The sequence below is a fragment of the Pempheris klunzingeri genome, chromosome 21, assembly GCF_042242105.1.
Source record: "Pempheris klunzingeri isolate RE-2024b chromosome 21, fPemKlu1.hap1, whole genome shotgun sequence".
Taxonomy (NCBI): domain Eukaryota; kingdom Metazoa; phylum Chordata; class Actinopteri; order Acropomatiformes; family Pempheridae; genus Pempheris; species Pempheris klunzingeri.
Window position 1 is genome coordinate 4228499 of NC_092032.1, and position 104639 is coordinate 4333137.

At 44.4% G+C, this 104639-nt stretch overlaps 2 protein-coding genes across 4 annotated transcripts in view; one reads left to right on the forward strand and one right to left on the reverse strand.

Annotated features, from left to right (window-relative positions):
* Positions 1-13002, reverse strand: part of zeb1b (zinc finger E-box binding homeobox 1b) — a 44568-nt gene extending 31566 nt beyond the window's left edge. The window contains exon 1 of the mRNA XM_070853066.1: positions 12941-13002. Within this exon, the coding sequence (XP_070709167.1) occupies positions 12941-12998 (58 nt within the window). The 5' untranslated portion in view covers positions 12999-13002. The remainder of the gene's footprint in view (positions 1-12940) is intronic.
* A 12341-nt stretch (positions 13003-25343) lies between these two features.
* znf438 (zinc finger protein 438) lies at positions 25344-65621 on the forward strand. Of its 3 annotated transcripts, XM_070853145.1 has the most exons (5): positions 25344-25432; positions 31552-31712; positions 50239-50333; positions 60165-61949; positions 62164-65621. In XM_070853145.1, exons 4-5 carry the CDS (start codon positions 60193-60195, stop codon positions 62753-62755), a joined length of 2349 nt encoding a protein of 782 aa, XP_070709246.1. In that variant the 5' UTR covers positions 25344-25432; positions 31552-31712; positions 50239-50333; positions 60165-60192; the 3' UTR covers positions 62756-65621. The 3 variants fall into 3 exon arrangements, with proteins under 3 accessions (XP_070709246.1, XP_070709245.1, XP_070709247.1); XM_070853144.1 differs by lacking the exon at positions 31552-31712; XM_070853146.1 differs by lacking the exon at positions 31552-31712 and having other exon boundaries at positions 60168-61949.
* Positions 65622-104639: the final 39018 nt, after the last annotated feature.

Sequence of the window (104639 nt, forward strand, 5' to 3'; positions counted from 1 at the left end):
TCACAGTGTATGTACAGTGCCATCACTCATCACATCTAACAAGAAAACAGCAAGTAAACCAATACAATCATTTCCCAAGATATCAAACTGTTCCTGAGCAAAAAATAGTCACCGACCTCTCTAAATGAAACACCATGTGATATAGGGCCCAGCTCAGCAGACAGCTATGGGTTAACCAGACTGGGAAACCCACATGATGGAAGGACAGAGGACTGTTCTGTGTGTGTGTGTGTGTGTGTGTGTGTGTGTGTGTGTGAGAGAGAGAGAGAGAGAGAGAGAGAGAGAGAGAGAGAGAGAGAGAGAGAGAGAGAGAGAGAGAGAGAGAGAGAGAGAGAGAGAGAGAGAGAGAGAGAAATACCAACCGAAAATACTCCTCCTAACAAGTCAATACCAAGTATTGATTACTTCTCTGCAGGGCTTATGCAACATCACCACCTCAGTGTACAATTCTGGTGAAATCACTGTGTGCACTCAGGGGTTTGCATAGAAACTTGCTTTCCCTGTAGAATCAGAAAAAGGCAACTCTTAACGTGTGCCACAGGGTCCTTAAATCAAACGGCGCAAAGTGAACTAATGACCTGACAAAACTGAGAAAAGTGTGCTTGCATAGACAAATGCATTGAGACATCCTAGGGAGAGAGTGCACTGGAGGCGGGAGGACAGAGGGAGGGAAACAGGTATGTTGTGAGAAGGCCTCAACCATGGAAATGAATCAGTGCTATATTCTGAATTCATAACTCTACTAATGACTGAGAGCATGAAGCTAAGGTGGATGTCCAGTTAAAGAGGACAGAGTGACAAATTGTCGGTGGGACACTTATAAGCGAGATGCAATCACCTGTAGTCATTGTTGTCCATCCTCTCCTCACCTGCAACCCCTTTTCTTTCTGCTCTCCTCCCCCCCCTCCTCCTCATCCTCCTCCTGCCCCCTCTCCTCCTCTGCTGAAACCCAATGCAGCACCATTTCCATCGGGACTCTGATGTGAGCTCGGAGACGGCTACGCTTAATCGATAGTGCCAGGTTGCCAAGACAACCTTGATTTCCTGTCGCCGCTTTTGCAGAGCGCCGGTGATTGTGCCGGGTGTCCGTTGCACCTGCCACCCTCTCCTCCTCCTCCACTGTCTCATCAAGCACTCTTTACCCCCCCCCCCGCCCACCCCTTGCTTTTCTCTCCTCCCTGACGCCCTCCTGACGCCACATAGCCACCATAGACAAAAGAGGAAGACAGATATACAAAAGCAAAACGGATTGCACCCAAGAGGTTGTGTTTGATCAATCAAAACATGGTTCTGAGTGTGCGGCCACACACACACACACACACACACACACACACACACACACACACACACACACACACACACACATAAGCATGCAAAACACACTTACACAAACACAAACGCCCTGTCATCCCTAACAAAAGCGAGCTGTGACAGCTATCATATCTACCTTGGTGGGTGATGTCATCCCACGTGGGGACCACACACACATACACACACCCTCCCCCTTGACTGTGTCTTTCTTTTTATTCATTAATGGAGAGCTCATTAATCGTGGTTGATAACGAGGACGTGGAACAGGGACATGATTAAGGGGCTCTCTCTCCTTTAGCTGGGCGCCCTTGGGGATAAACAGCCTAGGGTGTGTGTGTGTGTGTGTGTGTGTGTGTGGGGGCTACATGTTAAAACAGGTAAAGGACACACACCCAGTGCTATCTCTAGGACATCTGTGGGAGAGGATGCTAGACGTGTTTTCACTTTCTGATCGTAGTCACAGTCGGCCTGCCCACTTGTGTATGAGGAGTTCAACTTCTACTGTTTGTGTGTGAATCCATCTTCCCTTAAATATCTACATTCATCCCTGAAGGCTACACTTTAATTCTGAGGGAGATGGACTGGGGACTCAGGGAGAAGAAGCTTGTGAGGATGGTGACTCCTAAGCTTCCCAGCACATAGTCCCTCTCATAACTGGAAGCAGGGAGAAGAAGAGCAGAGCCCACTTCTGCGAGACACATATTCTGATGCTCTGATACTGGTACAGGCAAATTGCGAAAGACTAGTCTGACGCTTTTTTTTTATAAAGTCTGCGCCTCATTTTGGTACCTTGTTGTGCTGCTGAGTGCTACACGTGGAGATCTATAAAAGTGACACACGGCATATGTCAGTATATATATCAGTTGTTACCCACACACCGGAAATGCTTTTTCATAACAAACTGTGTCAGGTGGCTGTGCTTGCATGTTAGTGTGCCTGCAGCCTGATGACACATGTTATCATACAACATATACTAATTTGGTTTGGAAGATGTAGTTGTATATTTTGTTGAATCAACATAATGAAAATAATTGTAGTATCGGCTGGACGCGCAAACACTCGGCGTGGCAAGTGAAAACAGGGGTTTGTTAGTTCCGTTGTTAGGTCAGAATTGCCTCAGTATGTGAGTAAACTGTAATGGATCAGTCTGTACATAAGATACCATAAGTTAAGATAAGTTAAGATAAGATAAGATAAGAGAGACTTCACTTATCCCACACCGAGGAAATTCACTTGGTACAGCAGAAGAAAGTCCAGAGACATAAAAAGGCGCAGAAACAAAGTGTCGGTAACAGAAGTCGTGCAAAAACAAGGGACATAAAGAATATTTAAATGTTAAAAAATCTAAAACATATACATGCATGTGTTGCACAGGAGAAAAACAAATGAGTAATGACAAATTGCAGGTGATGGCTGTGATATTGTCATAGTTGGAGATTTATGTAATGCTATTGTTAAACAGTCTGACGGCAATGGGAAGGAACGTCCTGCGGTCGGACGCAGTCTGAAGTCTCTCACCCGCCTCCTAACCCGACAGTCCAGGACTCTCCTAATCAGTCTATTGAGCCTCTACCTGTTTCCCTGTCTGTGTCCCCAGACCCTTGACTATTAATACACACGGCTATATATCACAATGTATGTTCTATTAGTCGGTTAATCTGCTTGTCGATCAGAGGACCTAGTCCATTTAAACCACGGTTTTATTAAAAACACAGCCCTACCAGAGGGATAAGCTGCCCAAGGACAAGGGAAAAAGCATGCATGGATTCAATGGACTTACAATCAACAATAAACAGCTTTACATCAGTGTTATCCTTCTTGGGACAATACAATTACTAGGTGGCATTCAGCCCAAGGCATCTGGCTCTTCATAGGAAGGGCTACATAAAGCTCCATCCAAATATAAGCCTGCTATCTTGTTCCCATAATGTGGACTTCAATCAGCTCTAATGTTATTTTTTCACTCATTGTGTGCGTCCATAATAATCCACTTTGCCATGAGAGGTCCTCCCTCTCCTTCTGAGGAGTTGACCCTTTGACTCTCAGGTGGAACACATTTGGCCAAAATGCCTCTCCGAATTAGCAGACGCGTCCAGCAGAGTACAGGAGAGCACAGGGGCGAGATTCCATTGGATCTGAATCATGTTTTAGCTGTCTGCTCACCTCTAAGCCCGTCTGGATGCTGTGTCACTGCCACACCCTGCTGGACATCTGTCATAGATTTATCAGACAGCCATTCGATTAGAAGGGCAGTGCTTTAAATTAGCTGGAAGGTCAGGGAATGATGGAGGTGAGCTGGACAAGAGGGCCATTACAGCCTGAGAGACAATGTCCCGCTTGCTTACAAATGTTCAACAGTCTCCAACCATCACAGTGACACCTCTAATCATTTCCGCTACAAGGGCTGTGGACAGCTGCTGATGCACTTCATTTGGCCTGAGTCCTGTGATTCTCTCTGTAAAATATCTGACTCTGATGCATAGGTATGTGGCATTATGGTAAGCATCAGTCAAAGTGACTTCAACTGGGTGAACAAACAAACATCTGGTAAGGTGAGATAGAGGGAGAAGGAAAGAGGCCTCCCTCTGAGATCTGTCGATTAAAGAGGAAATATTGAGGGGTGGCCAGAAAATGAAACAAAGTAGGAGAGGAAGAGCCTCGGAGACAGTTCACACTTAGGTTAGAATTCAGGTGGAGGTCAGGAATGCACTCACAAACCACACTTAAGACACACATACGCACAGAAGGACACAAAAAACATGGCCTTTAAATGCATTGCAGCCAGACCATGTGACTCTCACGGGGTAGTCTCATGGGAGCATCCCCCACCCCTGATCTCCCTGATGGACTATAACAACAGGAAGTAAGCTTGGCCTGGAACACCACACCTACAGATAACTGCTCCTCTTTCACACACATACACACACACACACACACACACACACACACATACACACTCATTGCATACTAACACTGAAACATTCACACACAGAGGCACATAGGCACCTCTCCCCCCTCACCATTCCAGCCCTTCTCATCATTCATATGTTACATTAGCAGCAACAATTTATCAGTCATCACAGTTATGTCGAAGTTTAATCCCTCTAAAAGTGTGTTGTGTGGTGCAGAAGAATCGATGGCACGGTGCCCACCGCTGCTGGCATTGGTGGCAAGTGAGACACGCTGCAGCCTGGCACTGAAGCAAGGAGAGACCGAGGCTGGTGGGGGGTGGGCTTTTCACTGACTGAATAGCCCTTGTTTATCTATGCCCCTCTGGGAAGTCAGGACACTGCAGTGAATAAGAGCCAGTTAGCAGCAATGGAATAATAAGACTAGAGGGAGGGTGGGGGGTCATTGAAATTCAGCGCAGGCAACCGTCAAGACAATCCACCCTTGCCAGCTGTGGCAGCAACTCAAAGTAGCAAGGGAGTGTTTTCTATGGCTGACGTTTTGGGTAAGCAACATGACATTAAGTGACCAACGAGATTTGATGTGCTATTGCTTACTCATCATAAATAGTGGATGAGAGGTGGAATCTTATACCGAGCAGCTCATTTAAGCCCAGAAAGTCCTCAAAACAATGACAATAACATGAGCAGCAAACAGGACGGGACTATTTTCTCTGTAGGCCTGTGTGTCACACTGCGTCCACTGTGTCCAAGTGACTGGGAGTCACTGGGTCAACACAGCTGCAGTGTTATTCAGCCCTACTTCCAAGTCTCTACAGGACAGCAAGGTGCTCCACAGAAAGAATCCCGGCCTTTCATTTCCAGGCTCACCCTTCAATTTACAAAGCTAAATCTTTTTAAAGTGCCTCAAAAGAGATGCTGTTTTTCTTTGTCTTCTGTGTAGCGTGAAAACACACTGTTCTGCAGCTTATCAGAGTGCTGACTCTTTTTCCAGGCTTTCATGTTTTCTCTGTCCCGGTCTGTGGTCTCTGCAGCCCCTGACGAGGAGCCTTAAATAGGCTGCCACAGGTGCTGGGGGCCGCGGAGGTGGAGGTGGCCTGGATGGGAGCAGGGCCGCAGGAAGCGCCTTGTTTTCACAGAGATAAAGGGCCTTCAGGTTGCATCCTGGGCCGTAATCTCTCACACACTTCCTGGTTTTGTTCGCAATAAATGACAAACTAACCTTTGCCCTAAGAAGCTGATCGATAGCTTCTGATGAGACAGGATGTGTGTGTGTGTCTGCTGTTGGTGGATTTCAGGAGCATAAAATGACAAAGAGACAGCCCAGAGTTGAGTTTGAGCTGTACTCATTAATAATCCTTGATCAGGGCTGATTTATGGGGTCATTTATTTCAAGTGCTGGTTCATTACTGATGATGATTATAAAAGTGTGCATATAATTTCTTTCCTGACCTCTTCATTTGCTTTTAGAGCACAATTAACACTGTTCAAAGCTCTTACATCCTAATTACTGAAAAGATAACACTCTTCCTTCAAATTCAAGTTCCTCTTTAACCAGTCACTAAGTGCCGGCCTTGTATTTAAAAAGATCCATTTACTGGAAATTTGCATGAAAGGGGTTTATTGAAAAGTTTGCATTAAGGAAGGGTGCAAACTTCAGAGGAGCAGGCAACATATTCATGATAAAAAAGCCATCATCCCTCCTCTTTTTTTTATGCTGCACTCACATTTTCTCTCTCTGTTCTGAACACGTCCTCCTTGAGAAGGCCAGCATTTGACCATGAGCCACACCCTGTTCTCCTGCCAAAGAAGACTTTCGATCTCTGCCTCTCTACCTCACTCTGACTGCAGCTCTGGCTCTCTCAAACTTTTGTCAGGCGTTATTTATGAGTGCTGTAAAGCTGAGTTGCTGCATGCCACCAGCACCTGCCGGCGTTAGAAAATCGGAGCCAAGGCATCTGCCAGAGGGACGAACGGTAGGGACAGCGGAAAGGATAGAATGCATAGGGCAGTAGAAGGAGCCAAAGAGTGAGATACCTATAAGAAAAAGGGGGTCACGGAGGCTGGTGGGGAAACAATATGCATGCAGGCATGCAGCTAACAGATCGTACAAGTAATGATGGGTGTATTACAGCAGGACGAAACAAACAAACAAGTGATTAGCGAGCTCTAATTAATAGTGTTGTACGAGTCCAAACGTGATCAATTAAAGGCCACGCCTCGCTGACTTGCAGGCCAAGAGAGGAGAGGGCGATCTCTACTCCCTTCCCTTCACTACCTACTGCACACACATTACACCCACATGTGTGTATTCATGGGGTGTGCTCGAGGAGGGCCCAGTATGTTTGGACTGTAAACACCTGAATACTGGTAGGAGTGAGCTGAGCCACGACAGGTGGGCCGAGACAGGTCAGAGGTCGCTGGCTTAATTCCAGTTCCCAGACTCGGTGAGACCCAGTGTAAAAACCTGCACTTTGTACTTTGCTCCATCGGTTGTGTGTCGCAGGCGCTTGTGAGGTACGCAGCTCAAATGTACAGTTTGAGTCAACTAGAAAAGGAACACAGTCCAACCTTAACCCTGCTGCTTCAAGTCCGACAGTTCATGTAACAGTGACTGTGTGCTTAAACTACGCCTGTAACAGCGGAAAGAATAGAGGCATTCCTGGTGACAAGAAACATGGAGTGATGTAACAAGGGCGCAAAAAGTTTAAGAGGGACTGATGTTGATGAATGAATCATTTAGCAGGTATTTGTCTGAAACAGGCCAGCTCTGCATAGTGTCTTAAAAGAGGAACTTGCAGACAAACAACTAAAGACAAAACACCTCTATTGTTAGGAAAGCCAGTTCATGTCTATAGTTACCAGAAGTAAAGGATGCAACCCTTTCATCTGTCATTGTTTTGATCCGTTTCCTGCTCTTGAGAAACAATCACTTTAGCTCTCGCTGTAAGTAAAGTTAATCCTCTGGTCCTCTCTTCGTGTCTTCTTATGCATTTTTCATTCAGACAGACTTACTGTAGCTCCTTCCTTTTAGCAGTGGAGTTTGTCTATGCTTGGCTACCACCTTCACTCGGGTCACACCAGTGGGGTCATGGGGAGCTCAACAAAACGCTTGTGAGTTAAATGGGACGATGCGGGTGCTCCATGCCCACCCTCTATTCTGCCCTCCCCTTTGTTTTCAGGCTGGCCATTCTTCTCGCATTAATCCTATGTTGATGTTTATCCACGCTGACATTTAACATAGCAGCCGGCCTTCTCTCTGACTAACAAACTGAGTAGGGTGACTAAGGTTCTTTTTGCCAGACTTGTCACAGGGCTAGTCTAGCCTTGCTAGCTCAGTGCACAGGCTTGGGGGGCAGAGGGCCACTCGATCTGTTATTCACATCACAGCCGGGCTGTGCAACTGGCATCATTATGTGAATATGAATGTGTACCCCTCAGGAGGGTCATTATCAGTTCTGTGTGCTACAGAGAGGAAAATCAATATGGTCATCATAACGGCTGGCAAAAAGCCAGCCACTAGGCTATGTTCAAAGCACAATGCATCGCAGCAGATTACTCCTCATCTTGGTCTAGTTTCACCCCCGTAGACTGAGACACTGTGGGACTATAATAAGGTCAAGTAGAAAGACAAAGACATCCAACATCTACGTCGAAAAAGACAACAGAGAGGACGATTAAAAAGACAGTCAGGTGATCTGAAGTGGAGCTACAGCAGAGCTTCTCCCCAATGAGTTTTTGCCACAAACGCAAGCTGGCATGAGAGCCCCTTGCCGAGCCCGCCTTCTGCCTATTGTGTAAGTCCAGTCTTTTTCATTAACTGCTCCACTGAGGACCACTAGGAGGGGAGGGGATAGATGGGTGGGAAGGGAAAGGCGGAGGTAGTGGTGATGATGGGGGGGGGGGACAAGGAGGGGTCTGCAGACAGAGCTAAAGGGACTCACTGTGGACCAGAAGAGCAGCCACCAAATGCATGACTAAAACCACACATCAACAGGCAGGGCTGCACAATATTTACCAATCTAGTGCCTCACATATATACAATACTGGAGGAAACGATCTGCCAGCCCCACACGGGGAAGCACTATGAATAAAAGAGAGGCAACGAGGGGCAATTCAGGTGAAAGAAAAGAAAAGAAAAGACGAGAAAAGAAAATAGTCATTTTGCAAACACACCTGTCTGCCCATGACTCACTGCTTTAACTTCAGGAGGGACGGAGGAGACGCTGCACCACTTCCTGTGTCAGTGTTTAGGGTACACTCGTGTTGCATCAAGGCAGCACATCTGCTTACTACAATACCTACATGATCTTTCACCCTGGACAGAAGCTGCCCACCATGGTGCTCTTGGAGGCCACATTTTGCTCCAGAGCGACACTTGTGTTCAGTTCACTGAGCTGGAGTGTCAATACAAACCCCCCACTGTCCCTGCTCCCCTTGTCCCCCCCCCCCCTCCCATCCCCAATATTTATTTCCTTTCAGGCAGAGTGCTGTCAATCTACGGACAGCTGCATCATCATGAGTTAGGGAACCTCCGAGCCCCATCACATTGTCCTTTCCAGATAAACTCATCATGGCCCAAGTTGAGGATTGGGGGGGGGGGGGAAACTCCCGCCTGCTGTGCCAAACTAAGGCTTCACCCTGACATTAACAACAGCACACTTTTCCCCTTTCAAATACGCGGGACAGAAATGCCACAATATGTATCCGTGATCACATTAAGGTGAGCAAATATGACGCAGACTTATGCTACATTTCCAAGACAGAAATGTCAAACAGAGTGTGGCGAAGCAGGCCCTTGAGGGACAGAGGGCTGCGTGAGAGAGGGATTCGATGAATTCTGTGAACGTTCCACGGATTCCTCCCTCGCAGGGACCTTTGGGAAAAGAATGGGTCGTATGCAAATGGCATGCACAGTATGGAGGAGAAGTTTCCCACAAGCCAAGTGTGAATAGGGCTCTCCCTCCCCATGCCGGGTCCACTGAATGGGCCTTTTCTTCTTCCACTGAAAGTGTATGAGGTAGAGCAGGCAAACTGCAAAGGTAACCAGGCTCTTTCTCCTCAGGCTTTCTCACTAAAGCCTGAACACACAATGGTTCATTTAAGCATTCAGACACACAAACCCTAATAAAGCACATCCAAGCGCAGTTAAGGGGGTTACTGAAACTGACTCTGGGTTCAAAACTCCCCCTTTATGAAGAGAGAGAGCACCTTTTTTATAAGCTAATGCTCTCAGCCTCCAGGAGCAGCTAATCATTAAGCTGCCTTAACAGAGGTGGGAGTGTGGTCGTACATCACATCATTTTAATTCTGCCGAGTGGTCACATGAGGACAGGCCTGTTCCCACCCTGATGGACATGCTGAAGGATGAACCTCAGCCAGAAACTGAACTTTTTTCCACACGGCTCGACCAAAAAGCAAAAAGTTAAAAGGTTGTGATCTTTACTTGTGTTGTGACTGAGATTCTTTTATTTTTTGCTCATGTATTCTGTCCACCTTGTTCTGTGAGATAACTGTGTCGTGCTTTTCATCTGCCGGCTCCAGTCCCTCAGTTATCACCTGTTGTAAAATTCATCTCAGTCGCTTCTCACCAACTCTCTCCATCCCCCCCTTTTTGACGCCATGGGGAGCGTGAAGCCCACAGTTTAAGGGGTCAGAGGGGAGTGCCCAGAGGGAAGGAGGGAGCTGAGCGCCCCCCCCCCCTCCCCTTCACCTCTTCCCTCTTTATTGAACAGATTTAAACACAAACACAATTGGACATGCTGGAAGCCTCACAATGCCACAGGGGGAGAAAGTGAAGTCATACTCCATCTACGCATGGGTGCCTAGGTCAGGGGGCAATTCACAGCACCCCTGGCTACTGTGTCTGAACCCCCCGAAATAATGAACCAGCTCTGAAGGAGGACTGAGAGGGACGAAACAGGCAGGCAGACGGCCGAGGTGGGGGGGTGGGTGTGTGTGTGTGTGTGTGTGTGTGTGGGTTTCTTCTTACTTGGCACTTTCAAATGAGGCTGTTGAGGAAGTTGGTGAAAAGCAGTGAGATAAATGAAAAATTTCCTCCTCTGCTTAAGTCTTCACACAACAGGGGTGGACCTTTTAAATGTAAACAGATGTCTTTTAAACAGTGGAGTGGAATGTGGAGTCACCCCCCCACACACACACACACGCACACACCCCCCCCCGCAAAAAAAAGAACCCAAAAAATAAACATTGCTGTCCACCAAACAAAGAGCGGCTATAGCCGTGCCATTGTTTGCTCTCCCACAAACCTACAACACGGTGCTGTATTCAATAGTTTGCAGACTAGGTGAGTGAGTTCTGGGCACTGAGTGAGTATAGTTTTACCATACCAATAAACGTGCTCCTCAACATTACACGAGTTGTTGCTAAGTGCCAGGCCCACAGCATTATTGTCCTCATTTGACGGATGATTCATCGAGGTGCGAGTGTGTGTTTGAGTGTGCCTCAGAAGGGAGCGTGGGGCAGATTAAGGGATCAAATAAATGACCCTCATGATATGTTGAAATAAACAGAAATCCCCCCCAGCAACCTGCATGTGCACTCGATTTAAGGTGTTTCTGAAACAGCCCGCGTCGCCGAGCGCGGCCCTGCGTGTTTTTGCATAGACTGTTTTCACCGGGGAGCATTCTTCCATTCCCAGACTGCTGTGTTAAATTACTGTTACGTGGAATGGGTGCTATTTCTGAGGAGAGCTGGCTGTGACGAAGCAACAAAGGAAACTGTAGTATCCTGCTGATTGGACACCTGTCGTCCTGCAGGCTGTTAACACCTCTCTGTTTACCGCGGGGAATGGAGCTCCCCTCCATCTGGGCTCCCCCCTGCAAAGCCTATGGCCACGACAAGAGAGCCTGCTCCTACTGAACTTTCACCATGACGGAGCAGCCACTTGGCTGGAGTTGGTTTAGCAGCCCGTATTAAAACACCAACTCGTATCTAAAAAAGTAGGCAACTAAGGCTAAGACAGCGTGCAACAACAACAACAACAACAGCAGCAGCATTTCATCTTCCCCCCAAAAAAGCAGAGATGCTGATTTACATGGCAGATCAGAAAAAGTGGTGGACTTAACAGAGACCTGGATGGCTCTTTGCAGGAAATGCAAATGAGGCAAAGTAACAGAGAAGATCTGTTTGGTTAAGGGTGTGATTTTAAATATCAATAGGGCTGAGAAACATTCAGTAAAAGCCATGTGAAGTTACGGGAGGGGGGGCAGATGACAGGTAGGGATCCTAAAGCTCCTTCTCTCACAGAGAAATGCCCACACCTTGACAGCAGGACCGTTATCTGAGGTGTGTCCACATGGGAAAGATCACATACAGAATACACCCCGCATCAGGAATAGACTGTGAATGCAGGTGACAGCCAAGAGAAAGCAAAAAGTCCAGTGCCCCCCACCACCACCGATCGGACCGATGCTTTCCTGGTTTTTCCCGGACGGGACAAGCGGGTGTATCCGGCCTGAACGGCGCTGCGCACCGCTCCACTGGGTGGCACAACACGGGAGCATGGTAGACAGACAACAAACGTCAGAAAGGCTTCATTTCACCACACACACGCTTTAAACACTAATGTTAACAACTCGCAAGAGGAATGAATTATGTCAAAGTGTGCGCGGATCCAGTGACTTGGTGAGCGCACACATCGCGATGAGAGCCCGTGGCGGGACGCGGCGGCGCTCCCGGTACCGGTACACAGACGGTGTTAGCAGGGCACGCTGAGAGCACCGAGTGCGTGCAGTCTCGCCCTGATCCGCGGCCGGACCGGGATCAGGATTCCCAGGGCGCGACAGCGAGAGGATCCGCTGTCCTTATATGGGCCGCCGCGCTGCGCTCACGCTGCTCACCGACAGCGCGGAAGATCCCCCCCCCAGCTCCCCGGAACCTCCGCGCCCCGCTAGCGGCGTCTCTGCCGAGCCTCTCTCGGCTGTCAGAGAGCCGCGGTCTACACCCTCCGTGAGCGGACACGGATAAGTTGAAGGATTAAAGAGAAGCGGCTGGAACACAACGCGACATTGAAGCTTTGACTCCCACATCATGCAGACGGTGGATCTGAGGCTCCCATCACACATGATTAGATCACACTAAGTTGAGGAGCAGCAACAGTGTCCTGCCTGCTGCCTGCTCTGAGACCGGACAAACTGTTGCCCCCCCCTCCCTCCCTCCCTCCCTCCCCTTGTCTCACACCATGTCCGCGACGCTCCGGATAAAAGCATGGCTGTTCCTAAAGTACTTTCGGCTCTAACTGTTGAGGGCAGCCCGCCCGCGGATGTCCGCCCGAACTACCAGGTAGAAAACAGGTCCGAGTCCGCTGCCGGGCTCCAAACTGGAAACTCGACAGAATAAAACTGAGTCAATGGACGCAGAGTCCACAAAGAGGGCGGACGGGTATGAAATGAATTAAGAGGTGGTGCGAGGGGGAGACGGGCTGCGGTCCGGTCCTGACGGGTGAGGAGCGTGTAACGGTCCCCGTGTAACGGTGCAGCCGGCGGACCGCTAGGCGGAGGGAGGGAGAGACGCGACCCAGGTATAACGGTCCAGCCGGGGCTGCGAGACAGCGCGCTCAGCGACTTCACACCACTTTCACTCACTAAAAACACGACTTCTGGCCTGTCAAAGTTTACGCTGAAATTGCGGGGAGACCGAGCGGACCCCGGACGGTGTTCCCGAAAGAAAAGCTCAGCGTCGGAAGCACTCTTACTCACCATTATTCCTCCTCGGGTTCGCCTGCTTTCTGCGCTTACACCTGGGGCCATCCGCCATGATCCTTTCGTGGTGTCTAAATGCTGTCGGAGAGTCACCTCCTCTCTCACCCCTCTCCCCCCCCCCCTCCTCCTCCTCCCCTCCCCTCCCCTCTCCTCCTCCTCCTCCTCCTCCCCTTAACCTCCCCTTCTCCGCACCTGGTTTACGACACTCAGCTTTACGACATCACCTTCCCGCATCTCCCCGACCCACGCTGCCTATGCTGCTATTCTCATGGGGGAGCAGGAAGGGGGAGAGAGGGACGAGTGCGTGCATCCGCTCAGTGGGCTACCTGCCGGCCACATGAGCTCAGAACTCAGCTGCCTTGTCTGTCTGCCTGCCTGTCTGTCTGCCTGCCTGTCTGTCTGTAGCAGTTAGTCACAAATATGTCTTACTGTCAGCATCGTTAATAACTTCACAAACTTCCTGCTGTCACTCATGTTCACCTGGGAATCTCTTTTATTTATTTTTTAAAATTTGTTTCTTTGATGTTGAATTAATTTTTTTGTCCTTTTTGAGAAAATAGTATTGTTCTGTATGCCCCCCTCTACACACACACACACACACACACACACACACATATATACTGTATATATATACTGTATATATATATATATGTGTGTGTGTGTGTGTGTGTGTATTGGTGAACATAATTCGTGCATATTAATTTATGCCGATCACTTTCATTCTACTGCCAGCTTTTACCTGCCTGAGCGTGTGTCTGTGTGCGTGTTTAGAGATGCACGTTAGGTAGTGTTCATGTATATGTTGCACAGTAGGACGGCAGTGCACCAGACAGAGAGACAGTGTGTGTGTGTTAGAGGAAGAGGTCATGAGACTGTCATCACTGATTCAATTCTCCACCTAATGAAAGATCCTGCTGTTCTCCTCAGCCCAGCTCACTGCAGTGATGGGGAGGACACGGACAGGCCCCCGCACACACACACACACACACACACACGCACACAAACACACACACCTATTCACACTTACACTCAGTGCGTATCACACCAGGTTACATGTAAATATGTAAATCTGTGCAACGCACGGTCACATCATTAAGGAAGGCTCTTCAGGAAATGTGCAGTGACACAGTGATGAAGTTAGTTAGCTGGATAAAGTGATGCCTGAGCTTGGTGTCAGTGTTAGGGGCACACACCTTCACACACACACACACACACACACACACACACACACATTGCTCAGTGCAGTTGCTGCAAGGCTGTGGCTATTCTTGAAGCAGATGACTATAAGGTTTCGGTGGGGTGGGTGGGTGGGTGAGAGGGCTGGACCTCTGCTATGCGAGATGCTATCATCATTCAGTCCGGTGTGGCAGCTGAACGGTGTAAGTCAGTCTCGCCTCAAGTTGGACGTCCTGTATCGTCTATTTAGTGGAGCCACGACATTCTGCAATCAATTGCGGGGATTTAACAGGATGAGTGATTTTACAAGATGTATTTGGATCGCAGTTCTAAGGTTTCATCACATAATCATTACGCTAAGCACGTCACCTTGATATAAAACTACCTACCAAGTATTGAGACTCTGGCTAACAAATTCCTCATTGCAGAACAATCAGCTTATCATTCAGGTTCATGTGACGGCTTGTATACATGTCATGGCAGATCTCTGGGCTCAATAATTCAGTAGTAGCAGAGCACTGCAGCTCTCAGGGCAGGCTGCCCAGAAACAGAGTAATAGCTTTAGCATAAACAACACCTCCAAACTTGCTCCAGGTGGCCTCTTCCACCAAAAGACAACCGGCCCGAGAGGAACGCAGTGAAGGGGAGGGTGTCCAGACTCTCTATCTCTGCCTTCTCTGATGGAAAAGGCCCCAGAAACAGTATACATCAGCAAAGATCAATGATGAGACACGGGGCTAACCATGTAGTCAGAGCAGTGTTCCCTGCACACTGAGCCTGGAAAAACAGCCCAATCTTTCCAATTTTCCTTGGATCACACAGCATGAAGTCATTTTTCAGCGTCTGTGGAAAACAAAGAATAACAATTATACGACCACTACTAATACGAATTAGCCTGGAGACATCTCTGATGTGCTCCAGAGGAACTGGAGTAAAACGGGCTGATTTATCTTCTCTGGCAAATCATTTGTTCCTAGAGTAAATTCATACAGCAGCAAATGAGAAATACATGGAGGTGCTTATGCTGTTACATACACCGAGGCTTCCCTTGTCATTTGGGTTAGGGTTGGACATTGATCTAATATTGCCTCCCATTAAAACTAATACCTGAGCAGATAAAGACAGAGGCATTTTTCATCATGGAGTCCTAGAGGCTGACTCTTCCTCTTCCTGTGTGGAGTTAAAACTGGGGAAGGGGGGGGGGGGAGTAAGCTGCCATCCTCCACTACATTAAGGGATCATGCTGCTTCCTCAAAATGAGTATTGATCCTCTTTGGTCCAGGATCGTTCAGGAGATTAATGTGAATAGTGGTTGAGCTCCGTGGTGCTCCACACAGGACCAGGGAATCAGCTCAGTGGGGTGGTCGAGCTAAAACAACCTATCGGTGAGTGAGGACACAGGGGCTGGAGTGCAGTTGGGAGGGGTGGGGGTGGGGGGGCAGCTTAGTCCTGTACATCCAGCCTCAACCACAGCAGCTCTGTGTCATCTTAGCGGTCAGCCCAGAGAATTAGCTGGATACGAATGGTGAGTAAGATGAGGGGGATGACGTGAGCGCGTCAAATAGAAACGGTCCAGGGAAGGATGGATGGAAAGTAGGCAAGCAGGCGAAGAATAGAAGCGAGGAACAACAAGTGCAAAAAGGAGGGGGACGGAAAAGCCGGTGCTGCTCAAAAATCGTGAGAAGCAGCAGCAGCAGCAGCAGCAGCAGGCCGTGGCAGTGACAGAGAGAGAGACACAGTGAAGACTAAACTGCTTAATCTGTCCCAAGAGATGCAGCTTAATGTGAGGTATCCTCCTCCTCCCCTTTCCACAGACCAGCAATCCCCACACAACACTATCACCGCCATGGCACACACACACGCACACAGCGCTCAAATGGAGCAGACACTGCAACCGATACTGTGGAGAAGAGAACAGATCAATTCCAACACAGAAGTGAAGCTCCTCGCTGCAGAGAGGGAGCAGAGTTCGAGGGAAACGCTGCGCTTGATTTATAAATTCTGCTGCTCGTAACAATCCGGCTTGCAGCAAATGAACACGTCTTATTGTGAGCCTGAGAATTTCCTCACGTCTCTCAGTTGAGGCACAGCACTCCTGATTTGAGTATTCAATAGTGGTTGAGTTTGAGGGACAAGATGTCAAACCCCCGGCGTTTCCTTCACCAAGTCATTCTCAGATCACTTCCGTCTTCCTCTATGGGTTTTTCTCTGAAGAGGAAGTGGCCGACGCACTTGTTGGACTGACCCACACCCCAAGCAGTGAAGGGGAAGGTGAAGAGAACAGAGGAACAATATAATGGACTATTCTTATACTGTGCTACTTTTACTGGAGTTCTAATGATCTGACTACTGCTTTTACTAGACAGCAGGGGGGGGGGAGTCTAATTAAAGACTATCACGAGTCTCTTGAGTTTATGGAAGTGCAAGAGTGAATCGCTGCAGTGCCCTTTGAAGGAGACATTGAGGAGATGATCAGTGGGGTGTGAGCTCAGAACCACGGCAAACTGATTTTCATTCATTTGTTGAACTTTAATGCAAAATTTTAAGATAACTTTCTAGGAGGGTTGGCACATAGAGGAGGAGATGAAGCCTCTGCCACTCCCATGATTCCACAGGGATGGGTGGCCACGGGGCTGAGAGCTCCTTACCTGTGGGCGATCGTAATGCTGCCTGTCTCCACGGCCGGCCAACATACAGTACATACTTGGTTTGGCTCTTGGTCAGACATGCATTCATACACGCATGAACACACACTCAGACCTGAGGGCTGCAAACAGGCTCCCCCCCCCCCTCCTCCTCTGACTGTCAGAGGGAGACAGACATCCTCTGGAAAGGCCGGCGTCAACTCATACTGTATTTATTGGAGTGCCTGTTGCATTTTACTTGCGGCTGGAACAGCATTTGTGCGCTCGGCAGAGAAGTCAAACTCAGTCTGTCAGGGTGTCGTTTTTTTTTGGAGGTGTCTTCTCTCACTCGTGAAACCTGTGTGTGGTGAAATAGTATGTGTGAACTGAGGTGTACTGCAGATGACAGGATGATGATGTAGTCTGTTGATGCAGCAAAGACACGGTTCTCAGACTTTTTCCTGTTGCTGCCTTGAAAAAGTTTGCCCAGGTCCTACCTCCGTGGAATTTAAATTGGATGCAGAAGTTGCTTTGTGTATTTCTGTTTTATATGCCCAGGTTTTGACATGAAGTGTCACGCAAAAGTTTGGACACGCCCTCTCATCCAATGGTCCGATGGTCTTTTATCATTTTGCACATTGTAGATTAATACTGAAGACACTTATTGAATTATGAACTAAACAAAGAAGTGTTAAACAAACTAGAATATGTTTTATATTTTAGATTCTTCAGAGTAGCCTCCTTTTGCTTCGATGACAGCTTTGCACACTCTTAGTATTCTCTCAATCAGCTTCATGAGGCCGTCACCTGGATGGTTTTCCAGCAGGCTGGAAGGAGTTCTCAGAGGTGCTGAGCACTTGTTAGCTGCTTTTCCTTCACTCCACCTCATTCCAAACCATCTTAGTGGGGTTTCAGTCAGGGGATTGTGGCTGATCTATGATAATATTGATGGATACTCATAGCGCCTCCTAGTGGCAATAAGAAATGTCATGTTTTACTTTGCGACGTCCACGCACAAGAATTAAAAGTGCTGCCAACTGTTGTAACTCGACTCCACAAGGTCCTATCTTTACCAAATTTCATGTGCTTGATGACAGTCTGGGTCTGAACACATGTACAGGCCATTTTTGATCATAGTCATAGCGCCACCTAGTGGCGATAAGTGTCGTACTGTGTCATAGTGTATATATACATACATACATGTACTGTACAACCTCCTCAGTCATCAAAATTAGCTTCAGATCCATTCATTTCTATTGTTTAGATTTATCCATTGCCAGTGTAGAAGGGGACGTAACCACCGTGACGTTACCCATTGGTTTGTGGACCATCGTTTTGAAGCCACTGGTTTCGCTTTACGGGCATCGCCATCTTGGTTTTTTGGAACCAGAAGTGACATTCATGCCAAAAAGACCACCTCTAATTGGTTAGCCACAACGTAGTCCCGCCCTAAAGCATACGCTGATACATCGTCTTCCCCTAAATGGGACAATAATTTACTAAATAAACATCATGCTGTACTGAAGAAGCGCCTGAGACCATAAACTCACTTTTCTGTTTACTACATAATTCCATTCCATTGAACGAGGTGTGTCCAAACTTTTGGACTGGTGCTGTATCCGTCGCCAAGGTGGAAGGGAAACTGTTCGCTGCATGCACAGTGGATTAGAATGGGGATGCTGCTTCTGTAGAGAGGGGGGAAAACACCACCCTGACATATTATCCCCTTTAACGTTGTTAAATACTAAATGTGCTGTTAAGCTGGTATTTATTTATACATTCGTCAGATACAGATCAATATCAGCATCTGCTCGGAGTTGTGTTTATTGCCACCTGGTGAATGAAAGTCTAGTATATCCTATAACTCTACTTTTAGGTCTGTTTTCTGTCACTGCCAGATCCTGAGGGAAATATCTGTCTTTTTAGCTGCATGTTCCACACGTTCATCCGCTGTCAGCTGTCCGCCTGCTGTTTGGCGCTGGGGAGGCCATGTGCAGAGGGTCTCTCGGAGCTGAAAACAGCTGCCTGCAGGGACTTGGAAATAAGGATAATGAGAGCGGCGACACTGAACCAAATGCCGCCAAACCAAAACATGAGCTGAAAGAAGCAAGACAGGGGGCTGCTGAGTTGGCTAATATTCATGTCAAGACGCCCTTTTCAGATTATATATATTTATTTCAGCCACTGTTAATACAAAACAAACTCCTCTCAGCATTTTTCCACTCATCAATCAGCCAACTCCCACCACCTGTTCCACTCACCTTGTCCTGATCACTCATTAAGCCGATATTTTAGCCTTCACCACTCACTCACTCACTGCCAGATTGTTCTTTGATCCTCGATGCAAGACTCTCCAGCACTCATTCCTGGACTGATCGCCTGTTGCTGACCCGGCCTGTCTCTCACCAATCCGCCTCGTCTCTGTCCCGGTAATCACCTCAGCCTTCTGTCTCTGACCACGAAGTTTGTCCCTGTCCGTCCTGGATCCTGACTGATTGTGGCTCCCTGGTTTTCAGCTGCGTTGATTCCCCGTGTTGGTTTCCTGATCCTCAGCCTGACTCTCCCTCTGCCTGCTCCCTCTTGGTTCATCTGTCTCGCCCAGTGCTCACCTGGTTCCCGGGCCCGCTGCTTACCCAAGTTGTGCTCCTGCTACAGTCCTCACGGTACCGCCAACTCCCACTGAACTGTCCTCTGTGAGTGTGTGTTCTCCCTCCTCGCTGCATTCATGAGCTCGCCAATCCAGCTTGACCAGCTGGAGTGTGAGCTGTGAATACATTCGCCTACTTGCCAAGCGTAATAAGTGACTTCTCACTGACGTACTGTGTGCTGCATAGGGGTCTGACACACTCCCATTACACAAATGTTAGTGCAGCTTTGAGCACCACAGAAACCAAAGCTGATTGCATGGCTAGATACCCCTCAAGGTCATTTATGATTTTATAATTTGTATTCTAATAGCAGAGATGATTATATTTGGACTTCCCTCTTCGCTAAAATTGCAGGTGGCAGCTCACAAAACATGATGACATCACTTTTCTCTGGTAATTAGAGTGACCTCCTGATAAATATTAATAGGTTGCATTTTCTTGTATTTTGTGAGTGCATTTGTGTTTGCATCACATTTCCATTCTGAGAATTCTGAAGTGGAGCACTATATAAATGAACATCCAAAATGCCAGCCAATTGCTATGGTGTGCCTTTACTCAACCTCTCCACATTAAGCCCTGGTTGTCAAACAGATTGTCTGCAGTGCTCGGTGCAGGATTGCCATCGGCCTTACAGCTACTTCAGGGTCCAACTATGGCCACCCACACCTTTTTTATTTTTTTTTACAAGAGACACTGAAAGGGTGACAAGCTGCTAGTACGTTTTTTAGGACAGAAACGGGACTCCTGAAATGATCATTCCAGCACAGGAAATGATGGCAGTAATAGCTCAACAGCCAGCACGTGTTCAGGAAGAGGAAACCCACTCAGCAGTGGCTACATTCAGTCATCTTGTGTGGGAAAAAAACAAGGTTTAAAGACATCAAGTGGCATCCTTGCAGTCATATTGTGGAAATTATCAGTATCACAAGATTTGGTTTAAAAACTGAATTGTTCTGAAACTTTCCCTGGCTGTATTTAAACGGTTATTATGTATAGAGTAGGTCAAAGTGTTCACTGTAGACGTAAAAAAAAAAAAACTCCAGGTGAGTGCAACTTTACTGAAGAAAATTCTGTACAAATTTAAAAAATGTTATGAGTAAATATGATGACCAGCTGTGGGTTGTCAATCAAACGGAAGATTAGTGGTTTGATCCCCGACTCTTCCAGGCCACATGCTGAAGCGTGCGCTCCCACAGTGTGTGAAAGAACAGTCTCTTCCAATTTGTTATATAGTATCAATGTATAAGCTGAGTGTGCACCACAAGTCTCTCTTAAAAACATGTGGATAGCATCATACATCAGTGTGACATCTGGACTCAGAGTGTGAGACAAGTTTCATTTTCATGTTCTGAGCTACAAAGCCGGGCTGCTGGAAGAGGATGCACGCACTCAACACAGTCAGATAATCCTGATTATCCATCTGTAGATATTTCATCTGTCTCTCTTTTTCCATACTCTTTTTTTTTTTTTTTCCCTCACGTGGCCTGGATTGGTTTAATGCAGTGTTTTTACATTTCTGAGTGCAATGAGAAGATTTATAAAAAAATCTCATGGTTGAAAATGTTAATGAAAAAGTTTGACATGTTGGGAAATATGTTTATTCTCTGCTCAGATGAGAAAATTGCCATTCTCATGTCTCTACTGTAAATATGCTAGGGTGCTATAGCCTGGAGATAAAATAACCCAGCGTCTGATCCCTGGTAAAACCACTTATTTTCACTCTTCTGTTTGAACAAATGAGATTATCTGTTGTGAGCTTTGAGGTGCTGGTAGACAGATTTGCTTTTTCCGGTAGACGGAGTTAGGCTACGTGTTTCCCTGTGTTTCTAGTCTTTATGCTAAGCAAAGCCAACTGGCCTCATCGACTGCTGGACTCTTTATTAGATTGTTTGTTCGCTTACACTTGTTTATTTCAGTGAACTTTGTAAAGCACTGTGAGACACTCTGTTGTGATATTGGGCTATACAAATAAATTGAATTGAACTGGCTTGGGGGGGGGCATCTTCAGACACAAATGGTCTGAAAATGTACCATTGAATCTCCTTGGTCTCTGTGACGTTTCTCAAACCCTAAGATGAGTCCCCCATGCATAGGGTTGCCATATTGCCTTGCTTTGCCCCTGCTGTAGCCCTGAGTCCAAGGCAGGGCCTGCACACTCCAGTGCACGGTTAGCAGGCCAATGGGACATTTTTCGTGTCCCTGAGCAGGAATTTCAAACCAATGTATGTCTATGGGATTATCTTTGCGTGTCAATATCACGTCTGTTTTTCCTGTCAGTAGGACTTGGAGCACAGAAGCTGTGCTGTTATTTCAGGAAGAGGTGAGAGTGAGGAAAAGCGAGTGTCCTCGCCTCCATAGAAACAGTCGAGCAGCTTTCACTATTAAAAACTGTCAAAACATGATTATTCAGGATGAAAGGGAACATAAATTAAAATGGAAGGTCGAAGCATAAACTGCTTGTATTGCTGACTTATCAAACACACGTTTTTGACCGGCAGCGCACCGCCATGGACTGATAAAATGAAGAGGAAAAACGAGGAGAAGACGTTGCGGTTAAATGTTGAGTAATGTAGCAGTCATAGTTTAAAAATTAGTATAAAATGAGAAATAACAGCACCGCCTCTGTGCTCCCAAGTCCTCCTGACAGGAAAAAAAGACGCGATCTAGACCAGAAAAGATAATCCCATGGAAATACGTCAGTTTGAAATTTGTGTCCCCGGACATGAATCCATAGAAGCTAGTTGGCTTAAAAGTAGTTGATTTCAGCTGTTTTCCCCTGTTTCAGTCATAATGCTAAGCTAACTGTATACTGTATACATATGAATGTAGCATTTATCTTCTCCTCTCACTCAGTATCTCCTTAAATGTTGATCTGTTTTGACATGGCTGCTTTTGACGCCCCCGCCCCTACCGTAAATGTTCATCCTCACACGCTCATAAAGCCACACACAGGAATGTGATCAGACAAATTATACCTCATCCACCTTCACCATCTGCTCATAATCTGGAGCGTTATTTCATCATGACTTATTTTAAACAAAAGAATAAAGCGCTCGAGTATATTTATCTATAAGGCAAGAGCAAAGTCTTAACTAAAACGGCAGATCACACAATAAATGAGTCAAGAGCGACGATCGGCCCAACCTTCACATTATGAGTCAGGAGCAAGAGATGTTCATGCTTATTCAGTGTGTCCACTGAGGTGTGTAGCCTCTTCATTTAATATTTCCATGAGGTTGCATATGAGTGTACCCTAGGCAACCCCTGTAATAAGGAGGTAATGTATTCTGCGCCAATGGCAAAAAGGTTCGCTTGAAACATCCCTCACAGGAGGAGCGGTTTTCAACTTGACAGTGGACACATACATATTTAAGCCAACTAAAAAAATGAATATTTCATCTCCAAGCATTTTCATCTCCAAACATCGAAACACCTCAATGTCTCAAATAATGAGCAAGGTAAATTACTTTTATTCACAGGGGGAATGCACAACAAGAAATGCTGAAAGGGAGGGAGAACCCATAGCACTTATTTTTGTCTTTTGGCAGCATTCTTTGCGTCTTTGGAGAAACTGGATGTTTTAACGGACATAAAGAACAAATTCTTTCCTATGATTGTTTTCCTAACCCTTTTTCAAAGCTGTAATTGAGTTATTATGTTATATTACAATGTCAGCCTTAATCCTTTGTAGCCTGACACTGAGCCGGGCTATAACTCATACTGACCTGTAATTCATGTCATCCGAGAGCCGCCTGAGGACTTTTGGGTTTACAGATATGTAGGCACATGCCAATGGAGAGGATAAATGATTCCATAACTGTGCAGTAGTTGATTTTTACTAGTGTGGTCTGTGTACGTGTAATATCAGACAAATTTTCTCTATTTCTGTGATGGCACAGAGGCTCTCAAATGTCTGAGTTTCCAAAGAATCAGTTGTAAAATTGTATTGCAGTGGCTTAAAATGGCTGTGTGGTATGAGGGAGAAAGTAGGTGCTGTGCCTAGTGCCATAACAGCAGCACCACGCTGGAGAGAATTACTTTAAGTCAGACTGGCTCCCTGTGCACCTTTCATAGATGGGGAATTAACCTGCCACAGCTTGAAACGCTTTACTGGGCACTGGTCGATACTGTCATTATCCTAAAGCAATTCTTAATTCTATTTGGCCCCGAGCTTAAGATCCCTGTATTGATCACAAAGTCAGGATGCCACAACTACTTTTTTTTTCTATGGTTAAGACCTCTGTGTAAAGGGGGGGAAAAAATGCTCTGAGCTCATAGTGCAGAGCTCTATATACAGCTACACATGCACCTAAAGATATCAGTTTGAAAGTTTAAATATATGTTTCTTGGTGTTTAATCAAGTATTACAGCCACGACGCCCAAATGCAACTGAGAGGTCCCTCAGTATTTCATCAAGGGTTACAGAAAAAGGCAGCTCTCTTTCATATCCTGTTTTGCGAGATGAGAGATATTGATATTATTTGCCTGAGCACTATCAGCATGAAGCAGAGCCTTTAAAGGAAAAGCCGCTGCTAAAACACCTGTACTGAAGTTCCTGCTTACAATCCGTTGTTCTCAGGGCTTCTGCCAATGCTGCTGCTTCCCAGTCTGTGAGAGATGGACAAAGTCACAGTCACGTACCTCTTTTTCTGTTTCAGTCCGTCTGTCATCCACACACACACACACACACACACACAAATGAACACTCAGGCAGAACGTATCGCCACCTGCCACAGACGATCCACGGAGGCCTGAGACACTGGTTAACACAACAGGACATGTGTAGCCTCAGGTGACTCAAATTGCAAAACTAACACCATGCTTCATTGCACCAAGAACTGGGTGTGAAATACCAGTAGAAAGGGTGTGTATGTGTGTGTGTGTTTGTGTGTGTCAATTCAAATATTCGTCTAAATGTATGCATTTGTGTCATTACAGATTCAACCTGTACTGTGTTGCAATGTCTAATATGGGATTCATTAGGGATGTAAAAGCTGAGTGAGGAAGAAATTAGTTATTGCGTCTCTAAATTAATTTTTTTTTTTTTTTTGGAGTAAAATATTAGTGGGAAGTTTGAAATTTGCAGTTCATTAAATTATTATAACCAATTGACATGGGCTTCTGGATTTCTATGATTTTTTAAAATTTATTTATTTATTTTAAAGCAGTGGTATCATAGCATCAGTGTCAGGATCGATGTGTTGGTGCATCCGAAAGTGAAATAACTTCACCGGAGCTAGATACAATAATTAAATGTTCCTTTTATGATGACGCATCACAAATAAAAGGAGAAAATATAGACTACGATTACACTGACAGGCGACATTTTGTATGTATACTTTTAACACTTGTGTTCTGTATTTCCTTAAAGGGCTATTCCAGGGATTTAGAAGTCCACTTCCAGTTGGCAGACTTAAGAGAGACATAAAAAGTGTCAAATCAGTGGAGTGTCCCTTTAAACCTTTAAACAATTTAAATGCAGGACTTCTACCTTGAATGAAGCATCTTTACATTGCAGCATTGCTACTTTTACTTAAAGAAAAGAAGTGAATATTGTGTTTGAACTTAGATCCAGCAATGTTGAAATAACCACTGTGGTGTGACATGCCCTCACTGACAGGCCAACAGGTTACTTCCTCACTTCTGAGGTCACACGGCGCTCATTGGCTCTGCTGACCGAGCACAGACCGTCGGTCCCGGAAACATACGGGCCGTACCATTTGTCATTACAAGGGGGGGAGGTTCACTGATGGTTAATAACTGCAGGATGTCGCTGACTCACCTGTCTGAAACACACACTGCTCACCCAAACACACACGATTACATCACTCTTGATCCTACTAATTCCTTTTGTTATGCAAACCCGAGAAATGAGATCGATAACTCGCTCATATTTGTTCCACCCGCCGCATCAAGTTGACGGTTTGGCTCAAAATGGCTGTAGAGGACCAGTTGTGACTTCGACGGGTTTACCATGTATCTACGGGAAATGAGCCTGTATATAGTTTGAAGGCGCGTCCTCCACATAACTGGGGATCCAGGTGAGACCTACTAACAGTTCATCCCACACATTTTCAACCCGCCCGCTGCTTTTTAGGCGGAAACGGAGACAAACAGGCTGCACTCGGCTGCAGTGATATCACGATAGCAGCATTTCAGTGCAGCAGAGAAGAGCCCTGGCTTGGGTCTGTATTTCCAGTAACTGTTCAGTAAAACAATTCAAAGGACAGTCTTCACACAGTGAAGTTGTTCCGTCAGAGTGCGCACGCAGCAAAGACGAGACGGAAAGGCGTGCGGAAGGTGTCTCACGGTGTGTGTGCAGCTAGCAGAGCAGGCCTGAGACTAACGTTAACCCTGCCGCTAAAACAGTACTAATGACCCTGCAGCTGTGCGTCACACACACGGTGCATCGTCACGCCAGGGGTTCCCCTCAGTGCTGTGCACTTCTGTAGGGGTGAACACTTCACACAGCCCGCTGTGGGAATAATGCTGTGGAGATCACCTGACTTATCATGCTGTAAACATAACGTGACTGTTGTACCGTGAGCACCTGAGAAAGGTGACTCTCATTGGCCTGAAGAAGCTCATGACTGCCCTAAGCCCCCCCCCCCCCCTTGAAAGCCAGCAATGCTGGATGTGCAGGTATTGTTGACAGTGTTGGGGGAGAGAGATGTGAAATGAGGGTTCCATTGAGGAAGGGGTAGAGTTACTGGTTTGTGATTTAACTTTTTTTTTTTTTTTTTATTTCCTAATATTTTTCTTGTATGTCTCCATTGCCTGCTGTCTGACGGTGTTTTACCTAAGATTTAGAGTTTAACACCTTCAATGAAAGAAAGAAAGAAATGAAGATTGGTTCTGGTGAAGGAGAGAAAAACAGATTGTTTCCTGTTCCAAACAATCACACTTTGGTATCCACTAATCTTCTAGAGAGTGGTCTTTGGTTTCCTTTCCAGATACAGTTGTTGTCACAGAAGGTGCCGTAAAAGTCTTTATGCAGTACAAACTTGTCAATCTGAAGAAATGTGGTCGTGTGCGTGTGTCTGATCATTAAAACAAAGGTCTGACTCATAGTAAGGCAACAGAATTCAGACCTGTAGAGAGAGAAGTGCCTTTGCTTTTTTTTTTTTTTTTTCTTTTTCTACTTTGTGCTGATGGTGGGAAGCAGGTCACACCATATATACACATGCAAAAACAGATTTGCAGATACAAATCACTCCTGTGCGTGTTTCACGAGTTATGTAACTTGACATTTTTTTCGTGGATACCTCTGACTGTTTTACCTCTGACCATACTGTTTTTCACAGTTGGTCTAACTTTCACACACATAACGGACTTCATATCGCAGGAGTGGGCAATTAATTTTCCCAAGGGGCCCACACGAGAAACTGGGACTGTTGTGTAGGGCCGAACCTATAGACTGAACTTAATTCTGCTCAATATTAAATGTATCGCTTCATAAAAAGCAGTAAATGATATGGTTTTGAGCTGCTAGCTGTATGAATATATGTCACGGCTATTAAAATGTGGAGTGGGTCAAATATAGCAGTAAAAACTCCAATTATTAAATCGCTTTAATTTTATTTTTAACATTCAAACCTTCACAAAAAAAGCAATAGGTGCTTTTGATGTATTTCAGTTCTTTTGTCTTATTCAGTGAGAAAACTCCAGTCTCTCTTGGGCTCGAACAGGTGCACTGAAGTCTGTGATCATCAGTGAGAGAGGATGTGTATCTGGATTTGTTGAACGTCATCACTTGAGAATGTTTGTTCACATATGTAGGTGGATCCGAAGAGAACTAGAGAGCCTCCTCATGTGAGGAAAGTTCTCCTCTTTGAGAGACTGCTCTGTCCCTGGATGTGTGAAGCTTGGTTTTGCAGCTCAGCTAGCAAAGCATCAGTTCCCGCTCTGCATCCGTCAAGTTCTTGTATTTCTCTGTGTGTTTAATCACGTAGTGGCGATTTCAAATAGTAATCCTTAAACACTGAGGTCGCAGTGTTCAGACTAAACGCACGGCTTCACCTTTGACTTCAGTAAAATACTTATTAGTCCATGTCTTGTTGAAAATTCTACATTCTGTATCAACCTCTCTCTTTTTTTACCTTGAGGCCGTCGAACACATTACTGTGAAGGTGCGTAGATACAAATGTAAATCTCCTTCAAAATAAAAGTAATGCAGTTGCGTGCATGGTGACCATTCATTTAGCCTACGTTTTTCGACTACGATTTCTACGTTCCGATTGACCTCACACGGGCCCATGTATGTTCAAATAACACATCCATGCACGGGCCGGACAGGGATAGCCAAGGGGCCGGATGTGGCCTGGGGGCCATAAAATGCCCAGGTGTGCCATATCGGTTCCTGATAATCATCATCATCAGAGTCTTGGGGTCACTTACTGAGACTTCTGCCTCCAGTCCAAGAAAACGGAATGAAATGTTAATTTGCTTGAAGCCCGGTCAACATTAAGGCAGGTTCATTTTGTATTTGGGGTCCGACTAGAATACGTTTATTTTTCTCCTCCTGTCATACTGCTCTTTTCAGCATCTTTCTGAGTGCCCCATTTTAGCTCCTGTCTCTTTTACACCCCCCTCCGCTTACTTCTGCCTTGGCGGAGGATACAGCCTTACAATTACGTTTTCTGTGCGTCACATATTTATAATAGTTTGTTCATTATCAAACAAACTAACAAACAAAAAACCTCTAAAGACATATTGAGTTCACACACAGCTCCTCGTTCTTGTGTGTGGTTATTTTGGCTATTTTTAGATCGGCAAACTGGATATCATTTTAGTGGACAATAGCAGGACAGTAAAATTAGGTGAGGCCGGCAGAGAATACCAGTAACGGTAGACAGCACTGCCACCCACCATCCTCAATTGCCTTTTGCCCTCCACTGCAAAAGAATTTACATCTGGATGCTATGTAGTTCTCTAGCATTAGGAGAAAGCACGCAATAATGCACCTACTGGCAATTATTTTGATATCCCCTGACAAGCCGGTTGATGATGCTTCATTCAGAAGGTTGTGCGTCTTCATTGAACAGTGCTGCCGTGGCGGTGTGGTGAATTTCAATATTTTGCCATGAACAAACAGTTGTAACCTGACTCTACATGGTCAGAACTGTTCCAAATGCCACGTGTTTGACAGTCCGGGTCTGAAGACATTTGAATCCTAGTGATAGTGCCACGTTTAATAACATTTTTATTGGATTAACAAAAGAAGTAAGTCGTAGTGGCTGCAGAAACCTCAGAGGAGGATATGTTATAATACGGGCAAATAAAACCAATCCAGCGGCCGTCATTCTGACTCCGAAAGCTCTACATTCATCTTTCATTTCTCTACTACACATTTGTTTGTGAAGATTTTTGGCCAAGTCAGAGCTACCCCGTAGATTCAGTGTCAGTGTGAGGAACACCTGCTTCCCACACACACACACACACACACAGTGGAGAGTGTGACTGCCATGGCCTCCTATATCTCACACTTTAAAGTTCTTCATGTGCAACGATAGCGAAAGACAGGTTCCACTGTGTGATAGCACTTATCAGCGGGGATCTGAGGAGGAGGCTGGCATGTAAGCACACACCAAGCGAGCGACGGGGGTGTTTACTTTGGCCGGCAAGCACTTCCAGTGTGGTTTCACATTTGGCTGGATGAGGAGGAGGGTGAAGCAGATAGAGGAAACTTAGATGGCTGTCTAACATTTCCGCACAATCATAATCGAGATCATGCTGCCTAACACACGCAAGATCTTCTTATTCACGCACCACGCATTGCCAAGCTTAGAAGTAACAGTAGGTAGAAGACGTTAAGTCAAAGAGTATTGGCGTTGTACATGGGGGGGGGTAATGCAGCCAAACACTGAGTTGACCATTGTGCATGTAGCAGGTTGGACTCTGTATAATTTTGCTTCAAGGCTTGGCCTACTTTTAAATGAAGACATCTCTGCATTTAGGGGCGTAATAGAAGCTCTAGAGTGAACTAAAGTGCAGCTCTACCCTAAAAACATGGTCGTTCAGTCTAATTTAGTGATGCATTCAAAGGCGGAACTTCTTCTAAAACTGACAGAAAAGGATTCTGGCATAGAATTAGAAAGTCCATCAGCCTATTTAGCCTAATTGAATAAAACTGTTGAAGTTGTCTTTTTAAGTTCTACCTGAATTATAAGCAGCTGTATTCCATCTGCTGTATTCCAAGTGCTGCCCAAAGATGTCATGAGGGGAGAGTTAAGAACAAGGAAAGTGCATCTGTAGTCTGAATAATGAATGGAGACCATATTGTGGATGGAAAAGGGAGGATGTGGTTCAGTAATAGGCTTATGAACATTTCTCTCTGTCAAATTGTTGGTCTTGCTAGATTCTTGTTTCCAAGAAAATGAAAATTACATGTGAAGTCTAATGACTGACTTTTACATGATTTGTAGGCTGCAAGCAGCTAAGACTTATCATTATTATTATTATTATTACATTAGACTGCTCCTTTGAGCTTTAGCACAGTTCCTGGCTGTGTTTCACTTCTAGCAAACCATTTGTTTCCGTGTGCATGCACGGTAAAAGTGTGTCACAGTGTGGTAACAACATAAGAGGCTGAAGAGAGCAGACTGCAGCATTGGACCTGCATGGCCATTGTGACTGGTTTTAGCTTTCAGATCTGTCACTTGGCTTATTTTAATGCTGCTTTTATGATGCACCACAAGGCTCTTCTAAGAAAATGAAATCCAACAGTTTTTAAACTGGGGTTCAGTAAAGGCTGGCCTTTATAAATTTGGGTAGGGTAAATGGTTGGTAAAAATAAAACAAAAAATAGTTGACAGCAACACGTTTTGCCTATAATAAACAGTTTTACTTGAACTGAAAAAACTGAATTATTTAATAATTAGTTAATTGACAGAAAATCAGTTTTGACGATTGATTAATTGTGAGGCATTTGAAAGCAAAAATACCAAGTACTTGCATGTCAAATGGAAAGATTTGACTGACCATTATAAACTGAACTTATTTGAGTTTTTGACTAGTTGTCGGAAAAAATAAGCAAAATTCAAAGATGTTAATTTTGACACTGATGGGTACTAATCATTTTGATTTAACATATTCACCTCTGCATATGCAATAAGTAAGCACAAATTAAAATAACTAAAAGAAGGGTAGTGCGTTTAATAGTAATATGTGCCTACATAAACATTAAAATCATTGTCTCCTGCTGTAATCACTTCTCCTAAATACCTACTTGATTTACTGCTGAAGCCTCAAACTGGCTTCAGCAGCAACCCCATCACTTGACCAGGATACACAGGAAAAGCGATTACCGCAAGGAAAAGTGTTTCTCAGTTTATATGGCCATCTGACTATTGTTTTAAGACACACTTGGAAAATACTGAACCCACATTAATGTCTTAAGATGAGATGTTGGCAAGTCCTCAAATCTTGAAGATCAGGTAGTAAAGCTGTACCCTTCTAGACCTCTGATTAAGTGGTGCATTTTGATTAAAATTGCACACACATGTTGGCACACAGTTGGGGCCTGTGGAGTTCTGGGAGCCTTGCCCACTTCCAAGTGCCTTCATCATTTCAAGTGTTAATCATTTCAAAAAAGTAATTTCTAAGTTCTCAATTAGTTCTTTGTATTAAAACTGATGCTGTGTAAAACTAAGCTGTGGTGCGATAGATGGAACTCAAAATAGCAAAAAGTGGAAGTTAGTATAAAAATGAAATAAGTTGTAGATGCAGTACGGTGATTGTCTGTCTGTCTGTCTGTAGGACGGCTTAAGGCCTTGTCAAATGTTTTGGCCCATATGAAGACGCTTACATGTAGTTATGTCTACAAGCCTAAATTTCTCGATTAGCTTCAGACACCAGGGAAACTAGAAGTCGTTTTGGGCCTGCATGTGTTTTTTCGGTCTGGGCCAGACTTGTGAATTTGAAACCCAAGCCCACGCCTTGTCATTCCTCTATGGTCCCTCACACCCCAGCAGTGGCTGCTGCACATGCACGAAAGGCAGCAGAGAGGCGTTCACTTTCATCCTGTTATTTAGCTGCTCTCCAAATATCCTGTCTAACCACTGCTCATTTCTCTCCTTGTCCCACCCACTGCCTCCTCAGCCTTTCATCCTTCTGCGTATTTTTCTTGCAAACACATTTGTGTGTCTCTCTCATCCCACAGCTATGATTTAGGCGTCAGGGTTGCTACCTCTCCCTCCCAGCCACTGATCAAGTTACCCTGCCTTTACTCAGTTGTTCCCCCTGCAAGAGTGCTCGGTGCCTGCTTGCCGCCTGCCTCCCCGGACCTGTGGACCCAGCACAGTTCAACCACAGGCACCCCTGGTGAGTGGAGTGACTCCAGCTATGGCACAGACTCCCTGGAAAATGAAAATGATGCAGAGGAGCAAGCTGCAGAAGCGGGGCTAGCTGTAGTTTCAGAGCTGAATTTTCATTTCATGTGGGGTGAACTCCAGCATGTAGGCTGCTGTCCGCTGGCTGTGGGACAAACCGATCATATTAGAAATCTTCTTTGGTGTTTGTGGGTGAGAAGAACGGCGAGCAAGAGTGTGTCCTGACAGTGTTGTGAACTGCACAACAAGCCCAGCCCTACCGTGCGTCACAAGTTGAGTGATGATTTGTGGGCCGTATCGTTTTATGGTAATGTAATGTTGGTTCCCTTGACGAGTAAAAACCTCTTGTTAAACCCCACGCCACCCCATTCCCATAAAAGTGAGTGATGCAGGCAATGTTATGAGGGCCTCGACATCCTCTTAAAGTTGGTCTCTCTTCCCACAGTATGTGTCATGTGAGTGGATGGGATCTGCCCAGTTGGCTTAGCCAAAGCATGACACTGCAGAAATTTCACAGGATTGGCTTTATCACTTGATTAATGCACGCTGAGTAAAACTACTAAATCTCCCGAGGAACCGAGGGATACTATAGGTCTAACTTACAAGAGTCGGTGAGTAAAGGTGCACACCTGTGTCTCTGCCCATGCACTTTCATAGAGCGTAACATTTTATCGGGGCTACAGCATCTTCCTTCTGTTAAGCCTGTCGGGCACTCTCGTGGAGCCATAACTTCCTCTCTGCTGTCGCCAAGCTTTCAGCTCCTCTAGTAACTTATTTAGGTCTGACATATGGCCGTCCTGTGTGATGCAGGGTAACAAATGGCACAGGAAGGCCAGCCCAGGTTAGGCTAATCCATTCTAATTGAAAGGGAAGCAGCGCCATGGGCCAGTGGCATGTATGTCGCTCATCTCTGTGCTTGTTTTACAGTAATGAGACATCTGGGGCCGGAGAACAGAGCTGTTTGTAGAGGGAGAAACGGCTGTCAAGCCCAAGGGCATGGGGGTGCTTTCACAGACGGAACAACAGAGCTGACTGCACATGTATCCCTGTCTGGATGTGGGTGTTTATTTTGCTGCCTTTGCACAGTCCCATTTGCCATGCTAATGTAACTTTAAATTTATTTAATTGGAAAGAATAATACCCTGAAATAGCCTTACTCTTGTCCTTAAGATCCCAAATGTAAGGGCGGACGTCTCTGTGCCCAGAAGAGTCTACTGACATTAGGCCCACAGTTGCTGCATCCCATCATCGTCCATCTTTTGTGGATAGACAGAGAGAGAGAGAGAGAGGTTTGACTGTTATTCAGTCTTAATTGCTATGTCTATCTGGAGTGTGTTGGTTTTAGTCTGTGCTTATAAAAACAAAATAGACTTCAAATATTAATTTATTTTGGCACATTCTTTAGGCTAGATGCTTAGGAGACCACTGAGTCAGTCGTTTTTATGTAGTTTTTCCCCACACTGCTTATGTTTACAAGGCATCTGTATTGGGCTCAAAGTGACACATTTCTGGATCCTCTTTGTCCCCGCTCATGGTAGCAAGACAGAGCTAACGCTGAAAGGTGTTCCCACTGTTAGCCTCTATGTTTTTCCAGGCACTTGCGTGTTCACTGGGATTTCACTGGTATAAAAGCGGTAAACAAAAATCACAATTACATCAAATTGCAGTACTTAAAAATGACATTACGTATTGCAGCCAATTATTGTGATGGTATGGAATGAAGAGACAAGTGTATTGTCTCAGCCCTATGCAACCTGTTATATCCAGCTTACAGTAGTTGTCTTTGAGCGAGAAGAACAATATTATTAACAGTTATTATATTTTGCTGACAAAGTGCTACCACATCTCTGCCAGTAGGTTTAGGTGTGATTTGCCACAGCTCGGGTGTCTCATTTCTCTGAGGCACATGGTTTGTGGTGCTGAAAACAACCGTGATAATCTCAAGTTAATTGACTGATTAAACACTTTGTTGCATACATTTCCAAATTACTGAAGAAAATGTATGGATGTGGGCACAGCAGTCTCTGATTTCCTGTTACTTGTCCAGCCTGAGTTCCGTTTCGTCCACTCCACCTTCCTGCAACTTGGGCATAGGCCAGGCTGCCTTAGGTACAAGATGGGTTTACTTGGGTCTTATCCTGACTCTCTGCCCCTTCATCTCTCAAACGGAGAATGCAATTAAGTAATGCTCCAAAAATAAATACCATCAGCTACTGAATTCCTATCTAATAACGGTGTATTATTCATCTGATTATGTAGTAACCAGGTATGGATGAGTATCTTGCATTTGGTTGTCCTGGCTGAACACGGTGCTTGAGTGGTCAGAACACTAAGGGCAGTGGCACTAAATATGTACTTGACTTTCTCAGGTTTTTGCTCACTCTGCCTGCTTATTTGTGTGCCCCGAGCTACAAGCAGCCATAAAGGACCTGGTTTTGCCTTGTTCACATATTAAGGGTGACCTGGCAGTGGGTTAAGGCACTTCATATCTACTTGGACACGCTGAGCCCTCTACAGCTCACCAGAGACCTCTAAATTACTGCTTTTCACAAGCAGAAAAGCACCTCACGTGTTTTAGGGGAGATTTTTCTTTGTTTGCTGTCATGTTTTTGTTTTTTTTTTTCTGTCTCAGCGGCAGCTACACACACACACACACACACACAGAAATGATATCTTTGCTTGTGCAGGCTGTTGAAAGCAGAAGTAAAATCTTCTCTTAGATATTCTCACATGTAAGTGCCACTGCAGTATACTGGCACTGAAAGGTAGGAAGCTGACTAACCTCGGCAAAGATAGTTGAGAGGCTTATGGTTAATACTAAACTGTTGTAATCCATTATTTGGTTGATTTGAAAGCTCAGGTAGTAATGGTTCAACATGTACCTTTTCACTTGCCGATGGGGTTAATGGCAAGCAGCTACCTCAGCTGGACCGTACCTTTTTTTTCTTTCCGTCGGCGTGATGCTCTGTCATGCCAAAACTCACATTCTGCTCTGCCTGTTGAGGGTACCGGCTCGTTCAGCGTCCCCGCCTGTTCAGGGCTGCCGTGGAATGACAATGAAATACAAGAAAATGCGTCATCCACCTTCATGAGTGATGCCTCCCCTTTTAGGCATCATTACAAACAAATGAAAAGGGTCATTGTCCAGTGGTTTCCCCTCCCTAAGCCTCCAGCTTATGGGGATCATTTTTGTTCTTCTTATCGCTTTCTTTTGTGATTAGCTAAACGCTACATTGATCCGCCAAGTAGCTGAGGCAGGTTATCACATGGTGAGAGGAGCATGCAGCCAGGATGTTGCTCCAGCCGTCCCTCTTTCATTGGAAAGCAAGAAACATAAATGTGTGGAACGCATCCATGTCATATAAATCTATGACATCTGATATGCCCCCAGGTCTGCCAAATGACATCTGATATGCTCCGCTTCCTCAGGCAGTAGAATATGGGATTTGCTAACATTAGAGGGGGAAAAAAAACCCAGCTTCAGCTAAGGTGGACTTGCAAATCAGTGTCACAAGTGCGGGATTGGTTATTTAAAATGGAAGCGAGGATGTCGGGGCTTCTGAGGTGCCCCTTCAGCAATACAGAGGCACTTCGGAAAGGACGAGGCTTCTCCCTGCGAATCACAGATAATAAACGAAATAATTAAGATCCGAATCTCTGCTCAGGGAAGGACTCTAAATTGTCTATACATTCAAATAGGCCATCAAAAGGAAACCCCTTCCATTCATGAAAGGGGAAAATGAAAGCCTTCAGATCCGCTCCTGTCTGTTTTCCCCACTGTGCTTCACACAAGAGATATCCATGGAGAAGAGCAAACTGATGTTGCGCTGAGTGAAAGCCCTCTCTGCGCTATCAGAAGCACTCTGTATATTGCGCTTGCTATACTGTACATATTCCAGCGTGAATTAATTTATTTGAAAAAAATAATGTCACTCCAAGGACACGCTTCGATCTTTCCACAATGGCCACTCTCGCTGTAAGCTATTCCCACCCTATTATTTATTTCATTGCTCTTGTGGCAAATGATGGATTAACAGACAGTTCTAAACAGGGCACTGAGCATGTCCAAGTTAATCGTCATTGCACACTGCCAGAATAACCTCTCTTCATGATGGATGTTTTTTTTCCAGTTTTATTCTGATGCTACAGGCTGCAAGGATGCCTGTGGGTATAGCCATAATGTTAGGGCTTACAGGGAATTTCATATAGTGGGCGCACAGGGATTGCGATTTATGTGTGGGATTAAGTCCAGTGAGCTTTTTCTGGTAAGCAGCATTTAGTTGGTGCTGCCAGACACTGACTTTTTAAATGTGGCATCTATTCCCTGAACTGCTTTCTGAGCAGAACGCTTCACAGGAGTTGGGAGGTGCTGCAGTGCTCTCTCATTTCATGTAGACAGTCGGTGTCTCAGTCGGCGGCTGATTTCCACAAAGTAGACACAACAGTTTGTGTTCAGCCACTGTTGAAGGCACTTATCAAAGAAGCGTGTTTCACTTCTGGACAACTAATCTTTTTTTTTTTTTTTTGTGCCAGTGGTGTGGCTGGATGGATCACCATGATGTTTTTGGCAGATATTCACAGTTCCCAGAGGATGAATCCTAATTATCCCTGACCTTTGTACTAATGCCATCAGCAGGTCAAATGTTTTGCATGTTGAGCATCTACTGTTCTAGGGACTGCTTTAACATTTAGTTTGGCTGCTGATGTGATATTTAGTGTGAATTTCAAGTATTGCGATTCTACAGGTATTGCAATTCGATTTTACATTTTATTGTGACTTTTGTTTACCTTTTTATCAGTGGACCGTGGGAGAAAGTTGACTCATACACTCGTAGAGACTGTATATCATGCAGTATATTTCTGAAAACAATGCACATTACATGTTAGTCTGTCTGACTTTAATGACTTCAGTGTCACTGCTGTAGTTTAACTGCTACATTTAGCTGTCCCAGAGAGAGAGAGAGAGAGAGAGAGAGAGACACCAACTCTCACCCTTACGTTTCTTCCTCTCTGGGAGAATCGTGGTATAAACTGTAGAGTGAGAGCTACACTTTGCCATTAAGTCTGTCCTGCCACCATGAGCTGGGAGTTATCCACGACTGTTCCCTGTTGTTGCTTAGTACCCGGCTCGGAGCAGCGTGGAGTTTAAACATAAATAGGCACTGCCCTCCCTTGTTGTGCTCGCAGACTTCAGATCTCGGACAATCCATCACTGCCCGCTTTCTCTCTTCAGCTTTGTTGATCTTGAAGCAGATATGATATTATGTAACTCGTAAACCACCACTTTTCTTGTTGTAACTTCTTTCCACCTCTGCGTAGGCTAAAATATCAATTCAGGCATACAAATTAAGAGATGGTTAAAAAAAAACAAACATACTAAACATACTTAAGTGAATCTTTTCCCCACCTTTAACATAGCCTATAAGATTGCTCTTCTGTGGGAGAATTCTAACCGGAAATTCAGGTTTCCTGTCCAGATCACTGAGGCATGGTTTCTCCTTTGACCAACATGTAAGAAATCATCTTCCAGGAGAAGGCGCACTGTTACTCAGTAGCCAGAGTTCAACTCAAACTTGGACCTCAGCGTTTGTCCATCTTACAGTGTGGTTTCCTTTTCCAATGAGCTTAGCATTACAGTTTGACTGTTTAGGGCTATTCCTGTGTACCACTCACAGGACAGTGCAGCAACAGAAGTCTTAAAGTGGAACTTACTGGTTGATGCTGAAGTGTTCTCCGCTCAGGATACAAGGCAAAACCCTGTTTCCTGAGCTGTCTTGTGCAATTTGTGCTGAGCTCAGTGTAGTGCCAGAACATTTCCACTTGTGTTTAACCTCAGTCTATATATTCTGCTGAAAGACATACCAGGTCAAATCAGTGAGGGCGAGGTCATACCCTTTTCAGTGCTTTTCTTGTTTCGTATTGAGCCCTGGGTCTTCACACGTCACCGTTCTGAATGCTGATGTATGTGGAGATCAGTCAAATGTCACTTGCAAGAGGAGTGAACTTTTCAGGTTCTTTAAAAGTCTTGATTTGAATCACCTAAATCACTTCTCCTTGTCTTTCCTCTCAGGCAGAAAGGGGTTACTCTCTGTGTTTCCTGTCCAATTCCCAGAGCTCCAGCTATGTTCTAATTGCTTTCTTGATGTTAAACATTCCCAGGCTCCTATAACCTTCTAGCTTGCCTTTGCTGTCCAAGAGTTGTCCCAGGTGAATGAGTGGGCGAACCTCCTGTTTTTAAGGATAAAATCTCTCAAAAATTTTCTCACAGGGGGTGGGAGGTACAGGGGACCGGAGGGGCAGGGAGCTGTGCGATGGGGAAGCATTCTTTCTTTGCATTCCGTTTAGTTGGTGTAAGGCTGTGGGAAACCATGTTTTCCCAACCACGGATAGTTTGAGACAGTCTTTCTATTGACAGAAGGCAGGGAAGGAAGTTTGACTGTGAAAAAGCAGGGCACATTAAGTACACACTTTAAGTGTGATAAAATGAATCAGTCAACTTTAGTAACGTGCCTTGCCAACTCATTTTCTGGCTATTAAGGTTACCATGTGCTTCCCTTTCAAACATCATCCCATTTTTTCTTTATACCACGATTCTGAGACACTTGATCGACAGCTGAGTTATGTTATCTCCTCTGAGTCAGAGGAGCCCTCACATCATTAATAAAACAAGCGGAATCCAGGTTACTAACATGCCTGTGTAGATGTGACCCAGGAGCAGAGCCTGGGCAAGCCAGACTATATTTAGCCCAGCGATGCTCAGGCTAATTGCCCTCCCAGGCATAATCATTTCCAGGCTCTGCAGCTCACAAGCAACTGGAGGGGAGGCCAAACACCCACTAGCCTCATGTTAAAGAGATGTCAGCATCAATGGGGCTGTCAGGGCGCTTCACAGATGAGACAAATTAGCACACTATCTTTCCTCCTCGCATGTTATTATATACTCCATAAGCGGATTGCATTGGATAAATGGTAAATAGTCTGTATTTGTATAGCACCTTTTAAGTCATTTTTACTCCTCATTCACCCATTCACACATCATTCTTACAGGAGGAATGATTGAATTCATAGGAGCCGGGGATCGAGCCACTGACCTTCCGATTGAATGATGATCCACTCTACCCCTGAGCCACAGCCGGCCGTAGAGTCCAGTATTGCTGATGCAGCGTATTGAATGAATATGTTTTCCTGCTATTGTATCCTGTACAGGCGTCGTTAGGGAAGTTGCCTTCAGTTCATCCCTGCTTTTGAGGCATGCTTGAGCAATCCCTTGTGAATGATAAATTCCTCCACTGCTGCCTCCTACAGCCAGCTTAGCCTCTGTATGTTGGCCTAACCTAGAGATAAATGCACCAGTGCAATTTGAGTTATGCCACTTCCTGTATGGTTCCTTAGTCTCTTCCAGGTTAAACAGTGGGCATTTGAGTGCACGGATCAGGGGGCGAGGCGTTTGTGCTAAGGGGATGGTGGAATGAACAGGTTGGGTCGTTCTCTGTCTGATAATCAGCCCCAAGCTTTGGGCATGCAGGAAAACCAGATTTTCTCCATTATGCACACCTGGAGTGACACCGGGTGTACTGCCAATGATACGGATGATGATGATAGAGGCTGTTACTGATAAGGAACACATTTTCAGCATAAAGACGGGTGACAAATCAAAGGGAAAACCTGATCAGAGCAGAAGACAGTGCCCCCATTCACAGCCCACACATGGGCTCACCAAATGTTATGATGAGCATAAAAATAGTGTGACTCCTATGCTACAGCCTTCATAGCACCACAATAAGTGACATCATATTAGATTGTTCTCTCCACCAACATCATTAATCCACCAAATGAGGGGAAAACAACTGTTCATGTCTCCAGAGGAGTTCAGAGACTTGACTAAACTCGTACAGTGCCAACCTCCAACACTTGTGTTTGGCTAGACCTTTAATTTGTTAACCATCTGGAGGTACCCCATGCAAGTCAGAAATCTGGACTATAGCGTTGTTCTCAGTGTTCACAACATCAGCAGCAAGTCAGCAAAACTTGACAGTGTCAAATTCTCTTCTAGAAAAATGTTGTCACCCATCTTTGTAACCATGGGTGCCTAGTTATAGTTACAAATGGGGTGCATGATTTAGTAACAAGCAAGGGGAGGTATGATGTGAACATTTTCATTTAATTAACACTTGAAAATGCCATTTCCCACAATATCAATAATGACCAATGAGGCTGCTCTTTCAGTATAGTTTATATTAATATAAATATAAGTTTATATTGCATCATTGTGTTTTTCATTGTGTGCTGTTCTAGTTTCAGCAGTGAGCAACCGATGAAGAGTGTACTTAACTCATATATTTCACAGTTGGCCAAGACTCCAACTCATCAACTTATCTGGAAATATTTCGACTCAAAACCAAGCTGGTTTGTGACCTGATTCTAATCCACAATAAACTTGGAACGTAACCTTAAGCCCTAAAAAGTAAACCCTAAAGAATACTAGCCAAATCCTAACCCCTCACACACATTTTGTGTGTGTGTGTAAAAATGTCAACATTCCCTCTTTACATCAACACGGTACTCGATTCCCAGTCTCCCGGATAAAAGTTCTACTTTAGACCCATTCACCCATCAGGACCTCATCTCATTTGTCTACCACAAAGCCCTGAAGGCGAGCTTCTTCATGCCCAGTGATTGAAAACCAACCGCACGGATATCCAGAGTGCAGTAATATAGTTAATTATCGTATTTTATGTGGTTGTCAGGCGTTCTGTTTGGACCACAGTAGTGTGACTGTTAATTCTGACTGGGCCTGAATGCTCTGCTGTGAAGCTAATGCCAATAGGAGAGAGGACATCCTGTGATTTCTCATTTAATTAAAGCTGTTTTGTGTCTCGTAAACGCTGAAAAACTCTGAATTATAATTGTAGCATACGTGTCCTGCCTCCTGCAGCCCTCACCTAAACCAAACGGAGATTTTCAGTAGAGTTTGACACAGAGAGTCTCCTTTTCTGACTGTGTGGTTGTATAGTACATGTATGAAAGGGCGATTCCGAATGTCCGGCCCTTATACTCAGCACTATATATGAGGGTAAAGACGTAATTTTTAATTCACATACTACATATGACATGGCCAGATATAACCAATTTTGATCCAAACTTGCTAAAATGTTTTGGAGGTGCAAAAACTTGCTCCCCCAAGTCTCAGGTGTTTGTAATGGCCACAAGCTGTTAGTTATTTAGGAACATTATCGAGGAAATTTGCCTTTGGCTTGATCTTTCACAACGAGACCTGATCAATGTGATTTTAACTGACATAGATGCACTTAATGCTTAACGAGATTATCACATTCAATACAAGAGGGTGACATCAGTCCCATTCACTTGCAGGCATGTCATTAAATGTCATCCCCTCTAAAGAATTTGGCTGTAGGGACAGCAGCAACTACCCTGTAGCAGTCAGTGTTGCCATCGTTGGCATTTTACAGTTTGCCATTGCTGTTAGATTAAGGACCCCATCTTCATGGATACTGTCTCTGACAATAACTGTGCTGAGTGCAGCAGTGAGTCCCTCACGTTTGGAAACAATGTGGATCATGTCACAGATCTAGTGTTGATGCTGATGGGCTTGGTGGGATTATCAAGATGTAAGATTGTTTGGTTTTTCTTGCTACTTTGACTGCAAAATACACGTGTTGACTAATGTAGATATATATATATATACAGTTTGCACAGCTTGTTCCAAAGAATAACTGAGCATCAGTGCTATTTGTTCAGTGCACAGTCAAATCCACAGGGAGTGCAGTGATTAAGGAATCTTTCTCAATCAGAATTAAGCAATGTATTTTTGAAATTAGCTCACCTCAGCCTAGAGCTCCAACTATCACCATCGTGAAATTAGGACAGCTCACTTTAATTTTCAAACTATAGGTTTTTATGGAATAGACCCTATAGACATGGAAAAGAACTTGAGAAGCTTGAAATCTGAGGTTGCCTCTCCATATGTTGTAGGTCGCAGGGTGTTAAGTCAGAAGATGAACTTCGAGCCAGAGAGGAGGGGGGGAGATTTGTATTTGTTAGCTTTTTTTTTTAACCCTGAAATTGATTCTTCTTCTGCACTCTTTATGCTAATGACAAGCTCATCCCCCTCTCCTGTTTCCCTCCCTTATAAATAGAACCTCTTATTTCCCTGCTCCACAGCGTGCTGCTCCTGTAAATTGCCACTCATGACGAGTCTGTGCTCTTAGCAATCAATTTACCACACTAAGTCCCTCCTAAAAGGTTACCTGTGGCAACTGAGCCCCGTCACGTAAATCTGCCTCTCCTGCCAATTTTTACTCGGCTAGTTAAATAAATGGCTCCATCTGAGAGTCAGCTGAATGAAATGTCCAAACATTGATGTTGAATAGCTGCATGATTCCAGGGGGTTTGTCATAAGGGAAGGGGTGCAGCTGGGGGTGAGGGTGGATGGGCCATGATTTACGAACATTCGTTAAACAGCAAAAAAATCAAATATCTTATATGACTATCGTCTTATGTACATTTTCCTTCATTTTTATTTTTTGGTTCGTTCATCCACTACATTAATATCTTGTTGTTGGGAGCATAATGCAAAATTAAAAGATTAGCCTGCCAGTCCTCTTTGCACTGTGAGTGCTGTGATGCATAAAGAATGTTTTTGTCGTCTTTCTTTACTCTGCTTGCCTCTTACTTATCCTCAGAATGCTCTCTGATGTGTAGAGGAATGCTGCCTGCTGCTGTTGGTATGGCCCTTCCTCCCTCAAACGGGTTTGGTATGCTTGAAACGATCACGTTTGTAAAGTGTGTCTGACCATGTCTAAAGGCAAAAGTGTATTAAGCTGTTCTAAAGAAGTTGAATGGGGGCAGAAAGTCTGCAGTCACAGCCTCCTCCAGGCTGCGTCACACTACAACCTCTCTCCAACAGCTCTGTGTCCTCTGTAGGCCTTCGTAGTCTTGACGCATCACATTGTACAAACACCTTTCTGTGCTGTTTTGGCCATATGGTTTGACCACATTCCTGGTAGATTATTTTGTAAAATTTATAAAAGTCACTGCCACAATAAACTTTCAAAGTTAAAGATCCTGTCTCACAGGTCTCCTAGACTATTTCATGTGCAGTTGCAGTGTTCTGGCAGCAGGCAAACCACCAAACCCATGGCTCAGTCAGTCGAACCCTTTTTTTTTTTAATGCTGCGTTCTGCCGAGTAAGGAAATCCATCTTAATGAGACATACTGCCCTGACCTGCGAACAGACCTCACACATGTTTTGCCCAGCAAGGCCTTGTAGTGACATACCTGCCAAGGACTGCCATGACAGGCTTAGGACAAAAAGAGGCAGTGTACCTTTTAACCCTCTGAAGTATGAATGAAAAGTGTAAATGCTGAATGTTTCTCAGGCAGCCAAACCTATAACCTATACCTCAACTATGATTTTGTTATTGACTTTGTGAAATATGTCAGATTAAAATGCCATACATCTTTACCATAGACAAATGCAGAAATACAAGAACATGGTTTGATTGTGTATTGTGTATTTCAGCTGCTTTGCCTACATTGTAGTCACAGCTCAGCTTTCAAAGAAATCTGACTGTTTTGGCTTTTAATGTTGTTTGTCTACTCAGAACGTGCTAGAGGGTGTCCCAGCTTTAGCTCGTGGAGGTGGCTAAACCCACTGCTATGAACGAAAGCTGGAATATCCCAAGTCATGACAACACCATTGAGATCCCCGGTAAAAGTGATAGAAAACAAACAAATGCATTTTAGATGCCACTCTGATTTGCAGATAAGTGATTTCTTGTCAATGACCGAATGATACCGTGGCGATAATGGCTTCATATCGTACTGGAAAATGCATCCATGGAATTGGAGGACCAACCATCTGTGTGTGTGTGTGTGTGTGCGCGGCAGCGACTGGCAGGTCTGCGGTGAGTCTGGCAGCAATGGAGTCTCTGGGTCGCTCTGATAGCGCTTCTTCCTTTGAGGCACTAACATGTGGATAACAACACCAGCCTCATCCAGAGTCTGATCTCAGACTAGTGCAAAATGATCCACTCTTTCAGCTGCCAGGACCTGGCCAGAATAAAGATATATGGGCGTGTGGTTGATTTTTGTTAATATATCATCAGATGTGTAACACAGGTTTGATAGTTGATAGCACCCGTCCCCCTGCTCTGGCTCTTTGCTGGCACACACCGATGCCTGGATCATCCTCTGAGGATGAGCCCACCCTTCTTGTCTCCCCATGTCTGCTTGAACCGGCTCCTCTCCCCCCTCATTTTCCTTCTGTTCTCTCTGCCTCCCCCCGAAACTCTCTTTCTTCTTTGCCTTCTCCCCATCCCAGTTCCTTGTTGGATCCACAGGGCCGGATTTTTATCGTTTTTCTGCGAGTCCTGTGAGGGGAACCTTGAGGGTCTCAGTGGGATCAATTTAAAAGGGAAGCGCTTGTCTCTCCTCCTCTCCTTGGCCCTCTCGGCTGATTGGGTCCGCTCGCCAGGAACTTGCAGGCTTTTGATCTTAATCATCCCCCTCACCCACCCCTGCTCAAATTGTTCCACTTTTTGAGAAATGTGGGCCCCATCCCCTTTCTCTGCACCTGTGAGAGAGAGTTAAAGTTTGGTAAAGCTACAGGGTGGTATGAACGATCCATGGCGTGATTGACTTCTCTTTGAAGATGTGAGGGTGATTCGTCTCTTCAGGTGTAGGTGCATTGAAGAGGACTTGCGGTCCTCAGGCAGCTTGCTTGAACAACTGGTGAGAAGCTGCTGGAAGGTGAGATGTATAATAAAACAGCGTGGGGAACCCTTCTCTCTCTTCCAACGAGGAGGAGGATACGAAGTGGTGCCTGGAAGCGTTCCCTTGCTGAGCTGTGTGGAGGAGCTCCCTCCTTTTGTACAGCATGAAGGAGCAGTGGCCCCGCTGCAAGAGGGACTATATTTGACTACAACAGCTTGTCAGGGATTACTGTGACCACCAAGGTTTTATGTTTTTATTGGAAACCTAGAGCACTGTTAAAGGATAATTCTGAAAGGAATTTTTGCTGATAGTGATAGAATGAGCTGTTTATCTGATAGATGTAGTTGGGAAATGATACCAATACAGCAGATTGTCTGTTTCTGAGGTTATCTCTGACATTAGTAAATTCAGTTACATTTATTCAGTAAAGCTCTTCTCCATATGATAATGTAAAACATGCCAGCTGTAGATTAACATGGTCTACAGGGCTCTACAGCGTGAGCACTTCATTTATCTAGAAATGGATATGTGCCAACCGAAAAAGTAAAATAATTTACGAACACATTGCAAACTCCAGTGATCGGCCAAGTATATTTGCAGCAGATGAGAGACGTATTACTCTTACTTAGGATTTCGAAGGGAAATTGGAAGATATCCAGCTGTGCCATCAGCTCAGAAATGGGAGAAACCAGTAGGTACACACATCTACTGTCCGGAGAAGTCTGGCCAGAAGTGGTCTTCAAAAAGCCAAATCTCCGACATGGAAACATGGCCAAGCGACTCAACTATGCACGAAAAAACATAGGAACTGGGGTGCAGAAAAATGGATTCAAAATTTGAAATATTTGACTGTAGCGGAAGGCAGTTTGTTCGCCGAACGGCTGGAGAGCAGAACAATAATGAGTGCGCAGGCAACAGTGAAGCATGATGGAGGTTCCTTGCAAGTTTGGGAATTGGTCCGGATTAATGGTGTCCTCAATGCTTAGAAATACAGGAAGATGCTTCTCAATGATGCAATACCATCAGGAAGGCCTTCAAAACAGCATTCATTCTTCTAGGTACACCTGTACAAATTGATTTGATTTACTCACTGCATTTTGTAAACGATTTAATTTGACATGTTTGAAAGCATTCTTGCTTCACAGCATTTCTTCACACCTGCCTAAAACATCTGCACAGTAGTGTACATGGCAGCGTAGCGGTAAAATATTGAGATATTAATAAACATTTTACTACATTTATTGCTTATGGTTAACACCTGTGTTACTTGAACATTTTTCTCTCTGCTCCTGAATGAAATTAGAAGCACATGGAACATTAAACTAGACGCCCAGACGTGGACTTGGCTGTGAGCAAAGCAGTAACCCACCAAAATGATGTATCGAGCTTTGGTTATCTGAGTGCTTGGTTTCCTCTGTACAGACCAGTAACTTATGTGCACTCCATATCCATACCCTGCCCTCATCCTCAACAGAATGATAGCCAAATATATAAAGAGAGAACCCAAGCTGTAATAGAACAAGAGTATTCAGGCTTAGCTCAGTGCAGCAAAGAGACGTTTTCTCTGCATATGTGACTGTGTAATATGTGTTTTTTGAGGAATGGGCAGTAGAAACATCAGTGTTTGGACAGCAGCCAGACCCAGCCACCCTCCTCCTCCTCCTCCTCCTCTCCCTCCCCCTCTCTCCCACCAGGTCACTGCAGGTCAAACAGGAGTTTTTCTTGTCCTACCTCAGTGACCTCTCGTCTCTTGGGAAAACTCGAGTCACGCCTCAGGATTAGAATTCCTAGTAAATTTAGCCAAACCAGGCCACAGGTGCTAGTGCTTTTGTTTTTTCAGGCCATATCAAAACAGCGCCTTATTTCTTGCATAAATGGCTCATGCTCAGAGAGAACCTGAAAGTTTGAAGTGGTTCGGTTGCAAGCATCTGTCTCTGTAAAGCAAAGTATTTACTTATTTTCGGGGCTCTTGGGTCCCTCAGTAATGACGTCAGGGGTGTAGTTGTGCTCTAATTGAGGTTTAATGCTAGAGTAGAGAGCACAGGGCTGTAATTTTCTTGCCCTAGCCTGGAATAGAGACAGCTTTTCATGTGGTTCGGTCTAATTTAGGTTGCAGTGTTGGACCTGTGGAGCACCTCACACTTGTGTCCTTCTCATTTTGCCCAGAGATTGATATACACTCATTCCTCACTCTGAGTGTACATGTTGTTATGTTATTGTTGGTGGTGGTAGTAGTATTATATAATACATCTTCTCACTCTGAATGTACATTGTTATATATTATTATTAGTAGTAGTGATATTATTTGTATCATTATTATTATTATCATTATTATTACTTTTGTGTTTGAAGGTTATACTTGTTCTTTTGGAGCTGTGTGTAACAAGAAGCAATTTCCCCCTTGGGGATTATTAAAGGAATTCTGAAGTGATTCTGAGTGTAAAGTAACTAAAGCACGGTGTGTCGGCCCAACAGCAACACAAGCACAGAGCTCTACCTGCCCTTTGTCCAGTCCACCTTATCAGGGCCTGTACAAACAGCAGGCCCATTTTAAGCCTTCATCACAAGCGTAATCACTGACATTGCTAGGTGGTTACTGGCATGAGGGAGGAGGGGCAACAGTGGCCTGTAGAGAAGCCCAGGAGCTTTAGGAAGCCGGACAGGACTTTCAGACGGCTGTGACAGGTGCAGCCTTTCTCTGCGATAAATGAGACAGCCTCAGGTTGCTCTTTATTTTTCTGTTAATTTTTGAAAGCAATATTACAGAGTCATGTAACTGCTAATACTGACACCACCTCATACAAACTGTTTTTCATGATATATAAGCTGGTAATAAACCGTCAAATCTGTAAAGTGACTGAACTTGACGTCTGGTCTTTGTGGTAGCAGGATCCTGGGATCAGCCCTCATGGACGAGTTTGCGATTGTAAATAAGCAGTAGTTGTAATGTACTTTGTGTATCAGTGCCACTGTAATGTACGGTGGCGATGGGGTGTGATTTTACAAATGAGAGCATGATTAACTCTCACACACACACACGCTGATCCCATTGTAAGCAGTTGGGTCTAGCTGGCCTCTGCCTGGGCCAAAGCCTGTTATCTCCAATTCAGAGTTTAGAGGCTGGTAATGAACACTGTCAGAATTGACATAACAACCTCCTGCTTGGGGGCTGAACACTGGAGTACGAGATAGAAGAAGGGGGGGGGGGTGGACAGACGGAGAAAGAGAGCAGCAGGTTATGTCTGTGATGGGCTGATCTGGGGACTGTTGGCACATTAGCAACTGAAATGTTCAGTTAGACTCGGCTGGGTTAGGGTATGCCGGTAATCTGCCCCCCGCCCTGGACTCTTTTGTGTGGCATTAGAGAAAGGGTAACCCACTTCCGCTTTTTAGACTGAAATCCCTTTAGTACAAACTGCCTTCACTGTGATGTGTGATCACAGGACAAGTTAGAGCTCTAGGTACATCATGTGAAGTCAGACTTACAGCTTTTACATTTAATTCCCCTCATGCCAGGGATGAACTACACTCTACTTTGATGCTCAACACTTAAGCATCAGTAGGGGGTTTCAAGTATCAGGAATTAAGGTTTATTTGACTGCAGTTTGGCTTGTAGTGTTTCAGGGCTCAGAATAAAGTGTCCCATCCTCAATGTGATCCTCAATAGTTAAGCAATAGCTGCGCGTATACACATACACCCTAGTAAATGTTTTCTAAGTTGTCATACAAACTTAAGGAGCCTTATGCATTTATCCTTCAGGTTAATATCCAGAACAGTTGAGTGTAGAGTGTGTCGTCCATCAATCGGAAGGTCGGCCGTGTGATCCCCGGCTCCTCTAAGTCAGCATGTCGAAGTGTCCTTGGGTGAGATACTGAGCCCCAACTTGCTCCTGAAGCGTACCCTCAGTGTGTGAGTGTGTCCAGCGTGGATTTCTCTGGTATGAACGATGTGTGAATGGGGTAATGAAGATGTAATGCAAAAGTGCTTTGAGTGGTCAAAATGACGAGAAAGGTGCGATGCAAAATGCCATTCTTCACCATAACCGTTTTTCTGTTCCCTCCCTTTTGGGCTCAGCTTATTTAGAGTGGATGACTAGCTGTGTTGTCTGATTTGAGTTCCAGCAGCACAAAAAGGAGCCCCTGTATTCGAGCATCGCGTGTCCTTGACTCTCATTTTTCAATGATTTATCCAGACAACTACAGTGATTATTCTCTGAATATGCACTAAAATTCCTTACTTGAGCACAAACTAGCATGCATAAATGTAGAGAGGAAGAGCGCACAAATGTGTGTGTGTGTGTGTGTGTGTGTGTGTGCGCGCACGTGAGCAAATGTGTAGCTGTGCGTATCCAGCTCTTTTCCCCCTGAAACAAAGGAGGTGTCAGGCTGAATTAGCCCCCCTATGACTGAACGCCCAGAGAGCTTAGAGATGCACCACAGGTTCTGCTGAGTTGCACATGAGCCACAGTGTCTGTCCGCCTCTTCCCCTCTGCTTCCCCTCGTTTACCCCCAAACTCACCCCCTCTCCACTCCCGAGCTGCTCTAACAAGGTTGTTGGAAGTGGATAAGGCGTGTTAAATGAATAATTTACACAGAAGAGCGCTCCTTATTTATTTAATACAGCGAGATCTGAGTGGGCAGTCTGTGTCCCCAATTGTTGAGACACTGGCTAAATGAGCGCTAAGCGAGTCTTTGTAGAGTGTGTGTGTGTGTGTGCGTGTGCGTGTGTGTGTGCTCTTGTGAAACAGGCTGTACAGAGCTATGTAGGTGTGTGAATCCTGTTTCAACTGAATGTACTTTGTGGTCGCTCTATGTTACGCTTTATACCTTAATGCAGACAGATCACATGAGAGAGCATTTCTGGAGTGATCATTCTCCAAAGCAAAAATGATGTAGACACCATCTTGTAGCTGCAAAATTTACAAATCCTCAGGTCAATAATGAATAGATATGAAGAAATAAATGATCACAAATAACATTTTACCTGTTTAATATATAGAAAAGAAATAAATGATGTAATCATTTGATAAGTTATTATCATGGAACAATAATGAAATGTTATGTTATGTAATCATGTCTTTTTTTTTATTTAAGTGTCCTTTTTCAAAAGCCTCTTATTTCATAATGCACTCTGATGTCGTCATGTCACTTTTCATCACAGTGGAGTTGTCACCAAAGCCCGCCCCCTCACAGTCACAGTCATCCTGGTGTGGATATGACTGGCTGAAGGGTTAAGATATTAACCCTACCCTAAACCTAACTGATCAAGGTTTCCTGTGCTTAAAAGCCATGCACTCAACGGCCCACATGTCTAACCCTAATGCTGAGTGATAATCCAAACTTGCAAGCCAACCCAGCTAATTAGCCTGTTGTTTAGGTACCTGGCCTAGCCGTTTTACGCTAAATGAGTTAGTTACTGTATTGTTACTGCGCACGTTGTTTATTTACAGCATTTTTGTAGGTAAATTCTGAATAATTTTGGCTTTATTGTTGCTGTGTCTAACAGGAGTTAACTGGTAATGAGGGCTGAAAAGTGAAGAGGCCACTGGTGACCACTCCACTGTAATCAAAAGTGACACTTTGAAATTAAAACTTTTTTAAAAAGAGTGTTTTGAAATGAAAATGAACAACATAGTTTTTTTTTTTATAATCAATTGAGTTTTTTCTCAGTGTCATGGTTCATTTGTTATCTTATTCAAACAAACCATTACAGTTAGCCTTGTGGTTGTTGTTTTCCCTCTATTTTTTTGGCAATTTAGGGTTAATGTTTGATTTCTTTACAGGGGGAGTGTGGAGAGGGGGGGATGCAGGACCACAAACTGGGCACCACCCTGAAAGAAGAGGATCGAGGGAGCAGCTGAGGAGGGCGGATTATCCAGTAGGTAAACATTTTTTGGCTGGACATCAGTACTTTCTAAAAAAAAAAAAGGATATACTTTGCGCATTTCATCACAGCAGCTTGTAGTCCACAAGGAGTACATGTGCTACAAAATGTGGGAGCTCAAAGTAATTTAGAAGCACCGCGAAACATGTTCATGTTTAATAAGCAACCATTTATTACATAGGTCTGGTTAATATGGCTTATGAATAATTAATATACTCAATAATGTGACATTTATCTTGATAGAAACATTTTGTAACCCTATGAAAGGTGAACAAAACACTAAATATTTGTATTAATTAAGAATTGCTGTAGTTCTATTTTTCAGTGGCAGTAGTAGTCAGTAGTCTATCAGTGAGATGGATCAGCTCCACTGGTGGAATGTAATGAAGTGTATTTACTCAAGTATGTGTTCATGCATGTGTCACATTTTTGTCTGCAAAAATGGCAGCGGGGCTTTCTCTCATCATGTGTGCAAAGTGCACTGGATTAGAGACAGGAAATGATAGGAGTCAAGGAATCTGTCCGCTCGCTCTGAAACAAAGGCAAGACGAGCGAATGTCAGTCTTGTTCAGTAGTCCTTGTGTTCTAGTGGTAGAGGGCTAAAATCACACTGCTTTGACCAATCAGGAGCAAAGTCCTCAAGATTCTCTCTGACATCCCCTCTGTGTTATCGCACGCAGTTCCCTTGTTTGTGTGCGTGTGTGTGTGTGTGTGTGCCTCCCAAGAGAATGAAATCCCACAGCTTACACTGACCTCATTATAAAAATAGCTCGTCTTTCCAGCCATCACATTTCCCTCCATTTCCCCTCTTTGCAGTCTCTAAGATGTATCCTGATCCTCTCTACCTTCCACTCTCGCCTCACTGTCTCTCCATCAGTGTTTGGCTCGGACTTAACATGAGATTAAAAGCTTATGCAAGTCCTTGTAATGGCGAGGTTTCTCTTGCACCTGTCATTACCAATCTGGTTGTAATCGGGGATCATAAGATGGCCCTTAATCATGAAACATCTCCGAGCAGCGTTAAAGACATTGTTAACATGATATGTTGGCATTGTCTCTTGCCAAGGCAGTTGTTCCACCATTTTTCCTCGAGCTTGGAGTCCTCTGAACCTCCTCTACTAGTGGAGCAAAATCCCCCATTACAGTGAACAGTCCTTGTGTCTGGTTAATATAACGGCAGCATCAGTGATCATTACAGTCCTAGGCTAGCTTTGATCCTGCCAGACAGTGTTTCCTGTGGTTTTAATAGCCCAACAAAGACACCCTTGCAGATGCTCAATTTACAGACAAAGATAGACGAAGACGAGAGACAAATGTGACAGGTTCAACTCTGCAGGAATGAGAATAACTTTGAAAGATTAAAAAAAAAAGCTGTTCTAAATGTCATATAGGTGATTGAGCATTCATATTCAGTTGTCCCTTGGGAGCTGTTTATACAAGCACAGCACTTGGGGCCACTGAGCCGTTCCACTGGGCAGCTTAAGCTACTGAAGGTCTGCAGAAATAATAACTGGAATACAAATGATTATAAATAACTATAACTGTGTCTAAAGGTGTGCAACCACTTAGAGGGGTGGGAGAGTGTGTGGATTGTGACATTAGGTTACTACTTGGGGGCATCAAATACCCAGCAACATCGTTGATTGATTTATTTTTTTTAATCTACAGACCAGAATTACTGTATTTTCTCAAGAAAAAGGCAAATAACTTTGCAACAAACACTGACTGGGACTGGGACCAATTGATAGTGTAATAAAGTGACTGCATTTATAATCTACTAACTCAAAAAAAGTAGCTGTAGAGGCACTCAAAGGCTGACTTCAACACTATTGTTTCATTCGCTTCCTCGTTCATTTGAATGGAGCCAGTTTGGCAGAGCCGCCAAGGATGTCTACAAAGCCAGGCTGAACTTTTGCCACGACACATCATCGTCTGAGAAAGCGCTGTCAGTAAAACGCATAAAAGCACACATTCCAAGTAGATTACTTTGAGAATTGTATTCCTACCGTTTACTTGATCAATGTCACAACGAAAGATAAAATAATTGCCGCTTTGAAAACCAAAGTTTTAGAATCCCATCTGTGAGAATGTGCACAATGTTTTGACGTCTGAAAGGCCTGAAATTCATGAATCTATATCACCATAGCAAGTTTAAAATGTGTAGCGGTGCTGTGCTGTTGGCACTTAAATGTACTTCCTAAATGTTCCACTTGGTAAAATGCAGTTGAAATACAATGAAGAGTGCTGGACGTATGGGAAGTCCCAGGTTACATGTAGTTTTTGCAGTGGAAAAGGGCCACAAGTTCTCATATTTGTAGCTTCAGGCTGATCTGAGTTCAAGTCTTCCCTCACATAATGCGTCTCGTGTAGAGACTGATTTTAAGAAGTTATTTAAAAGATTATACAATTTAGTTGCTTGTCCAGTGAAACTGTATTTTTGCTTTGACAATGTAGAGTTCAAACCAAGTGTAAGCATACTTAGTTGTGTTCACTTCTCATGTGTAACGTTACCTTTTCACCTGCATATCCAGCAGCTCATTCAGCCCAGAAAGGCCATTTTATGTTAAGTAAGAACAAACTGCCTCACATTGACCTGCTTTTAAAAGCCCAGGCTCACCTCAACAGCAGAAGAACTGTTGGGATCATCTGCATATTCTTTTGATCTTGCATGGGGAGTCTCGGAGCAGCCATCATTAAGTAAGTTTGCACGACATTCCTTCTTCCTTTCATCGTGGCTGAACCTCCTTCACATGCCCCCATATCTGCTAGTGCCCTTCACTCCATTGCAGCCCCTTCAAAGTCCTCTATGCTGCTACCCCCTTCGCTTCAAAGCCACCCTAAGTTGGGTTGAAAGCCAAAGCCACTCTTGTCTATCCTTCACTGCTAAGCTGACGTGTTTGTGTCTGTGCTGTGCTGCCCTTGAGGTGGGTTACCTCCACCCCCCCGCCCCCTCCATCTCATCTCTTCTCCTCCCCACCTTGCTGTTTATCTGTCTCTGGGCTCGTCACGTCCCTGAACCTGCTCTAATTAGCATCCCACACAACACTGTTTATTTACTCAAGTACTGACAGAGGGGGATGGAGGTGAGAATAAAAGAGAGTTGGAAAAAAGGAGAAAGAGACAGAGAAAGCTGGGAAGGGGATGAGAGAGAGGGAGGGCTAGGAACAGGAAGAGAGGGGTAAATGATTTGGCAAATCAAAGAACTATGAGACTTTTCTGTTTTTTTTTTGAAGCAGATGCAGGCAGTAATGAGATTTAGAAGGACAAGATGCAGAAAAGTCGAGAAACTAAGAGACGGAGAACTTTCCCGCCTCTCCACACCTCCTCTCGGCCTTTTCCAGTGTTTCAGCTGAGATGCACAGTGCCTAAAATTAGCAAGCTAGCAACTTCCTTCCTTCCTTCCTTCCTTTCAGAGCCTCTATCAAAGTTCTCCCATTGTGATAAATGATCACCAAGGTGGGACCAGGAACACAGGTGCTTTCTTAGCCCTGCCAAGCAAAAGTGATGCCACTGCAAACTCAACTGGGACACTAACATAACCAAAATTCTTTGCAATCCTCATCTGTTTTTGTGAGGCTCTCTACACGTTAGTTTATGCGTGTATCATTGCATCACAGTGTGCACTGCACATCTGTCAGTTGAGATGGAGGAGCGGGTTAACAATTTGGGCGAAGGCAAAGGACAAGAGCTAGATTGAAATGGACAGGTCCTGTTGTTTGCCCCTGCAGGCAGTACAAATTGAAACATCTTTGATATAGATGGCTTTTACTAAATCACATTATCTCTGATAAACACAGATTGTACAAATTTGTGTGCAGTGTTTAACCTGTTGTGTTGAGGTCATGCTGCCTGGTGCAGCTGTGTCTTAAGTCTGTTCTACTATTAGAGCCCTACATCCGCGTGTCAGGCAGCTCTTGATGACTATCTGAGATTTAAGGTCTCAGTATGCTTTAAAGAGAATAGTTTGGACATAGTGTTATCCGACCACATCTGAAAAGCCTGCAAAGGTCTAGGGATGAAATGCAAGATCCCCAATGAGGATAACGGTGCAGATTTTCTCTTTCCCCAAAAGCTTTTATTGTTTTGCTTTCGGTTGTCCACACACAAAGTGACAACTTTTAAAAATGTATTTGTGTTTATTTTATCTTTATATGAATAGAAAAGGCAGTAACACAAATCAAAAACAAGTTATTGAAACAGACACAGCGCTATATTATAAGCCATGTTCCAATATATGAGATATAGAAGAACAAAATGCAGCACAAACCATGTATCCAAAAAGTATACCAGTGTGTGTGTCTGCAGAAGGCCATCCAACCCAGGAGTAAAGCTCCCAGTGGTGAGTCAAGGCTTTACAGTTTGTGATGAATCAAAGGCAGTGGTGCTGTGATTTTATTTTATTTTTCTAAACTCCAATTGAAATGTTGATAAAAATGTAATTTGAACACAAAAACTCACTGAGCTGCTCACTAATCAAACCTTCAAGGACCTTGGACAGTAGACAATTTTGAAATCGGGTGTAGTTAAAATTGTTGGGTCTTTTCCCTTTTTAATAAAGGCAGAATGAAAGCAGATTTCCAAATCTTTGGGATTTCCTAATTTACCACTGTCAGGTTAGAAATATGTGTAAAAGGCACAATAAAATCATGCCATTTATAAAAAAAATATATACTTCCTGCACAGTAAAAAAAAAAAGGTAAATGTAGGACCACCGTTCAAAAGAGCATCAGAACAGTGTTTCACAGGTGATGCTGAACAGGATGAATCGATCAGAGAGCTGGGAAATAGAAAATGCCCATTACAGCAGTTCACCACATCAAGCATATCATGAACAGAAACATTATAACAATAGAGTTGTTTTCATTCGTCAAACTCTGTTCCATACCTCTGTAGCTCTGCGATTGTTGGATTGTCTGTTTTGGAGACAGAAAGGGGGTTCAGGTGCCGTTAGATGATCCAATATGCACTCTGTTTGGATCATACTGAGGCTTTTAGATCTACTGCATTCCGTTTGCTGCAGTGTCCCTTTTTTTTTTAGGTGTATTATCTGTTTCTGTAGCAATCTTACTAGCATGACATCATGCTATTTCCTGCCTGGTTCCTGTCGGTCACTCGGCAGCATGTACTCGCAGCAACTTTCTTGCCATGAGTAAGTCTGCAGATTGACAAAACGAAATGCACAAACACGAGTTTAACAACATTTTAAATTGTCCATCAGTATGTGCTTCCACACTTAATTATGGCCTCAAGATTGGGAAGGGGGGGCACATTCAAACAACAATTTGAGTTGCTCTTTAATGTGAGGTGAATCCAGTTTAAACAGGTGCGCCATCTGTTTTTATTTTCTATAAATAGAAGCTAAATAGCTTTGTTACTTGACTCCCCAGCAAGTTAGCAAAATTGTTACTCTGACAATAATCATGTCCTAAAGGGGTCATTTCACTGATGATATACAAGTACTTTCTAACAAACAGCATGTCACAGCAGACTCTATAGAAAGGGTATGAGAGCTAGTGCACAGGCCAGGTACCTTGCGTCCCTGCATGGACTGCCCTCATTCCTCTCCTTGTTTTTTCTCCTCCAGGCTCCTTGCATTTTTCCACCACTCTTTAGTGCTGTTTGACCTATTCACAAGGGTCCAAATGTCACTGCAGAGGGAAAGGTCAGGTAAAGGTTCAGTGCTGAGCAAAGCCTGAATGTTAACACAGTGCCGGCTGCCTGAGGGGGCGGCACGTCAACACTTGAGTCCTTGAACGCAGACCTGTACACGAATCCACGCACTCGGACACACTGCTGTCACCTCCGCTCCACGTTGATGCAACTCGGCTCTGAGCCAACAGCCATGCCATGCGCGTCATGTGACTGAGTGTGTGTCTGTGTGTGCAGTCCTATGCTCAGTTGGGTTTTCTATGAGCATGGATGATTGAGGATGTTACAGCTTCCCAGGGATGACATATGGCCTTGTTGGACATTAGGTCAAAGGTCATTGGTTGTTGGGGCTTTACAGCATCCTGCCATCAAAGGCTGTGCCTCATTTTTTTATTGGGAGTTCAGATAGGCTGTAGTGACAACCATTCTGAAATCCTTAAACCATAGAGATGTTTTCTGCCTCACCTTGGAACATTTATACTCAGGAAACAGTTTAGATGGAAGTGAAAGTAATTAGTGAATTAATTTTCTTACTTCTAAGATGTCAGTCAATGAAAGCTGAACCTCTCAGTTTAGCGAATTTTCTAAAAGGAATGGCAGGTTAGCGGTGGGATTTCTATATCGATTCATCTACATCCATATTCAAGGCAGAGCAGCAGGATCCTAATTGGAATGGATTTCTCCCTTGCATTGATTTGCTTAGGTGACAGTGGATGACATACGGTTGTGTGTTTGAGTGCATGCAATGAATACTATATGATGCTATTATGCTCTTTCTCGCAACACCTTTCACCTTTTGCTGTCTGCCGAGAAGGTAAAAGGAGCAGCTGGACATTACCAAATCCGTGCGTATCTGCACACCTTCTTGGCCCTCTCATTCGGCAGAGCTCTGAGTTGAAACAAGGACCTCTGCAAACACTGATTTCATTTTCCCCATGACTGCCTTTGCTCCAGACTCTCTAGCTCCCCTGCACACACACATTAGGCTGGATGGCAAAAATGAGCAGTTAGCATACATGCAGGGAGAAGCAATCAAGCACAGATAACGCTTAAGTTCACTCAAGAGGAAAAAACAAACAGAATGATCTAATTTCCTCTTGGACCGCAAGATTCACAAAATGTTTCTTTGTGTTTTAATAATGGCCTGAAGAAGACAACAGAAGAATATATTTATTTATTGAACTCTCTCTCTGACTCTCTTGTTCACTGATCCCACATGCTGTGTATGTGTGTTTGTAGGTGAGAACAAGAGAGGGAGAGGGAGGAGGTTGGTGAAAGATGGCCGCTGGACATGGCTTCTCACAGCCGGCTGGCCCCAACCCCCCCATGATCTGCCCTATTATCTAGCCCAGATCCCGGCCTTTCATCTGGGCTAAAACTTGGGGGAGCTTGGCCTCTGCTTGGGTTTTACCTCCCCTCCACACATACACCCACTTCATTCCAGACCCCCTCCATCTTCAGGGTCTATCTGTAAGTCCCAGATGAGCGTTGCTCTCACCTCCAAGGGAGATAATGAGCTGCACACTCCTCCACTCCCTGTTCTGCTTTCCACAAAACGCTTCAGATTAGATTTTTTTTTAAGTTCACCACAAAAGAAAACAAAACTGCATCCCTCTCCCCTTGTTGTATACTGTCCATAAAGGGACATTTTCACTTTTTTTTTAACAGGCTAGGTTGTCTGGGTCCTGACCACAGTCTGTATAGAAGGGGGGGAAAAATGCTGGACTCTGCAGTAACTGGTCAGACATGAGACAAATGGAATCAGAGAATGCATATGGGATGCTACCAAAACATAGCACTCACAGTGTTTTGACAGTTCACAGAGCAATGATTTCATCTCTCACTAAATTGCCTTACTTGCTAATAGTAGGCAAGTTGTTATGGCTGATCTTGGCTCGATCACCTCTACATGTGACCCAGGTCCAGGGTTGAGGGTCAGATCTTAAGTGTGTTCGTGTGTGTGTGATGGTTTAATTTAATTCCAGGCGTATGCACGGCCTGTCCCAAGCTGCCCTCCTGCTCAACCCTGACCTGCTCCCAGCATAAACAGCAGATCTTCACCTCTCACCCCTTCGGCTTTACCTGATTATCAGTCCCTGTGGATCACCCCTTCCCTATCTTTCTTCTCTTTCTCCCTTGTCTGACACATCCTCTCCGCAAACCAGGTTTTTGCATCACCCTAGCTCTCACCTTTGACCCCAGTCAGATTGTAGTGTCTGTGACCTCCCTGTACGTTCTCCACTTACTCCACTGTGTTATACCATCAAGAAAATGCCAGTGAGACACAGGTTTGGACTTCACAGGCACTGAAACCCGTGCCTTGGTTAATGAGCCAATGTCTGGCAGTGGTCAGACCACTGCTGGAGTCGAATGTCACTGGTACATCAACAAGTGAATAAACCCTCTCCTTCTCTAACCCTCCTATACCCTCTTCCAGATGAATCTGAAAATCTAGCCTGACTGTGAAAACACCATTTTGTTGTAAATGAACAGAACGTCATTTCCATGGTCCAATCAATTTTCAGGGTTAGTCAGTGACTTCCCTTTTTATTTTCAGCCATGGTAGTGGAGTGGTAATGATATGGATTTCCCCTGATCCACTCTTGAACACTAGGGTTCTGTGTGAGTTAACTTGTTGTCAAGTGACGTCCGTTGAATCATCTGTGACAAAAGAATTATAGGCCCACTGGCTGCCTCTCAAGCTGTTGAGGCACACCTTTTTTTTTCCCCTCCACCTGTAAACTTTCATATGGTGGCCTCTACCCCATTCTCAGACTTTCTTTCGCCTTGTAAAATGTCCAGAGGAAAACACATCCCAGGGTTTTATTCCATTTGGTGTTCAGCCAAAGCCGCAATCAAACTGGAGTCAACTATCCACACAGAGAAGGAATATCTCCAGTTTTAAGGAGTCGTAATGCAGTAGGGTTACTGTATAAATAATCTCGGCACAGAAACGCTTCCAGCTGTTACACAATATACTCTTTGTTTTTCTTTTGTTCTCCTTTTTGAATGTATAAAGTTTTTGGCCAGACTGCTTTGAAAATGAACACACATTTTTTTTTTTGTATTGAGAAATTATCTTATTGAATATTTGCCTTTTGTGACACCTCCAGAATGTTGCACTGTATGCTGATTAGTCTTATAGAGTGGAGTTGGATCTCTGCCTGCATCAAATGCTGCTATTGAAAGTCAGGTCATAATGTGAAATTCAAACCCTGGGGTCTGTTTACAGTTAGGCCCTTTGAAGCATTCCACTGTAACACCCCCCCCCCCCATTTTTGACACAAGATATAGTATTTATATAAATGAGGGTAATTTTGCCTTTGTTTTTAAAGCCATACCCTGGTATTTGATTGATGGCTGGAAAATGTACGATAGATTTAGATAATATAGATTTGTTTAAACCTCACTCTTTGGTTATAGTTTCCCCATATACTTCAACAGTATTTTGTATCAGTACAGGGCTTTATCCCCGTTGGATAACCATGAAACATTGTTTGCGAAGGGGTGATAAAGTAAATCCAGTTTTCTTTCAGGGACATCCTCATTACCTCAGGTTGCTGTGCTGGTCAGTGAAGGGGGGCATGAGAGGGAAGCCCCTCTTCATCTAGTAACAATCCTTAAGCTGTTGGGCAGCTTTCATGCTCCACTGACTGATCCTTCCAGGAAGCAGGGAGTGGGGGGGTATGAGGAGCCCCCTGCAGAGCCCCAGCATGTACCACATCTGCATGCTGAGCCCAAATCAAAGGGGGCAGTCTGTCGATAGCCTGGGGGAGAGTGAGTCTGCTGTGTGTGACCAGAGAGATATGGGTAATAGGACAGCTTGTCACACTAGTGCAGATGCCAGTCTTTTTGACAGTGTGTGTTTGCTTCTCTCCTGCTTGAGCTGTCCAGTAAATGACGGCATGTTTTTGAGGCAGCGAGGTCACATTTATAGCCATCATCTTGGCATCTGTCAGAGACCACAGGAAATTATGTAGCCATCTCAATTATTCCTGCTAACTATGTTAGATCAAATGGCAAATTAAGACTGCAATCATACACTGTGTGCAGTTTTTGTTGATGCGACTTAAAGTGAGAGAATTATGGCGAAAAAAGGGCAAGTTAAGGATGGAGAGGCTTGTTGGTCTCAGTGCAATAACTAATAAAACTGTTTCTCTTGTGATTCTGTTTCAGTAGGTATCCAGTGAATCCAGCGCTTCAGATGAAGAGCCTTCAGTTCCGGAGCATTGCCCCTAAGGCCCCGGGTGTGGTGCCCACCCCCTCCCCTTCGGTCTTGTCCTGCCAGCCTCCCTCTGCCCTCCATGAGGCTACCACCGCCTCCAGCCCCAAGTCCATCATTGTGCCCACCCAAAACTATGCACTGATGCAAATAGCAGGTCAGGATGGCACTTACTCTCTGGTGGCACTGCCCCCCTCTGTCTCCTCTCAGACACCACAGCAACAACAGCAACAAACCCAGTCAATTCAAAAGAATCTCAAGTTGCCCATTCCCCGATACCAGCCAGTGAGGAGTAAGGGGACGACAGAGAAGGTCAAATCACCACCACTTGCTGCCAGGGTGAAAACAGCCTCCAAGGTTGCAGTGAAGACGAAGTCAGTGGCGAGTGGGACATCAACAGTGATGAAGAAAAAACTGCAAGAGTCAAAGCACACAAAGGAAGCCATAGTGCCCAAAGAGGAGCCTTCTGAGCAGGTAATTCTCATTGAGCCAGCCTCCTCTGACATCTCTGTCACTGCTCTACTTCCTGACAATGCTGTGCTGTACCCGGGTCCTCAGTTAGAGCAGGCACCTGATGGCTCTGAACGGCCTGCTACGACCGGCCTCATTCCGAACCTCCAGTACCCCCCTGCCTCTGTCACAAGCTCCCCAGGCAAATCTCTGGAGGAAAGTAAGACTACAGTGAGGCTGTGCCAATCTAAGACCACTGCAGACCAGCCCCAGAGTAGCATCACCGTCTTGTCCCCAGCCATCTTCAGCAAAGCAGTCCAGATTATCCCGTCCCCACCTAAAGGTAAACTGCCCATCCTACCCTACTCTAAAATGAAAAGCACCCTCATTCCAGCTACCAAGCTCAGCAATTTGTCCCCAGAGAAGAAGGGTTTCTCTAGCCAGACAGGACTCACCAGTCCCTTAGAACCTACATCCAAGCCCCTCAAGAAAGCTGAAGCCTTGGGTCACAACCAGGTGCCAAACTCCTTTCTACAGACCCAGGCTAAGGCCACACACGTGCCTATGTTGGGAACACTCCAGAAACCACCTGGCAAGAAGAGGGGGAGAAAGAGAAAAACAATGGAAGACATCTTGGCTTTTGAGGCCAGAAAGAAGAGGTCTTTGTCTTTCTTCCGTAGAAGGGTCCCAGAGAAACCACCAGCAGTTGTTACAGGTTCCAAACAAAAGGAAGTTGATATTTCTAAGAAGTACCGCAGCATCCGACCCAAGCCCATGTTGGTTATGGAGACTGTTCCTCAACTGGTTAGTTTGCCTGCCATTACCCCAGATGGCCAAGAACAGGAGCTTGTACTTGGTCATCAGCTCCCCACCACTACTACAACCAAAGCCCTGGACTGTCCTCCCCAACCAGCCCCAGTAACCCTTCACCTTAGAGGTGCTTCCCATCCAAGAGTGTTCATAGGCCGTCCACTCCACCGTTGCCCCACCTGCAGCCGCTGTTTCCAGTTCAAGCATCACCTCCAGAGTCACATGAACAGTCACACCAACAGTCGGCCATACGTCTGTCCAGTCTGCCGCAAAGCATACGCTCACTCCGGCAGCCTAAGCACCCACATGAAGCTCCACCACTCTGAGGTACGCCCACGTAGCTCTCTAGGCTGTGAGTTCTGCCAGAAGGCCTTTGGATATGTGGGGGTTTACTTCAGTCATCTGAGAGAGGTCCACAAAGTGGTGCTGACTGTGGAGCCATCCGTCAGCCATCATGAGGATGTCGTGTCTGTGGAGGGGTGAGATTATTATTGATTAAGATAACTGATGTAATAACAATGAATACAGTTGCAACCTAAATCATTGTGACCTCTAGTTTTATGTACAGATCTCATTAACATATTCTATATTCTTAAATGCCTATAGATATTGACTGGTTGCCTAGCCTGGCAACTTTTGTTCAACCAGTCATAACAAAGTTGCAAATAAGCATTATTTACTCTTTCTCACTAGGGCCAACTCCCCAGAGCCATCAGATGAGCAGGAGCATGAAGACCCCGTGGAGCTGCAGATTAAATGTGGCCGCTGCCAGGCCATCACTCCCACCTTTGCTGACATGAAGATGCACTTACTGTATGTGCATGGGGAGGAGGTCGAGGTTCGACTTCATGATGGGCAACCCCCGCGGGGTGGGCGCGAGGCTGAGAATGAGCTGGTGAAGCACGCTGCCCACTACTGGCGGCAGCTCAATGAGAAGCGCAACCTGGTGAAGTGTGGCAGCTGTGATGAGGAGTTCCTTTCCTTCTCCAAGCTTAAGAGGCACATCATGTCCCACCACGGTGGAAGGGAGGGGGAAGATAGCGGGACCTTCTCATCAGATAGGGGCAGAGGCCTTGGGGTCCTTGCAGCTGGTGCAGCTTTTAACTGTGTGCTTTGCAGCGAGGTGTTGGACACTAAAGACAGAGTTATGGAGCACTGGAGGAGTCGCCACCACTGTGAGCAGCCAAGCCTGTTGTGGGACGCCCTGAGCTCCTACTCTGGCCAGGAGGGTGAGGTGGATGGGGATTTGGACACTCCTGCTCCAAGCCCACACTATCCAGCTTAGCCTTTGGTTGGTCATGTAAGCCCTTCACTGTGGCTTCTCCTCACACACACTCAGTCCTAACAATCAGCAGCACAGGGATGAAAAGTATTTCTATTGTCTTTTAGCACCAGTTTCATCTTTCACCAGTTGAGGCTTTTGAATTGGTCCAAAAGAATGAGAAAGAGGAAAAAAGTGTTAAGCCACTGGTGAAAATTGATCTGTGTGGTAAAATACATGATGGATATTCTCTCAAGGTCAGAGAATCCACTTTTTAAACAATATTATTTTTAATGTTATTTTGATTGCACTGTTCGGTTATTAGACTTAATTTTGTTTGGAGTGACGTATTTAAAGTACTATTGCATTATTTCTTTCTACTGCTTATTTAAAGTTATTAAAATGGTCATTTAGATGACGAAGTAAAGCTGTTAAAGGGTAATTTCACCCAAAAACTTACCTCTTGTGATATCTAGTCATGCAGATAATTTGGTTTCATGTGCTCAGTTTTGGAGATATCTGCACTGAGATTTCCGACTCGCAATGAAAAATTACATTTGAAAAGTTCATCGACAATATATACCAGTGTCCCTGTTACACTGTGGGTTGTCTTTTTTGGTGTTTTTTGTAAGTGGGAAGGTATTTTTTGGCTCTCATTTGATTGGTACAGTAGAGAGACGACAAGTAACGAGGGGGAGCGAGACACAGCAAATATTCTGGCAGGATTTGATCTGGAGACATTTCAGTTCATGATTGGTTTATTAAAGCAGCAGTTGGTAGCATTAACAAAGTTGACTTCACAAGTTGCTAGTACAACTGAAGCTCCCTCCTCCGCTACACTACAGTCCTGCCTCCAAAGCCCCTCCCCACAGAGGAGGCTGTCATTCACAACTGAAGAGGCATCCACAACCTCACGCAGGGATAACACTGCAGATGTTGAGCCAGCCATGGAGCTCTGGGAAGCGAGCAGGAGGCGCAGAATGTTGATATGTTATAAGTCCATGATTGGGGGGGGGGGGGTGCAGCATGTGCATGAGCTGTGATTAACACTGCGTTTAGAGACTTCTCCTGCTCTGATTGGTTGTTGTTGTTCAGGCACGGTGGATTCTTGCAAATGACAATAGGGGTCTGTAGGAGGAGCCAGAAGAAGCTGGTTCTTTCACAGACTGCCTCTCTCTTGTTGTACTGTCAGGATACAGTGGCAGCGTCAGCAAATATGACAAAAAACACATCTTCATAGAAGTTACTAACTGCTCCTTTAACCCCTAAGCCATGGGTCTCCGTCACTTTTATCTTGAAAGACTAATGTAATTTTTAAATACTATGAGCACTGTGAACGAAATTCCCTGCATTCGCTAGCAGTTTATAGGATTGGAGGCAAATCTCAAAGATGACATCTCAACTGAACTCACAAATTGGCATGGCTAGACGGTGGTACTATGGGAAAGGGAGAAAATGTGCTCTTTGATCTGGGTGGGCCGACCTTTCAAATACTAAGAAATGCAAGTCTCACAGCAAGGGAACACTTGTCTACTGTCACACTGACTGACAATTTATCTATTGGCCTTGGGTTATTACAGGCTGAAGGAAATCAGTATGTGTACACAATCCTGTGTAATATTGCTTCTGGAACAGAAAAATGAGTATTTTCAGCTATGACTTGAACTCCCACAGTCTGAATAAGGGCAGTAGTAGGGTCCCCTGTCAACCAGGACCCATGAAGGAACACTCTCCTAACCAGCACTCAAGTGACATCCTTGTGGCCTTCTGAAAAAAAAATGGTGTTCATGCGTAATGTGGCTTATCGTCAGTGTGGTCCTCTGTGGGCCAAGTTCTATCTCTTTTGACTTAATGCCTAAATGTGTATTCTGTGATATGCCAAGGGTCTTTTCACACTAGTGATTGTAGAAGTGAGTTTTGCATTTACTCTTTTTAACCACTGACAGAATACCTTTTTGTTAACTTAGTAAACAGGCAAAGGAAAGCATTGGATTGCCTACTGGTGGAATTGTGTGCACTCAGACTCTTAGAGCTATTGTAAACTGTTGTCAAGTCCAGAAAATATGCTATTTTATACTCTAGATTAATACATAGGTCTTTTAGTATATCTGTGCTTGTTGTTGGTCCTTAAAGAACCCGCACTGAGACATTTGTTATGTTTGCTTCTGTCTTGTTTCTTGGTTGGGAAGCCATTACTACATGGCAAGTAGCTCTTTGTCTGTGTATATCTTTCATATGAAGAAAAAAAAAAACATCACAGGGATGATGAATGTACCTGAATGTTTTAAAAACTTTACCAAAAGTATATATATATGCTGTATAGACTTATTCTATAGATAGGATATATAGATATATTGAGAAAAAATATATATATATATATTTACATGGAGTAACTAGTGACTGAGCTGCTTTGGTCTGTCACCGTGCAGGAGGGAAACCGAATAGAACAATAGAATATTTCCATTGCCAAAACCGGCAACAAAAGCCATGTAGAGCTGACTTTGTGTCCGACACAAAACAAGACACGACTGTGAACGAAGGGGCAAAGCACTGATGTTGCAATGCAAAACATTGATGTGCACTGAGAGGGTAAGCGACAGTATATTGTACTACTGTTCAATGAGCGCCATGTTTGAGTGTTCAACAGTGTACTGTTCTTTGTTTTCAAGCCCTCAACACATACCATGTGAGAGAATTAAGGGTCAGTCTCTTTCCTCAGATGAGAAACATACTTGACTGTCAGCACAAGTCGGAAAAATCCAACATCTGGTGATATAATGTGCTTGGCTCTCTTAATATTTTTGCCTGTGTCCAAAAAAAGACTGAATCTGTGTTTGTGACTGTTTGTGTACCGAGAACCTGATGTTTAGGAGAATAAAGATATGCTTTGTTGAGGACATTGTGACTGTTGTGTTCTCTTTCTTACAACAGTGTTACTCAAAAACAAGTCTCGGAGGTTCATTTACCAAGTTTCCATAGTGCCATGTGACAAGGAGAGGTGGATATTTATGTACAGAACTTCAGGAGTGAGTGTGCACTCAAAAAGCATGTGACACTGGGAGTCCTTTTCAAAAAGATGTTTGGTGTCATCCTGCTCATCACCATGGTAACTGTTTTTATTGTATATCTAGCACACTGGTCTTGTTTGGGTGAAATAAGTTGCAGCCAATCTTTTAAAGTTTGTTTTTTTTTTGTTATTTTTGAAGAAGAAACTCAGAAAAAAGTGGAAAATGCTCATTGTTTTGTCCAATCAATAGTTCAAACCCTGAAGACGTTTCACAGCAGTTGCTGTACAGTTTGCAGCAAGAAAAGTGCCCTCAGTAAACTGAATCACAAATCACAAAACCTATAACCACTGTTTATTTAGCTGTTTGGTTTTACAGCCTTTGGTCCTTTTGTGTGTATTTTAATTGTAGACTCGGCTGTAAACACTGCACACTAACTGTTTTGATAAAGTTACATTCAAGAAGTTGAAGATAACAGAAACATGGATTTATTCATGTTGTATGTGCACGTCCATGTCCATTATCTGCTTATCCATCAGGGTCGCAGGGGAGCTGGAGCCAGTCCCAGCTGAGAGGTGGGGTCACCCTGGACTGGTCGCCAGCCGATCACAGGGCCAACACACAGAGACAGACAAACGCTCGCGCTCACGCCTACAGGTAATTCAGTCACCAGTTAACCTGGTGTGTTTTTGGACTGTGGGAGGAAGCCCACGCAAGCACGAGGAGAGCATGCAAACTCTGCACAGAAAGACACCAGGTTCAAACCTGGAGCCTTCTTGCTGTGAGGCAACAGTGCTAAGCACCACACCACCGTACTGCCCTGCATGTGCGTGTGTGTAACTTTATTGGATCAGAACACACCTGGCATGGAATTGATCTGAAGAGGTTCTGGTTCAAAACCAGGCCAAACCTTTCTATGTTTCAGTTTCAGAGCCACAACAAAGGTCTGCATGTGTCCTGAACAGACGAGGGTGAGGCTTGTTTTTAGCAGCGAGCCAAATGCCTTTAGCTCCGTGATGTGAAATTGAAGCAGTTGTTCATGGCCTGCAGACCTGACTGGCCAACCTTCAGAGCAGCAAGGAGTCAGCTGTCAGTGATAGGAAACAGGAAATAAAATTAGTTTTTCAAAACATGTGACTGATCAGCTCAGTAGTCTGAGAGACACAGACACACACACACACACACACACACACACACACACACACACACACACACCCGTGTACGACCAAACACATGATCCCCTCCAAGCTTACGCATGCTGGAGATAATGAGACTACTAAGGGTCTACAGCAGAGATTGAAGCTAAATACCAACATTAGCATGCTCAAAAGGCTAGCATGATGAGAATATGTTTTAAACACAATGCTTTGCAGGTGTTTGGTCATCAACTCAAGTACTGACTAATTGAACATTTTACACGATGGAAAAAAAAAAAACCCAGCTAACAACACAGCTACAAACTGAAACAATCAGCACAATTTCACTTGTGGTTGGAACCACAGAAAGTTGAATGACTATAATGAGATATTGTTCATTAATGTTCTCTCCACCAATTAATTGACTAATCTTTTCAGGTCTATTGAAAAGCAGAAATACAGAATAAAGCCATCCACATCGCGCTTAATACCTTGTAGAAGTGGCAGGTTGAGGCGGAGGAGGGAAGAATCACCGAGTGTTCACCAGAAGAGATGCAGAGAATGGGATTATCAATCAATATTCCCAGTTAATATTTCACCCCGCAAAAGATGTGTGCATGTGTTCAGCATGCAAGGGTCAAACAAAGTGGGTTGGCCAAGGGGCTTTTGACAGCCTACATTTGCCTTGTATCCATGCTCTGGAGATCTGTCTGCTTTAGCACAATCAAACCTGCAGATATGTATGCAAACATTTTTGCTTTCCTGGACACCGCTATGTCTCTTTGACTAGTCAGTGAGAGTTTTTCCCCTCTGCTCGTCTTTCTCCTGCTTTGCAAGTTGCAAAGTAAAAATAAACACTTTTTTTTCGAGGGGGAACAAACACCGGAGCAAACATGCGGGAGAAAGCACTGTCTGTTTCCTGGCTCCTCTGTTGCAGGGCCGGCTCTGGTAGTCATTGCCACAGCAGTGTGGAATGCAGGTCCTCAGCTCTAATTGATTTGGAAGCACATGACCCCGTATCAAAGGTCACTTTTGGTGTGATTTCTGCTGCTACTAAAATAAACACCAGCCCAAGACAGGGAGCAGTTCTCCGACACAAAACCACCTCAGCTAGATTCACGTCAACTCCTCAACTTCTTCAAACTACTTTGCAAACTACTCAAAGGTTTCAAATGAGAGTGACTCAGGTGACTTTCAGCTCTGGTAGAACAGATAAAGCTGCGACATCAGTGCATATCGGGGGCCCAATCTAGCGTCGCCATCGCACCACATCGCAGGCGCAGATAAAAAGGAAAGCACTATACAGTGATGCATATTTCCCTTTAATCAGAGCTAACGTGTACCATAGCAGTCACACTGCACTCCCACCTCACTGTGGCTCTCAAGGGGACAGGCGAGATCAAAGCCACCCCCCTGCTTGTACATGATCAGTGGGAAAGAAGGAGAACTGGGGGTTGTTCTCTTTTTTTTTTTTTTTTTTTCCACTTGTGCTTTCTTTCTTTAGGTCTTTGAGCGTGAACACTACCGTGGCCCTGGAAGTGTTGTGTGAGATGGAGCAGGAAAGGTGAGGGACAAACAGCTGAAGTGCTTATTTATTCCTCTTCAGAGAGAAATGTGGGACATGTTGCTCCTCTTATGCTAGAGCTTACATAGTGTGCATATCCGTTTAGCCGCACTTCTCTTACACTTGACCCCGATGCACAGATTCAGCAGAGAGGAGAAACAAGCCCACTTAACAACACGCTGGGAGACGTGGAATAATAAAACTGGCGTCACTGGGAAAATGCTGGGGGAGATTATAGGACAGTAAAAACGTGACCTATACTGGCCACAGGTGTTCACGCAAACAACTTGTTGGGTGTAATCTGAGTGCAACATCCAATCTTTTGGCTAGTCCCGTTCTCACTTCTCACTTTTGACACTTTTGCGAGTCTGCCTTAACACACTAACATGCATGAAGCTGCTGTCAGCACATTCAGTATGTTAATGTGTACATTCATCAAAGTGATTCTATGGTTTCATCAAAGATTTATTAGACCCTCCTGGATGTCAGGATTTAGATGTACAAATCGGTAACCCCACATCTACGGACTCTCCCTCCATCTCTCTCTAGATTTGAAGATGTAATCCACCCGTCCCTTCCCTGCTGCCTCTCGGTCTCAGGTTTCAAGGCACCCCGTCTCTCCTTACCCTCTCAGATTAGTCATCTAATGAGCAGCAGGGCTGATCAGGTGAATAATTGATGACGGGCAGCTGGAGAAAGGCATTGATCTGAGCAGGGCTGTGGCTCTAAATGGATTAGGGAAGGAGACACCTCAGGAGGATAAGCGAGCGCTGTAAGGGCTGACTGTGATTCACATTCATGAAGAGGAAAATGATAAAGAGCCGCCTCTGAAGGACATGGGCCTCTCCAGATTTTCCTCAGAAACATGCATCACCATCCCCATATTGCTTCAGGCGCTACATTATGGAACAAGATCTGTTGTTGTCAGTGTCAAGCTGTGCAAGGTCTAGAAGTGCGAAGTGGAGATGATAGTGCATCGAGACCTTTGATTAAAAAGTGTTAGAATCACCAGTGTCGCCTTGTGTTTGCGCTTTGCACCATCTGCAATGCCAGTGGCATTGTCCATTAAAGACAGTGAAATAAAGCGTACATTTAGTTTTAATTCTGTGTTCTGGAGTCAAGTGTTAAAGTGGCCCCCCAAGTGGATCAGTTTAAATATCTCAGGGTCTTGTTCACCACTGAGGGTAAAATGGAGCGCGAGATGGACAGACGGATTGGTGCGGCGTCAGCAGTAATGCGGGCGCTGTATCAGTCAGTTCTTGATTTACTAGTCGATCTACATTCCAACCCTCACCTATGGTCATGAGCTCTGGGTAATGACTGAAAGAACGAGATCGTGGATACAAGCGGCTGAAATGAGTCTGGGCTCAGCCTTAGAGAGAGGGTGAGGAGCTCGGAGTAGAACCGCTGCTCCTTCACATCGAAGGGAGCCAGTTGAGGTAGTTCAGGCATCTGGTCAGGATGCCTCCTGGGCGTCTCCTTTTAGATGTTTCACGAGCATGTCCCTCCGGGAGGAGACCCCGGGGCAGACCCAGAACCCGCTGGAGGGATTACATCTCTCGTCTAGCCTGGGAATTCCCCCGGATTCCCCAGGAGGAGCTGGAAAGCGTTGCTTAGGAGAAGGATGTCTGGAGTGTCCTGATTGACCTGTTGCCACTGCGACCCGACCCTGGATAAGCGGAAGATAACGGATGGATGGATGGTCTGTATTTGTTTAGCGACTTTCTAGTAATTTCGGCTACTCAAAGCGCTTTTACATTACTATTCTTTCACACACATTCACACACTGAAGCTGGGGTTCAGTGTTTTGCTCAAGGACACTTCGACGTGCAGACTTAGAGGAGTACAGGTGTTAAAGTGTCATATACTAAATAAGATGGTTACTGACCCCTGTGAATAGAGTTATATCAGACAGCCTCACTGTACTCACTACCGAGCCTAGCCTGGCTGGATCATAAGTAAGCCCAAATAACCACCCCCTTCCATATGACATCAGATTTTGTGTGCGGAGAGCCATTGATGTGAACACATCAGGTACATTGACTAAACAAATACTTCTCTCTCCTGTTCCATTCCTAGGCTGGCCCAACAGCCCCATGCTTTTCAGCAGGAGAAATGACTGCCCAGTTAACTGCACCAAATCAAAATTATACTTCTGATTTGAAGGAGACAAAAGAGCAGGTTTAATGGCCGCTCCAACTTGATACGTTCCAACAATGGACAGCTCAAAGAGTATCGAAGAGATTTTCTTGTCTATCCTGCCTTTTTCTCTCCAACACTGGGCATGTAGTAAACACAGACACTACATGGACTTCAAGACCAGCTTTATCTGTATGTATAGTCAGATCAAGTCTAGAAAAGTAAGCAGTTCAAGGGTAAAAATGGTTGACACCAACCCAACATGCAGGAGGAGCGATGGTGTCCAGTGTCCATCCTTCCATTATCAATAGCTCTTACCCTTATAGGGTCATGGGGGGCTGGAGCTGACATGGGTGAGAGACGGGGTAAGAGAGACACCTACACGGAATGTCTTTGAACTGTGGATACACATGCAAACTCCAAACAGAAACGCCCCAGCCGGCCAATAGGGTTGAACCCTCAACAGTGGCGACCCCCCCACAGCATGCAGGACACCTTATTCTAAGACGAAGCTGATGGACAGAATGTAGGTGACATTGCTCGGGTGAGCCCGCCTCTAATTTTTCATGTTGCTTCGATGGGGAATCTGCTAAAGGGTGCTGCTCATTGCCTTTTGGTCCAGATGGTCAAGAGCTCCCAGTATTCAGCAGGGTAGGCACCGTTCGCCCAGGGGGACTCCAGCCATCTGTTCCAGTCCTCTCCTCTCTTCTCATATAACTCTTTTAGCCTCCATCCACTCAATGTGAGGGCTTGGATGTATCAGGGTAAAGTTCTGATCCCTTCCCAACCCTCTGTCTTGTAGTACAGCTTACTTCCAGACAGAAATATCTGAGCCGAACTGATGAAAAAGTTGTCTTTATTCTGTAAGGATGGGCCTGTTCTGTCTACATGCATTGCTCTCACATCAGCTTCTATTTCTGCTACCTGTGTATGTGTGGTAGTTTACTGTGTGTGTGTGTATGTGTATGTGTGTGTGTGTGTCCAGCAGGATTCAAACTCGACAGAGAGCATCTTTCTGCAGTCATCTTAGCTCTGGGGAATGTGGCAAGATAACCGGATGCTAATGCCGCTCTTTATCTTTGGGGAATTATGTCTGCCTGAGCAGTAACCTACATTTACCGAGCAGTCTTACACATAAGGTTAATGAATCAGGCGTGCTGGAGGACAAATGGACCCTTCATACGAGCATACACACAGATATAACAATTGTCGGTACGATCACAAGAGACACGCAAGAAGTAGATTTCTGTTTGCTGTAGTGCTGAAGCTGATGAAGTTAGCAAGTAAGCAGGCATCTGAGTCAGTAATTTATTTAGTCTCTGGCTCCAAGGAGCCGTGGGTTTGGACAAATAAGAGGAACAGGGTGTGTGTGTTTGTGCCCTTGTATTACACACTTCAGTGGGAGAACACCAACAGTTTGGGGCCCACAGTGTGTGTGTGTGTGTGTGTGTGTTGGTGTGTGCGTGACACACAGAGAGAGATATAGTCCACACCTCCACCCCCATCTCATCCCATGTCCCTTCCCCCACCGTGATGACTTTGACTGGGATCCGCTCACTGGCTTTCCCCTAGGGAAGACCGCCGCCTGACTCAGTTCATCAGACTCAATTATACTCATACCCCTTTTTCTCCTCTGCAGCGTTTACATAACTCACATCTTTCACATCCTGTCTCAAGAATCCACTTTCCCTCTTCCCTCACGACACAACTCCCCACCCTTCCCACCACATTGAGGGCCCCCCTGCCAGGACCCAGGAATAATTCTCGTCACTTTACTTTACTTTACACTTTCGGGAGGAAAGCTGTCTGAAGTGATAAATGTATGGTGATGTACTGTAGATAAAAGGGAAACGAAGTGATGCAGCAAAAAGAAGGGCAGAAGGATTGAAAAGAGGAGTGGCAGGCTGAAATGGGACAGTAAAAGAGAGTTGTTCACCTTGTACCCTGTATGCATGATCCTGAAAGCAGCTGAGTTTGTTCACAGCATATCATGCAGCTGAAAGCCTTCAGCGATCTGCTGCAGCCAGAGCTGGATAAGTTGAATTCAGAGTTGAATGAAAACTTAGGTGTCACCGTTCTTATAGAGAGGAAAACAACAGATCTATGACCTAGGGCTGATATGTGGGAGGGTTTTGTGTCCATCAAAATAATCAATACCATGTTGTTCACCAGTGCAGAGCCAAGGAGAGGATCTGGTGCTCCCAACATTTCTCATATTTAGTGCTTGACTGATTTTAACAGCTAACACACCTCATGGGCAGGGGGAGGAGGAGGAGGGGTATTCGATATACCAACTGTACTGGGCATCCACAGACAGCATGAAAATAGGTAGGAAGCAGACCTGAAGTATTTACGTGCCCCATTGAGTAACAGAAAATACAAACAATAATTAGCACTGATGCATTTAAAAAGCCCGCCTCCTCTCTTCCCCCTAGGAAATCGCACACATTAGCATTTAGCTGTTTCATCTGCTGGGCTAATCAGAGCCAAACGTTTCAATAATACAACACAAGAGCTGTTATGCAACCCACACAGAGGGGTGTGAGGGAGAAAGCTAACGCTCAGTGAAAAGGTATTTCCAGGGGTTGTGAATTTGGCTGCTGCGCTAAATGGGTGGACGAATCTGGGTGGGTTAGGGGGCAAGTCGGTGACCCTCATTGTTTTCACTGTAGCGCAGTGTGTTAACATCTGTGAGCTCACCAGAGCCACAAAAGTGACTGTCGTCTACAGTCTGAGGAGGGCTATCTGCACAGTGAGGCTGTGCTCTGGCAGAGCTTAGTTTAGCATTTTAACATTTGTTAACTGGCAAATAACAAATAAATAAATAAGGTAAAGGTTGTGGTTTAGCAGTCTGATCGCTGTGGGGAAGAAGCTACTCAGCTGTCTTGTGGTCCATCAGTGAAAGCTCCTGTACCTTTTCCCTGATGGTGGGAGTAGGAACAGGAAATGATGGGGCTGTGATGGGGGCTCATGATGCTGCATCCTCTACTGATGCCACGCTGGTTGTAGATGCCGTCTGGTCAACATTCCTGATGAGGCCCACAACTGTGGTGTTGTCGTCGGTGAACTTCAGCATGTCCGTTGTGCAGAGCAGTCATGTGCTACAGTGGACTCAGTACACACCCTTGAGGTGATCCTGTGCTCACTGTAGTGATCTTAGAGGTGGTGCTGCCAATTCTGACTGAAGTCTGCCGGCGCTGTGACAGGAAGTCCAAGATCCACTTAAGATCCATACAGCCATACCACTAGAAATGCAATCCAGCTGGCTCTAAACTTGTTTTTTTGGTTCAAGTCATATCTGAAATAGTCTGTTGCTGCTCTTGCTCACACTGACTGTCAGGTTAGTGAACCCACTCTGGAACCACCTACATAACAATTCGCCAACTTCACACAGTTCCTCCCATCAGATTACATCTCCTGTAGTCTGTGCTCCCTTCAGGGGCAACCTCTCTGGCCTGCAGCGAGCAGGAAATCGACTATTGTTTTGAGATAATGTGAAATATAATGTTCCTCTGCACTCTTGGAGGCATTCTGCCCTGACGGCCTCATCACAGTTGGAAACAGTAGACGCCGCGTTATAAAAGCCCCGTCCATCAGCGGTGCGGTGCTGCTAGTTTACAGCGGAGGAAGGAGAGGGGAATCCCCCGAAGACTCGTGGGAGAACAAGCACCTCTCACACAGCAGTTTCATGAAAACTCACCTCCGCCCACAAAATACAACCTGGGAGATTTTCCATCATCGTTTGAAGCACATGTGAAAATACACCTCTGAGTGTGTCTGAGGCAAAGCAGAAAGTGAGGGTGAAACTAAAAACGTTGAAGGAGAGCTTCTTCGTCGTCCCTGATGGAAAGATCCGGAGTCAAACACTTACATCACCAAAGCACCTGAGCTTGGCAGACTCCTTCCCCTTAAAAATCAGTTCATCAATTCACTTGATAAAAGCTACAGCAGACAAGCCAGCCAGAGAATCACAGTTGGAGAGTTCACACCCTCACAGACATGAGTCTAAATGTGACCGCACATGCTGTCAGTCAGAGGGCCCCTGCAACACGGCTCGTCATGACACGGCCCCTGCATTAAGTCGCATGCTGGAACTCTCTTTGATCGTTTCTGCAAAAGCTGCACTCTCCCTCCCGTGGAAACAGTGAGGACGTCTGTTTGACTGAACCAATCATTAGCCCAAATATCATTGGCAACAATACGGCTTCACAAAGCAGTTTGCAGTCAAGAAGAGCGGAGAGCAAGAGACAGACCTTCCACATTTCGTAATGGAAATAGAATTATGTTTAGACCTAGCTTCATGAACACAACATGGGAAACCACAATTTGTCACTCTCCCCCCTTTTCTGCTTCTCATGAATACTCATGACTCAAAGCCAGTAAGGCTCATGCATTAGCAGCTTATTATTGTCATCTTACCTAAACTTACAATATTAGTCCCTCTGAAGGGTAATTATGGGGCTTGTATTTCAAGTCCTGCTGGAATAATAACTGCATCCAAGAAACTTTATTTAGGATTGCAGCTCAACAGCTGGCAGGGCCTACAAGTCCTTTGCTATTGCTTGAGGTAGTATTTCACCTTTTTTCTGCAGTCTATTCAGCTGTTGTCTGAGATAACATGCTCTCAGAAACCATGAAGAAATTCTCCTTAACTTAAGCATTTTCAAACAGGATTTACCATGCAGTGAAATATGTAGAGGATGGCGTATTCAGGTAATAAAAGGGTCTAAATCTGTCAGATTAGTGACAAAAATGGGAGTGTGTGGGATTAAGGTAAAGCATGGATGTGGCTGCTTTTGCTTTATTACTCATCTTACATTCAAGAGATCTTTTTCGGAGGAGGTACTCACCTAAATGGATTAAAGTCACAATTCACTCCAGATACAAAACAGACATTCAGGCATATATCCTCTTCACTATATCTTTGTGACTGTGTGCTTTGATGTTCCACCAGCCGCCCACTGTGACTTTCTTACAGCTCCTTGTCTGTTGAGCAGAGCTTTGACTCAGACATTTGGAGGTGCCTAACACTGCCATCTATTGTTCTTCTTCTAAAGGCTCGTAGGTTGTGCTTTACAATTGGAAGTGTGTTGTTTTCAAAGATTAAAGGGAGGCTGTCCTCGAAGCAGTCAAACACCTGGACCTTATAGTTTCTTCATACTTAATTTCCTATTGGATTAAAGGATTATTTCATACATTTTATGTTACTTCATGTCCCCAAGAAAAAATGACCAGTATTCCGTAACTTTCTTGTGAAAATCACCTTTACAAAAAAAAAAAAAAAAAGAAAAGGAAAGCGGCCCTTAAGAAGTTGATAGCTTTATCAATGACACCTAAATGATGTGCTGATGTTTGTGATCAGATATAAACCATTCAAAGGAAAACAGTTTGGTAGCAAGGTTGCGTTCATCCTTCTCCGCCCTGACATCTTGTGTTTTTAGCTCTTTAGTTCATTAGAATGACCACTCCAGTGGAATGTTTGACCGCTCACCCTCTGGGAAAAGGCTGCCAAGAATTGAAGCCAAAAGCCATTTACAGTAATATAGCCACAAGATGCGATGTGTGGGTTCAAACCCTGTCTTGATCAACCAAAGGAAGCAGCTCAATCTGCCATCTACCAATCCACAAGAGGGTTTCGGGTTTCAGAAAGACGAGGGAAATCTCTTCAGCTATTTTAATTCCGTCCAAAGGAGTAGTGGCACCAATCACATCATCATAAAGCCAGCAGCATCTCAATAATTAAGCACTCAAAGTGCTGCCAAAACTTGCTGGAAATGTTCAGGACATCATGTGGGACGTCACCAGCGAATTCGCTTGGTGTTGCTCAAAGGCACCTTGAGTTCTGAAATTTTGTCCACCGTGTTACACATTTGTGGCTATAAATGCTATTAGTATTTTACATATTGGCAGTTATGATGAAATAATGAAATATACTGAATCCAATGTTATTATAATGATCATACGCCCTCCTGCGTCCCGCAACAGAGAATTATCATCATTTTACAGGAATAAGCGCTTGTGCACTGGAGCAGGTGAAAGTGAAAACCTATGAACTTGTAAAGGAGACATAAAAACCAAAGACATGCCTGTTGTTGACCCTCTCCGCTTCACATGGTTAACTCGACCACTGTGCAGTCTGAGATTACAGTTACACCTGATGCCAAGGCAATGCACTCCATGCTTTAAATAATTAATCAGCCCTTTCACCATGAAGCAAATGAGGCAAGGCAAAAGTTGCAAAGTGGCTGAGGAAAGGTGGGAGGGAGGGAGGGAGGGAGGGAGGGAGGGGGCTGCCCTGGCTGCACTTTTGTGAGTGAGCGCACACACCAGAGAGTTAAGTATGTCATTACCTCGTGATTATTCTGTTCATAGATCTTTTGCTGGTCTCGTGTTTCAGGGGAAGCTGAGAAGAAGTGTCGTAGGTGTGTGTGTGTGAATAAACGCGTGTGAGTGTAGGGGGGGATGGGCTGGGGGGGCAACATGCACACCTGCCCAGGGTCCGGTCCGAGGCTCTGTGAGGCTCAGCCACATCAAGCCGTGTGGCCGTGAGGTCACAAAGCAGAAATTCTTCCCAGTGCTAAGCTGGTTAGAGCTCACCCTGCTTCATTTGTGCAACAGGGGAAGTGACACAATCAGGCGCTAAAACCTGCACGCTTGTATGTGCAAGTGATTTAGAGCAACACGCCATACAGTCTGAGGTGCAGGTCACAGAGAGGGATCATCTGAGACCTGCGCTGAAATACAAAGTGAGGCTGAACTGTTCTCCCACTCAGCTTATTCAGACAACTTTGTTGGAAGGTGCCGCTTCATTTATATTACACTAGGATACCTCAAGGCAAGTAATGTTCTCAGAACTGTGTGGTTTATATCCTACAACTTGTGCAACAGTATCTTGTCATTTTTTGTATTTTCCTTAATTTAGAATGTTTTTAGCAGCAGTGAAGTGAAAAGGATGCGATCCCTCACAGTCCGGTTTGTCAGAACACACAACCTAGCTGAAGGGAATCTAACTGGGAATAAAACTCTGCAGTGTTGGGGAAAAGTCTCTCATGCTGAGGTTAGCTGCCTGGATACTCTCCCCATTGGTTCTGCTACTTTTTGGCCTTCCTCTCTGGGCCCCTTCAGAGAGTGTTTTAATGTGCTGCTTTGACAGCTGTTAAAATGTGTTGAAATTCTAATTAGACAACTGCGCTCATTTATCTTTTTCAGTATAGCGCACTGGTGTTTTAGGATTCTTAAGCTGCTAAATGGCCAATCAGCTGTTTGGTGTTGTGCTCTGATAAACACACTGTACACTACCTGCGCACTTTGCTGAAAACGGCTTCCTGGTGTGGTTACAAAACACGGTTGATGTGAGTGGCTGTGGGACATGAAACCAAAACAATGAGCTGAAGAAGATGCTGAAGTGTGATGTAGAGCGGAGGGGAAATGCAGAGATGGGTGAAGATTTGGCACAACACACGCCGTTCATGTCAGACATAGTCACGGCCGTGACTCACGCATATGAAAACTTCATTTGATGCAGCTTTAAGTCTGTTTATTCAACTTTAATTAATGCAAAGTGCAGTCAAATGGCCCACGGTGTATTTTAGCCTGTAAACTGGGTCCACACAAGGACTGTGGTCGTGTTTAGGAAGAGTTAACGACAAACAAACTGGAAAAGATCAGACATTTGGACAGAGAGGGCATTTTTAAAATCCAAGGTGTCCTTTGCTCGCACAGCGTTTCCCAGCTTGTGAAAATAAACTATGTGAACAAGGCAAAATGACGGTAAGAGCACCGTATATCTACTGGATATAAAAACACATGAAAGGTATTAACATCATGTTTCCCCCCCACTTTCAGTAATAGCTCCACAGTGCTCAGTCATGCCAGGGCCGCCTGACATCACACGCTGGATGGTGCGCTCACATGATGATTTCATCGTGTGCTGACATCACCTGACGTCTGTTGGCCTAGGGTGATGTGTCCGAGATCTGATGCCATCTCTGCTGGGGTTACTGGACTCTTCTGTCACGTCCCTGAAACGAGTGAGTCAGCTGCTCCCGTCTGCGTGACGAGATGGACGGGGAGAGAGAGAGAGAGAGAGAGAGAGAGAGAGAGAGAGAGAGAGAGAGAGAGAGAGAGAGAGAGAGAGAGAGAGAGAGAGAGAGAGAGAGAGAGAGAGAGAGAGAGAGACGGGAACAGGAGAGGCACAGTTTGAGCTGGTGTGGGATTGCAGTGCTGATGATTAGGATTACGTTTACCACTCCTGACGTGCAGCATTTCAATTTTGAATTGGAACATCCCTAATAATATCCCATGATCTCTGCTTTCCTTTTCACCCCCTCTCCCTTTTCTTAAATGAACGACAACATGAGGAATACTGCAGTCTGCTCAGGCCCGGGCTGTCTGCAGGGTACCGCATCACCACTGTGAGAGAGGTTGACATGACAGAGAAGAAGGTCATGGCTACTTTAAACCTTAATCAAAAGGAAAGAAAGCATCTAGGTATTTTTGTTGAGGTTTGGCTGCTGAGGATTGTCTGTGGGTACTCAATGCTGTCATTAGGCCTGTCCCAGGAGAGAGTGAGTGAGATGGCTAGTGGTGGATGCTCTTTAGACAATGGAAGGAAGGAAGGAAGGAAGGAAGGACTGCGAAGTTTCATTTTCAGTTTGAAAACTGATATCTGAGGAGCTTCGTCTCTTGAGACTTCCCTCTGGGTGGCTGCTCTCTTTATTAAAGGGAGACAATTTACTGGTGCAAGTGAAGTCGCAGGCGACATGATGTCAGGTACAGTATGATCAAACGTCAGATGTCAGTACCACTGAATTCAGAGAGGCAGCCTTTTTCTCTCATGTCTTTGCCTCTATCTATTTGTTTTCCCTAACATTCTTATTTGTGCCAGTATGTGTGTCAAAAAGAAGAGGCGAAGGGTTTGTTTCTGCACAGAAACTCTCCGTGATTCATGTTTCCTCTGCTTTGATCTGCGAGCTGTGCACAGCCCTGGGATAAACCATTTCACGTTGTCTAAACAATTTCCAATCACTCTTTCCATATTTAGGTTCTTACGTGGAGGAGAGAAGAGAGGGCCTTGCATGCTAACACGCTCCTCTCTGAGCGGAGAGGAGAAGGGGAGAACCAGATTCTATCTATTGAAAGTGAAGCCAGACATCGATGAGTGCAGACACAAACATGCATGCGCAAATAAACATGCATAAGAGTGCAGGACGGACACATCTGCACGACCATCTGCCTCATGACATCACCTTACCCACCTCAATCTTGCTCTCCGAACACAGAGCGCAACCCCCCCCCCCGCCCACCAACCTCCACCCCAAGCTCTTATTAGTAAACCCGACCCACCTCTGCTCACCATTCTAATTATCCAACATCACTCTCTGCTCTTCAAACAATTCAAGAACTGCAGAGCTAACTAGAACAACACTTCAACTCTGAGTCTACAGCTCAATGCATGAACAGAAAATATATGTGTGTGTGTGTGTGTGTGTGTGTGTGTGTGTGTGTGTGTGTGCTGCATGACATCATTCAGCTGCTCCTCTGGGCAGGACTCCATCCAACTAAATAATCCAGGCCAGCTCCATAAAGCAGGGAGTGCCGCTACATTCCCCCAGCCATGAAATATCAAGCGGTATTAAGTCACCATGGCTGTCAGCCTCCTTCCTTCCCTCCTCATGCTTCCTGCTGCACTTCACATGCAGCACTAACACCCAAGCACACACACTTCCATTCGTTTCAGTTTAATTGCCATTTTCTGTGTGATCAAGAACTTAACAAAGATTCAAAGATTCGCTCTCTCTGTGTGACGTGTGCATGCAGCAGGTGGCTCCACATTAACCTTCAGCCCCAGCATGAGCAGCACGGTGCAGGACAAGCCAGGGATCTGCCCCTCACTCTCCCCTTCCCCGTCTCTCCCATCACCGTGGAGTCCCATTATACATGACATCAGAGCCTCTCAACAGCTTTGCACAGCTGTGGCCTGAGCAGAGCCGAGCAGCACCCAGGATCCACCCAACTTTACACATCCTCACACTACAGCGCACTACTGTGTCAGCTAGCAGTCATGCTAAGTGAAGACAACTGCAATACAACTCTTTTTAGTTTTCATTATAAGAGGCAAGACATCAGAACCAAGTCTGGTGTGACGCTTTACCAGAAGCTTGAACCTGCATGTAAGATTTTTAGAAATGTTGTAACTTAGCATTTACAACCACCTCCTTTAACATTATTTCAGCCATGAGTCTGAAAAAAAAAGCTGAATTCTCTCCATTTTTGTTGAGGAGTGTCAGTCATTATTTTCAGTTTCTGTGTGAAATGTTTCTCACCCCAGTGTTTCCCCTACATTTCTGTTACTTTCACAACTACTGAGAAATTCTAACAGGTGTTAGCTCCACTTTGAGTTCACAAGAAGTGGAAGGGAACTTAGGAACAACTGGAAAGAACACCTGTTTTCTACCAGGCTGGGAAACTGGATCTCATTCCCAAATCACACGTGAAAAACAAAGGGCCACTATTCCCTGCATTTTCTTTGGTCACAGTTGAAGATAAGCACATACATTTTTTACTCCGTTAACCTTTTGATGGACAGCCGCTGACTGCTGATGGAGTTTCAGTTCTCTCAGTCTTGCTTCTCGCTTTTCTGGGCTGCACCACAGAGACACCATGTGGTGGCAAATCACAAACCACATCCCAGCAGCAGCACCAAATAATGTATACAGGTGCTGATAGAGAGCTTTACTATTCATTATCCACTGTACTGTTCACAAAAGTGATTTACTGCATGAGAGAAAACCATCATGTCCACATATAGATAAGAAAGCTCACAGTGGTAATACAACTCTCCTCCCTCACATGGTTTGGGAATGCCAAGAAGTTTTTATACTTCAGGAAGAGGTACATATAATCATATCAAATATGTCATGCAAGAATATTCCTTATCTCCCTACTGCCTTTCTTCTAAATGATGAAGAGTGACAGTGCTTCATTGTGCGTTTCATTGTTATTATTTATTCAGAATAAAAGGCTGCCAGGAAGCACAGAGTGAAAGCGAAAAAAACCCAAATTGTAAGTTTCACTTCAGTTATGCCATACTTGTGTCACTATGTGTAAATGTTAGTCCTGCATGACTGCATGGGGATACAGCACAACTTAAAACAGAGCAGGGAACAATTTGTAAAAACATGTAGAAGGACCAACCAAAACCGGACTGGACACGGCTAGCTTGAGCTGAATCCTGCAGTGCACTGGATACTGTGTACATGTGGAAGAAAAGTAGTGCAAGAAAAATGTAGCTCCTCGAGCATCTTCTACCAAAGCCCCTCAAGCTTCTTTAAAGCTGAACAAATGGCTTTGGATTACTGTCTGTATGTCTGTTTGTATCTCTGCATTAATGTTTGTATGTGTAAATAATTGTACAGCACCTTTCTAGTCATTTCAACTACTCAAAGCACTTTTACATCACATCCTCATTCACCCATCATTCATCCAGGAAGAATCTAAGTTGGAGGAGACTATTAGTTCACATACATTCACACACTGAGACAAAGACATGCAGGTTAGGTTAATTGGTGACTCTAAATTGCCCGTAGGTGTGAGCGGTTGTCTGTCTCTGTGTGTTGGCCCTGTGATTGGCTGGCTTCCAGTCCCGGATGTACCGCCTCTCGCCCCAACATCAGCTTGGATTGGCTCCAGCTCCCCTGCGACCCTGACGGATAAGCGGTATAGATAATGGATGGATGGATATAAGTTTCAGATCTGACAACGTTTCTCCTCCATCTCAACTTTTCAGCGACGGTTGCGCTCAGCTGTCCACTTTCCATCGCGCTCGCGACTTCCATCCTCTGACCACTCCAATGCTGCATGACCTTTGCCCAGCAACACCAGGGGGAGATCCTTTATTCGCCGTCAAAACGATGTCACCCACTTCAGACGCCTCTCTCTGACCCGCTCAAGATCCAGGCACTTGAACACCTCGCCAACATTCCGACCGTCCCTCAACTCCAAACATTTCCCATTTTCCATGGCTTGCCTGAAGCAAGCACTCAATCAGTGCAACATTCCTTTTCACCGCACCGACAATAAGGCCAAACTTTTCACACACTCCCATCAAAACAACAATCTTGCACTCCACTCCACCACAGTTGGAGTCCTTCTCGGTGTCACCTTCATGGCGGTGATGTCGTGACGCATCCCACGGCCAAAGAAGAATGCTTCAGAGCTTCCTCATCCCTCCGTTCCACCTCAACCTTCACTCATAACCCGAGTTCATGCATCCCTCCATCCCAGCATCCTTTCTGCCCTAACTATCCCTTCTTCTGTGGCCGCTTCAGCTGTGGCTACCACTGCCACACCGGCCCTCTCAGCCACACCGACTGCACCCTCTACAGCAGCCCACAGTGGTGTCATCGGTCAAAACCCTATGCTTCTTCCTCTTTGTTCTTTCCCCACTCCCTTTCCCTATCCTTACCCCCCTCCTCCCCATAACCCACACATTGCTAATGTTGATGCTTCTCTAAATGCACCCCTCTTCCCCACAGTTCCTCCCGTGGCCGTTCAATATCGCTCAGTCGATTCTAGGCAGGGAGTTCCAGACATCATCTAAATCCTTGGTTGCTGGTCTTCCTCTGCATACCTCACCTACATCCGCAATGACCTGACGACATCAAAACTGCTCACATACATCTACCCTCACCCCTTCACCCCTCACACCTCATCCCTTACCCCTCACCCCTTCATCCCTCACCCCTTTATCACTCATCCCTCACCCCACCATTCCTCAACCCTCCATCCATCCTACCTACTTCTACCCAGCTGTACTTCCTCACTTTCCAATAAATTTAAGCTGATCACATTCATTTTCACATGCCTGCCATCCAAACCCTCTCTCTCTCTCTCTCTCTCTCTCTCCACCACCGGGTATGTTATTTACGAGACGATGAGAAGTGACGGCTCCCCCACCCAGAGTCTCGACACCCCGGTTCCCTCCTGTTTTCATGTTGCCAGCCAACATGATCCATCTACATATTCCATCCATCAGGCCACAACATCAATTCTTTCCCCTATCCTTCTACCCTCACCCCTTCATCCCTCACCCCACCATCCCTCAACCCTCCATCCATCCTACCTACTTAAACCCAGCCGTACTTCCTCACTTTATTGCCGTGGTCTTTGTTAGTGAATATTTATGATCAATTTTAATCTTTTTCAAATAGTGATGTTTTATTATTTATTTATTTATTATTTAGAACATTTCACATCTCAGAGGTGACTGATGATGACTTTGAAAAAAAAGAGAGGAAAAAAAAGTTGAGATCACCTGAGAAGCAAAAGGTCAACCATCCCCCAGAGAGCTCTGCAGGGGACAGCTGTTCCACACACACACACACACACACACACACACACACACACACACACACACACACACACACACACACACACACACACGCACACACACAAGACGGCATGCCGGTTGGTTGGATCCTCTCCAGAGCCATGGTGCTATGGAGCCATATGGTTGTTATGGGTCACCACCTCCACTCAGGGTTCAGGGGTGCCTCATTTGTAATAGACATTAGATTAGACACATTAAACCAGAGTGAAGCAGACGCAGCCCACCCTGACCCGCTTCTGTCCCACCTACACGCAGCCCATTTTGATTTGATAACTTGAGCAGGATAGCTTTTTGAAAAAGGCTTGAAAAAGCTGTCAGTCGTGCAAATCCAGGAGATGTGACTTGCTGTGAATGGAAAGGTCTCCAGAAGAGCAATACAAAACAGATTCTGAAACTAAAGCCCTGTGTGTGTGTGTGTGTGTGTGTGTGTGTGTGTGTGTGTGTGTCTGTGGCTTGCCTGTGGCTGAGTGTGGCTCAGTGAGAACTGGCAGAACACGCTCCTCTGAGGTTAGACATGCTAGACCTCCAAAATGTTTCTTCTTCCTCTCTTTTCCCCCCACTATCTCTGATCTCTCAGCCCGGGGATTCTCCTGCTCCTCATTCGTCTGCCTTTACCTGCCCCTTCACAGCAACACCTTCATGCTGACTGTGTGAAATGAAATTGGATTCAGTGGCCGCTTTATTCACAGAGGGATCTTACTTCAATGCCTTTCTGTTTTTCCTTCCCCCTTCTTCTTTCCTGTCCTGGCAAATGCGAGAAGCAGCAAGAGGAGGAGGGAGATGAGCCTCCTGGATTGTAACTTCATCAGTTGGACCTGGCGGTGCTGCTGTGGCCTAGGGCAGCTCTGTTGGAAAGCCCTCACTGCTCTCTCCATGTGAGACCAGGAAACAGTAAAAACAAATTGTTTTCTCTGGTAATCATAAAGGCATGTTTCATCTCTGCTATTTTCTTCTATGTGTCCTGAGAAAAAAAAAGACTCTAAAATATTGGAGGTTGATCTGACTGCTAAATCTGTTGCACCAATAATCAGTATCTTGCATTTCACTAATGTCTTTGCCAGCACTGTTAGCAAATGTTACCACTTCTTGAAAGGATAGATTTTTTCCAATGAAATCTATCTGCAGTCCCACTGAAAAACAGGCAAACGAGGTGGTATTATTCCATACCTACCGCTAGCACACCTTTATATAGTCTGGCCATCTGACAGCAGCTAAAATAAACCTTTAGTCTTCATTTATCTCTGCCAACACTCACCTAGCTCCCGGCTTCCTCTCTCAATTGTCTAATCACTGGCTGTACTTTGTTCCTAACTCCTGTAGAGAGAAGTTATGCAGCAGCTGCTACATCTCAAGTCCGTATTCAAAATAGGAAAATAAAAACCATGTGTGAAAGACTACACACACTTGGGCAGGCTTCTCTCTTTGAATCCAGCTGAATAAGATCTGTGCTCTGTAGAATGGATACCTGTGTGTGCCGATAAACACCAGCAGACGCAGGAAACACAGTGGCGGCGGCGGCGGACCGTCAACTCTAGCCTGCTCACACGCCGACCGGCCTCCATCTGTTGCCACTTTTGAAAAGAGTGGCAGAGAACACGTTTGTGTAATTTGGCATGTTCTTTCAAATGGAAATATTTCACCTGTTTCTTTCTCCGAGGGGAGGCTTCCCTCTGTCGTGGCTTTCAAGGAGGACATTTGTATCGCGCCAAGGTCTAGCTCTTCTCTTCCTGCGCTGATTCCTGTGCCTTCAGTCTGCCTGTTTGAAATGCACAAATGGCTTTGCTGAGCTGTATTCACCTCAGATCCCTCCTCCTCCTTGACCCGTGAGAAGGGAAGCGTAAATGGAAAACGGTTTTATTTAAAAAGAAAGAAATGAAATTAGATTACAAAGCACAAAGCGTAGATCGGTAAAGTTAAAGGAGTCCCTCACCGATTCTGCATCCAGTGTTGTGTACAATGTGAGTGAAAGGGAGTGTATCTGTGAGTGTGGAGTCACTGGTATGGTTAAAATGGATGGAAACGTTACAGCTGAATTGCACCTTTACAGCAAGAAACGTTGACCTGGAGACATTTTCTTCTTTTGCTGGCTCGAGAACAAGCTGAACAGGACCTGATAGGACCATGTTTTTATCTGATCCCACTGATGAGGAGGTGGGGGTTAACCTCTGTGTGTGTTTGTCTATGTATGTGCCATGTTAGAAAAGCTGTGTTAGGAAATATTTTGATGGAACGCACAGGGACAGAAAGCATCATGCCTACAGTAACTGAACTTGACTCTTCAGCATCCCATTAGAGGCTCTTAGTGCTGACACCACAATGGCGTTTTTTTTTCCCTACAGCTGCTGAACACAACAGTGCTGCTTCAGTAATGGAGTCTGTTCGAAGAGTTTAGTGTTACTCTGCATTCTGTGATCTGACCGAACTTCACCTATATTGTATCTATCTATCTATCTATCTATCTAAAATATAGGTGAAGTTCAGTCAGATCACGGAATCCAGACTAACACTAAAGACTACAGTATATATATATATACAAATATAAACTCAACACTTTTGTTTTTGCTCCCATTTTTCACGAGCTGAACTCAAAGATCTAAAACATTTTCTATATACAAAAAAAAACAACCATTTCCCTCAAATATTGTTCACAAATCTGTCTAAATCTGTGATAGTGAGCACTTCTCCTTTGCAGAGATAATCCATCCCACCTCACAGGTGTGGCATATCAAGGTGCTGATTAGACGGCATGATTACTGCACAGGTGGGCCTGAGGCTGGCCACAATAAAAGGCCACTCTGAAAGGTGCAGTTTTATCACACAGCAGCTCATGAAACATGGGAGCAAAAACAAAAGTGTTGCGTTCATATTTTTTGTTCAGTGTATATATATATATAGATATATCTATCTCTCTCTCTATATATATAGATATATATATATACACTGTTGCCCATAAAGTTGGAATAATTGTTCAATACCCCCAATTTAGTTAAAGCCTGAATACACAGTTTGCAAAGGTTCATTGTGGTTTAAGTTTCACTGTGATGTGTTTGGAAGAGTTTGATCAATAAAGTTGAGAAGATATAAACTTTATTTATCAAGAATAAATCACATTGTCACAATCATTTCATGAGAAGAGGTAAAAAACATTTTATTCCAACTTTATGGGCAACAGTGTATATATATATGTGTATATATATATATATAGATAGATAGATATATATACATATAGAGATATATAGATATATATACTGTAGACTTAATTGATGGCCACCAAGACAACCCAGACATTTCACAGTACAACCCACAGAACGTTTAATAATTCTCTTATATGACAAGTTAAAGGCTCCACTAAAATGTTATTTTCCATTGCTGCTATTGCTACACACACACTCTTCAAAATATACTCCAGCAATGAAGTATCACACTTATCAAGTTTCAGTTCCTCGTGAGTTTGAGCTTTTACAACACGTATTGCAACTTTACAGCATTTTCATTAACAGCTGTGTGTGGGGTCAAAGCCCAGGCTGCACGTCCTCATGTGCTCAGACTGGACAAAGCTCCTGCAGAGCCACAACACACAATTAGTTACGCTTACTAAACGTTCCATATTGTGCAAAACATCCTCTCTCCTGCTCCATCTTTCTGTAAATATGTGTGAAAACACTCTTTTTAGATTTGTCCTCCCCTATGATGTCATAAGGGGATCTTGCTGTCTGCCATTGTTTTTTCCTCACTAACACCAGCTCTCAGGAACACGAACATGTCAAAAGTGAGAGCAAAGCAACAGATTGTTCTGTTTTTCTAAAACGGAGCGTGAACACTTGCTGAAAACAGCTGCAGCAGCTGCTATAAGAGACATAATGTGTTTTTGAACATTAAACCAAGTAAATCTACTAAGAACGCCACATCCAAGTATGAACTTTAACCTGTGGAGCCCTAGCCTCTAATTTGGGCCTCTGCTCGAAAATGACATGCCCAAAGTTAATAGGACATATCTCTACAACCACAAGGTCTATTTATATAATTAAGGTATCATGATAAAGATAAGACAGAGTTGAATTCTTGCTGTTCTCTGGCTGTTAGTTTGCTGAGTGTTGGTCGTATAGCGTCATGGAGCCTCTGCTTTCCTACGACACCTCGTTTGTGCGTCTAGCATGGAGCTACATATGGCAGCGGCGAAAAATGTTTCGATACGTGGCGCTATGATGATTTTCACATGTGGTCGTTAGTTCGCTTGGTGTTGCAGTTGTGTTTGGTTTAGGTAAAAATGGTTCACATGAGCTTGTAGCCGAGTTTGTCCTGTTTAATGTGATGTGTAACATGCATATGTTCGTACACGATGAGTGTACTGCTGGCCACACGGGTCCAACAGGTTAAAATGAGTAGAATATGGCACCTTTAAAATCTGAAATAATCTATTTATAGCTCATATGTCAGATGTCTACTACAACAGTGTCCATGATCTGCCAGCTGCTGACATTTGGCTCCAAACATCACAGCTTACAATGTTCACACACATGTAAATACACACAAGGGCATTCACACGCAGACAAACACTTATCATACCATATCACATGGTAAAACTAGAATAACTAAATAGACTGCGGCAGAAGGACACACATTCAAGCTACATTTCTCAGAGGTTTGGACCAGAACTTGCGCTCCAGAGTAACCCAGTCAGCCGTTTTCTGACCATGCTGCTGGAGCAGATGAGAACTGGCACTCACTGAGCTGTTCAGGCTCCAAGATGAGCCTGGATGCTCGGGGAAAGGTATGCCTGCTCTTACAACTCCAACATGGAACTTTTCCAAGTCAGTCGCTTGGCCATAGCAATATGCCATCATGTTAGTGCGGATATTATTTAAATCTTTATTTTAGTCATTATTTTAGTAATGATTACATAATGGACAAGTTGACTTGAAGAACGAGACAGGAGGAGCTTTGATTTAGTTCAACTGGTCCAGACCGAGGACAAAAAGATGATACATGGTTATAATTCTGACTAACTGCCATCAAACATAGAGGAGTAAACATGAAGTTATTTAGACTGACTGATAACTCATTCATTCATTCATTCACAAACCACGAGAGGAAACCAAATGCAATGTCATGTTACACCTTATGTTCTTATTTAAGCTTTCGGATGTTACAAAGAGCTCACAGAGAGGAAGCTGATTGTGAACATTATTAATTCACTTCATTAAGTCACTGGTCTGTAAAAAGCAGCTCCCTGTGCACTCAACTACATACCCTGACTACTGACCCATGGCTTTTGTGTAGGATGTTCCTGGTTTTCCACGAAACATTAAAACTCAAACACAGAAAAACAACAGCGAGACTTAGCATTCAAACAAAACCTGTTCAAAATGACAACAAACACCAGAAAATGCTCGTTGTCTCAGCCTCATGTTGGGACGACAGCCTGTCAAGTAGAGTGACAGGACAAGGTTTGCTTTAACAGATGAACACATACACAAAATATGTAAATAAGCTGCACACACACACACACACACACACAATCACACCCCCCCCATGTCCATGCACACAAGCACACAAACAGACAATTGAATGCTCCTCACCCCTATTACTCCTCATCTTCGGGCCCCTGCCGGGCAGTTGGATACAGACTTTCATCTTCATCTAGTGAACATACACTCTCACTGTCAGTATAGCGTGCTTTCCAAAATCCATGCAGAGCCTCACGTGGCCTGACAAATGAACACTCACAACACCCCACAGACAGGCATACCCCAACCCCTGCAGAGGAAGTGAGATTAGCTTTTTGCTGCTACTGTAGTAGCAGTAGTTATCCCCCACTGCCGGAAGCCAAATGGCAGGCATGGAGTAGGATTCTGCTGTGTCCGTACTTTGTGTTGCTGGCGGCTTGCTTATCCCTCTCGTACACAGGTGAATGCTTTTTGCCTGCCTGTCTACTCTACACCTCATTCCCCACTGTCTTCCCACAGCCTGAGGACACTGTGGGTGCCCCCTCACTGCTAAGCTGCCATCTCAAATCCACTATTGTGAAGGATAATTTTCCCTTAAGTATTCTACCCTGTGCAGAGTGTGTTCGCTCGTGCCACCTCTGGTCCCAAACAAGCATCATACATTTTGCACCAAAAGTATAAGTTTGCAGAAAGGAGTTTTTTTTTTTTTTTTTTTTAGCTAGGGTGGTGACACTGTGACAATGTTCACCAATGGTTCACTGTAAACTAATGGAGCCGGAATGCGCTTGATGTGCCAGAGCCCACGTTATTAATCTGCAAACAAGCACACAAATGCTCAGATCCACCAAGTGAGTCAGAAGCACATATATGCATGCATGCACAAAGTGGGAGGCAGCTTTCTGGCGCATGTTAGCCACAATCCAGTGCTTTTCTTTTGTGGACCCCTTGCCAGGCCAGGCTTGGAAAGAGGTCACATTCTCCAAGGTGTGTCTAAACAGAGATGACATGTGGATGTACTGGCACAAGCACTGTTCTCGGCTCCCTACCACCGTATCTCATGCGCCTGCCAAAAAAGCAGCTGCGGTTGTTTTCTTTCCCTTCTTTCCTCTCTTTCCCCCCTGAAATGCTACTCTCTGCCAGAGAAAACAGAATCATTGTTTGTCTAAATGGTTGTTCCAATCCTCAGGTTTATCCTGACTTAAAAATACTTACTAAATACTAAAGTAGAGAACGGGTTTGATAACTGGAATGATGCTTATGTTAATTAGGTTTACGCTTTTACTTCTTATTGCCTGAGGAGTTCTCCCTGTCATTTTTCATTTAACGCTTTTTCTACTGACTTACATGTTTGTGGAAATGTGGTTCCGTGACTTATTCCCTCCATAACGTGACAGTGTAGTATTTACAGTATATGATGTATCATCAGACCTTTTCTCCAGGCACATATCTAATTATGTCCTGACAGACAGCAACAATAACAAATGCATGAAATAGGAAATGAGTTAAGGTAAAACACGTACTGTTTTGGTTCCCGTCACATGAAGGATTTTTTAAAAATTATTTGTATGGGTGGATGTTCATACTGGCCAGATTTATGGTGCCTGTGAGCAGAATGATTTGTGAGTGACACCTTCCCGTAAAACAGGATGTCTCCATTAAGAGACTCAAAATCCAAGGTAAGTAGCACACATAAAAGATGTCCTCCACATGTTTAAGACATAAAAATACTCCTTTAAATTCATATTTGTCAGATGTAATGTTGGTGTGTATGTATGTACGTGAGCTGGAAGTTTCCAAATTACTTTTGCGTGAGTTGCATATTGGATTGTGATTAGCCGCCAAACTAGTTACGATGTCACAAAATCAGACTGCATGTCTTCCACTCCGATTTGAAGTAAAAAAAAAAACCTTCCTCCTCAGCGGATGGATGCTGTTATGCTCAGTACTCTGGGACACCAATAAATATTGGGGTTTGCACCATTTCTAGGGCAATTTGGCTATCAGAAATAATTATCAAAAGATCATTGATAATTCTATTGATTTATTGGACTTAAAGCGTAAAGTCCACCTCGATTGGTGCAGCACCTCAATAAACGAAGAAAAAGATTTAACTGATTCAGTGTCATGAGATAACTAAACTATCATTATGGTATTATGATTAACACTTAACTTAATAACTACAACCAAAATTACCATATTGAAAGCTAGTTGAAGGATTTTGCAGTTCTTGACAGAGGTTGGCAGTATTCACTCTTGTACAGTATTATGTATATTAAAACATATATGTATTATATATATTACATTACATGTATTATAACAACGTCAAACATACAAACAATCTAACTTAGGTGTGACTACCTAATAGGGGGAGTGTGTGAATATCCAAAGGAATGTAACATGGTAAATGGTTTGTATTTTGTAAAGCACATTCACACATGATTCATTCAGGAGGAATCTAAGTTGGAGGAGACCAATGTGTGACTACGCACACACATTCACACAGTTGGGGTTCAGTGTCTTGCCCAAGGACACTTCGACATGCTGACACGTAGGAACCGGGAATCGAACCGCCGACTTGCTGGTGTGCTCCTGTTGCTCCGAAGATCAGCTGGCAGACTTTGGGTCATACCTGCTGGTGCTGAAACTTGGTTCAGGCAGGGCTTTGTGTCGCTGCCATGAAAAAGGTGATCTGCTCTGGTTCAGGCCACACTGAGGCTGGGGCTGGAGGAGTAAGCTGCAGGCCTGTAAGTGGACCGTCGGGGGCCCATGTGAGACGAGGTGCAAGGCATGAGCTGGTCTCCAGTAGAGCCCAAGGTGAGACAGATCTGGACCCTCAGAGGTCCGGCCGAGAAGTCAGAGAGAGCAAAACAGACCTGGACTCTCGTCGGACCATGGTGTGTGTGAAAGTAAAGGAACATGTAGTCCTCTCCCTTTTGGTGGAGCCCAACAATGTTAAAATGTTGTGAGTATGAGGTCAAAATCCAAGTGAGGTAACACCAAGCAAAATGTGAGGAGGATAGAAGCTATTTAAATGTTTCTTCTATCTGTACGTATTTCCGTTGTAATTGATGTAATCAAAGAAATTTTGAGTTCAGGTTGAATAATCCTAAAGCTGCATTAACTAGCAGCAGAAATAATGTGTAAACACAACACTGACATGTGATCACTTCATAAAGGTGATATGGCTAATGTGTTAGCAGTTCTGTGTTTACACATTTAGCAGACACTAACCAGTTGATTAAATACTCAGTTCATCATCTAGTCTTTAACTTTGTCTGCTATTTGTCCGGGGCAGCTAGTGCACAGTGGAACTTTCCCCTTGAAAACAGGAGGTTGATGAGAGCCCTACTTCCCAACCAAAACAGTAAAGTTGTGTGCCAGAAAACAATAGGAACCGAAACGATGAGCTGAAAAACGATAAATCACCACATAGAGCTGAGGGGACCTGCAGAGCTGTGAGATAATTCACTGTGATTTTTACATTTTAAGAGTTCCTCTCACTGATCCTAGTGGACCCCAGCTCCCGGGCAAAAAATAACGGGAATAATATTACCTCATCCTACATTTTGGAAGGACTGCTAAAAGAATTCTCAGTTTCAGGGAGCAAATTAACAGCTAATATTTAGTGCTATTAAAATGAGCAACATCTTAATGTTCTGCGAGTCAAGCCCAACACAGCTCCTGTGTCTCTGAAGCCGATAAGACTTTTAAAGCTGACAGCACACGATCACAGCTATCTGGTTAATGGAAATGTGATGAAAGCTACCCACAGTCAGCGGATTGCTTTGGCTTGCATCATTTTGCATCCCTGGCTGATTTGGTGCTTACTAGGTGGTAATAAAACTACTGTGAGCTGTAACATTGAGTTCATGGTGAAGACAGCACAGTGAGGACCCCTGGGGAATCTCTAGTCCTAAACCTATGCCTACACGTCCCGGCCGAGACCTGACTGGGTATCAGATTCCCTGCAGAGCCCCATCACATTAAGACCTGTCCTGGTTTTGATTTACTGTATGCCTGGAAGAGAGCGTGGAGCATCACCTGTATCTGGTTTACACTGACAAATCAAATCCAGTCCTGGTGTGATGGCACAAATAGGGACTTTAGCCATTTTCATGGATAGTGGGAGTTTGAATATATATTTCTGTGTTGTGGCCCTGAAGTACTGAGGATAAATCACAACAATGATCACAGAGCGCCACAAGCCAGGCAGCATGCAGAGTTGAACACACAGATATGAGGTGTGGTTGAGATGAGTTCACTGGGGACGGGATCATGTTTAACGCAGAGCCACTGTGTCTCTTTCAGAGAACTGAATGGATAGATTCCCTGAAAGATTATTTGATGTGGATGCAGTTTTTTAGCGTCATCCATTATTGTTACTCACACGATACAATAAACACTTAATAATATGGGTGTGAAGACTTCATTTGGAGATGGTACACTCAGTGAATTCAATTTTCAATGTGTAGTAGCACACACACCATATGCTTGCAAAAAACAGTGAGCTTATTTTCAGACACTGTGCAGATTGTAGCCTTATGGTTTTGATCAGTTATGAAGAGGAAATGTTTATTAAAGTCACACCTTGGCTCTTTGGGTACCATTTACACTCTAATTCATTTATTTGATTAAAACATGCCCCAGGTGAATGCTGTGTTTTCCTATGTTATGTCACTGGTGCTGTAAAGTTAGGTACAGCTCATCATGTTGCTGACAAAACGGTAAATGGTCTGTATTTGTATGGAGGACTTCTTCATGACATCCTTATTCACATTCATGAGGAGGAATCAGAGGGGTCCAGTGTCTTGCTCAAGGCCGCTTTGACACGGAGGAGGATCGAACCACCAATCTTCTGATTGAGGGATGACCCACTCTATCTCTGAGCCACAGCCGCCCACTGGGAGACAGACAAGCATAATAGCCCACATTGGAAGAGACTGGAATTTTTTTCAATAAGATATGAAAGTGACACATTTTTGCTTTATCTATAAATAATTGAAAAAAAAATCTGAATCTGTGCTGCATGGATGTAAAGTATTCAGGAACGTTTGGAAGTTTATATCATGTATGTCAGCCATCTCTGGAGCCGCACTGTGGCAGGACTGAAAAGTGACATTATGCATCGAACAACTGTGAGCAGTGTACGACTCCGCAAAAACTATTTTCCATTCTGTCAGCTCGGTGGGATTCACAGATAAATGTCAGTGCTTCTGGAGAAGATCTGATATGATTAGAAGAGACGGCATCCATCCCACATTGGAATTAACTTGACTATCCAGATTTGAGACCAGGAGTCAGAGCTGCAGTCTTACACGCTTCTCTGCCCCCTGACTATTTAAATCATAAAAATCTATTAAGTCTAAAGCTAACAGAAGAGGAGATTTAATCAAGATTAATACTACCACTGCCAAGGTTCAACAGGATAGAAGAGTTAAATGTGGACGTTTAAACATCAGATCTGATAGCATATGACTTAAACATTCATGCGGACGATGATAGTGATGGTCTGAGCACTGCGTTCATCTCACTATTGGACTCAGTCGGCTTCTCTAAGGGTGTAAATGAACACGCTCACTGTTGTAACCACACCCCTTGACCTTGTTCTGACACATGGCATTGAAAATGAACAGTTAACAGTCTTTCCACAAAACTCAGTTGTATCAGACCATTTGATTTCCCGGTACTGGACTATGAGCCATTCAACAAAAATATCTTCACTAGATGCTATCTGATAGTGCTTTTGCCAAATTCAAGCAAGTGATCACCATCACCATTTAAGCTAATGGCATGTCTCAATACAAGAGAGGACTCCCATGCCAATCTTAGCCCCTCCTGAACTTGATTACCTGGTTGATAGTGCTGCAGGCTCACTGCGAATGACACTCGACTCGACATCGTCCCTCTAAAAAAGAGGATAGTAAAACAAATGGTCCAGAATGCTGCTGCACGTATACTGAAGAGAACTAGATGAAGAGATCATACAAAGTCGTCTAAAGTAGCACAGGAGGCAGAGCTTTCTACCATCAGGCTCTCTACATTTAAGAGTGGGTTTAAAACCTTCCTTTGTGATAAAGCTTATAGTTTAGGGCTGGCTCAGGCCTCCGACCAGTCCCTAGTTATGCTGCTATAGGCTTACTATTATTAGTCATGTTATTATTATCATTCATATATTAATTATTCAATCAATCAATCTTTATTTATAGAGCGCCAATTCATAACAGTGTTATCTCAAGACTCTTTCCATAAAGAGCAGGTCTAGACCAAACTCTTTAATTAAGAGAGAGACCCAAAGATTCAGGAATTCAACATTAAGGATTCAAGAATCCCCACATGAGCAGCATCAGATGTTATATTGAGCAACAGTGGCTGGAAGAACTCCCCTTTAACTGGAAGAAACCTGGAGCAGAACCAGGCTCGGGGGAGGGGGGGGGGGGGTTTCTGTTGAGATCCGTGTTGGGTGGAGGTTGGACAGAGAGAGAGAGAGAGAAAGAGAAACCACAGCAACCACAGTGCTGACAATAGGAATATGACTAATAATTAGCTCTATGGTAACACTGAAAAGCATGACAATAGTTGATATATGAATAATAATAGCATGACTAATATCAGTATCATTTACACTCTGAGAGAAGCCAATTGAGTCCAGTAGTGATATGAAAGCAGTGCTCAGACCATCATTATCATCATCGTCCACATGAATATTAAAGTCAACCACTATAATTACTTTACCTGCACTAAGGACTAAATTTGATAGAAACTCTGAGAATTCAGTGAGGAATTCAGAGTCTGGGCCAGGAGGGTGGTACACAGTAACTAATAAGACTGGCTTTAGTGTTTTCCAGGTTGGATGAGAAAAACTAAGAACAAGGCTTTCAGGTCTGGGATTGATTAATACTCCATAATTTAACTCTCCTGTCCTGTTTGACGTTGCCAGTGGTGGTATTGACTTTGATTAGATTTTTCTGCAGAACTCCTCTTCTGTTAGACTTAATAGATTTAAATGATTTGAATGGTCGGGGGGGGGGGGCAGACACAGTCTCTATGGGATGATGGGTGGGTGGCTGTTCTAATGAAGGAGCAGAGAAGCATGTCAGACTGCAGCTCTGTCTCCTGGTCTCAACTCTGGATTGTCAAGTTTTTGGACTAACAAGCGAATAACATGATTATTAGTCAAATTCCTATTAGCAGTAATATTAGTACAATAATTATGGTTATTTCCATCTCCCCTCCCATCTCCAACCCCCTTTTCTTTCTCTCTCTCTCTCTCTGTCCACAACCAACCCTCCCCCGACAGAAAACCGCCCACCTCTGAGCCTGGTTCTATATATGTATATGTATATGTATATATATATATATAGATGCTGAGAGAAGAGATGCTGTAGTACTTTGCAGAGCTGGCTGGCACATGCCCTCAGCACTTGGGGGCTGATGCTGTCTGGTCCCGCAGCCTCACTCTGGTTGAGTCTTTGTCACCTGAGCAGCGGTGAGAATGTGCTGTCAGGGCCCCTAGAGTCTCCTCACCACTCTTTACACTCAGAGTGAGCAGTCAAAGCAGGATAACACATGGTCCCTTTTGGAGATGAGAGAGAAGCCTGGTGTTTTTGTTCCCCCTGCTCTGGGTTTTGGAGAGCACAACAGTGAGTCCTCAGGCTGACTCACTTTCTCCTCTTGGTTACAGCTTTTTTTGTGTTTTTGTTTGGACCCACGTGTGTCGCAAATTATACTCCTGACCCTTCTCTTTTCCCTGCAAACACACACCAAAAACATCTGACGTCAAGCTCATTTAAGTTCTGATTGGCATGTTTTCTAGACGACACGAGCTGCCCCATCCTCATCCCTGTCCTAATTACAAACCCAAAAATCCACTTCTTGCCAGCTAGTCTGGCAGAAGATATTGTCTGCAGTGAGCTTGTGAACGGACACAACAACCACAAACACCATGTATGTGAGTGGGACGGCAACTCTCTATATCCTGTCTGAGTCCCTCGGCACCACCCAGCATGCAGTCTGCCAGGTCTGCTGCTATCATCAGCCACCTGGTTAGCAGCAACCCAGCCCAACAGACTGCCAGCCCGGGGTTGGGCCGCTGGATGGAGAGACGGAGAGGGGGTGGATGGATGGGGAGATGCTGGTTTTGATTACAGGAGCCTGTAATGATGTCAGGTGGCAGTGGGAGGGTAATCTCTTGAGTCCGGTCCAAAGGCTTAGATTTTGAGGTGTGTTTGGACCTACGCTCACACGCATAGTCTCATCTAATAGTGCAGTGAGTCGTGGGTGAGCTCTTCGACAAGGGTGAGATACATTTGACTGATTCAGTGATTGGCAAACGTTTAAGTTGCTCTTGGTGCTTTTGGGGCGAAGCAGGACATTTGAAGATGCTCAGCGACATGGTGTTGGGGATTGCTCCCTATTATCTGACATTTTATTAACAAAATGGTTCACATATCAAAGCTTCGTTTTTGTTTGAGATCCAGTAATAAAGTAAGTAATATATAATATTGTAATTATATACGATTATTTATAAGACATAAGATTTTTTTGTTTTGTCTTCATCAGCAGACTCAATACTTGAGGGTTTTAGTTCCACTTCATAGGTCTGTATTTTCTTAATAATCTCCAGTGAAATTTCCACTAGAGGATTTTGTCATTTGGTACTAATTATATGAAAAATTCATATAATTATCCATTCAGTTATTTGCCATGAATTTGCAGCATAGCCCAGAGAGATTTTTAGTCAGCACACAGCAGGTCAACTGAACGTGCAAATATGCATTGTCTAAAAAAGAACATGTAATTTGGAAGAAGTAGGACACTGCATATCACAGACCTGTAAAATAAAGCCGATTGCTCTCTGCCTGCAGTGTATATAACAGTCGATATATTCATGTGGCTGATCACTTTACGCTCAAAAGCTGCCCGTCTTTAACAAAGGACCTTACAGGTTTTTTTTTAGAGGGCTTCAGTAATGAAACTCCTCCCTGTTCTGTTCAGGTCTTTGGTAGGCCATGGAAGGCTGGTTATAGACGTACAGGCGCACGTTTACAAGATGTCTTTGTTTCATTTCCCAGTCTGAAATGCGGTTAATAATTCCAGGTTAGTTCCATCCTAACTGTGTGAAATAAAATCTGAACTTTTTCTGTGATGTGTGGTCATTTAGACCCTCTATCCAGCTTTAAAAGTGACCATCCACTTGGACAGAGTGTCACTGTTTCTCCACTCGGAGAAACACAATGAGCCTGAACCTGAGGCACGTGGCTGCCCTCCACAGTCTCTAAATCCACACCACTTTTATGGGCTCCAACAGAGTGCATATCTAAATCTGGGTTAACAAGCAGAGTTTACCACTAAAAGCCCAGGGCACCAGGGAAGAGAAAAAAGTCCCCTTTCTGAAATTCATCTCCCATATATCATCTTGTGCTTGTGTCTTTGAAGTGGCTTTACTAGACTTTGGACAGGGAGTGTGAGGTTTAGAGCTTTTTTCCGACCCAAAGAGGGAGAGGAGAGGAATCAGGAGAGGAGAGGAGAGGAGGGGAGGGGACAGGAGGGGAGAGGAGAGGAAGAGAGGAGAGGAGAGGAGAGGAGGGGAGAGGAGAGGAGAGGAGAGGAGGAACCAAGAGAGCAGAGCCCAACACTCCATTGTGATGCTGAGAGCAGGTGATAATCCCCACATAAATAGAAACTGTAAAGAAAAAGGAAACACAGCATGCAGAAGAATATGTGCTAAGCCCTACTTGGACTTTCATTGTTTGCTGCTTGTCATCTTCTGTGGATTGAGGAGTGGAGGAGAGGAGGAGAGGGGAGGAGTGTAGGGAGCGCTGCCTGCCAAATGCAAATATTGCGGGATAAATGGTGCTAAAGCTCAACTGTACCACTTTGCACCTAAGGTCTTATTGAATTAGCACTGTTATCATAAACAAAACATTGTGTTAGTGTGAAAGTGGGCTGAGCGTCGACAGATGGTTAAGAGCATTAGGGAGATACCTGCCAAAGGGAGCCTTTCTCCCCCTGTTTGGTATATTAAAATTCACTGATGAGGCTGCAAAGCGCCCATGGCATATGGCCCAGTAAATATTGACTGATATCTTAATTAGCCTTTGAGTTATCTAAAAATTAATCACAAACATAACAATTTCACCTTGTCCCGTCACCGCCTTTGAGGTGCACAGCCTCTGAATCAGCCTCTGGAGACTTGGTACGATGCCCTGTCACAACTAATGAAGGACGTGTTGAGCCTCCATTTGTTTTTTATGGCAAAGTATTCATCATTTAATTCAGCCATATAATCATTATACTATAAAATGAAGCCCTGGAATAGTCATCATGATACAGAATTGCATCATCATTTAATTTTGAAATTCTGCATCAGAGATTGACCCTGAGATTGTCTGAGGGACATCCTGGGATTGTTTTCTATCAGTCTGGAGTCAAATTAGTCTGTGGCAACAGGAGGTTTCCTTTTAATAGCAGGGACATATATGACGTTTGAAGGGGCTTTAATTTTGAAATTCCAGTAATGTCTCAATTGACATTGTTCTGGTATCAGTCTGAAGTGATATAGTATAGATAGTATAGATATATATTAGTATTAGAATCTGGCGCAGGTATCATCAGATAACCCGGAAAAACTCAAAATAAAAAAACGGTCTAAAACAAAAAATGGAAGTCACATGTTTTGTTTTTTTTTGTCTCCTATTTTGCTTTTTGCTGGTGGGCAGAGTGGAAGCAGACGAGATCAAAATTAAAGGCTAGAGGACTGAATAGCCATTCTAAAAAAGTGTAACGGTGCGTCATGTAAAGACTGCACAGACTGAACATCACAAAGACAATGGGAGGAGAGCCGAGGTGGACGCTGAAGAACAAAATAGAGCATGGAAAAACCCTACATGTAATCTTGGTAAGACATATTATTTATCAAGGTTAGGCTGCAGAGGCCTCTTTTCAGGAGAACAGAGAGGCCAACTGGGCTAAAGAAAATGACAGATGTTGCACTACAGTCTGACATTTCACTGTGGTTTGAACTGCTATACAAAATTCAATTGTGACCAGACATCAGTTATCTTGTCTTAGTTCCCTTTGCAGGGTGGGTTAAAGGGATGGAATTATTGCTGGTGACATGTTCAGACATCATGCCTGACCAATGAGGGACCAGCTGTGTCTGTACCCCACCACCCTCCTGCCTTACTCGAGCACACTGTAGTGGTTGTCCTCTGTCACATCTTTCTGTCTGCTTAGCTGTGCTTCTGTGAACATGGTACAAGTATTGTACCTTGTAGCCTTATGACCGGGCGTACTTTAGTAAGGGGGTAAAGTTGTTTCACCCACTCAAACTGCCAGACGCCTGGAGATCATGTCAGAACTAAACTTTTTGTAACACTAGGCCTAGAGCTCCAACATATTAAACCTCACTCTGTTTTGAAACTTTTCTGACATTCATAAGTAAATTATTCTACAAAATATGACTGTGATCGAGACAGCACACCATGGGCGGCTGTGGCTCAGAGGCAGAGTGGGTCATCCATCGATCGGAGGGTCGTCGGTTCGATCTCCGGCTCCTACGAGTCAGCGTGTCCTCGGGCAAGACACTGAACTCCAACTTGCTCCTGTGTGTGAGAGAATAGTCTCCTCTAACTTAGATTCCTCCTGTATGAATGATATGTGAATGAGGAAGTGATGTAAAAGCGCTGTGAGTAGTCAAAATGACTAGGAAGGCTAGGAATGTCCTGTGTTACTCATTCTCAGTATTGTGCCTCTCCCTTTGTCTTCCAGTTGTTCAGCTAAATAGCAATGGTTCTTTTTTATCAGCCTTACAACTCGAAAGATACAAATCAGGTAGAGATGATGTGTAGATGCATCGGAATTACTTGCTAACTGCTAATTCAACATCTAACATCAGCCTCCCTTGGTTTATCTGCCTTGCATTGAATGAAAGATCATGCAAACGCCATTGAAGTTGAAAGAAAGAAATTGTAACAACTCAATCAATTAATCAATCAATCAATCTTCAACCTCAATCAATTTATATAGCGCCAATTCATAAAAGTGTTATCTTAAGACACTTTCCACGAAGAGCAGACCTAGAAGAAACTCTTCAATGAAAAAGTCTTTGCGCATCCTTCTTCTTCTGTAGAGGTTTTGTAGAGGGGTTCATCTGGAACATGTTGCTGGTGTTGAGTGTTCAAAAGTTGACACGACAGATTGTAACTTTTTGGCTTGAGCATGGTGCTAGAGGAGGGGTGATTATGATATTTCTCTCATGTGATTCATCTCAGTAGCTTTACCAAATCTGTGAGGAATTCAGATATAAAAATGGCCAAATACTCGTGTATGTATACTATAAAATCATTTCTGGTTTGTAACTGGATAGGGACTGGTTGCAACAACCACAGAAGGCAAGGGCCTGAATTGACAGACAGCAGGACAGTTTCCAGTCAAAATGTCATTTGTAAGCTGAAGTATACATCTCCCTTTATACTATATAACTCAATAAAATATCAAGTGTGTGGATAATGAACCACGATATGAAGTATCGTCACATATTGCTGTATTGAATATTTTATCGCATTTGGATATTCTGTTATGAACTGAAGTGGTGGACAAAAGGAGGCTCTGACCTTTTGGTGAAAAGCAAACGCTCCTGTATCGTAACAAATGAATATGATGATGATCACCATGATGACCGAGGACTTCAGAGGAGGCATGCGTGACAGAATAATCCAGCACAGACTCAGCATCCAACACCTTAGCATGCAAGAGAGGGCCAGCAGGTGAAAAGCAGAGAGAACTGCTAAGAGTTCTTGTCAAGCTGCCTGCAACAGGCAGCAGCGTTTTCTCTCTCGTTGCTATTTTCGGGGGAAAGGCTGCCACTAAGGCTATTAAAACATTGAGCAACAGTTGGATGAACAGAAACCTGCTGTGTATATTGTTCTACTGTGATTGCATGAAATCCGCCCCTAATTGCTCTTTGTCCTCAACACAGGCCAACAGCTGATATTGAGAACATGTGAGAACTTTCAGTGCAGTACAGTGCCTTTCAAAGGTTTTTCTTTATTTCCATTGTTTTCCATAGCGTAGATTAATATTGAAGACATCAAAACTATGAAGGAACACATATAGAATTAAAGCTGCAAGCAGCATTGAAGGGCCCTCGCACCTTCGTGCACCTTAGACAGGCTTCGTCCTGTTGCCGGACTCCGGCATTCAACTCATGTATTTTGGACAGTGCATGGAGAAGTTACATGTCACTTCCTGTGTCCCCTATGTGGCGCTAGAGAACAGCCACTAATCACGTCCTATATTTCAGCATATGAAGTGTTGACTACACCGTGAAAATTTCATGCAAATGAATGATTGGCACAAAAGTCTTACTTCCTGTTGTCCCTAGGTGGCGCAATGACTGTGGTCGCTAATTGGCATGTATATGTCTTCAGGCCGGGAGTCTTATTAATCATGACAAGTTTGGAACAGATTGGATAATGTACATTGAAGATACAACAATTTCCTGTTTCATGGTGAACACGGCGTCGCCACGGTGACGTTTGACGAAACCTCCATCCACGTCTTGGGAATGTTTGGACCAAATTTGAGGTGTCTGTGGTTAACCTGCTGAGAGAGAGACGTCTGAGAACAAAACATGCAGCATGCAAAGCTAATAACTTTTCATCGTTGATGTCTTTTCTACCAGCTGACCAAGTTTGAAGTGGGTCGCTTCAACCCCTTCGGACTAGTTCGTTCATTTATGACCCCTGTAAATCGCCAAAAATGTACGGAAAATCCAATATGGCCGACTTCCTGTTGGGTTTAGGTCATCGCTCCAAGAGACTTTTTTGTACATCTTGAAGAGACACATGAACCCACCAAATTTCGTACATGTACATAAAGCACAGTTCCGGGGCTTGAAATTAGGGGGCGCTATGGAGCCATTTTGCCACGCCCATTTGCAAGACCCCTACAATATGTAATTTTTCACCACGACTGATGCGTGTGCAAAGTTTCATGAGTTTTCGTGTACGTTTAGGCCCTCAAACTTGCAATTTATTTCGGATGCATTTCCTTGCATTTCAATAGGGTCCTCGCACAGCTTGGCGCTCGGGCCCTAATTATGTGGTAAACAAAAAAGTGTAAAACAAAGCAGAATATGTTTTATATTTTTGTAGTAGCCACCAGTTGTATTGTGCAGAGGTAGAGTTGGTACACAATTCTATAACCAGCATGGTTACCACAGCATTCTGACATGCCATCCCATCTGGTTCGTGCACAATGGGACCAACATTTGTTTTTCCCCAGGACAATGACCCTGAACACACCTCCAGGCTATGTAAGGGCTAATTGACCAAGACGGAGAGTGATGGAGTGCTGTATTAGATGACCTGGCCTCCACAATCATCCGACCTAAACCCAAATTGAGATGGTTTGGGATGCGTTGGGGCCGCAGAGTGAAGGAAAAGCAGCCAGCAAGTGCTCAGGACCACTGGGAGCTCCTTCAAGACTGTTGGAAAACCATTCCAGATGACTACCTCATGAAGCTGATTGAGAGAATGCCAAGAGTGTGCAAAGCTGTAATCAAAGCAAAAGGTGGCTACTTTGAAGAATCTAAAAGCTGCCATATGTGGGCCACAAACACCAAATGGTTGGTTGTTACTGCAGAGGAGCATTGGTGCTACTTAAGTTCTATTGACAGTACTTACATTTACAATTGCACTACAATGGTAATAATGGAATAAACATCATTTTTCTTTTCTTTCCCAAAAATCTGCCCACTTTTGACTTTCCATGCATTTTTCTTACTGAGTACACCCTCAGCACTTTTTGTTTTTTTATTGTTCTAAAACAGGTCTTGTTCTCACATGTCACAGTATTTAAAGCACAGGTTAGAATAATAAAAATGAGTGATGACTGTAGCTGTTTGAGTTTCAGAGTCCTGGTGTTTGTTCATGCTGGCCACATTGACTAGGACACCTGAATTTGAACAGAGCCATTGTTAATAGTATTAGCAACACTTGTGCTTTCCCCTGCTGTGACACGTTAAAATGTCTGCTGTGAAGACCTGTGAATCAGTTTGGTCTCTGTCTGGTCATGTGCATATCCCTTGCAACGGCTGTTGTACCCAGTTAGGGAACCACTGATCTACCTACATAGCGTCTGAAAAAGTGGTTCGACATTTAAATGACTCACCATGAATCTAATTGATCGTCTGAGTTTCCGTACCAGTCGAGTGCAGAGTCCAC

Excerpts from the sequence above, each read along its gene's own strand:
- znf438 (XM_070853145.1), top strand. The coding sequence starts at position 60,193 with ATGAAGAGCCTTCAGTTCCGGAGCATTGCCCCTAAGGCCCCGGGTGTG. Across the intron at positions 61,950-62,163 it reads GATGTCGTGTCTGTGGAGGG|GGCCAACTCCCCAGAGCCAT; the intron begins GTGAGATTATTA and ends CTTTCTCACTAG.